The 144,179-nt window shown below is 34.3% G+C and overlaps 7 protein-coding genes, 2 long non-coding RNA genes and 1 other non-coding gene across 13 annotated transcripts; 6 read left to right on the forward strand and 4 right to left on the reverse strand.

Annotated features, from left to right (window-relative positions):
* Window positions 1-6,191: 6,191 nt before the first annotated feature.
* On the forward strand, window positions 6,192-12,413 carry LOC133033002 (CBL-interacting protein kinase 32-like). 2 transcript variants are annotated; one of them, XM_061107499.1, is made up of 14 exons: window positions 6,192-6,329; window positions 7,528-7,776; window positions 7,952-8,014; window positions 8,152-8,223; window positions 8,458-8,565; window positions 8,659-8,739; window positions 9,000-9,053; window positions 9,132-9,257; window positions 9,344-9,433; window positions 11,034-11,156; window positions 11,249-11,359; window positions 11,610-11,780; window positions 11,868-11,942; window positions 12,048-12,413. In XM_061107499.1, exons 2-14 carry the CDS (start codon window positions 7,603-7,605, stop codon window positions 12,120-12,122), a joined length of 1,323 nt encoding a protein of 440 aa, XP_060963482.1. In that variant the 5' UTR covers window positions 6,192-6,329; window positions 7,528-7,602; the 3' UTR covers window positions 12,123-12,413. The 2 variants fall into 2 exon arrangements, with proteins under 2 accessions (XP_060963482.1, XP_060963481.1); XM_061107498.1 differs by lacking the exon at window positions 6,192-6,329 and adding an exon at window positions 6,523-6,950.
* Window positions 12,414-14,720: 2,307 nt separating this feature from the next.
* Window positions 14,721-17,658, forward strand: LOC115718408 (DNA-directed RNA polymerases II, IV and V subunit 9A). 2 transcript variants are annotated; one of them, XM_030647182.2, is made up of 5 exons: window positions 14,721-15,103; window positions 15,297-15,432; window positions 15,528-15,603; window positions 16,724-16,882; window positions 17,361-17,658. In XM_030647182.2, the coding sequence occupies exons 2-5, from the start codon at window positions 15,404-15,406 to the stop codon at window positions 17,439-17,441; spliced, it is 345 nt and encodes a 114-aa protein (XP_030503042.1). In that variant the 5' UTR covers window positions 14,721-15,103; window positions 15,297-15,403; the 3' UTR covers window positions 17,442-17,658. The 2 variants fall into 2 exon arrangements, with proteins under 2 accessions (XP_030503042.1, XP_030503043.1); XM_030647183.2 differs by having other exon boundaries at window positions 14,929-15,103; window positions 15,291-15,432.
* A 1,677-nt stretch (window positions 17,659-19,335) lies between these two features.
* LOC133032998 (oligoribonuclease-like) lies at window positions 19,336-26,363 on the reverse strand. 2 transcript variants are annotated; one of them, XM_061107493.1, is made up of 8 exons: window positions 26,115-26,358; window positions 25,432-25,551; window positions 24,588-24,664; window positions 22,822-22,903; window positions 22,603-22,658; window positions 21,698-21,784; window positions 21,496-21,586; window positions 19,336-19,704 (listed from the first exon to the last, which is right to left on the reverse strand). In XM_061107493.1, the coding sequence occupies exons 1-8, from the start codon at window positions 26,245-26,247 to the stop codon at window positions 19,583-19,585; spliced, it is 768 nt and encodes a 255-aa protein (XP_060963476.1). In that variant the 5' UTR covers window positions 26,248-26,358; the 3' UTR covers window positions 19,336-19,582. The 2 variants fall into 2 exon arrangements, with proteins under 2 accessions (XP_060963476.1, XP_060963477.1); XM_061107494.1 differs by lacking the exons at window positions 21,496-21,586; window positions 21,698-21,784 and having other exon boundaries at window positions 26,115-26,363.
* LOC133032999 (uncharacterized) lies at window positions 20,402-21,577 on the forward strand. Its single transcript, XR_009685490.1, has 2 exons — window positions 20,402-20,556; window positions 20,962-21,577. It is a non-coding gene; the product is annotated as an uncharacterized LOC133032999 (long non-coding RNA).
* Window positions 26,364-45,336: 18,973 nt separating the features above from the next.
* LOC115721540 (small nucleolar RNA R71) lies at window positions 45,337-45,443 on the forward strand. The gene has a single exon (XR_004012555.2). It is a non-coding gene; the product is annotated as a small nucleolar RNA R71 (small nucleolar RNA).
* Window positions 45,444-87,721: 42,278 nt separating this feature from the next.
* LOC133032901 (serrate RNA effector molecule-like) lies at window positions 87,722-100,844 on the forward strand. Its single transcript, XM_061107365.1, has 12 exons — window positions 87,722-88,381; window positions 90,598-90,716; window positions 95,875-95,932; window positions 96,047-96,121; window positions 96,218-96,292; window positions 96,384-96,431; window positions 96,538-96,606; window positions 97,144-97,941; window positions 98,030-98,078; window positions 98,937-99,217; window positions 99,319-99,501; window positions 100,245-100,844. The coding sequence occupies exons 1-12, from the start codon at window positions 87,930-87,932 to the stop codon at window positions 100,303-100,305; spliced, it is 2,268 nt and encodes a 755-aa protein (XP_060963348.1). The 5' UTR covers window positions 87,722-87,929; the 3' UTR covers window positions 100,306-100,844.
* Window positions 100,845-117,478: 16,634 nt separating this feature from the next.
* LOC133032955 (uncharacterized) lies at window positions 117,479-118,322 on the forward strand. The gene is made up of 2 exons (XM_061107441.1): window positions 117,479-117,624; window positions 117,731-118,322. The coding sequence occupies exons 1-2, from the start codon at window positions 117,577-117,579 to the stop codon at window positions 118,178-118,180; spliced, it is 498 nt and encodes a 165-aa protein (XP_060963424.1). The 5' UTR covers window positions 117,479-117,576; the 3' UTR covers window positions 118,181-118,322.
* Window positions 118,323-121,292: 2,970 nt separating this feature from the next.
* LOC133032967 (uncharacterized) lies at window positions 121,293-122,995 on the reverse strand. Its single transcript, XM_061107457.1, has 2 exons — window positions 122,238-122,995; window positions 121,293-122,088 (listed from the first exon to the last, which is right to left on the reverse strand). The coding sequence occupies exons 1-2, from the start codon at window positions 122,993-122,995 to the stop codon at window positions 121,293-121,295; spliced, it is 1,554 nt and encodes a 517-aa protein (XP_060963440.1).
* A 4,195-nt stretch (window positions 122,996-127,190) lies between these two features.
* On the reverse strand, window positions 127,191-128,969 carry LOC133032959 (uncharacterized). Its single transcript, XR_009685485.1, has 3 exons — window positions 128,722-128,969; window positions 127,771-127,833; window positions 127,191-127,294 (listed from the first exon to the last, which is right to left on the reverse strand). It is a non-coding gene; the product is annotated as an uncharacterized LOC133032959 (long non-coding RNA).
* Window positions 128,970-137,985: 9,016 nt separating this feature from the next.
* On the reverse strand, window positions 137,986-144,103 carry LOC115719888 (factor of DNA methylation 4-like). Its single transcript, XM_061107458.1, has 5 exons — window positions 144,016-144,103; window positions 143,627-143,706; window positions 143,279-143,383; window positions 142,973-143,173; window positions 137,986-138,138 (listed from the first exon to the last, which is right to left on the reverse strand). The coding sequence occupies exons 1-5, from the start codon at window positions 144,101-144,103 to the stop codon at window positions 137,986-137,988; spliced, it is 627 nt and encodes a 208-aa protein (XP_060963441.1).
* Between the last annotated feature and the right edge of the window lie 76 nt (window positions 144,104-144,179).

A 144,179-nucleotide genomic window follows, 5' to 3' on the forward strand; every position in this document is an offset into this window, starting at 1 on the left:
TAAATTTGGCACGCACTTTACATCACTTTTGAAGTTAAATTTTAACAAAATGTTCAAAAAAAAATTATAATACGCTATACTTAGCTCTCTATTGAAAATGCTCTTAAAAATTATTTACAAGAGATTTTTCTTTTTTTTTAGAAAAATTATTTATAAGAAAATTAACAACTAAAGATATATTTCTTTTAAAATTATATTTTTTAAGCACTTCATTTTATGTTTTTTTTTTGGTGACAATAGCATTTAATACATAACAATATATATGGAACACTTCTTAATGAGTATTACTCATGAATGGTTACTAATCAAGTTTAACTATAAATATTAATTTTAAAAATATCAAACTATCGAATTTTGATCTAATAACGAATAATGAAATCACAAATTTGAATTTCTATGCTTAATTTAACTACTTAATTAAAAAAAATCAAAAAATATCTCTTTTTGTACTATATAAAAAATATGTTCGTACAAAAATATTCAACTCAAACTTAACCTTTTCTTTTTTTATTTTGTTTGCTAAAAAACATTTTTAAAATTTTTTTTTTTACCGAAGGAACAATCTCAGCCCATATGATATAAAAATGAGAGATTTTTTTAATTAGATAAAAAAATTAAGCATAAAAACTCAAAATTTTCTAATTTTACCCATTTATATCATATGGCTGAGATTGTTCCATCGCTAAAAAAAATTAAAAAAAAAATAACAAGAAAAATTTGAAAAGAAAAAGTTAAATTTGAGTTAAATATTTTTGTATGAACATATTTTTGATATAGTGTAAAAAGAAATATTTTTTGATATTTTTTTTAATTAAGTAGTTAAATTAAGCATAGAAATTCAAATTTGTGATTTCATTATTCGTTATTAGATCAAAATTTGATGGTTTGATATTTTTAAAATTATATTTATAGTTAAATTTGTTTAGTAACGATTGCCGTCATTTCTTCCCAAAATACGTGGACCTGGATAAGGCTGACACGTGGATCTGTGAGAATCAACACATGAAAAATCGACTAAGTCCTAGGCGAAAGGGAAGTATCTTAGGAAGGTGTCTCCCGGAAGAGAGCACAAGAAGTACTACTCTCTAGGAGGCCGGAGGTATGTTAAGACAACTCCGAGAGGTGTAGAGATCTCTTGAAGAGTCACCTTGCATTTAATACCGCATGGGGAAGATGTATTAAAATCTTCATAAATGACATGACAGATGGCGTAACCCCCATTTTTCAGCTATTACACTATAATCAATAAGGCTAGTGATGACTACTTTATGTGGAATCACATAAATCGAGAGGGGATAAAAGATTATATCCACCTAACTCTTAAGATACCTACGATATAGGTCATGTATTTCCTATTTTGTATTTGTTGGGCATATGTGCCCCTATGAAGCTAACACAGAAAGACAAGTGATTCATTCCTAGGGATCACCCCAGAAAAACACTATAAATACCCCACAAACAGATTGAGAAATGGTCGAACACTTTGGGTTTAAAATGAATAAAAGAGAGAAAATAGGAGAGAAATTCACCAAGAACATTTTCTGCAATAAATACTCTCTTTAATAATAAAGACTTGTGGACTAAGGCTCATTAATGCCCCAACCACGTAAAAATCCCATGCATTAAACTTCCTACGGCTCTTCTTATATATTATTTAACTGGTTGCTAAAAACCTCGGTCAACAGTAACCATTCATGGGTAATACCCATTAAAAATTGTTCTATATATATATATATTGGAGAGTCAATGCTCAACAATGAAAGAATAAGAACTTAAGCAACCAAATTTTTTAATTTTTTAATAAAAAATTCCTTAATTCTCTTTATTAGATGTTTGCCAATTCTAACTAAAATTGTGGTCATAAATATAAGGGATAGTTAATAAGACATCATTTTATGTAAAAAAAATTACATTTTTACGTTTAAATATATTTATATATATATATTTTTATATTTTTACAGTTTTTCATAGAAATAACATGAAAATATCAAGAAAACTACATAAAAGTAATATAAAAAGAACATCTAAATAACATAAAAACAACAACAGAAAATAATATACATATAGCAAAATATCAACAACAAATTAACATGAGTACAACATAAAAAGACCGTATTTTTTATAAATAAAATCAAAAAAATCGTAAAAAATATTTAAAATTTTGTAAAACTGTATTTTTGTTTTTTGTTGTTGTTGTTTTTGTGTATTTGTAATATATTCCCTAAATATAATCTAATAATTTCACATTTTTAAGAAGAGATTTCAAGTTTAAATCTCTCTCCCCAATGTAAAAAAAAAATATAATTCTAACTAAAATCAACAACTAATAAAGAATTATTTATCTCAAAAACAATAAATGGAAGACAAATACAAAATATTTTCTACCTCTTAAACCCAGTGGTTGAACTAGGCACAAATCTTAATCGGGGAAAAAAAATTATTATATAAAAAATGTAATCTTTATCAGATAAAAAAAATATGTATAAATTTTATAAGATTAAAAATAAAAGTGTGTGAGATAATAATGAAAAATATAAAATTTATAGGAACAATAATAAAAATGTAAAATTTTGGTCTTATGAATTGAAACAAGACACGAAGTGGTATTGGCGCAAGCTCTGTCATTTGAGACTTAAATTTTCAGAGGTCAATATTAATTCTGCAGTCTTTGCTAGTAAACTTAAAACAAGAAGACTTTATAACAGCTCTCTTCAACAACAGCAAGTGTACTACCATAGAGCTGTTTGGAACTCATTGATGTTGCCCAAGCATCAATTTGTTTTATGGCAAGCTGTGAATCATCAACTTTTAATAATAGTAAAATTGTTAAAATTTCAGGTTGCGATGGACACAGTTGATTGTCTAGTGTGTGTTGCTGAATAGAAACTCATGAACACCTATTTTTTGAGTGTTCTCTGTCTCGGTAGGTGGTCAGACTTGTCTTTGATTGGCTGGGCAAAAATGCTTGGCCTTTGGATTACTTGGGATGGTTCAATTGGTTGTCTCTGTCTTCTTTGAGTTTACTACATGCTATAGATATCTCTATATTTGCAGCTACTTGTTATAGCATTTGGGTCAACAGAAATAAATGTATTTTTGAGGGCTTTTCCAATACAGTGAGTTAAAGAGATTACAAGTTTAGTAACTTAAAAATTACAAATTGTTAAGCACATGAATGTATAGAGTGGAAAGATTATACTTGAACATAATTCATTTGTAATGGGGTGGTTGTTGAGCGTGGAGCCGTATTTTTTGTAGTGCTCCCATTGGTTGGTAGTTATTTGTCGCTTAATGAAAAATTTTCTTTCTTGATAAAAAAACTATAATAAAAGTATATAAGGATACAAATAATAAAATATTAAATATTGGAGAAAAAGATAAAATATTTAAAATTTTAATTTATAAAAAATTGATGGACTAAATTTAGAGCATGTTTAGTATTGTTTTCTGTTTTTTATTTTTAAAAAAATTATTTTTAGAAATGAGAACAAAAAGTAGTTTTTGAAGTTTTTAAAAAATAAGTCATGTTTGGTTAGTGTTTTTAAAAATAATATTGACCAATTAGTTTTTAAAACTGAAAACAATATTTTGTTGTTTTCAAAATTTTTGTTTTTTGTAACTTTTTTTTTTTAAAACTGTTTTCAAAAAACAATGTCAAACAAATCAATTGTTTTTAAAAAACAATTTTCTATTTTTAAAAACAAAAAACAGTTTTTTAGTTATGATGTCAAACATGCACTTTAGTGTTATGTTTTGTTGGGTTAGTTGTGGCGCTTACTTGTTTCCTATTACCCTTGTACATGGGGCTACTTGTACTAAATGCTTGCTTCACTGAAATGATTTTATTGTAAAATAATAGAAATGAAAAAAAAAAAGAAAATATCATGTTATTGTTAAAATAAAGGTTAAGCAAGTTAGCAACCATGCATATAATTTCATAAAAAAATACTTCCAAGGAAATCATTGATGGTTTAATAAATTTGGGATATTTTTATGAACAAATAATGTAATATAAAATTCTGTTATAAGAAATAATTAATTAAAATTAAGTGAGAAGAGAACAAAACAAATGACTGTAGAACCACCTATTTTAAATATCTGTTCCTTAATAATGCCCCAGAACCCACCTGACTCCATTGTTTAACATTTTAGTTTTATTTTCTTAATTCAGACTGAAAATGACCCAATAGTCTTTTATGTATATAATGGTCACTCAATTTTTTTTTTTTACAAAAATATTATTAAAAATTAAAAGTTACCTAAAACCATCATGATTCATGAGTCATAATGCAAAATTATTGACATTAATAATTGGTTGTTTTGTCAAGAGTAAACGTTGTTGAGAAGAAAAAAAAAAAAAGTGCACTTAATTTTTATTTTTTTTTTGAAAAGCTTAAAATATAAATTTAAATAACAATAAATGGTTGTTCAGTGTTACCATGTGATAATTAAGTGGTGACAATTATGTACTAATTTCCCATATTTCTTTATCTGTTTAATAAATGTTTAAGGACCACAAAAAATAATTCTTTTTACGAATCACACGTAGTACTACAAAGATTCCAGGGATCACGACAAACGTAGGTAAAATAAATAAATTATTATTATTTTTGTTTTTTTATATAAAAAAATTATTCATTTCAAACAATTACATAACAACATCTCTAAGGGTATTTTTTTTTATTATGTTTTTTAATTAGCTAAAAAAGTTATTATAATTTGTATTTAATTATTTTAGTAATATTTTATAATTTTCGTTTATCAAATAATTTTATAAAATAATAAAAAGATAATAATATTTTTAATTAAAATTTTAGCAACAAAATTAGGGAGTTCTTAATTAAAGAGTTTTTTATTTATTTTAATAAAGAGTTATTTTTTTATATGGTTAGAGTTTATTTTTTAAGTTCTACTCTCTATTTCATCAAACCGATAAACTTGAGAAACATAAAAAGTAAAACCGAATTCACATAGCACTAATTTTAGACAACAACTTCTCTCAAAATAAAATGAATAAAAATTGGAGAAACCAACTGATTATTATAATTTTTTTTTATATCTGTAATTATTATAATTTATTATCAAGACAACAACTAATTAAGGTTTTCATTAATTCATATATTATTATTGACAAACAATATCAATCACCTACCGACTTAGATTACAATTTACCGGTATATTATTATTGTTATTGTTATTTTGTTTTTTTTTTCTTTTTAAATTTGTCAAACTAACAATATAATTTTAAATTTACACTTTGCAAAGGTTAAAATGATCATAAATTATTTTTATAGTTATACAGCATAATTTTAGGTCACTTGTGTGACCAATCCTGATAAAAATTTTCATAAAACCTATTTTTACAAAAATATTTTTTTAGAAATAATTTTAAAAAATACAAAATCAAAAAAAAAAATTACAAAACCATAGTTTATACGAAATTTTTAATATTTTTACGGTTTTTTAAATTTTATTTACATAAAATATAGTTTCTTTTAGTATTTTTACGTTATATTTTTGTTATTTAATTGTTGATTTTTTTATTATTTGTACATTATTTTTTTTTATGATATTTTGATGTTATTTTGTTATTATTATTTTTTATTATATTTTGTGTTTTTATAAAAACTTTAAAGGTAAAAATATTAAATTTTTATAAAAACTAATATTTTATATAATTATTTTTTTTATTCTTTTTCTTTTCTTTAAAAGTGGAAAAGGATTAATTTTTATTTTTAAGCCCATTTCATCTTTTTTTTTTATTTATTTTTTTAAGCCCAAGCCCAAAAATCTCTACCAACACAATCAATCTTCTTTTATATTATCTTTTCTAGGTATTTTATCTATATTTTTCTTTTTTAAAAAATAAATAAAAAAATTATTAATATTCTCCCAAGATAGGTTTGTTAGAGAGATATGTGGCTAAGATGATTTTTTTAATTTAAAAAGAGATTATTAATATTTAAAAGATTGTTTATTTAAAAGATTGTTTAATTTTTTGGGTTTAATTATTGGGTTTATTTTTTAACGGGAGATCAAACTAATCGTTAAATTTAACAGAATATTCTTTTATTTTTAAGTATATTCTGTTAAACCAAGAATATTAAACCAAGAAATGCCGTTAGATAGACACTTTTAATATATAAAGATATATATGCACTTGTAAAATTTTTTAGAGGGAGGAAGATAGTAATAATAATAATAATAATTACAGGTTGTGAAATAATTGAACTTGAACTAGAATATTCGGTGGGATATGGAAATAAGCTGAGCTCGGTTCCACTTACAGTCAATCAAAATTTCTGAGAAGAAAAGGAAAGAAAAGAAAGGTATTATTAAAAAACAAAAAAACCATTAACATTTCTGTTCAATTCTGGCCTTTCAGCTACTTAAAAGGCCACTAGAATCTTCACCATACCTCAATCAATCAACCAAGTTTTCTAAGACACCAGTTGGCACCTTCTTCTTCTTCTTCTTCTTATCTGATTTTTCCTTTTAAGTATATCCTCTTTCATATTTTTCTTCTGTTCCCCACCATTTCCTTTTTTAAATTATATTATTATTTGTTGCTTTTTGCTTAATAGTTAGCCTCGTGTTTCTTAAATATTTGCTGTATCTATTCCCACAGATATATGTATATAATACATAATACATATAATATAATTATTTTTATTGTATGTATATAAATATGTGTGACGCTATTGTCGAATTCGTGTTTGACGACAGTTTGTACGATAATTATTGGGACTTCTCGAACTTTGGTTTTATTTTTGGTACTTGGGCGGTGTGTTCTTTCCCAGATTAAGAATTATCCAGATTCCACTTTTGGGTTGTTCAGTTTTGGCAAATTTTCATCTGGGTAATCTTTGGTTAGTCCGAAAGTTTGGTTTTTTGATCCCTGCATGTGCTGTTTCACGAGACGAGATTAGGAATTTTTTCATAAAAATTAGGTATATTTCAATTTCTCTTTCTTCACTTTGTTTTTCCTTTTTTTATTTTCAAACTAGTTAATTGCATCAAGCAAAGCATGTTTAACATTTGGGGTTGATTGAAGGTTTACATATTTTATTATGCTCTTGAATTTGGAAGTATTATATTGAATTTTCTTTCTGTTTTGTTTACTTATGTTTTGTGTTCATGGTACTAGTAATGTCTGACCGAGTCCATTGTACCTCTGATATGCATCACGTGGTGTTTGTATATTAGCATAACCCCTATAAACTAATGCAAGTAGGAGCCACTTGATCTGCCATTTTGATCACTTACTACGTAAGCCAAGTCTCAATGAGGAAAATTTCTTTATGCAAAAGCTTTAAATATTTCTATAATTGATTTAGCTCAATGAGCTACTGCTACTACTACCCACTTGCTTAGTTCAAACCAATAGCAAAATCCTACTTTCTTAAATTTCCTCAACTCAAAAAGTTGGTTCCTTTATTTTTTTGTCTTCTTTTCTTGATTTTCTTAGGTTGAAAATGTGGTTTTTCAACACTTATATGACTTGTTTATGTATTTTTTTTCCCTCAGGTTGTCTCTGAGAAACTCCACCAAAACTGCAAAAGTTATCAGAAGATTCAAATTTCAAGCAAAGGTCTTCCAAGAATGAATCAACACACAAAAGTTAAGCGTAAAGTGGGTAAATATGAATTGGGGAGAACAATTGGAGAGGGAACGTTTGCAAAAGTCAAGTTTGCAAGAAATTCTGAGACAGGAGAGCCTGTGGCTATTAAGATTATTGATAAGGAGAAAGTTCTCAAGCACAAAATGGCTGAACAGGTCTCTTCTTTTAGACCTCCCTTCATAACAATCCATTCTTGTCTTTTTCAACTGATTGCTTACAATTGTTATGGAATGCTCAAAGTGTTATTCTATTCACACTTTGTTTTTGTTTTAGATCTGTTATTACAATTGTGTCTTTTTTTCTTTTATCTAACATGTATAATGTTCTCAGATCAAACGAGAAGTGGCAACAATGAAGTTAGTAAAGCATCCAAACGTTGTTCGGTTATATGAGGTTTGTCTTTTCACTTCTTTACTGTATCTTTGTAACCTGCATTGGAGATACATAGGAAGGAAAATGGTATTGATGAAGCTTAGTATGAAATGCTGCCTGCTTATTTTGATGTGAGAGTTATCTTTTTTCTTTTTCAGGTGATGGGAAGCAAAACTAAGATATTTATTGTTTTGGAATTTGTTACTGGAGGAGAGCTTTTTGACAAAATTGTGAGTGGACTGACCTATATGCAATCCTATTATGAACAGTTGCTTCCTAGTAATTTTTAGTTGTTTAAGCTCTTTTTTTATTTTGTGGGGAACAATATATTTTTGGACTGGTCTTTACTTATAACCATTTAGCAATGCTTTGATTCACAATTATATTTGTACTTTGAATTAATTCATTTGGTAAGGTAAGGCTAGTGCTCATCTTCTCATGATAGTTATTTCTGATTTGTTAAGGTAAACCATGGGAGGATGAGAGAGGATGAAGCACGTAGATATTTCCAACAGCTAATCAATACAGTCGATTATTGTCATAGTCGGGGTGTTTATCATAGAGACTTGAAGGTACATAACCTGTTAGCACATGGTGATATTGGATACCAGCTCAAGAAGAAATTCGTGAATTACACATATATTTTTTTCAATGTTCATTTGCAGCCAGAAAATTTGTTGTTGGATGCGTATGGAAATCTTAAAGTTTCAGATTTTGGACTGAGTGCACTATCTCAACAAGTCAGGGTAAGGATGATAGCCTGATTCCTATTGTTCTTCATTCAATCTCGGTCCTCTGTTTGAGGCCATTGCTGCCACTGGTGGTTATGTTGAATTTTAGCTGTTATACAAGATCACGTATCAAATATTTTCCTTTTCTCAATCGTATATTTCTAACATTTTCAAATACTAGAAATAATTTTACATTTGGACACTGGCTGTCTCAATCTTGGACTTTTTTTTGGCTACATTTATTTAGTTATTATTAATTTTATTTTATTTGGCAGGATGATGGTCTTCTTCACACAACTTGTGGAACTCCAAATTATGTTGCTCCTGAGGTGTGGACAGTTCTTGATAGCCTTTTAATTTTTTAACACAACTAGCGATTTATGTGAATATTTTTATCATGTTTGTAGGTCCTTAACGATCAAGGCTATGACGGTGCAACGGCAGACTTGTGGTCTTGTGGAGTGATACTATTTGTATTACTTGCAGGTTACTTGCCTTTTGATGACTCTAATCTTATGATCCTGTATAAAAAAGTGAGCATTTTTATGATTTCTAGCATGCCGCCTCTATAGCTCTTCATCTTCAATTGTTACATTTTTTTTTCCTTCTTCATCTGCAGATCTCGTCTGCTGAATTTACTTGCCCACCTTGGCTATCTTTCAGTGCAATGAAATTGATAGCTCGAATCTTGGATCCCAATCCCATGACTGTAAGTAATTGAATAGGATAGTATCAGTGAAGTTAGCTTTTATGTGATTCACATGTCATTTGGTTATAGTCTCTACCTTTTTGTACTTCCACATGTACTTTTCTTGACCAAGAAAGGAATTATAAAAGTTCTGATTAGGAACAACAAATGGCCACATTTTTTTATTCCTTACAACAGTTAGACATTTGTCAGGGTTGATGATTGATACTCTTTTCTGCTATACTTTATTTTGATTTTTTTAATAATATTTCTCCAGCATGGGCACATGGGATGCTATTTCCTTTTTAAATGTTTGAATTTAGAATATTTGCTTGGGTTCTGATTGTTAATCATGCCTCTGCATGTGATTTCATACTTCCCATTCTTCATTCTTTTTGTTGAGTGTGTAAAGATCTATCATTATTCCAGGGCTTTTATGATTGTTCCATAAAAGTCTCCAGTATATGTATGTATTATATGATACTGTAAGGGTTCGTTTGGTACGCCGTATTACACTGTATTGTATTGTATAGTATTATATTGAATTGTATTTTATGCAATATTTTTATGTAAACTATATGTAGTATTAACTTTTATGGGCATCTAAATATATAATATTTTAGTATAAATTAAAGTTTAACATAGTATTATACAAAAATATGATATATAATCTAATTCAATATAATACAATAAAATACAATACGACCTAATACGATGTTCCAAACGAGCCCTAAATGCATGTAGTTTTGATTTTCACATTGTTATCAAATGCTTGATGTGAGGAGAACTGCTAAGGAGTTACTGTCGAACATCTCGGAATACCTTACAAAGAAAAAAAAGTGAGCATCGTAGGATTTACTGCTGGTAATGCTAGATTGAGACTGTTAAATGATGCAGACAATGTAGATTATGGACCCTATAGGATTGAACCTCCCAACTATCAACTGAAGAACAAATCTTTTGAGAAGCACATGGTTAAAAGATTCCTCTAATTTTACCTTACCAGCTATTTGTTTAGTGGAGAATAATCTATGCAATTTGGTTATATTGCATTATCATTTGGAGTTTACTATTGGGCCTTTGGCTTAACCGAAACCGCTATCATATTACAAATGCAGATTGGCATTGAGCATTGGAGTTTTTAGTTAATTGCTTAATTCTATGAGTAACAGAATTTTATCTTCTCTTTTTAGTGGCAACAGTTGGGGACACAAACTGAGAAATCTGCAAATTAAGAATTAAAATGTATTGTTCTATGTGCCCCATCTATTCTTTTTCTGAATTTTTTGATTCACTACAATACTATTGTGTAGGTGCTATTTTTCCAAGGCTCATAGATTAAGCTTTTCTGTTTAGATATTTAGGCATTGAGCCACAAAATGTTCCATCATAAGCACTAGTTTGATTTTGTTAAGTATAGTCAGTATGTTTAATTGTATCTCCATGCATATGTTGCTCATTTCCTGCATTTTAAAAGTTAAAGTGTCCTAGAATAGCTTTCAACTGCTCTAGAAGAATTTACTGGTATGGAAGGAGATTGATAGAATTTACTTTGTATGTTTACATTTAAGATTGTCAAAAGTGTGATATTCATATCTTAATACTTTACTCTCTATGGCAGCGGATTACTATACCGGAAATTTTGGAAGATGAATGGTTTAAGAAGGATTACAAGCCTCCTGTGTTTGATGAGAAAGAAGATACAAACTTAGATGACGTAGAAGCTGTGTTTAAGGATTCAGAAGTACGTTTCAAAGATGGTTGTTTATTTTATTTTATTTTTCTAGAAAAAAAAAACAAATTTCTAGTGATATAACATGGCTGATCATATAACAGGAGCACCATGTGATGGAAAAGAGGGAAGAACAACCAGCAGCTATGAACGCGTTTGATCTAATTTCAATGTCTAAGGGACTAAATCTTGGCAACTTGTTTGATGTTGAACAGGTTTGGACATTAGACACTTTTCTATATGGCTATGGTTTGGTCAGTTTGAGACCCTTTTTTTCTTGTGCACCAAGTCTTAGATTAGATAAACCTTGTGAAGTAACATCCTTGATAGGTATTCTGCTTTGAATTTAGATTTTACTTCTTCTTTTAAGGAATTTAGCACTTGGTAAAAAGAGAGGTTTCAATTTTGGTCATATTTTCTCACTATTATCAACTATTCTTACGTTGAGTTTTCCTATTCTTGCAGGGCTTTAAGAAAGAGACAAGATTCACATCCCGATGCCCTGCCAATGAAATCATTCATAAAATTGAAGAAGCCGCAAAGCCTCTTGGGTTCGATGTACACAAGAAAAACTATAAGTTGAGACTCGAAAATATGACAGCCGGAAGAAAGGGAAATCTTAATGTTGCCACAGAGGTAAAACCATTGTGTTTTATCATTCCATGATAGATAGAATCAACTTCTGGTTATACATTTTTGACATTTTTGTATACTCATCATCAGATATTCCAAGTTGCGCCGTCACTTCACATGGTCCAAGTTCGAAAAGCGAAAGGAGACACCTTGGAATTTCATAAGGTACCCTGTTCCTCGCCGGTGTTGGTTTCTGTTGTGATTGTGAAAGTAATAACATATATAATCTAACCAATTAATTCCAAATCATATTTGTGGTATATTATGCAGTTCTATAAAAACCTCTCTACTTGCTTGGAGGATATTGTTTGGAAAACTGAGGAAGACATGCAATCAACCAAGTAGCAAATTGTGTCCATCCAGAAGAGTGATGACCAATAGTTTTTTCTTTTTTTTTTGGTGTATTTGGAATCAAGCTACATGAACAGCTGTTTCTCTTCTCCCATTGTTCTATATGTTCATTCTTTCCTTATCTTTTTTTCTGTTTTTTTTTCCTCTTATCTTTTTCTCTTTCTTGTCATATTGATGGACAGACAGAGATGGCTTTCATCAAATGTTTTCCCATGTTATTATAGTTGGAAAACATGGATATCATTCATACCCCATACCAAGTGGAATTGTTTGTGTTCATCTTCATTCATCCTTAAATTTATTAGTCATGTTCTAGTAAAAAAAAACACACTTAATAGTCACGACGTGAGAGATTTACAATTCTATATTCTTCCCTCTATATCAATTTCTAAAATTCCTTTTAATGATATGCCTACTCAAATTATATACTAAAATAGTACATATAGTGATGTGTGTGAAAAACTGATTTACAGAAGAACTATAAACAAGTGAATAATGTATTGAGTCTCAGTTGGAAGTTTGGAGCTCTTGGTGACTTTGTGCTGGTAATTGGGTGGTTTGGTCTCGAGTTCTCGTTTGAATCCTCTTATCTAGTCGAGTTTTAAAATAGGTAATCTAAGGGATTCTGATGACCTTACTTGGTTTGGAGTGGAGGTAAGGGGATGTTTTGTGTCTAGAGCAGATCGTATCATCCAAAGTTTTGTGGGAACTTTCCCTAAGGACATGCTAGTTTGGAAGGCTTTGCATGATAGCATGCTTTCTTTGCCATCGCATCATTAAGAGTTTTGTGCGAACTTTCCCTAAGGACTTGCTAGTTTGGAAGGCTTTGAATGATAGCTTGTTTTCTTCTCTTAATCAGGATAGGTTTGAGGCTTCTAACCCATTCTTTAAGAATCTTTGGAAAACTCATCTCCATGAGAGGCTTACATTGTTTGTTTGGAAGCTTTATAACGATGTTCTCATAATGGGTTTCCACTTGCAAACCACTTTTGGAAGTTTCCCGAGCCATTGTGTCATTTGTAATGAAGGGGGTGGTGACACCATTGTGCATATGTTCAGTCGATGTGTTGTTGTTAGACAATTGTGGTTTGCGAGCTAATGGTAAATCAGGCTAGAAGAGTTTGGTTTTAATTGGGGTGCTAACATTGCTAAGTAGTTGCTTGATCCTCATTTCTTCAGCATGTTTTGGACCTTTAACTTAGGAAGGAGTTTATTATTTATGGGTTGTTCTGGTTCACAAGGTGTAGGGTTTTCATAACGAGTGCTACCATAATGAGATTAGACTCCCATTTAGGGTTATGAAAAGAAAGTTGAGGTTGTCTTTTTTGAACATTGGGAGCTGGTTATGTCGGAGCCTCAATTCAGGGTGTTTAAAGATTCTTCGCCTCCTTCAGTGGAGCATTCTGTCCTTGAAGGAAGGCCTTGGGTGTATGTGGATGCTGCATTTAAAGTTTGGAATGGTCTCTGTTGGTGTGGTTGTTAAATCTGAGGGGAGTGATGTTCAAGCCTTATTTGTAGAGAGATTGACGACTAAGGATGCCTTAGAGGGGAGAAATTTTGCTATAGTTAGTTACTGGAGCTAAGGTGATTCATGAGTTGAATTTGTTTAATGTTATTTTAATTTCGAATTTTCTTACTCTGGTGTGGGCATGTTGCAACAGGAAATTGTTTTAGTTGTAAGGTTATTTGGTTTACTATAGAGATAAATATAGTTGCTCATACTTTGGTTAAGTACCAGGCAATCTCTAACTTTATTTTTTTAAGTTTCCATGAGATGATTAATGTGATCACCGCTGGTTATTCAACGAAAAAAAACAAATGAAATAAAATAATATTTCAATTTAAGTCATAATGAGATATTTTTTCAAGAAAACCTTAAATTTAGACCATGCAAATAGTGTAAATTTGTACTAAATTTAACTTAACAAATATTAATGTTATATTTGTCCAAATTTATTATTGAGCTCCCATAAATTATGTATTAGACTAAAAAATCAGTAAAAGTTTTAAATTTGCATTGAAAGTATATAAATTTTTTATCAAATATATAAATAAAATGTTAAGAGTTATCAATTACATTATATATTATGGTGTAAATTTGGCTTATGTTATGTTTTGTGTCAAATTTTACTTACATTTTACATTACTATTGAATTTATAAAAGGCTAATTAAAATTTTTGCTCCCTAAACTTTAACATGTACTAAATCATGTCTCTTGAATTTTTTTTGACCGTTAAAAATTCTCCTTAAACTATTGACATTGTTAGATTTAAAGATTTTTGTCTAATTTTAATCAATTTTATTATATTAGTGATTATTTATGTACTAAAACATGCTCCCTAGACTTTGATATCTACCAAATCATGTCCCTCGAACTTTTATATGTATTAAATTTTGCATCTTGAACTTTCATTCATGTTAGATTTTTTTTTACGAAAATTAAACAAAAGTCTTTAAATCCAACAATCTCAATAGTTCAGGAACATTTTAAACGACTTTAAAAGTTCAGAGAACATGATTTGATACATGTCAAAGTTCGGGGAGTAAAATTTCTGATTAGCCTTTATAAAATAAGCTAAAAAATATAAATATTACTATTATACACTAATTGTAACGCTTTGTAAATAATTAGTAATATTTTATAATAATCTTGTACTTAATTCTACTGATAATAATATAATAAATTTAGTGTGCCTTTTAGCATTTCTAAAACAAAAATGCACATTGCATAGATGCACCGCCAAAAAAAACAAAGATTTTAGTAATTTATAAGAAAAAACTCAATTTAGGGCATAAGTTTGAGCGTTTTCAGTTTTTTAAAATCCAACTCTACAATTCAAAATCTCTCTCTCTCTCTCTCTCTCTCTCTCTCTCTCTCTCTCTCTCTCCATTTTCCTCTTTCCTCTTCAGTATCGGTCTACCACTTCCAATTCACCATTGCAGTCCACACCTCCATAGTCCCTCAGCTATCTCGGTGAATATCTTCTCTCTCTCGCTCTCCTTTTTGGGGCTAAATTCCATTTCATTTTATAGCTGTATTTTGATATTGTGTGATAGTGTTATAGTTGATGTGTTTAGTGTTCGATAAAATGACTGTGTGAAGAATTTGTTATATTAAGGGCAACTAACGAAGCAAATTTTTTCTCAACTTTTTGTGCAAGTTATAGCTCTGAATTTTGAAACGACAAACACCATTGAAGAAGAAGGGCACAGAGCGATATAGAGAGCCCAAGCAAAAACCCTCTGTTTGAACTCCAAACCTACCTCTCTCAAAATGAGTACCATGAAGTTTTGCCGTGAATGGTCAGTCGACTACTTCTTCTCCTTCTTCTTTACCTGTCACTATATACATAAATATTGGATTTTGTTTTTGCTAATTGAAGGTTGTAATTTCGCAGTAACAACATCCTATACCCAAAGGAAGACAGGGATGAGAAGATCCTCCTCTATGCATGCCGCAACTGTGATCACCAGGTCTTCCTCTCTCTCTCTCTCTGCACAGGACCATTCTGTGGTTTGGTTTTATCTGCAAGACATTCTTAAACTTAAACCTATTATCAAATTTTTGTTTCATTATTCTTTTGAAATTGGTGGGGTTTTTACTGGGTTTTTATTTGATCTGTCAGAATTTTTATTTTCTTGACTTATTACTACATATTCCTCAAATTATTTTGTAAACCCAAAATGGTGGAAAATAAGCCTTAGGCTTTAACCGAGCGACTAGTTCGTTTTGGAAAATGGAGGTGAACCATCCTGAAAGCCTCTAGAGATTGAAAAGTAGCTTTCTTGCTACACATGAGTATGAACTCTTTGTTCAGTTTTTTATTTCTTTTTAAAGTTTATATTGGTAAATTTTAATTTGCTGTTAAATGAGAGAATCTTATATATAGAGATGAAAATATGAACAAAGTCAGCTTCTTCCTTTTTTGTTTGAAAGCATGAACAAAGTAAGGTTTAGTTCTGTTATGTTATGGTAATATTTCTGAACATAGGTGGTGTTTGATTTGGTGTAATGGAATGGTAATAGTAATGACATTGGTAATGTAATGGAATAAGAATGGTAATAGGAATTGTGGAATGAACATTGTAATCAGAATTATTGTGTTTGGATTGGTATGAGAATGTAATGGAATAAAATGTGTATGGACCAAAATAACCGTATTGTTTTCATTTTATTATTATAAAATATTCAAAAGAAAAGGTAATATAGAACATTGACTTTTTTTACTATATTTTTATTAAAATCTTATTTTACTTTTGTAATGGAGTGTAATTGTAATGAAGATTACATTGGTTTTGGCATGTAATCATCGTTACAATACTCAATGAAACCCATTACATTGTAATGGATTACAAAAGTTAAAATTGAAAAACAAACGATGTAATGGACCTATTCATTACCATTACAATTATTATTACAGTGAACCAAACATCACAAACTGGCAAGCCTTTGAAGGTGATATTGGTTGTACTCAAATGTATTTTTTTTCTCTTTCCATTTTGGTGATCTTTTTACTGATTCAAATGGTGTCTTCTTCTATACTCTTTACCCCCTCTGTTTTCAGTTAGTTATTAGTCTCTTATTGAACTTCAGGAAGTTGCTGATAACAACTGTGTCTATAGAAATGAGATACATCACTCTGTTGGAGAACGCACTCAGGTATTGCAAGATGTGGCTGCAGATCCCACTCTTCCTCGGACAAAAGCTGTTCGTTGTGCTCAATGCAACCATGGAGAAGCTGTCTTTTTCCAGGTCAAATTCCTAGCCTTTCATTTATCATCAACTTATTTTATAGTTGCTCTTTATAATTGTGAGTTTCTGTTAAGGGAAAAGAGTAAGTCAGCTCAGAACTAAGATATCCTGACAAAGAATTATAAATCTTTACTCTTGATGTGGGTAACATTAAATTAGTCAGAAAAACACAATCCATTTCGTGTTGATGTCTTGTTGATAGTTTTATTCTGTTGAACTGCCCTAACAAAAGCAACAAATGTATTTTTTCAATTGAAAATCATTGGTATAAGCATTTTACCTTTAGCTTTAACTGGAAATCAAGAGATGATAGATTCTGCATTGTCTACCTTGTGCTATCATGCTCAGGCAATCACAAGACCAGTACTGAAAGTTTACTAACATTTCCCCTCTAAGTGGATAGGGTGAATGATATACTTATATTAGTGTTTCTAGGCTGTCTAATGTTGTGGGGTGTTTTTGCTATTTATGTTTGCAGGCTACTGCTAGAGGTGAGGAAGGAATGACTTTGTTCTTTGTTTGCTGCAACCCCAACTGTGGTCATAGGTGGAGGGATTGATTTTCATATGCAAAATGGCAAAACGGATTTTATGTTGTCTTGATATAGTTAAAATATGCTTCTTCTTTCTTTTTCCTCACAAACTGAGGATGTGGTCTGTTGAGGAATTTGTTAGTGCCTTTGTCAAACACAGAATCCTTAACATTCAACTGATGGTTTCTAACTGAACGGAACTTTGAATTTGACGTGATAATGGAGCAAATTTCAGGCCTTAAAATCAGAGTACTGCTTATTTGCTAAGGGCCAACACACGAGTATTATTGATGCAATTTAACATCAAATCTTTTATGTCTTAATTTAATAATTAATATTGAAAACCACTTAACACTTTTAAGGTGCATATCATGTGGTGTTGAGAAGATGCCAAAGAACAACTTATCTGTCCTGGGTACACTACTTGGAATGGAAAGTGAAGACTTGTTGTTTAATTTGTTTGTAGTGTTGTATATCAATCAATATATAAAATTATAGATATGGCTGAAAAACAAGGTTGACTATTTATTGTGATGCAATTGCAAATACTGTATAATGTTTTTTTTTTTTGTCTAAGCAAATATTTTTTTTTTTTTGAGGAAAAGCGTTTATATTATAAAACCGAATTCAGTTAGACCTCGCGGTCATTACAAAATAGAGTTTCCGGTATAGTAGAGACCGGTAGGGGACCAAACATCTGATGGGAAAAGGCCCATCTAGCCACATTATGAGCGGCAAAATTACATGTTCTACTGACATAAGAGAAATTACAACTATTAAATAAAGGAGAAGACTTAGTACAAAATGAGATATAGTTCTCTAAAGCCCAACGAGATCCCTTCCCATTGATGGCGTCGATAACCACTCTCGAATCATTCTCCACAATAACAAACTTGTAGCCGGAATCCAAAGCAATTGACACAGCCAAGCAGCAAGTCGCGGTTTCACCACAAAGAGCATCTGAGAACTCCTCCCGAGCTGTATGAACTCTAATCACTCTACCAAGATGATCTCTAGCAACAACAGCAATACACATACTCTCCAAACCAACTTTCACATCACAATTGAGCTTAACCCAGTCCAGAGGAGGAGGGGACCAGGCATTCGGTAAAACAGGAGTCGGACTGGAAAGCAAGGTATCATACATATCATACATGTCAAGCAAATATAATGTATAGTGTTTGGCACACTTTGCAAATGTGTACTACATTTTAGTAATTGAATCACCATAATATTTAGCTATAACATCATTATACCTTTTATAGTAATTGTAATTTTATATTTTCAAAATATTAAAAGGGTATTAATTAAATATTAAATTTTACAATTGTGCATTAAAAATGCTAAAAATAAAAACAAATTTTTGGGAGATGGTCTTACTAACACATTAAAGGCTTGTTTGGTACATTGTATTAGGTAGAGGCAAAGGGAAGGGGGAAGGGGGGACATGTGGGGTCATTTGCTCCCCCTCAGTTTTTTATTTATATAAATTTTGTATATAATTTTTTAGGTATTTTATATTTTGATCCCATAAAAATATTTTTTTTTATTTTTAACCATACATATTTTTATATTTATCCCCATAAAATTTATATTTTTCACTTTTATTCTCCCATATATTTATTTTTATTCTCATAGAATTTACATTTTCTTTAATAAAAATTATATTTTTTATTAATGTTTCAAAAAAAAAAATTTGCCCCCACTAAAACGTTGGGCTGGTTCCGCCACTGGTATTAGGTCGATGTAACAGCTGAAAAATAGAATATGAATAACAATAGCAAAATGGTCCTTAAAAAAAGTTCTCTTCCCTTAAAAGGAAAATGAGAAGACAGTAAAGAAAAAAGTATAAGGAAACAGTTCCTTGGAGAAAGAGTAGGCAAGCAACAGTGCAACACCACTGAAAAATACAGCATAAGAATAGGAGAAAAAATGGTCTAAGATGAGATAAATTCCAGGAGAAATAAGTTTGTACGTTTGTGATGGTACATTTACACTAGGTTGGGGTTTTCCCCAAATAAACCAAAATCGCTGCACTATGCAGGATTGTTTGAACAAAATGTTTATACCAAATTTCACAAATTAGAAAAGAGACCTAGGTGGAAGTACCATGGAAAATTAGACCCCCACACTGAAAATTCACACTTAAACCCACATCCATCTCCCCATCACCTTTTTGACTTTGAAGCTTTAAATATATTCTCTTTGAAGTATTTGAGTTCCATGATGCTTTCCCTGATATCATCCATTGCTCTGTGTTTACTTTCTTTAATTGGGGCTTTCCTTTGATCTGCATAACCAAAATAAATCGATCCGATGATTAACTCATAAGTTACCTAATCATAAAGAATTAGATTACTTTGAAAGAACTAGGGGAAAGCCTTTGGTACGATTTATAACATGTATGTAAGGAAATATAGTTGTTGCAAATACTGGGGTATCACATAACCAGAACTTCCACACACTATCAATTAAATTATAAATATGTTTTAGATCTCAAAAATAATCAAATGAAATAATTTAAAACAATTTGTCAAAAAAAATTATTCAAAAAATACTTCCCCAAACTTAGTGGAAACTGGAAAGGTACAATTTTGAATCACGTTACCATATATAAGTAATCAAAATTCAAAATGGTCTTTAATTGAATACTAAAGTATTAACTTGGTCCCAAGACAAACAACAAAGTACAAAACTGATACAATTGAATAGAGAATATAGGATTATCACTAAAAAAAATAATATTAAGCAACTACAGTACTAGTATGTTTTTTAGATTCCTAGGATTTATTATTTGTTTAACAGATTTATAAATAATATTAGTGGTGTTCGTTATTTTTCAGATCGGAATAAAATTATACGTGTTTAGATTTCCTTTCTTTAAAACTGTTGCTTTCTCTTTTAAAATCATCTTTTATATCCATTGTTCCACTTCACTCTAAATTTCTCGTTCTATCAATTCTTTATATTTTTCCCTAATTTCTACATCAGTTTATGACACTACATATATATTATATATGTTATTGCTTCATGATCAACAAAATCTTAGTGCAGTTATCCAAGAAAAGATTGCATTTAGCTACATGAACATGCAACTTCATAAGCAAAACCAGGTCAATCCTAGGTAAAGTTTTCACTTAGGGTGCGTTTGGAAAGCCACAATGTAATTGGATTTGTGTGTAATTGGAGGTAATTACACAATTTGACATGTTTGTCTGACCATGTAATTGCACTATAACTGTGTAATTGGAAGTAATTGAGGGGTTCCAATTACACTCTCCGATTCTCATGGCCCCCATGAAAATTGGATGTAATTACACTGTGTAATTACTAAAAACTTTCCATATTAAACATTAGCTACTATTATTTTCACATGTAATTACTAACTATTTTGCCAAACAAGATATTAGGAATTCATATGTAATTACCACCTCATATCCAAACACACCTTGCATTTTAAAATATACAATTACTAAACTGTGTAATTACCACCCTAGTAATTACCTTACCTAGTAATTATACAGTTACTTCCAAACACACCCTTAAGTAGACTAAAACCAATAAAGTTCTCCAGTAACTTTCTGGGGATCCCGGTTTGGAAACAAAATCAATGGAGTGAATTAAAGTGAAAACAATTTCTAAACATTTAGCTAATGCGTTTGGAAAGCCACAATGTAATTGAATTTGTGTGTAATTGGAGGTAATTACACAATTTGACATGTTTGTCCGACTATGTAATTACACTGTAACTGTGTAATTGGAAGTAATTGAGGGGTTCCAATTACACTCTTCAATTCTCATGGCCCCCCATGAGAATTGAATGTAATTACACTGTGTAATTACTAAAAACTTTCCATATTAAACATTAGCTATTAAAAAATTTTATTTTCTCATGTAATTACTAACTATTTTGCCAAACAAGATATTAGGAATTCATATGTAATTACCACCTCATATCCAAACACACCTTGTATTTTAAAATATAGTGTAATTACTAAACTGTGTAATTACTACCCCAGTAATTACCCTACCTAGGAATTATACAGTTACTTCCAAACACACCCTTAATATTTTTAAGTACCTCTGGGATACCAACGAATGCAGAGAGCTCTCACACTGCTGACATCAACTACAACATGGGAGAAAAGGCTAGCTAATTCTGGCATGTATTTCTGAAAGAAAACAAAAACTATGCTAGTAAATGAACAAAGAAAGAAAGAGGTAAGGGGTTAGAAAATACACTAAATCTCCCCTTAATAGTAACTATTACAAAAACATTTTACCTTTATGAATATGAAATCCATATAGACTGTATTTCCTGCTAAAAGAGGTGTATATGTGCCAATATTTTTCTTAACAAATTCAATAACCTGCAGAACCAAAAGAAAAAATGACAACCTAATTTTTGAAAGTATAAAAAGGATAGCAGTAAAATAACTATTCAAGGTTGGATTATTAGAGTAATTATTGCTAGGCAGTAGTGTTAAAATACAGACCTGCATTCTAGACAAAAGTCGCTATCTATGGAATCAGAAAAATGAATATTCATCTGGCCCAAAATATTGAGCATTCACAAGTCATACAAATACTATTTTTTCTGATTAAATAACTTAATTAGCTGCTGACCACAGCTAGGTCCAAAGCATATTTGTCTTCTCGTTATTATTTTTCATTTGTTCTATTAAGGCTCCTAAAAAAAATCCTAAAACTACCTATTTCTGCAACAAGATCCAAAATTGTAATCACAATAAATTAAATTAATTGTTTTAGCGATTAGTTCAATGTTCAAGAGAATTTTAATTACATCTTCCTTCTAAGATTATAAGATTATAAAAGACCTAAGTTATACAGTTAGCTTAATGTTAATTGATGAGTTTGAAATAATATGGATTTGGAATTTTATCGTTTCATTAAAACTCATCCAGGAAAAATATTTTGTTTAGCAAACAAATATCAGGTTGGGATCATCAGAAAAAATATTTTCACAGGATCAATCTGAGATTGTAGGGATCATATATTTCAGAGTAACTCTGATGTAAGCAAATAGAATTTTAGAGGTTATCAACACCATTGATAGGAACATTACAGAGAATAGAAAGGAAGCAAAGTTGAAAATTGAATGTCGCTGCATACTATAAAGAAAACTACATAAAGAGAAACTCCTACCAAAAGTAAAGTTCTTGCATACCTGATTTTCTGCTTCTCTTTCACTAATGGTACTGTGGATCACCTTTTTGGTCAACCCTATATTTGTTAAAATTGGTTAAAGATGATACCAAACATAATATCGAGAAATCTTGCCAAAATTAGAGCATAATATCTTACAATACAAAATAGATAAAAGCATGCCTCAGGAATGCTACAAAAAGTGTGGAACAACAGATGTCGGCATATATTAGCTGCTTACCACTAGCTGCGTGATGACTCTGACACCATTCCCCCATTCTGTCTAAACATTCTTTAGTTTGGTGGATAACCAAATCAGGACCCTAAAAGAGAAAATTATCCTGAATCACAAAAACAAAAAGAACTATATGTATGTATCTATACACTCATAGCAAAAGAGAAATTTTCTTCAATCATAACGAAGAGAAAATATACATTTATAGAACAAGCACGCTGCATGTGAATCATCGACTCAATCATGCAGTGTTAGCAATTATATGGGCAATCTGAACAAGAAAAAAGAGAATAATTTGCCATAATGTGGTAGAAGACGAATTCAATTTGGGAAAGAGTAAAATATAGGTTTCTGTATGAATTTCTTCATATATATTGAACTTAGAAAGTACCTTTTGATAAGTTTCTTTTAGGCTGTGAAGGTTGATGGATATATTTATCTTTCTTCCCGTTTTAGCTTTGTGAAGATTTCTAATTTGATTTGATTTTTTCCCTGTGTTTATGGTTTAGATGAAATTGATCCCTTTTTACATTTTTTTTTTAATTTCTGAATATTTCATTGTCTTTTTCTTCTAATATCTCTTAATCTAACAAAACCTTTTTTTTCATTCGAAAACAAATACTCATCAGTACTCAGGAGGTAAAAATGGTTTCTCTATAAAAGTAAATGCTAGATACTTAGTAATGCAAAGAGACTCACGAGTACTTATTTCAAAAGAAACTCACGAGTACTTATTTCAACCGTACATTCACATGTTTCACACTCTTTCCTTTCTAAGCGGAAAACAAGAATTTGTCAGAAACAAGCCAAGAAACTATAAAGGAATTAACAGACAAGCAAACCTCTAACAAAGGACTTAATGTGAAACAGTAGTTCTACTATCACTAGCCCTCACACAAATATTGTTGCAATTGACTTTGCGTAAGAGCTTGGTGAGCAATTGTGCAGCACACTAAAGAGTGTTGTAATTAATATTGAGTGTAATTCGGAATAATAATTACTAAATTTGATGTATTTGTTTAACCAAATAATTACACAATAACAATACAATTGGCGGTAATTGAAGAAGTCTCAATTATACTCTTCAATTCTTTTAGCAGCTAGGAGAATTGGCTGAGTAATTACAAAATGTTATTATTTTTAAATAAATATTTATTACACAAATATTACTTTTATGTGTACTTACTAACTCATTTGATAAACGAAATAAGAATTCTTCAAGTAATTACTACTTGACATCCATATAATTATTGTGTTGTGTAATAACCCTCATGTTAATGGGTTTCTCTAAATGTACATTTATTTATCACTGCTCGAAATGTGCGGCCAAGACTATAAAGTTGCAATGTACATCATCAACTAACTGCGTACTTGGTGTTCACTAGTACATTTATAAGAATATCCTACTAGTGCATTTATAAGAATTATAAGTTTTGCTTGTTACAATTTTTTTTTTAACAAAGTTTTGCTTGTTACACACATCTACACTCTTTTGTAAATAATGAAGTTTAAAGCTCTTAGAACAATTACAATATTTTAACCAATCTCGGTATGCCTTACCAAGAAGTGAGCATAGATAATTGCTTGCAATCGTACCACATTAAGATTACATTCAGTGGTAAGTATAATTAAAAGAATAAACATAAACAAGGAGAACACACAAAATGGATAACAACTAACATATAAAAGAGGTGCCAAATAAAAAACAAGAAAACACAACCAAAAAAGAAATGCTAGAAGGTTCATAATACAATACCAAAATGGAAAAGTACCTCCACTTGTTTGTTCAAATTGCCATCGGTAATTATACAAGCAATCTCCAGTATCCGATCAACTTCGACATTCAAACCTACACATACACATAAATGAACCAATAAACATATATATGATAAATAAGTGACCAGGAAAACTATACATATATTTATATAGTGACTTGCCCTGAGTTTCACTTCCATGCAAAGAGAATCAACTTACTAATAGCAGAAAGTAAGTTCACAACATAGCCAACGGGCTGATGAGAAATTTAATATTCTTACATCACACATAAGTAGGTGATACAGATAAAAAATATTAAATACCCATCTTAATCATCATTATATAAAAAAAACATAATAAAAAAATACCCATCTTAAGTATATCCGCAAGAAAAAGGAATAAAAGTTGAAATATGAACATAAATTTTATAAAATTATAATATTACTGCCAGGGATAGTTTTTGTTTTATAGATGTTGGGGCTTTTGCTAAACATAATGTCACCATTTAATAGGCATCTGAAGCATTGTTTTAAATAAGGTTTGAAATTCCACTTCATTTTATGAATTTGGAAAGTATTGAACTCCTTAGAAATTCATTTTCTCTTTTTCGAAAGAACATTTTCTCTTTCTATTCCTTAGGTATTTATCATTTATTCTTCTCCATCTAAAAATAAACTGTCAAGCAAGACATAAATAAATTTGAATGACAAAAGTTCAGAGAATAGATATACACTATAGTACATATATGAATCATAAACATATTTAGGCAGATCTCCTAAAAGACCTTGCAGAAAACAAGCATGCACTAACTAAGCACTCTTTCATAGTGATCAAACAACAGACTGAGTACTTAGTACTTACCAGTCATTTCTAAGTCGATCCAAACAAGAGGCATCTTATACTCTGTTGAAGGGATATTATGTTTGCTTTTTTCCTCCTTTGCCTCGCTGTCATGGTTGCTTGCTTTGTCATCTTTCATGCCTGCACCAAGAAATCTGCAATAATTAGTAAGAACAATTTGGCCAAACCCAGCAAATTCTCGAAAACACAATCCCAACAATACAAGTTTTCATGATTGACACTATTTATATTCATACACTTCACCAGATGGGTACAGTTAAAAACTAAGGTAAACAGCATAGCAAGCATGACTTGTACCAAAACTAGCTTGTAAAATGTCAACTACACAGTCCATAGCTAAACCTATTAATAGCTTTTCAATAAAAAATTCATTCAACACAGCCTTCTTGTAATTTTACAAATAATGAGCATGTAATATTCAAGTACATTCTCAGGATTCATACGCTCTAAAGCAACCAAAAACAAAAATAAGATGATAAATAAGTGAAAACTTGGAAAACTCCAATTTAGTTTCAAGATGATAATACAAGAAGATATATTACTGATTATCCCTATTGAAAACAAAACATAGAAATTTCAAGGCAAAACACAAACCAATTAAAAGAAAAACCGCATACAAATATACACAAACTAAACAAGTAAAGAGCCCTAAAATACGAAAGATATAAGAATAAACTGAGTACCAGAACTGGACGCTCCGTGTTTGGGTTCAGAAGCGTTGGAGGCCTCCGCCGCTGCTGCCGCCGCCTCTCGGGCTTGATCATCGTCTTCAGCATCAAGGTCAAGGACAGAGAAAGCATTGGCGAGGGGCTCCATAGCGTTTGCTTCAAGGAGTGTTGGGGTTCACTCCGTTTGGAGCCAATATAATGGGGAAAAGTAGTGTAGGAGGGAAGTGCAATGGACTTCAGTCTTACTTTTTTTTATTCAAGTTAACTGCACCTATTTCTATTTTCTAGTTGAGGGGGAAAATAATAAAGTAATTTTGTTTAGGAGTTTTTTTATTTTTGCACTTAAAAATAATTTTTTTTTTTTTTTTGTATTTTAACGGAATTCTATATAGAAACTCTTATTGCAACTAGCGCTGCAACCTAAATCGCAACAAAAAATCGTATAGCAATCTACATAGAAACCACCGGTGAAACCACTTTAGAAACTCAAACCGTAAATTTAAAAAAAAAAAAAAAATATATAGAGTAATTTCCCTTTTTTTATTATTATTTTCTAGTTGTAGGGAAAATAATAAGGTAATGTTTTAAATTAGTACAAAATAATACTATCAACTCGATTATTTTTATTACTTGTTAATAAAAACAATCTGAATAACATGAATAGATCAAAAATATATATATATATATAGAGACAGTTTGTTCATTACACTTAGGGGTGGGCATCATCCAATCTAATCCAATTGAATCGAATCGATCCAATTCAATCCAATTACAAAAAGTTGGATATCCAATTACAATTGGATTGGATTGGATGCTAAAAGTTGGATTCTAATTGGATTGGATCGGTTATTGGATGTCAATCTCAAAATCCAATTAAAAACCGATCCAATCCAATTATATTTATATAATAAAAAAAATTGAAAAATATATTTATTATATTTTTATTAGATTTTTTTTATATGTTGAATTTGTAATACTTAATTGTTTAGTGTATTTATTTTCATGATATTTTGTTCTATTTTATTACTTAGAAATGTTGTTGTTTTAATTATTTAAAACTTTTAGCTACAATACACTTGTAAGAATAGTATATTTATGAAGTATTAAACTTAAATAAAAAGTGATACTTAGTTTTTTTACTTATTTTTCTTTATATTTTTAAGCTAACATTGAAATTTAGGTGTGTAATTGGATATCCAATTAAAAAATCGATCCAATCCAATTAGTAATTGGATTGAATTGGATTGGATTTTGAGGTCTAATTGGATTGGATCGGATGATGATTTTCCAAATCCAATTACTAATTGGATTGGATCGGATGATGATTTTCCAAATCCAATTACTAATTGGATTGGATCGGATGAGGAAAAAAAGGTTGGATTGGATCGGATGCCCACCCTATTTGCACCGTTAGATTAAGTTATTATTAAGTTTTAATTTGACAAAAATTGAGCTCAAGTACTATTTTATACCATTTTAAATAATATAGAGTCTATATTATTATTTTACAAAATAGAGTCCAAAAAAATATTTACCTTATATTTATATAGTTGTAGCAAAACTCCCTGATAGGAGTTTGATTCTCCAAAAGTGATAGGCTCATATTCGTAGCACTAAGACTTTGGAGGATATTCTGCTACCTCTAAGACTTCAGCTCTTGGTTCATGTCGAAGTGATCTTGCATACCTTTCTAAGGCCTTCATTGAATTTCCAGCTATGTGAGGGCCTCCAACGATCTCTAGCCTACTTGACACTGGTGTAGGCTGAAGAGGTGCATTGCCCCAAGCTGAAGCTTTAGGTCGTACATACCGCTGAAGAGTAGCATGTTTGCGTCTTATAAGAAAATCTATCTCATCCCGTAACTAATTACACTTATTAGTGTTATGACCGTAATTGTTGTGGTAGCGACAGAATTTGTTCATGTCCCTCTTCCCCGACTCCTTGAAGGGAAAAGGTTTGTAATACGACATTGTTGACTGTGTGGTCGTATAGATCTCCTCTCTTGGATCCAAGAGAATGGAGTAGGTGGTGAATCAAGGCTCATACTCTCGTAAGGGCTTGCCCCCAATCTTAGGTTTCTTTCCACCTGTGGAGTTGCCTGGCTTACCACCGTTGTTGGCTCTCTTTCCTCCGTTCGAACCTCCCTTCTTCCCATTGCCTTGCGCCTTAGCAACAGGGGCTTCAGAATCTGGTGACTTCTTCTTGCCACCTTTTGAGCCCTTGGCTCAAGTGACGGCTTCTTCAAGTTTTATAAAGCCATTTGCTCTATCTAAGAAGTCATTCATGGTGTCCACTGCCTTGAGAGAAAGGTCATAGCACAAAGGACTCACCCCCTTGAGTCCAGCTACGAGTGTCATTACCCTTGTGTCCTCATGATAACTCTAAGATTTAGAGTTATTTTCATATCTTTAAGCTTGAATTTAATGTGAATTGTGGAGCAATTAATGTTTATATTGTGTAATTGTGTCTAGTTTGTTGTGTCTTTGTAATAAATGGAAGTGTGTGTGTTAGTAAGTGTTAAATAGACTTATGTTATTGTTTTTATGTGTTTTAAGCAGAAAAAATACAAGAATAGTTATTTGAAAATGTTTGGGACAAGGAGAAAAAAGGAGCAGGAAAATGATTATTGCTGACTGGCATTGCTGTAGCACTCATCGCGTAGCAATTTGTCAGCCCAGTAAGTTTATTTTGGCAGATAGTCCAGCTGGCTTTAATGAAAAGAAAAACGAGCTGAGGTGGCGGAATTTGGCTATTGACTCAACAAACATGTGGAAAATGAAGGACAAGTGGGTGATGATTGGGATTTCCAATTAGGGTAAACTTTGGTACCCTAATTGGGGGGCAAAAGGAGAAAAAAGAAGAAATTAGAAAAGAGGTGGCTGCACTTTGAAAAGAGTACGAAAAATACAGCAGTAAGGGTTTCTAAGTACAAAGAAAGAAGAGAGTACAAAGAAGAAGAAGATTGAGAAGAAGGAGAAGAAGGCAACAACCAAGGGAAGGATTTGAGCTCATCACTCATTTCCCTTGCTCTCTACTTCGTTTGTATCATTTCCTTCTTTTCAAGTTCTCTTTAACTCCATGAACAATATATTTTCTAGTTTTGAGTTTTTAATTTCAGCTATGAACTAAACTTTTTGAGATTTGGGTGGTTATGAACCCTTGTATGGACTAGTGTTTTGATTTTGCAATGATGAAGTAATCTTGACTTAGTTCAATTAGTTGTGATGAAATGTTGAATGAATGTTAATTTTTGGCCATTTTTAACATTTAGCAAGCTAGATCCTACTTGGAAAAGTAAGACCTAGTTGAACCCTTCTAATTGATGCATGATTTTTACCTTTTCTTTTAGGTATTAATTAGTAGTGAAATAGGAATATTTTGCTACCATGTATAACTAAGGATTTGATGCTCTATTGGGCTATTTGTGATCTAACCTGATGTAGGAATGCATTGTGAGATTGTGAATGGTTTATTGCAAGTTTTGGAAAAAGCTTGCTGGTTTTTTTGAAATCTGTTAACTTTCCCAGGATTGCTGAGTCATTGCTGTGTCATTGCTGTATCAACTGGGACATACAAGTGGAAATTAATCACCCAAGTCTATTTTCTAAATCTGAAATTACCACCATTTTAATCACTTCTAGTTTCTTATTTTTTAGTTTATTTAGTTTAAAAAATTAGGTCTCAAGTTTAGATTCAAAGCTATCAAATTTTCTTGTGAATTAATGTGTGACTTTATTTTATTTTTATTTGAAATTCTTGGAATTACTTTTAGTTGATTTAACATTATTTAGTAAAAAGTCCCTGTGGAGACGAACTTTGATTACTTATCATTGTATTACTTGTTTGTGATTGTGTACACTTGCGCAATTATAAAGCAATATAATTTTCACAACAAGTTTTTGGCGCCGTTGCCGGGGATTGATTTAGTGAAATTTTGTTTGTGGAACTTAATTACTATCAATTTGGTTTTTTTTAGTTTTTCATTTGTTTTATTTTATTTTCATTGTTCTATTTTACGCTTTGTTTGTTTGTCTTGGTTCCTTTTTCAAGGTACTTGGGATGTCTCATCGACAAGTCCTTATGAATTTTGTTCAACATGACTTGGAGTCCTTGTATGAACTATGGTGGAGATACAAGGCACTCCTAATGAGGTTTCCATATCATGGGTTGTCCAAAGAGTGTCAATTAGAAAGCTTCCTAAATGGGTTGAATCCAAGCACACGAAAATGGGTAGAAAGAGGAAATGGTACCACCAATTTCTACCAATTATCAATCGATGAAGCCTATTGGATGTTGGAAGACATGGCGGAGTACAATGAGTGGTGTTGTAATTGTCCAAACAATAATCATGTTTGGGAGGACAACTACAACAATTTGGAGCCAAATTTTGACACTTACACTCAAGTACCAAATGATGAGAAATTGAAGGATTTTCAAGAGTTCAACATAAAAGAAGAGCCTCATCAAATGGTTCAACCAAGCTCACTTGAGGCATTGATTATGGAGTTCATGGCAAAAAATGATGCCTTAATTCAAAGCCAAGCTTCATCCTTGAAGAAATTGGAGAACCAATTTGAGCTTTTGGTGAATGAGTTGCATGATAAATCCCATGAAACTTTGGGTATTGATATGGAAAATTCAAGGGAGAAAGAAGAAAGTGAAAATGTCATTTTGAGGAATGGTAATGAGTTGGAGATACTTGGGGAAAATTTTGAGCAATTACAAGAGCTCACTTCAATCCGAAGTAGTGAAAAAAAAGATAAGGAAGCAAGCATTCCAAGTTGGTCAACATTTATTGCTGCTCATAATGCTGTAGCATTATCACAAAGAAATCGCCCTGCTTTTGAAAAAATTCAGCAAGAGCATTTTTGCATTCCTCAAGTCAAAGAGCTCGTGGTAATGGAATATCATGTTTATGAAGATCCTTTTTGGCCACCACCTCCTCCTCCACCATTGGCATGGTACCTTGGCATCCATCTTGTGCATTCATCGAATTCAAGTCAAGTTGAGCATTGTGCCTATTCAATTCCATATCTCGCCAAGCTTGAGGGCGTCCACAACAAAGACCCATTCGTGAGGGCATATGCTACTCTCTATGGGCGGAAGCCGCTCTTTGATGAGTGCTTCTCAAAAAGTCAAGCCGACGACTTTAAATCAAGCGCTTCTTGGGAGGCAACCCAAGCTTTCTAAACTTTGTCTTTATTTTGTTTCAAATTCAATAAACATGCAATGTTAAATGGCTTTGACAGTTGCATTGTAGTTTTTTCTCTCTTTCTTTTCTTTTTCTCTCTTGTAGGTGCAAGCATAAAGTCAAATAGAATTGGACTCACTTATGGAGGTTGACACAAGCAAGTTTGCACATCATTGCCTAGGGAAGTTCTTCTTTAACTCTTCTTTATTTATTTTTAAACTTGCTCACACATATTTGAGAATTTTGTGCTTAACATGTTTTGGGAAACTAAATATTATTTTTTTCTTTTCTTTTCTTTTATTTTGCTTGTTTGAATTTTATTTTTTTAGGCATATGTGCTTTGGTTTGGTGATTTTCCACATTCTAATACATGATTGATAGTGTGCATAGCTTGTTGAAAAATGTAAATATTGTTTGAGCTTGTGACTAATTCTTGTGCTAGTTTCATTTTGATTGAGATATGTCTAATTTTGAGCACGAATGCCTTGATCATTTTATTGTGTGTGATTTGGTGAAAGTTTGTGTAAATATATGATTTTGTGATCTCACAAGTCTTAGAATTTTGTTTGATTCTCTCTTGAGGCGAAATCCTAGACAATGCTTAACCAAAGACATGATTTAGGCCATTTTTGGACCGTTTGAGCCTTTTGAGCCAACCATGATATTATTTTATCCCTAGTCACCCTCTTTGAGCATAATTGAATCCCTTTAATTTTTTTTTTACCACATGTAAGCCTAACTAAATACAAATCTTCTCACCATATACCCTTTGAGCACCTTATCATCATAAGATAATTGTTTGTTGTGTCATGAAGGGGGTGGGAGGAGGGTAATTTTGGTTGAGTGGTAATTGGGTGAGTGTTTTCATTGTGTAATTTTATTATTTTCACCATTGGGGATAATGTTGAATATTAAGTTGGGGGAGAGTTACCATATTTTTTTTTTTGAAAGATACCATATTTTTTGTACATTGCCATTATTATATTTGTATTGTTAGTTATTCAAAAAAAAAAAAAAGAGAAAAAAAAAAGAGTGTTTAAAATTAAGTTTGGGGTGTGCCACCCCTTGAAAAAAAATGTGTTTAAAATTAAGTTTGGGGTGTGCCACCCTTGCAAAAAAAAAAAAAACAAAAAAAAAAAAGAAGAGCAGGATTTTTTTTAGAAGCTTGAAGTCCCAGGTGTTATAGCATTGCTTCAGCATTCTGGAGCAGAGACACAAAAAAAAAATGCTATGCTAAGGCATTGCTATAACTCCTGGGAGCACATTATTTTGGAAAATTTTGGGGCAATAAATAATGGCAATATTAATACTCAAATTTTTTGTGGGATATTCTTTGAGGAAGTAAGTGTGAGGTCTCATTTTGGTCTTAGAAAAATTAAGGTGTTTTTAGGTGATTTGAGCCAAAAATGACTTCTCTTAACCACCTTCACCTAAGCCTTATATTACAAGCTTGAAAAAGTCCTTTTGATCTTTGGTTTGTGTTTGTCTACATTAGTGGAGAGAGAGATGAAAAACAAACCTATGAGACTTTGTCACTTTAGAGATTTTGTGCTTAATTCATATTTACATAAATTGATCTAAATTGCAAGTAATATTTTGATAAAAGGCATTTCACACACACACTTGGAGTAATCAAAATTGGAATGAAACTTGTGTTTGAATTTTTCACAATCATTGGACAATCTTTTTATTTTTCTCTAAGCTATGTTCATTAATCAACTTTTAAGGGAATGTGGAGATCACCAATTTTAGTGTCATATTGCCTCTTGTTTTATTTTCTTTATTTTTCTTTTTGCTTGAGGACAAGCAAAGTTTTAAGTTTGGGGTGTGATAACTCTATGAAAATAGAGTTATTTATATTTTTTCGGGCATTAAATTAGCTTTGTTCTCAAGTATTTTTAATTTATTTTAGTGACTTTTATTTGGTTTTATTTAGTTTGCATAAATATTCATTTTAGTATTTTGAAATTAGTTTTAATTAATTTTCTTAATTTTTATTTGTTTATTTAGTCTCCCAATTAATTAAATACAATTGTTTGTGGTGTATTAAAATTTTAAATGCAAACTTTGCATTTAGTATTATGGGCCCATCTATTTAAAAAGAGAAAACAAAGCAAGAAGGAAAGAAAGAAATATATAAAAAAAAAACAAAAACAAAAAAAAAAATTATATCTATATCTATTATAATTAGCTATAAATAATTGTCATGGTGAAATTGAAATTTTTTTTTTCTTTTGTGCAGAGAATCAAGTGAAAAAGGCTATGGAATGAAGAAATTTTGAATTGGGCAAAAACATTAAGTTTGGGGTGGCAGGTTGCTGTTCAGTTGCTATAGCAACAGCTTAGCAAGAAGTGTTTTGGGTTTTAGGCAGATCAAACGAACTGGGGTTTGCAAAAATAAAGTGAATGGTCTGTCAGAAAAAAAACATGGGATTGTCCTGTTGTTCATGATTCAATCATTGGATAGGTCTATTATTGTTCAGACCAATTATTTGAAATTGTACTTTAGTGTTGAATTGAGTGAGCCCAAGTCATTTTTGGAGATACAAAGACCCCACTTCACATTATTTAACTCAGTTTGGGCCAAATTCTTTGGTCAACTGGGCCCCAGCTAGTTTGACCAGCCCAATACTTTGACCCGCCCACTTAGCATCAACCCTACCAACATCACCTTCATCCTTTTCACACACTCAGCCGTCTACCAGTTTCAAAGCCACAGAAATCGTACCAGCAACCACCATTCACCAGCCCGAGCCATCTCCTTCAAACCTCATTCAAAGCACCCAATCCAATTTCCATTTTTCCCTGTACCACCCGAAGCCACCACAACAACCCAGCCGTTCCCTTCATCTATTCAACCGTGAACCCAACCTTCGAACCACCCCAACGCCTAGCTCCAAGCCTTTCGAACCACACCATCACACTGCCCACACCTAGTTCCAGTCGCACCTTCCACCCAAATCTCGCACCAGTTCGACTTCAAGCTCGAACCTTCGAACTACACCACGGCCTCACCAGCAACACAGCAACCGAACCACCACTATCACCTCTTCGACCCTAACATCCTCCTTCGCTTGGTCGACTTCAACACAGTCACACCTGCACGAATCACTGCCCAGCAACCGAGAGTCCTCTGTCAAGCCGAGCTTCTCCGCCAATCTAAGCTAAGTTCTGATTTGGTGATTTCATTTGAAAATTATTTTGGATTACAGTGCTTAATTGGTGGCTATCGTGGAACTGCTAGTGTTATATTAAATGGTGCTTGAGATTGTCATTGTGATTTAAATGTGGTAGCAGTAGTGTGATAATTTTGAGTTGGATGGCTTGAATGAACAGTTGGTGGAATTGTTGAACAATATTTGGCTGAGGAAAATTTGTGAATTTGAGACAAACTGTGATTGTGAATAGATTGATGCATAGAAGAGGGTATTTGGTATAAAGGAGTTTAGTTGGATACATTGATAGTTTTCAATTGGGGTTGTAATTTGAAATTTTTGGTGTGGTTTTGAATGCCTAACTGTCTATGCCGTGGGTTCATGATGGTGATAATTAGTGAGATGGTGGTGAATTGGAGTTTGTTGTAGTGTTGGACAGATTGGTGGGTGCCATAAACTTGAATATTGATTTGGTGATTTAATTTGCAAATTATTTTGGGTTGAATTGCATAATTGGTGGCTGTCATGGACTGTTAATATTCTGCTAAAGGGTGCTAAGGATTGTCATTGTGATTTAAGTGTGGTAGCAGTGTGACACTTTTGACTTGGACTTTGTGGTAGTGGTGGAAATATTGCAAGTTTGAACAGAGTAGTGGTGTTGGATAAAAAAGGGCAGCAGTGAGTAAGACAGCAGAAAAAAAAAAAAAAAAAAAAAAAAATTCATTGTGTTGGGGTCGTGTGCAAGTGAAAAGAAAAGAAAATGCCCAAAGTCAAGAAGACCGCCAACAAGAATAAAAAGAAGTCACTGCATGAAATTCCTAAGTTTCATTGCCCGGCAGCTGAGACAAAGTATCATGAGAAGGTGGACAATCGGGAATTTTATATGGAGCGTGGATTAGTAGCCGATATTGAGGATATTGATGAGTTGCCCGAATGGGTCAGTGCCGCGATTCATAAGCGAGATTGGGGACTTTTTGTCCAACAAAGAGAGCAGGCGGTCATGGAAGTTGTCAAGGAATTTTACGCCAACTTCCTATCCCAAGAATGGCCCACTGTAGTGGTGGTGCGTGAAGTCCCAGTCTCATTTTCAGCTGCAGCAATCAACGACCTGTTTGGGTTAAGCTCTGTCGAGTGCCAATACTCCGCGCAAAAAGGGCAGGTGAGCGACGAGACTGTGGGTGACATGATGCCGATGCTCGCTAAGCCAGGATCTGAATGGAGTTTTGATAATTATGGCAATCTTCGATTTCGGCGCACTGATTTGGAGCACGAGCTGAAATGTTGGTATACATTCGTGCAAACTGCCCTCTGCCCCACTTCACATGATTCGACCGTCAGCAGAGACCGTGCCTGGATGCTCTATTGCATTAGAATGGGCTGGGATGTTGATGTCGGGGCTGTCCTTGCCCAAGAGATTGCTGATTGTGCACACAGGGGGAAGGGGAAGTTATTCCTCCCTGCTACCATTACTGCTCTTTGCCGCAAGGCAGGTGTACCCATATGGAAGGAAGAAGGCGCCCTGAATCCTCGGGTGCCTATAAATTTTGGTCCACCTCGAGCCCCGAAAACAACACCTACCCCAGCGACGTCCTCAGCCACGGAGCCTCCCGTAGATCGCTTTGCTCGCTTTGAGCAAGTGCAACAACAAATGTGTGGTCGATTGCACGCGATGTGGGATTATGAGCAGAAGCGTGACGTCGTCATGGAACGTGCATTCAAGAGGACTACGCCCCGTTTTGATCCCAAGTTCCCGGACTTCCCTCAGCATGTTCTAGACCCGTGGGGAGGCCCATCAGCTTCGAACACAGAGGAGCCCCACGAGGACTCCGAGTAGAGGGAGTTTTTCTCATACCTAAGCTATTTTATATCTTTCTGTTTTGTGTTGTTTGTTTTTAGATTGTATTGTGCTCGTTGTATGTTGTCTTTTGTGCTTGGAACTTTTATTCTATGTTGTTTATGTGTTTGTTAGTTTGGCATTGAGAGTTTTGTTTTTAAGTTTTTCGGTGGCCTAGTGTTCTGCTCGATGATGATACTTTCCGCCCATTCCATTATTGTTGCTGCCTAATTTTACTTGTTGCCTTATCATGCTGCATTGTTGGATATTATGGATGTTTCCCTTAGTCTCTCCTCACTAGTTTATACTTGTATTTTTCCACCATGCTTTGCATTTCTCATACGATTATTTCACATGTAAATTTTAGCATCTAGAATTGGTTAGTGCATCTCCTTGAAGCGAAATCCTAGTTCGACTTGTCCCTTAGAAATGATTTAGGCCATCCTTGGACGTTTGAGCTTTTCTAACCTTCCCTATAAAATGAATTTTTCCCTAGTCACCCAAGTTTGAGCCGTTAACCTCGTTTTATTGTGCAACCCGATCACACATATCACATCCATCCTAAATTGCATTTCCACATATGTCCTAACTTAATCGCTCACTTGTCAAGAGCCAATTTTCACATTAAGTTTGGGGTGAGTGCGGTGAGTGTAATTTGTGGCGAGCTAACCAATTACACTCACCGCACTCACCCCAAACTTAATGTGAAAATTGGCTCTTGACAAGTGAGCGATTAAGTTAGGACATATGTGGAAATGCAATTTAGGATGGATGTGATATGTGTGATCGGGTTGCACAATAAAACGAGGTTAACGGCTCAAACTTGGGTGACTAGGGAAAAATTCATTTTATAGGGAAGGTTAGAAAAGCTCAAACGTCCAAGGATGGCCTAAATCATTTCTAAGGGACAAGTCGAACTAGGATTTCGCTTCAAGGAGATGCACTAACCAATTCTAGATGCTAAAATTTACATGTGAAATAATCGTATGAGAAATGCAAAGCATGGTGGAAAAATACAAGTATAAACTAGTGAGGAGAGACTAAGGGAAACATCCATAATATCCAACAATGCAGCATGATAAGGCAACAAGTAAAATTAGGCAGCAACAATAATGGAATGGGCGGAAAGTATCATCATCGAGCAGAACACTAGGCCACCGAAAAACTTAAAAACAAAACTCTCAATGCCAAACTAACAAACACATAAACAACATAGAATAAAAGTTCCAAGCACAAAAGACAACATACAACGAGCACAATACAATCTAAAAACAAACAACACAAAACAGAAAAATATAAAATAGCTTAGGTATGAGAAAAACTCCCTCTACTCGGAGTCCTCGTGGGGCTCCTCTGTGTTCGAAGCTGATGGGCCTCCCCACGGGTCTAGAACATGCTGAGGGAAGTCCGGAACTCGGGATCAAAACGAGGCGTAGTCCTCTTGAATGCACGTTCCATGACGACGTCACGCTTCTGCTCATAATCCCACATCGCGTGCAATCGACCACACATTTGTTGTTGCACTTGCTCAAAGCGAGCAAAGCGATCTACGGGAGGCTCCGTGGCTGAGGACGTCGCTGGGGTAGGTGTTGTTTTTGGGGCTCGAGGTGGACCAAAATTTATAGGCACCCGAGGATTCAGGGCGCCTTCTTCCTTCCATATGGGTACACCTGCCTTGCGGCAAAGAGCAGTAATGGTAGCAGGGAGGAATAACTTCCCCTTCCCCCTGTGTGCACAATCAGCAATCTCTTGGGCAAGGACAGCCCCGACGTCAACATCCCAGCCCATTCTAATGCAATAGAGCATCCAGGCGCGGTCTCTGCTGACGGTCGAATCATGTGAAGTGGGGCAGAGGGCAGTTTGCACGAATGTATACCAACATTTCAGCTCGTGCTCCAAATCAGTGCGCCGAAATCGAAGATTGCCATAATTATCAAAACTCCATTCGTATCCCGGCTTAGCGAGCATCGGCATCATGTCACCCACAGTCTCGTCGCTCACCTGCCCTTTTTGCGCGGAGTATTGGCACTCGACAGAGCTTAACCCAAACAGGTCGTTGATTGCTGCAGCTGAAAATGAGACTGGGACTTCACGCACCACCACTACAGTGGGCCATTCTTGGGATAGGAAGTTGGCGTAAAATTCCTTGACAACTTCCATGACCGCCTGCTCTCTTTGTTGGACAAAAAGTCCCCAATCTCGCTTATGAATCGCGGCACTGACCCATTCTAGCAACTCATCAATATCCTCAATATCGCTACTAATCCACGCTCCATATAAAATTCCCGATTGTCCACCTTCTCATGATACTTTTGTCTCAAATGGCAATGAAACTTAGGAATTTCATGCAGTGACTTCTTTTTATTCTTGTTGGCGGTCTTCTTAACTTTGGGCATTTTCTTTTCTTTTCACTTGCACACGACCCCAACACAATGAATTTTTTTTTTTTTTTTTTTTTTTTTTGCCGTCTTACTCACTCGCCGCCCTTTTTTATCCAACACCACTACTCTGTTCAAACTTGCAATATTTCCACCACTACCACAAAGTCCAAGTCAAAAGTGTCACACTGCTACCACACTTAAATCACAATAACAATCCTTAGCACCCTTTAGCGAATATTAATAGTCCATGATGTACTCACTCAATTATGCAATTCAACCCAAAATAATTTGCAAATTAAATCACCAAATCAATATTCAAGTTTATGGCACCCACCAATCTGTCCAACACTACAACAAACTCCAATTCACCACCATCTCACTAATTATCACCATCATGAACCCACGGCATAGACAGTTAGGCATTCAAAACCACACCAAAAATTTCAAATTACAACCCCAATTGAAAACTATCAATGTATCCAACTAAACTCCTTTATACCAAATACCCTCTTCTATGCATCAATCTATTCACAATCACAGTTTGTCTCAAATTCACAAATTTTCCTCAGCCAAATATTGTTCAACAATTCCACCAACTGTTCATTCAAGCCATCCAACTCAAAATTATCACACTACTGCTACCACATTTAAATCACAATGACAATCTCAAGCACCATTTAATATAACACTAGCAGTTCCACGATAGCCACCAATTAAGCACTGTAATCCAAAATAATTTTCAAATGAAATCACCAAATCAGAACTTAGCTTAGATTGGCGGAGAAGCTCGGCTTGACAGAGGACTCTCGGTTGCTGGGCAGTGATTCGTGCAGGTGTGACTGTGTTGAAGTCGACCAAGCGAAGGAGGATGTTAGGGTCGAAGAGGTGATAGTGGTGGTTCGGTTGCTGTGTTGCTGGTGAGGCCGTGGTGTAGTTCGAAGGTTCGAGCTTGAAGTCGAACTGGTGCGAGATTTGGGTGGAAGGTGCGACTGGAACTAGGTGCGGGCAGTGTGATGGTGTGGTTCGAAGGTTGGGTTCACGGTTGAATAGATGAAGGGAACGGCTGGGTTGTTGTGGTGGCTTCGGGTGGTACAGGGAAAAATGGAAATTGGATTGGGTGCTTTGAATGAGGTTTGAAGGAGATGGCTCGGGCTGGTGAATGGTGGTTGCTGGTACGATTTCTGTGGCTTTGAAACTGGTAGACGGCTGAGTGTGTGAAAAGGATGAAGGTGATGTTGGTAGGGTTGATGCTAAGTGGGCGGGTCAAAGTATTGGGCTGGTCAAACTAGCTGGGGCCCAGTTGACCAAAGAATTTGGCCCAAACTGAGTTAAATAATGTGAAGTGGGGTCTTTGTATCTCCAAAAATGACTTGGGCTCACTCAATTCAACACTAAAGTACAATTTCAAATAATTGGTCTGAACAATAATAGACCTATCCAATGATTGAATCATGAACAACAGGACAATCCCATGTTTTTTCTGACAGACCATTCACTTTATTTTTGCAAACCCCAGTTCGTTTGATCTGCCTAAAACCCAAAACACTTCTTGCTAAGCTGTTGCTATAGCAACTGAACAGCAACCTGCCACCCCAAACTTAATGTTTTTGCCCAATTCAAAATTTCTTCATTCCATAGCCTTTTTCACTTGATTCTCTGCACAAAGGAAAAAAAAAAAAAATTCAATTTCACCATGACAATTATTTATAGCTAATTATAATAGATATAGATATAATTTTTTTTTTTTGTTTTTGTTTTTTTTTTATATATTTTTTTTTTCCTTTTGCTTTTCTTTTTTTTTTTTTTTTCAAGGGGTGCCTTTCACTGAATTTTATTTTTTTATTTTTTTATTTTTTATTTTTTTTTAACACCCCAAATTACAATGATCAAGCATCTTTCAAAGAAATCGAGGTCTTCTCTCGGTTGACCTCGCCTCTCCAATAGTGCTTCAACCGCTGCCCGTTCACTTTAAATTCCCTCCCGGATTGTTGATCTTTCACTGTAATCGCACCAAAAGGAGTCACTTCTTGCACAGTAAACGGGCCAGACCAACGGGACTTTAATTTTCCAGGAAAGAGTTTGAGCCTTGAATGAAAGAGTAGCACTTCTTGTCCTTTTGCAAAAACTCTTTCCTTGATTCTATCATCATGCCATCTCTTTGTCTTCTCCTTATACAATTTAGCATTCTCATAGGAAAACAAACGCAATTCATCCAACTCGTTCAGCTGTAACTTTCTTGCTTCTCCAATTTGAAATATCCATATTGAGATGTTTTAGTGCCCAAAACGCCTTGTGTTTTAACTCCACGGGAAGATGGCATGCTTTCCCATAAACTAGGCGATATGGAGACATGCCTAGAGGAGTTTTATATGCTGTCCTATACGCCCAAAGTGCATCATCGAGGCGTTGGGACCAATCTTTTCTGTTGGGATTTACAACCTTCTCCAATATGCCTTTAATTTCCCGATTAGATATTTCAGCTTGCCCGTTAGTCTGTGGGTGATAGGCAGTAGCAATTTTGTGTTTTACACTATATTTTGCCAAGAGGGCAGCCAACACTTTGTTCACAAAGTGTGTTCCCTCATCACTTATCAAAGCTCTAGGAGTCCCAAACCTTGTAAAAACATGTTTATGAAGGAACTTCATAACCACTCGAGCATCATTCTTGGGACTAGCAATTGCCTCCACCCACTTTGACACATAATCCACCGCCACTAGAATGTAGAGATTCCCAAAGGATTGTGGGAAAGGTCCCATAAAGTCGATACCCCACACGTCAAACAACTCCACCTCCAAGATACAATTAAGAGGCATTTCATTCCTGGCGGAGATATTTCCAACTCGCTGGCAGCGATCACATTGTTGAACAAAAGCATGAGCATCTTTAAAAATAGAAGGCCAATAATACCCGGATTGAAAAACCTTGGCCGCCGTGCGTTGTCCACCAAAATGGCCACCATAAGGAGCTGAATGACAATGCTCCAAGATGCTTCTAACTTCACCCATTGGCACACATCTCCGCATAATACGATCGGGGCACTGCTTGTACAAGTATGGCTCATCCCAAAAATAAAACTTGCTATCATGAAGGAACTTTTTGAGCTGCTGCTTGGTAAAATCAGGTGGATGGGCACCTCCAACTAAGTAATTGACAATGTCTGCATACCATGGTACCCGTGTTTGCTCTACCAATAGCAGTTGCTCATCTGGGAATGAGTCTTGAATTTGTAATTCTCCCTTTAAGTGGCTGCTGTGATTGTTAGTTTCCAACCTAGAGAGATGATCCGCCACTTTGTTTTCTGTCCCTTTTCTGTCTCGAATTTCCAAGTCAAACTCTTGTAGCAACAAAACCCAACGAATAAGCCTCGGTTTAGAATCTTTCTTGGTTATCAAATACTTGATTGCCGAGTGGTCAGTATACACAACCACCTTGGTTCCCACAAGATACGATCTGAATTTCTCAAAGGCAAAAACCACCGCTAGCAACTCTTTCTCAGTAGTGGTGTAGTTAATTTGGGCATCAACAAGAGTTTTGCTTGCATAATAAATGGAATGAAAGATCTTATTCTTCCGCTGCCCAAGAACAGCCCCAACGGCAAAATCACTTGCATCACACATGAGTTCAAAGGGCAATGACCAATCGGGTGCTACAATCACGGGGGCCGTAACAAGAGCTGTCTTCAACTTCAAAAATGCTTCATTACATTCAGCGGTAAACTCAAATGGTCTATTTTGTTCTAGCAAGTTACACAAGGGTTTGGACACCTTAGAAAAGTCTTTAATGAAGCGCCTATAGAAACCCGCGTGTCCAAGGAAGCTTCTTATGCCTTTCACCGTGGTAGGGGCTGGTAGCTTCTCAATCACTTCTAGCTTTGCCTTATCAACTTCTATCCCCTTGCTAGACACTTTGTGACCCAACACAATACCCTCTTGAACCATGAAGTGGCATTTCTCCCAATTAAGCACCAAGTTGGTTTCTTCACATCTTGCTAACACTCTTTCCAAATTCTCCAAACAAACCCCAAATGAATCCCCGTAGATAGAGAAGTCATCCATGAATATCTATAAAATACTCTCAGCCATATCCGAGAAAATAGCCATCATACACCTTTGGAAAGTCGCGGGAGCATTGCACAATCCAAATGGCATCCTCCTAAAGGCAAAGGTACCATATGGACAAGTGAAGGTGGTTTTCTCTTGATCTTCCGGTGCTATAGAAATCTGATTGTAACCCGAATATCCGTCAAGAAAGCAATAAAACTCTTTTCCCGCCAAACGATCCAACATTTGGTCAATAAATGGCAGCGGGAAATGATCCTTCCGAGTAGCATTGTTTAGCTTCCGGTAATCCATACACACCCTCCAACCGGTCACGGTTCGAGTAGGAATCAACTCATTGTTTGCATTAGCCACCACCGTGACTCCTCCTTTCTTGGGCACACATTGAACAGGACTAACCCATGAGCTATCCGAAATTGGGTACACAATACCATAATCTAGCCACTTGATCACTTCTTTTCGCACCACTTCTTTCATGACGGGATTCAATCTTCGCTGATGCTCAACAGAATTGCTACAACCAGCTTCTAAAAGTATCTTGTGTGTGCAAATCGTTGGACTAATACCCCTTATCTCCGCCATAGTCCACCCGATTGCTTTCTTATGCTTTTTCAACACCTCTAGCAAAGCACCTTCATTTTCAACTACCAAGTTTGATGCTATAATAACTGGCAGTGTGTCATTCTCCCCCAAATAGGCATACTTCAGATGGTTTGGCAAGGGTTTCAACTCCAACTTCGGTGGTTCTTGGATGGATGGTTTTGGAGGCTTAAAATTACTTTCCTTCAACTCCAAAGATTCAAAGGGCTTCTTGAAGTTAGGAATAGGTTGCAATGGCTCCACCCAAGCAACTTGGTTGTCTTCATCTTCACTCAAGTCTTCAAGCTCATCAAAAGAACTTATAAATTTCTCATCCCTCCAAGCTTCCTTGTGAAATTTTTCAGCCACTATCGAGTCAATTACACTTATGCGGGAACACTCTTCTATCTCATCCGGAAATCTCATAGCATTGAACACATTAAAGGTGACTTTTTGATCATTCACCCTCATTGTGAGCTCCCCATTTTGCACATCAATCAGAGTTCTCCCGGTAGCAAGGAATGGTCGACCCAAGATAATAGGCACATCTCTATCAGCTTCATAGTCTAGGATGATGAAATCAGCTGGAAAAATGAACTTGTCAACCTGTACTAGAACATCTTCTATTTTTCCTTCTGGATGAGCCATGGACCTGTCAGCAAGTTGCAATGTAACAGTTGTAGGACGTGCTTCACCAATACCCAACTTTTTAAAGATCGACATAGGCATGAGGTTGATGCTTGCACCCAAATCACATAGAGCTCTTCCAACATCCCTCCCCCCAATAGAACAAGGGATTGTAAAACTACCCGGATCCTTCAACTTCGGTGGAATCTTACTTTTCAACATGGCGCTGCATCCTTCGGTAAGAGCTACAGTTTCAAACTCCCCCAACCTCCTTTTCTTTGTCAAAATATCTTTTAAGAACTTGACATAGTTCGGCATTTGCTCCAATGCTTCCACCAAGGGAATATTGATGTGGAGCTGCTTCAACACATCTAAAAACTTCTTGAATTGCCCATCTTGCTGCTGTTTCCGAAATCTTTGAAGAAATGGAAGGGGTGGTTTAGTACATACTGGTGCGGTTTGCTGACTGTCAGATTGCTGACCCGATGCTGTATCAACTGGTCTGGTATCAGCAATTTTCTGGGCAGTTTTTTTACTCAATTTTTCGTCGTTTTGGATTGAAGTGGGCTCCCCACTACCCTTTATTTCCTCCTCGAAATTTTTCAGTTGCTTGCCACTCCTCAAGTGAATGGATTTGCATTGCTCCTTCCCATCCCTCCTTGGATTCTCCGTGTCACTAGGCAAAGACCCTTGCGGCCTAGCTTTCAATTCATTGGCCAAATGTCCAAGTTGCAACTCTAAGTTTCGAAGAGAGGCAGCTTGACTTTGTATCACCGCATCATTTTTGGCCATATAATCCCGCATTAGACTTTCCAAAGAACTTGGTTGGGCATTTTGAGCATGTTGTGAATGTCGGGGTTGTTGTGAAAAACCCGGTGGATATGCTTGTCTTCCTTGGGCTGGTGCGGTACTTGAGCTTGCTCCTTGACCTCCCCATGACAAATTAGGATGATTCTTCCAAGATTGATTGTAAGAGTTTGAGAATGCCCCGTTGTTTCTGTTAAAATTCTGATTTCCCATGTAACAAACGGACTCCGGATTAGATGGACACTTCTCAAACGCATGCCCTTCTCCACAAAACACACATGAGACATCATCACTTTGAATGGCAGCAGCTGGTTGAATATTTTTAGCGTTCCCAATACTCAAATTCTTCAAAACGTTCGTCATGGAAGCCATTTGAGCTGTCAAAGCTGTTATTGCATCTACCTCAAGAACCCCCGCCACTTTTCTACTTGTTGGAGCTCTAGTGTTGGACCATTGGTAGTTGTTACTTGCAATGGTCTCCAAAATCTCAAATGCTTCATTGTAAGACTTCGACAAAATAGCACCATTGGCCGATGCATCTAACACCATTCGAGAAGCTGCATTCAAGCCATTATAAAAAGTCTCCATCTGAATACAATGTGGAATGCCATGATGTGGACACTTTCGCAAAAGTTCCTTAAACCTCTCCCACGCATCACTTGTGGACTCATCTTCAAGTTGCTGAAAAGACATGATCTCACTTCTGAATTTTGCATTTCTAGTAGGAGGAAAGTATTTCCTCAGAAACTTCTCAGCAAGGTCATTCCAATTGGTCACAGAATCAGGCGGCAAAGTGTTGAGCCATGATCTAGCTCGGTCTCGAAGTGAGAATGGGAATAGCTTCAACCTTAACACTTCTTCACTCACTCCTTGGATCTTGAAAGAATCACTCACCTCCAAAAATGAACGGAGATGGAGGTGAGGATCTTCAGTTGGCATCCCGCTGAATTGCCCCACGGTTTGGAGCATTTGAAACATCACTGGCTTGAGCTCAAACTGCGGTGCTTGTATTTCAGGCCTCACAATGCCTGGATTGAGCTCATTAAACATGGGGGCTGCATACTCCCTTATAGCCCTTGCTCGATCATCTGCCAATATGATGGGATTAACAACTTGTTGAGCAACCCCATCATCATCAAAATTCTCAGCCATGATGTCTCGGCCCTTAGCCTTTTGAACCCTTCTTCTTCTTCGGAATGTGCGTTCAATCTCGGGATCAATAGGAGCAAGTTCAAAGTCCTCTTGTTGGTTCATACACTATAGATACCTGAGATTTCAAAGACAAACCAGCAAGATTAAAAGCACAAAAATTCTTAGAATGTCAATTAGTTGATAAAACAAAATTTAGAACTTAAAGTCCCCGGCAACGGCGCCAACAACTTGTTGTGAAAAATTATATACGCAAGTATACGCAATCGTAACAAGTAATAAAGTGATAAATCGAGTATCGTCTCCACAGGGATTGAAAATTGGAAATTGATTTATAAAACTAATTACTCACAAATTGGTTTCAACAATAATAAAATAAAGTGATGAGAATATGTAAAAAATTAACAAACACAAACTACGAGGAAAGCAAGCTAGAATTATTAAATTGGTCTAAAAATGCAAAGTTGATATAATGGTGCTAAGGAGTATTGTTGTAAATTGATAATGTCAACTAGGAATTTAAAATGTCATAATCCTTTTTCCAAAGGGTTTATGGTTTAATTCTCTAATTAATTAACATATTCATATGCCCAATTAATTTTAAGAATACCAATTTAAGCACAATTCCTTCAAGCCATACATGGTAAATAACATATTCCTATGCCATTTACAAACTACATTTTTCTAAAGTGATATTCATGCATCATTCAAGCAATTCCACTAACCCTATTTTTTCCAAAATCAAGATTAGCTACTACTTACTAATGGTGATCAAGCAAAAGTAAGCAATTGCACAATAAACACACTTGAATGAACAAAACCAATTTACTAAACATAGCAACAAAATACCAAATTACAATTTAAGTCAACAAAATAATTCTAGCAAAATAAAAATTAACTCATAAAGAATTGTGCAAAAATTACAAAGTTTAAAAGAAAAGAGATATAGAAATAAAAACCCATTTGGAGCTTGTCACAATACTCCAAGTTCCTCTTCCAAATTTCTCTTCTTCTTCCTCTTAATTTTTGCCAATCTCTAAATAAAAATGCTAAATTAAAACCCTAAATAAAACTCTCTCTCTCTTTTTCTTTTTCTTCTTTCTCTTCTTTTTCTTCATTTTCTTCGGCGTCAGGAGCAGGCAGCCCAGCCGCCCCTTTTCTTCAATCTTGTATCACACCTCCTGCCTTCAATCATCTGCCTAGCATATATATCCAATGCATATATACCTAAGCCTTTAAAAGTAACGTCAGGCCCAATTTCTTTCTTTCCTTCTTGCTTTGTTTTCTCTTTTTAAATAGATGGGCCCATAATACTAAATGCAAAGTTTGCATTTAAAATTTTAATACACCACAAACAATTGTATTTAATTAATTGGGAGACTAAATAAACAAATAAAAATTAAGAAAATTAATTAAAACTAATTTCAAAATACTAAAATGAATATTTATGCAAACTAAATAAAACCAAATAAAAGTCACTAAAATAAATTAAAAATACTTGAGAACAAAGCTAATTTAATGCCCGAAAAAATATAAATAACTCTATTTTCATAGAGTTATCACCTCACTAAGACTTTTGGTCTTAGCAGCTGCCTCTAAGAACCGTTGAATGTAGTCATTAAGGATCTCGTCTTCCTATTGCTTAACATCCACCAAACAATTGGGCTCGATCTAGCATGGTCGAGAAAGAGTGAACTAGTTGCCAAAAACATCCACTAGATCTTTCCATGATTCGATTGACCCATGAAAGAGCTTAAGGTACCACCGTTGAGCTAGGCCTGTTAGTGTGGCAGGGAACATTATGCACCTGATGTTGTCTCTCATACCTTGCAGATCGGTTTGTACTTTGAAGAAGTGGATGTGAGATAGTGGATCTTCCAGCCCAATGTATTGATTCCATGAAGGGTTCTTGAACGTCGAAGGAATGGGAAGATCTTTGATCGTTCACTAATGCTGCCAACATGTCAAATTCTATCTGGTTGACCCCATGGGTGGTGGTCTGCATCCTAGTCGGAGCTTCTATAACCCAAGTAAGGTCTTCTCTAAAAGTTCATGCTTCCACCATTATCTTCTTGGTTAAGAGGTCACGCACGTCTCTTGGTCTTCCAGGTCGATTTTGTACTTCGGTCGACCTAGGTCTTATCTTTGTCTCCTAACTGCAGGGTCATGAAGGCAGCTCTAATGAGGCCTCTGAAATGAACTCTGGATCGTCTCGGGATGACCTGTTGTGAGAGTGTTCATTCAGAGCATTATAGTGGCTACTTCCCTCAATATAGTCCCTAGTGGGATCATAAGTGCAAAGAGAACTCGTTGCTCAGGTTTAATTCCTCTCCATGTACTCGAGAGAAGTATTCGTATTGTTGGCCATCCAGGCCACGAGCAAAGTAACAACACAATTCACCACTTTCATCTCAGAAGAACTTCTGAGTATGAAGTGGTTCATTGGTCCTTACTCGTTGGATCTCGTAGCCTTTAGTTTCGAAGTAGTGTCTCCTACTACTTCCTTCAGTTTAGGGTCTCGAGGCCTAATTTCATGAGAACAATGAGAAGGACTTAGTGGAAGAGTCATGTTGGTTCTCTCATTATAGCGAGGTCATTCAACATCCGGTGGAGGGCCCATTGGTTGGCGCCCACGAGCTTGAACCCTCTCGGGCTCTTGTTCAAAGGCACTTTCCCTCTTAGAGGTCTCCACACCTGGTGTTTGCTTAGTACTTGCTCGGTTACCAAGTGTAATAGTGGTGTTCCAAGTGTCAAGGGTTTCACCTTGAGCACTAGTTCCCACATGACCAATTGGTCGACGGGGAGTCTTTATCACCAACTCAAAAAAACCCATGCAAGAGGTAGTTCCACGATTAGAGCGATAAGCTTCTCTAATCTGTTGAGACCGGTTAGCTCTCCATTGTTCCTGATCAACGTGTTGGCTTTCAATTTTCCTCTAGTTTTTCATGAACCAGTGTTGAAACTGTTCATGTTGCTTATCGAGAGAGTCTTGCAGCTAGTGGTGGCAAAACGTGTCATCGTGTCGTGTTTGTGTCATATTTTATGTGACCCGCTTTATATTTCGTGTCAAGCGTATCGACCCGTTTTTTGACTCGTGTCTAATTATCTCAACCCTAACCCGACCCATAAAAAATCGTGTCGTGTTCGTGTCGACCCACTATGACCCGTTTTGCTATTATTAAAGCTAAAATTGTAGAGAAAATTAATAAATTTAAGCTCCATTAAAAAACTTATATACATTTATGTATATATAGTTTGTTCTATGTATAATAAAAATTAAAAAAATTAAAATATTTTTAATTTCATGTTAAAGAAAATTAAATTAAATTTTTTTTAACTTAACATTTAATCACTAAATATATATTTTTATATAATTATATTATTATTATTATTAATTTTTTATTTTATTATATATAAAAAAATCGTGTCAAACGTGTCACATTCGTGTTAAGCGGGTTGTGTCGTGTTTGACCCGTTTTTATTTCGTGTCAAGTCGTGTCGACCCGTTTTCGACCCGCATCTAATTTTCCCGACCCTAACCCGTAAAATTCGTGTCGTGTTCGTGTTCGTGTATCGTGCCGAAACCCGTTTTGCCATCCCTACTTGCAGCTGTTGTTGCAAGTCAACCACAGTTTTGTTGGAACCATTTTACCAGGATCTTAGATCTACTCCTAAGTATGTTGAATTAACAACCTAAATATGAACTTATAAAACGATGGAAAATTAAACACATAAAAGTAAGAGAAATCTTACATTGGGTGCAGCGGAATATATGTCTCCTCCCACTCAGATCTCTACCCCTTGATTCCTTTCTGTCGCAGAGTATAATCAAGATCTGAGCCCGATAGTCCTTCTTTGTTGTCTCTGAATTCTACACAGCCTTCCACACTATGATTGAGGTATTACTTGATGTGTGTGGGTACTACTCTATCACTCATAGATTTCGAAACAGAGAAGGTAGAGAGAGAGAGAGAGGGTGGCGGCTTAGAGAGAGTTTTGTGTGAGAAAATTCTGTCAGAATCTTGTGTGTGCAAAAACTGAAGCCTTTACCTTTTATTTATAGAAGACCACCTAGGGTTATGGTTGAATTAATTGACATTTAAAAATTGAAAAATCAATGGGAAAAGGGAAGCAAAGTGGCCAGCCTACGCATTGTGGAAACAAGGCTTGCCACTTTTCCAACTTTCCTTTTCCTACATTGCTAGTTTCCTATTTTGTCAAAAACTGCCAATTCCTTTGTTCAACCACGTAAATGTCAAATCTAATTATTTAATAATTAAAATTAATTATCAAATAATATATTGTCATTTATTTATTAATAATAAAACTAATTAAAGTTTCCCAATTAATAAATATACCCTTCAAATTCTCTATTTACTGTTTTGCCCTTAATAAGTGATAAATTCTCAAATAGACATAGTCATAACTTGAGAATTATAATTGATTAATTAAAATCAATTAAATGAGTCTTACAAGTAATATTGTCTCAACTAGTGGGGGGACCATGGGTCTATATATCCGAGCTTGCAATAAGCAAATCAAGAATTTACTAATTAAATTCACTGACTTATTAATTCTTCGTTGAATCAACGCATAGAACTTAGAATTGCACTCTCAGTATATAGAATGCTCTATATGTTCCACCATATAGACACTGTTAGGTTTTATGCCCTAAATAAAACTCTTTACAATCTGATTAGTTATCAATATAAGAAATATGAAGTGATTGATGTTTGCATGAATTTTACATGCTAATGGTTTAATATGTTTAATATGTTTATTACATTCATACACACAAAATTAGTTAAATCCAGATCATATGTTTATTCACAATTACAGTATCGTCAACACAGTGGAATGTGATTGTGATCATATGAATCAAAAGTTTTGGTCCCTGTTTCATCAGTGTTATTGGATTTACACTAATGTGATAATCAGCGATGATGTGTACTTACACTTGGAGTAAGTGTTATGTTCTTTCCAGGACATTAGTAAAGTATACTAGTTTTGAATGTATGGAGTATACATTGGACTGGACCGATATTGCAACTAAGTTAAGATATTACAAACTTACCGTTATACATATCTTTCCAAGTCAATATCAGTAGTTGATCTTAAGATTGAAAAGAATCTAAATCCTGATATGCTTGGGCTCAACTCAGGAGTGCTATTCATGTTCTTTTATTTATTAGTTAAGCCTACTTTTGGGTCAGGGTGATACGTATATTTTGGGAACATGATAGTATGATTGAGTGGGAGTGCTGAACATAAATATGGAATCTATAGCTTCTACTGGTGTATAGAAGTTAAGTGATGATTCCCTTTGAGCTTAGCAAATAGAAGTAAATGGATGAGCTCTTGTTTAACTGACTAATTATTAGATCACTAAACACCATTTACAGGTAGCTAAGTGTTTTAAGGGGCAAAATACATTGAGGGGTGAGAACGGTAAAGAAATCCCATCTCGATGTAAATCATCTATATAGAGGATCTTTAAATCACAATAAGATTATAACAATGGTTAAATGAGATAGTATATTGGTATCGTGAAACATACAATATGCTCTATATAAGTCTGAGAGTGCAATTCTAAGTTCTAAGAGTGGATTCAACGAAGAATTAATAAGTAGGAATTTACTTGGTAAATTTGGTTCACTTATTGGAAGCTCAGCATATAGATCCATGGTCCCCATTCTAGTTGAGAACATTCTGCTTGTAAGACTCATTAATTGATTCGTGATTGATCAATTATAATTCTAAAGTTAGACTATGTCTGATTTTATGAATTTTCAAAGCAGGTGAAATTGTAAGGAAAAGAGTTTTCTAGGTTTATTTATTTATTAATAGACTTTATATGTCTAATTAATAATTAAATTAAATGACAATATTATTTAATAATGTATTTTAATTATTAAATAATTAGTTTTGGCATTTAAAAGGTTAGAATTGGAAAATTGGCATTTTTGAGAAAATAGAGATAAAATTTGATAAAATTACAAAATTAAGTGGGGCCCATTACAACACCTATGGCCGGCCACTTATAAGGCTTTTTCAAATTATTATTTTCATTATTTTAATGCCAAATAATTCTAAACTTAAACCTAGTAAGTTGCCTATAAATAGAAAGTGATGGCTCAGTCAAAATACAAGTTTTCAATAAGCCTTTCTGACAGAAATTTCTCTCTTCAGAAAACTGAGCCTTCCTCACTCTCTACCTTGGCCGAAACCTATCTCCCTCTTTTCCTTCATCTTTTTCGTGACCCTAGTGAAAGAGTAAGTGCCCACACACAGCAAGCAGTAACTCAATCATAGATTGGAAGACTGTGAAGGATCAAAGCTTGAAGAAGAAGGAGATTCGGGCTCAGATCTTGATTATACTCTGCTACAGAAAGGAATCAAGCGTTAGAGATCTGAGTGGAAGGAGACATTTATTCCGCTGCATCAATGTAAGGTTTTCTTAACTTTATATGTGTTTATTTTATCGTTTTAGAAAGTTCATATTTAGGATGTTAATAAACATACTTGTGAGTAGATCTAAGATCCTGGTAAAATAATTCCCAACAGACACATCATTAGTTATCCATTGTTATAATCCTAATGTGATCAATGATCCTCTATATGGATGATTTACATTGTAAAGGGACTTAATTACCGTAACACCCTACAATGTATTTTATCCTTAAAACACTTAACCCTGTATAAATGATATTTCAGCTAAGTGAAATGAGTACTCCATCATTTATCTCGTTTGGTTAAGCTCGAAGGAAATCATCTTTTGCTTACTATTCGCCAGATAGAAGCTATAGATTCCATATTTATGTTAGCGCTCCCACTCAATTGCACTACCGTGTTCCCAAAATGTACGTATCACCCTGACCCAAAAGTAGGCTTAACTAACAAATCAAAGAACACGAGTAACACTCTTGAGATTGAGCCTAACCATATCAGGATTTCGATCATGTGATCTAGGATCAACTTAGTGATATTGAATTGAATAGATATTACGGTAAGTTTTATAAATCTATTTCAAAGTTCAATATCGGTCCATTCCAATGCATACTCCATGCATCCAACCTGAGCTTTACTTTAACCAATGTTCTGGAAAGAACATAGCATTTCTCCAAATGCAAGTAAACTCTGCTATAGATTGTCATATCAGTAAAACCCAGTGTTCTGATAAATCTAGGAATCCTTTATTCACATAGTCATGTTTATTTTCCACTGTGTTGACAACACAATAAACATGATCAAGTATGTGAAAGGTTTGGATGAATTTATAAATCAAATAGACAAACAATTGATTAAGTGAACCAAAACATACACAAATGAATGAAAAATACTTCAGTTACTTTATTGATATTGAATAATCTGGATTACATTGAAATAGAATTTTATTTAGGGCATAAAACCCAACAAACTCCCACTTGCACTAATATAATACTAATCAGTACATTTCAATTAACCCTAAATTCTGACGGTGCTTTTCGAATGCAGTCACTGCCAAGACTTTGGTGAATGGATCAGCTAAGTTGTCCTGCGTGTCCACTTTCTCCACCAGTACATCCCCTCTTGCGACATGTTCTCTGATAATATGATATTTTCTTTTTATATGCTTACTTCTCTTGTGGCTCTGAGGTTCCTTACTGTTGGCTATAGCTCCATTGTTATCACAAAGCAGGACCGGAGGCTTTTCCATTCCAGGAACTACACCAAGACTGGTGAAGAACTTTCTAAGCCAGACAACCTCTTTAGCTGCTTCAGCCGCAGCTATGTATTCTGCCTCCATGGTAGAATCCAAAATCGCAGTTTGTTTAGCACTTCTCCAAACCACTGTTCACCCCCAAGAGTAAACACCATCCCAGATGTAGATTTCCTGTCTTCAAGACATGCCTGGAAATCTGAGTCTGTATAGCCTATGGGATTCAGAGCACCACCCTTGTAGACTAATACATAATCTCTTGTACTCTTTAAGTATTTCAAAATATACTTAACAGCATTCCAATGTTCCTGTCCTGGATTTGACTGATACCTGCTCACGATTCCAACTGCATAGCAGATGTCAGGTCTAGTGCATAGCATAGCATACATTAGACTTCCAACTGCAGAAGCATAAGGAACTTTTTCCATGTCTTCTATCTCTTGAGGATCAGTAGGACGCTGTTCCTTAGATAGAAGGATACCATATCTAGAAGGCATATTTGTCCCATTGGTATTAGTCATGGAGAATCTCTCTAGAACTTTGTCAATGTAAGTTGTTTGAGAGAGAGCAAGGGATCTGTTCTTCCGGTTTCTGATAATCTGAATACCGAGAACATAGGCTGCCTCACCCAAGTCTTTCATGTCAAATTGAGTGTCAAGCCATTCCTTGATGTGAGTCATTTTCTTGACATTGTTGCCAATGATCAAAATGTCATCAACATAAAGGACCAGGAATACTACTACTTGATCTTCCTTGAGTTGGTAAACACAAGGTTCATCTTCATTCTCATGAAAGCCGTAGGTTTTAATGATCTCATCAAACCTTTTATTCCATGAGCGAGAAGCTTGCTTAAGTACATAAATGGACCTATTTAATTTGCAAACTTTATTTTCCTGCCCAGGAAGAACATAACCTTCTGGTTGCTCCATATAGATGGTTTCTTCAAGAAGCCCATTAAGAAAGGTTGTCTTGACATCCATTTGCCAAATTTCATAATCGAAAGTTGCAGCAATGGAGAGAAGAATTCAGATGGATTTGAGCATGGCAACCGGACTAAAAGTTTCCTCATAGTCCACACCTTCTCTTTGGGTATAACCCTTGGCGACCAGTCTAGCTTTGAAAGTTTCGACTTCGCCTCCAGCGCCTCTTTTCTTCTTGTAGACCCATTTGCATCCAATTGGACGATAATCATCAGGTGGATCTACATATTCCCAGACTTTGTTCTTTTTCATGGAATCCATTTCTGAATCCATGCCGGCTGACCATCGCTTCCGTTGCGGACTTTGTTGAATTATTTTTACCAGGATCTATTTACTATCATGTATGTTGGATTAACAACCTAATATGAATTCTAAAACAATGAAAATAAACACATATAAAGTTTAGAAAACCTTACAGTGGGTGCAGCGGAATAATATGACTCCTTCCGTTCAGATCTCTAGCCCTTGATTCCTTTCTGTAGCAGAGCATCACCAAGATCTGAACCTGGATCTTCTTTTCTCCTTCTTTGATGCAGAATTTCCATAGTCTTACATACTATGATTGAGGTACCACTTGATGTGTGTGGGCACTACTCATCTCACAAGGATTTTGAAATTTTCTCTCTTTTTCTCTCTTAATTTCGTGGTCTTAAGCTTACAAGAGAAGAGAACAAGGGTTGCTTTATATAGGGAAAAGGGAGAGCACAACTTTCCAAATAAAAGTTTCCTCTTTTACTGTGTAATTGATTAACTGCCTTATTTAGTGTGATCCACCACTTTCCTATTATTGCTAGGCTTTGATTCGCAATTACATGGCAATTAAAATTGAAAATAATAATTGGGAAACACACAAAGAGGTGGTCGGCCATAGGGTGAAATGGACCTCACTTGGATTTTGCAGTTTCCTCAATTTTATTTTTATTTCTCCAAAAATGCCATTTTTCCAATTCTAATCATTTAAATGCCAAAACTAATTATTTAATAACTAAAATAGATTATTAAATAATATTGTCATTTAAAATAATTATTAACTAGACATACAAAGTCTCTTAATTAATAATTAAACCTAGAAACCCTTTTATTTACACTTTCATCCTTAAACTGTGAGAATTCACAAATTAGACATAGTCTAACTTTTAGAATTACAATTGATTAATTAAAACCAATTAACTGAGTCTTACAAGCAGTATGGTCTCAACTAGTATGGGGACCATGGGTCTATATAACCGAGCTTCCAATAAGTTGAACCGAATCTACCAAGTAAATTCCCTAACTTATTAATTCCTCATTGAATCCACACTTAGAACTTGGAATTGCACTCTCAGTCATATAGAACGCTCTATATGTTCCACGATATAGACACGTGATTAGTTATCCATTGTTATAACCCTAATGTGATCAATGATCCTCTATATAGATGATTTACACTGAAAAGGCCCTACTGTTACCGCTACACCTTCAATGTATTTTATCCTTAAAACACTTAACCCTGTATAAATGATATTTCAGCTAAGTGAAATGAGATCTCCACCATTTATCTTCGTTTGGTTAAGCTCGAAGGAAATCATCCTTTACTTCTATTTGCCAGATAGAAGCTATAGATTCCATATTTATGTTAGCGCACCCACTCAATTACACTACCGTGTTCCCAAAATGTATGTATCACCCTGACCTAAAAGTAGGCTTAACTAACAAATCAAAGAACACGGATAACACTCTTGAGATTGAACCTAACCATATCAGGATTAAGATCATTTGATCTAGGATCAACATGTGATATTGAATTGAATAGATTTTACGATAAATTTTAATATATCTAATCAAAGTTCAATATCTCCCTTCCGATGTATACTCCATACATCCGATACTGGTAAACTTTGCCAATGTCCTGGAAAGGACATAACACTTTTCCAAGGTGTAAGAATACCTATCGCTGATTATACCATGTCAATCTAAATCCAGTGTTCTGACAAATCAGGGAATAAACTTTTGAACATATAATAAAGATTATATTCCACTGTGCTGACAACACTATAATCTTTAACAAACTCATATGTTCTGGACTTAAAAAGAATTCATACATTATATACATATAATTATGAAATAAATCATGTGAACCATGCAACATAAAATGTTATTTCTGATCTTTATTAATAAGTAAATCTGATTATATGAAATGAGTTTTATTTAGGGCATAAAACCCAACAGACTTGCCATTGCCTGTTTATAGGTTAATGGGTCGTCATCAATACCGTCACCAACGACCATATTGATTTCACCATCCAAGCCATAACGAGAAGGTTTTGTAGAAACCCTCCCACTACGATGAGGAGCGGTGACCTTCTGAACAGGAGCTTTGGTAGTAGTTTTCTCAGTTGCTACAACTGAGGGAGTGGATGGTCCTCTTCTTGAGTAGAAGAGGATGGAACATTTGAAGGAACTGTATCTGTAAGCATTTCCTCTAATACAATTTCACTTTTCGGTTTGTTGTCTTTCATATAGTTATCTTCAAGGAAAGTAGCATTTGTAGAAACAAATACTTTGTTATCCTTGTGACTATGAAATAGTCCACCCCTAGTCTCTTTAGAATTTCCGACAAACATGCAAACTTCAGTTCGCGATTCCAGTTTGCCTTCTTTCTTTCTCAAGACGTGAGCAGGGCACCCCCAAATCCTATAATGGAGTAAACTAGGTGTACGACCATTCCATAGTTCGACGGGTGTCTTAGGGACTGCTTTAGATGGTACAACATTTAAAATGTCGTTTGCCATTTGAATAGCATATCCCCAGAAGGACGTAGACAGAGTTGAATAACTCAGTATAGACCTAACCATTTCCAAGAGAGTGCGATTTCTTCTTTCTGCAACTCCATTTTGCTGTGGAATGCTTGGGGCAGTATATTGGGATTCAATTCCAAGTTCAGTTAAATGATCTTTGAACTGTATATCCATATATTCTCCACCCCTATCAGTTCGCAAGATCTTTAATGTTTTACCTAATTGGTTTTGAGCCAAAGCATGAAATTCCTGAAACTTTTCAAACGTTTCAGATTTCTTTTGCATTAGGTAAAGAAAACTGTATCTAGAGAAGTCGTCAATGAAATACTCATAACCACCTCGGGCTTTTACATTCAGAGGTCCGCAAACATCTGAATGCACTAACCCTAGGGGTTGTTTGGCACGCTCTCCCTTGGCAGAGAAAGAACGTTTGGTCATTTTTCCTTCTAGGCAAGACTCGCATACTGGCAGTTCTCCTAAGACGACATTTTTCAATGGATCGTCTTTGATTAGCCTATTGAGTCTATCAAAGCCTATATGACCTAAACGTAAATGCCATAGATAAGTTTGATCATCATTATCAATCTCTTTTCTCTTAAGGCTTCTAGGTTTAGCTACATTGAAAAGTTCATTATTTAGTGAGATTTGAGTATCAGGTCTTAAAACATAAAGCCCTTGTTCCATGTTAGCAACACATATATGAAATCCATTACGAGAAATTGAACAATTTGAACTCGAAAAATTCAATATATAAAATTGTGTTTGTGAACATGAAACACTAATCAAGTTTCTACTAAAGGTTGGAAAATATAAAACATTCTCTAAAAGTAAAAAACTTCTTTGTATGAAACTTGATTCGGGCTGTTCCTCTAGCTTTAACTAATACCAACTCGCCATTTCCAACTTTAAGCTTTAACTCATCTGGGTGAAGATTCTCCCAAGTTTCAAGCAGCTGCAATGAAGAACATACATGGTTAGTAGATCCAGAATCAACAATCCAGGTGGATTTGTCATTCTCTAAAACACATGATTCAAAGACAAAAGCATCACCTTCGTTTGAATTGTCTAGAAGCCTGGGCCATTGTTCTTCTTTATGTCCCTTTCTATTACAATTCGCACATAGAACATGATGTCTGATAATTGTACTTGAAGAAGCAGCTTTGTTAGAGCCCTCATGCTTAATCTTCTTCCTCTGATTAAAGTTTGCAATACCAGGAGGTCCCGTTGCAATCAGATTCGGCTCATGGGCCCTCAACTCATTCTCGAGTTTGTCCATGTCAGAGGAGTGAGGATTGTTCAACAAGTAATACAGAACAAAACTATCATAATCCTGAGGAAGACTATTAAGGATGAGTCGTACCCATTGTTCCTTTGATAAATCAATTCCTAGTAGATTTGCCTTTTGGAATTTCAGATTCATCAACAATAGGTGCGAGTTAATGCAACTACCAGGATGCATTTTCACACTATTGAGTTCTTTTACAAAGATACTAACTAGGAGTGGATCGAGGTGAGGGTTATTCATATTGGCACTACAACATATCAATAAACAGAAGTAAGGTTTTGGTTCTATAAATTCATACACAAGTTCAGAAAATAACAAATAATCACATATGTTATAAAAATACTAAATCTAACATAGTTTATTTTCCAAGGTTTCCAACGAACTGATACAGTGTCCCGTTTAGGCGAGAGTCAAAGCATCATCCATTGAATAGAGTTGTCAATTCATCTAAAATGTCAAACATTCTAGCAACCTTTTATTCGATCAAGATTGGAATTCAGCGTTGTCCCGTTTAGGCGAGAGTCAAGGCAATTCTATCTCATGAGCTTCTACCATTGTTTCATACTCTTGTAAGTCTTATACAGTCGCCACTATTAGGGTGGTCATAAACTATATAAAAAACTTATAAGAATACTTATCTTTCGAGATTAAACGGTGCTAACTTGCTAATGAACGTTCCTCCATTAGGGAGAATTACTCACTAAAACAATAGCTATGTAAAACAAACAATGGAGATCGAATTTCTCTTGATTAAAGCTCGTTATTTAAAATATGTATTCTGTTTAATCATTTATATTCCATATCTCGATAATGAAACATTACAAATTAAAGTGAAACTTTAATTAAATTTCAAAAAATGGAATAAATTTAAAAAATATCTTATTTAAGTTGTTTAGAAAAATCTAAATATCCAACTTAAATATTCTTCAATCAATGACTTAATTAAATATTAACAATTAAGTAGTAACTACTTAATTTAGAAGATATTCCATTTTAAGTTCCCATATTTATAAAATATCAACTTAAAAAAATATCCAAAGAATCTTAATAACCAATTCCTAAAATTTCTCAACTTAATTTATAATAGGAAATTCAAAAGATATTCAATTCTAAGTTGATTTGTTAGATTTAACTAAATCTCAACTTAAATAGGAATATTTAATGAAATTATAAAATTAAGACTCAGAAAGAATTTACATGATTATAATTCTATATTTAATTAAACACAAGAAAAATACATATAGTTTTCTAGAATAAAATTCATCAAACTATGCTTTTTCTTAAATTAATTTCAAGGAAGAATGAAATTAATTATGTTACTAATCAATTTTATTAGGTCAAACTAGTATAATTAACCTAGCACAGTTATCCAAATCAGGCAAATGGGCCTTCACAATTGGGGTTGTTCATGTGAGGGGGGGCTGAGTTCAGTATGTCGTACCCACTTCTATGGCTCCCAACTCTCACACAAGGCCCAAAAGAGAGGAATTTAACCTTAAAATGAACAACTGTTATTAATTGAATAGGCTCACTACTAAATGAGCCTAAATAAAATCTATCAAGTTATGACATTTTATTTAGCAACAACAACCTATATGTATCTATAGCAGAAATTAAACATATAGGCTCACAGAAGCACACAAATTTGGATGGATCCTATCATGTTACTAGGTCATACACAGATGAAAGAAGAATGTAAAAATTACCTGTTACAAATTATTTACTTGACCTATTGACAATTGAACCATGGGTTAAAATCAGATCATTGGATCTGTCAACAAGTTAACCATGGCAATTTAGATCAAGCAATAATAGGTTTTAAAAAAATTACAAACAATCTAAAACACATACTCCTGCAACAAGTTAGATTTGGATAGTTGGATGTAGGATTTATTTAATTTTTAAATATATATTTCGAAAATAAAAAATTTCGGTTTTAAAAAATATTTAAAAAATTAAACCTACAATTTTGAAAAATTAGGTTTTAAGTAACCTAAATATCATTTCAAAAAAATTGCTAACAATCCTTTTAAATTTCATGTTATTTAATAAATTAAATAATAAATTAGAAAATGGTAAATACATACCTTTTTTCTTATTTTACAATTTAATTTAAGTAAGAATAACAAAATTTAAAAGTTAACAAAAATATCTTATTTCCTCTTTTAAAATATCATGATTATTTTGACTCTTATTCTAATTAAGGTCAAGTTACCAAAAAAAATTAATATCTCACCTTAAAAAAAAATAAAATAATTAAACTTTAAAGGAAATAAGAAAACAGGTAAGTAAAACTTGATTTTTTCCTATTTTCAAAATCAAATTACACTAATATCTAAAATTAATTTTGAAAAATCAAATTAATTTATTTCTGATAATTAGATTTTAAATTTGAAAAACAAAAATCAATATACAAAACTACACAAAAAATCGGAAGTTAATTCCATGAAATAGCATGAAAAATAGAAAAAAAAAATGAAAAAATTGATGAACAGTACGGATGGTATGCCAGGCATACCCATCCGCGCGCGTTTTAGGGGTGTTGGCCGAGCTCACACGGCGTAGGGAGGTTGCATGCAGCCATTCCGCGCGCGTGTGAAGGTGTTCATCATCCCGATTTTTCCAATTTTCAAAAATTCATAACTAATTCAAATTAAATCGAAATCGAGTTCTGTAAAAAAGCAAATTGCTTAGAATTTTCCAAACTATCCAACAAAAATAATTACAGAGACAGAAAAGTAACTATTTTTCCCAGAATTCACAAACAACAATCAAACATCAATATGACACACAAAGCAACATGATACCATCCAAAACACAAACAAATCGTTTTAAGTCCAAATTTCTTGCAAGCAAATCAATTACCATGGCTCTGGTGCCAGTTGTTGGAATTATTTTACCAGGATCTTAGATCTACTCACAAGTATGTTGAATTAACAATCTAAATATGAACTTCTAAAACGATGGAAAATTAAACACATAAAAGTAAGAGAAATCTTACATTGGGTGCAGCGGAATATATGTCTCCTCCCACTCAGATCTCTAACCCTTGATTCCTTTCTGTCGCAGAGTATAATCAAGATCTGAGCCCGATAGTCCTTCTTTGTTGTCTCTGAATTCTACACAGCCTTCCACACTATGATTGAGGTATTACTTGATGTGTGTGGGCACTACTCTATCACTCATAGATTTCGAAACAGAGAAGGTAGAGAGAGAGAGGGTGGCGGCTTAGAGAGAGTTTTTGTGTGAGAAAATTTTGTCAGAATCTTGTGTGTGCAAAAACTGAAGCCTTTACCTTCTATTTATAGAATACCACCTAGGGTTATGGTTGAATTAATTGACATTTAAAAATTGAAAAATCAATGGGAAAAGGGAAGCAAAGTGGCCCGCCTAGGCATTGTGGAAACAAGGCTTGCCACTTTTCCAACTTTCCTTTTCCTACATTGCTAGTTTCCTATTTTGTCAAAAATTGTCAATTCCTTTGTTCAACCACATAAATGTCAAATCTAATTATTTAATAATTAAAATTAATTATCAAATAATATATTGTCATTTATTTATTAATAATAAAACTAATTAAAGTTTCCCAATTAATAAATATACCCTTCAAATTCTCTATTTACTGTTTTGCCCTTAATAAGTGATAAATTCTCAAATAGACATAGTCATAACTTGAGAATCATAATTGATTAATTAAAATCAATTAAATGAATCTTACAAGTAATATTGTCTCAACTAGTGGGGGGACCATGGGTCTATATATCTGAGCTTCCAATAAGCAGATCAAGAATTTACTAATTAAATTCACTGACTTATTAATTCTTCGTTGAATCCACGCATAGAACTTAGAATTGCACTCTCAGTTATATAGAATGCTCTATATGTTCCACCATATAGACACATCATTAGTTATCCATTGTTATAATCCTAATGCGATCAATGATCCTCTATATGAATGATCTACACTGTAAAGGGATTAGATTACCGTTACACCCTACAATGTATTTTATCCTTAAAACACTTGACCCCGTATAAATGATATTTCAGCTTATGTGAAATGAGTTCTCCACCATTTATGTTCGTTTGGTCAAGCTCGAAGGAGATCATCCTTTGCTTACTATTCGCCAGATAGAAGCTATAGATTCCATGTTTATGATAGCGCTCCCACTCAATTGCACTACCGTGTTCCCAAAATGTACGTATCACCCTGACCCAAAAGTAGGCTTAATTAACAAATCAAAGAACACGAGTAACACTCTTGAGATTGAGCCTAACCATATCAGGATTTCGATCATGTGATCTAGGATCAACTTAGTGATATTGAATTGAATAGATATTACGGTAAGTTTTATAAATCTATTTCAAAGTTCAATATCGGTCCATTCCAATGCATACTCCATGCATCCAACCTGAGCTTTACTTTAACCAATATTCTGGAAAGAACATAGCATTTCTCCAAATGCAAGTAAACTCTGTTGTAGATTGTCATATCAGTAAAACCCAGTGTTCTGATAAATCTAGGAATCCTTTATTCACATAGTCATGTTTATTTTCCACTGTGTTGACAACACAATAAACATGATCAAGTATGTTGTAACGCCCCGATATTTTGCCTTATTTTACAAAAATACTATTTTCATGCATAATTTGAAAAGATAAAAAAAAATAATTTAAATACAACAGTGGATTTTAAAAAAATCAAAATGCAACAGAGAAGGATCCTTCATTTGTAAAACAAGATACAGTAAGTAAATAATTTTAAATAATGCATTTCCACTGTGTTAGATTTATCAACTGCTTAAAATAAAACTAAGGCACCACCGGCGTTCTAGATCGTTTGTCCGCCCGTAGCCGCTCACAGTATACGTACTTAACCGACCACTGCTCACTATACATACTTCCCTGTCTAATACCTGTAGGGGGAAAGTAAGGGGGTGAGCTAAAAGCTCAGTAAGGAAATGCTTATCAAACAATACCATATAATATCACACATACCATTAATGTATTTATTAAGTTTTAGCAATATCATACATGCTCTTTTATAACTATAACCAAATAACTGTACATATGAAAACCTTCATCATATAGGTCTATACTATTTGTTCACACCGTACACATATACAGAGATCATAACTCCGGTATCATACTCATAACGTAATCATATCAATACTATAAATAATAATGTCCTTATCATAACATTGGCATATCATAGCCATTACTTACATAACCCGAGCCTAGCCTGGCCCTACAATATCCTAGGCATAATCTGCCCATATAATAACCTGGGCCTATGCAGCCCTACCATTGTTATAGGTTAGGGTATCTCTATATTCAACAGTAATATCACTGTATCATACTCACCATAACAATCTCATACACGACTCAGTAAAATGTAGGGTAGGGTATATCTACATTCAACGACCTTATCCCGTATCATACCCCACCATGGTCCCTCACTTTACCTGAGACGTTAGCATACAACATATAACATACAACAATACACCATACACCATACAACATACAATACACAACATACAATATACACACATACAAGTCATAACAACCATAATTTATATATCAATTTACGTGTCCATACCACACATTCTCAGTACCATATACAGACTTATAATAACAAATCATAACTCATATTTCAGTACACAAAGAATCCAAATTTATGCAGATAAACACATATAACACTATCTAATTTCCTTACCTCAAATCCCGCAGCTTAAGAGTTGTTATCTCGTCACTACTACCTATAATAAGACATGGGTCAAGGCCCTAATATTAAAATTCGTACTCTTACAGTACAGCAGAAAGATTACTATTTTTGACCAACAACTACACTAATTCAGTAAAATTTGTCTTCATAAAAATTATAGAAAATTCCATTATCTTTCCAATGATATAAAAATCATTAAAAATTGATTAAAACTGAGAGAGTTATGATTGTTTTACTGAAACTATTTCTGAGAAGGAATATAGAGTAACGAATTATACAACTTAGCAAAAATACAAACTTTTTGCATTGAAAGGTTCAGAACTAGAAGATAACATCTTCATGAAAGTTTTAGGTTATTAAATTCCCTTTCCAATGATATCAAAATCTCTGAAATTGGAATTATATTCAAAGAGATATTACAATTTTACCAAAACAGTTTTGGAAGAACAAGATTCAAGAAACGAATTACATGATACAGAAGGAAACTAACTTTTCGACATAGTATAACTCCGAATTCACGAAATGTTTCTTGATGAAACTTATGGAAAATTGAATAAGCTTTGAAACCATATATAGATCATTAAAAATGGACAAGAATTGAGAGAGTTATGGTATTTTAAGTGAAAATACTTTTTCTGAGAATATGAAAAAAACGATTTACAACAATATCAGAAAGATGATAATTTTCGACATAGAATATCACCGAAATGGTGAATAGTTTCTTCATAAAAATTTTAGATCATCGAATAAGCTTTCTAACAATACAAAAATCGCTGGAAACGGATCAATATTGAGAGAGATATGACTATTTTACTAAGACAATAATTTTCAGAAAAAAAAATAAAAAAAACGAGATTTCATAGTTTAACCTAAAAGTTCACAACAATAAGTGGAAGAACTCTCTTACCTCTTGATGACTCTTCTTAATCAGTGCTAGATCTTGAAATCTCAAATTATTAGAATGGTGATGATGATCTCAATGTTATGTTGATGAAAATCATGAGTGTTGTTTGGCGAAGAGAATGAAACAAGAAGGAAAATTATAAATCTTTGATAGATAGCGAGATGGATAACTTGTAGGGTATAGGATTTTATGAGTGTCTTCTCTAAGAATTGTATTCAGGCTGAAAGAAAGAGATTGAGATTGAGTTTTATTTTTCTCAGGGTTAGAGGCTCTGCATATTACGTATCAAGAATGTGATAGATTTAGGTTTTATAATCTAATTAAACCCATAAAAGAAAATAATAAAATAACCCCTGTAATTTGATACTAATTTAACTCTAAATAGAATAATTAAATAAAAATCTTATTTGTTAGATATAAGTTTTAAATTTGAATTTTAAAACTTAGGGTATCTATACTAAACTTAACAGGTCGTCACTTTGTATCTTAATTTTGACCCCAATAAAGTTAAAATTACGATAAATCTATTTCTACATAATTGATATATCTTTGAATTATCTTTCCAACGCCACTGAAATCACCTCAATCCGAGTTCTAGAACTCCAGATATGATCGTTTTAGTAAAACAGTTTTTAATCTTGCGAATTTATCCAAACCTACGAATTTTTAACATTAATTCTATAATAATGTTATGTAATATCACTTATACCATTAATTAAAATCCACTAAATAATTTATAAAACCCTAATAAACTTTCATATTGGGCTTTAATTAAATGATTACCTACCTTGTAAAAATACCATAATATTTTACTTTCGTAGTTAATATAACTTTAACTCTCTCTAGAAAATTGGTACAATAATCTAAGCAACAATCTCAACTCACTAACAACACAAATATATAAGATAATTATCCTCACACAATTAATATCCCAAGGAGAGAAAAAAAAAATTAAATACTATTTTAATCTGGATATTACATATGTGAAAGGGGTTTGGATGAATTTATAAATAAAATAGACAAACAATTGATTAAGTGAACCAAAACATACACAAATGAATGAAAAATACTTATGTTACTTTATTGATATTGAATAATCTGGATTACATTGAAATAGAGTTTTATTTAGGGCATAAAACCCAACAAGTTTGACTGAGTTGGGTGACCCGAGGATTAGCCTCCTTAGGGTCATCAATATCCACATGAGACTCCCCAGGTGGGATCTAGTCGTTGGTGCTAGTCTTGAGAGGTTTTGTGGCTTTGGAGGATAAGTTGTTGAGTTGGCTCTGAAGCTTGCTTCTAGCTAGGTTTTATGCCCTAAATAAAACTCCATTTCAATGTAATCTATTTTATTCAACATCAATAAAGAAACAGAAGTATTTTTCATTCATTTGTGTATGTTTTGGTTCACTTTATCAACTGCTTGTCTATTTGATTTATAAATTCATCTTAAACCCTTTTCACATACTTGATCATGTTTATTGTGTCGTCATCACATTGGAAAGTAAACATGACTATGTGAATAAAGTTTCCTAGATTTATCAGACACAGGGTTTTACTGATATGATAATCTACAACAAGAGTTTACTTGTATTTGGAGAAATACTATGTTCTTTCCAGAACATTAGTTAAAGTAAAGCTCAGGTTGGATGCATGGAGTATGCATCGGAAGGGACCGATATTGAACTTTGACTTAGATTTAATTAAACTTACCGTAGAATCTATTCAAGTCAATATCGCCAAGTTGATCCTAGATCAAATGATCTTAATCCTGTTATGATTAGGCTCAATCTTGAAAGGCTATTCGTGTTCTTTGATTTGTTAGTTAAGCCTACTTTTAGGTCAGGGTGATACGTACATTTTGGGAACACGGTAGTGCAATTGAGTGGGAGCGCTAGCATAAACATGGAATCTATAGCTTCTATCTGGCGAGTAGTAAGCAAAGGATGATCTCCTTCGAGCTTGACCAAACGAAAATAAATGGTGGAGATCTCATTTCACATAAGCTGAAATATCATTTATACGGGGTCAAGTGTTTTAAGGATAAAATACATTGTAGGGTGTTACGGTAATCTAATCCTTTTACTGTGTAGATCATTCATATAGAGGATCATTGATCAAATTAGGATTATAACAATGGATAACTAATGATGTGTCTATATGGTGGAACATATAGAGCATTCTATATACTGAGAGTGCAATTCTAAGTTCTATGCGTGGATTCAACGAAGAATTAATAAGTTAGTGAATTTTAGTGCTAAATTCTTGATCTACTTATTGGAAGCTCGGTTATATAGACCCATGGTCCCCCCACTAGTTGAGATAATATTGTTTGTAAGACTCGTGTAATTGGTTTTGATTAATCAATTATAATTCACAAATTAGACTATGTCTATTTGTGGAATTTTCACTAAGTAAGGGCGAAATTGTAAAGAAAGAGTTAATAGGGGCATATTTGTTAATTATGATACTTTGTATGGTTCAATTAATAAATATGATAAATGACAATATTATTTAATAATTATTTATAATTATTAAATAGTTAGAATCAACATTTAAATGGTTGAATTAGGAAATTGGCATTTTTGAGAAAATCAGATACAAAAGGTGTTAAAATTACAAAATTGCAAAAAGCAAGGCCAATCCACTAAGCCATGGCCGGCCACCTTTGTAGGCTTTTTAAGTTGATATTTTCATTATTTTAATGCCAAATAATTCAAACCTAACCCTAGTGGAATGCTATAAATAGATAGTGAAGGCTTCAGGAAAATAACACTTCACACTTTACGAATCGAAAAACCTCGAGCCTCCTCTCTCTCTCTAGCCGCCACTATCTCTCTCTCTTCTTCCTTCATATTTCGAACCTACCTTAGTGATTAGAGTAGTGCCCACACACAGCAAGCAATACCTCAATCATAGTGAGGAAGATCGTGAAGAAAGATCGTCAGCAAAGGAGATTCAGCATCAAGGATTCAGAGAAAGAGATCCAGGTTCAGATCTTGATAATACTCTGCTACAGAAAGGATACAAGGGTTAGAGATCTGAACGGAAGGAGTCATTTAATTCTGCTGCACCCAATGTAAGGTTTCTTAAACTTTATATGTGTTTAATTTATCGTTTTAGAAAGTTCTTATTTAGGATGTTATTAAACATACTTGTGAGTAGATCTAAGATCCTGGTAAAATAATTCCAACAACTGGCCTCAGAGCCATGGTAATTGATTTACTTGCAAGAAATTTGGACTTTAAAACGATTGTTTGTTTGTTTTTGGATGGTATCATGTTGTATTGAGTGTTATTTGATGATTGATTGATGTTTGTGAATTTTCGTGAAAAATAATTGCGATTCTGTTTCTGGAATTATTTTTATTGGATAGTATGGAAAAAATTAAGCAAGTTACTTTTTTACAGAACTCAATTTCGATTTAATTTGAATTAGTTATGATTTTTTGAAGATTCGAACTCAATTTCATGCTTTTTCATGGAATTAACTTCCGATTTTTTGTGTAGTTCTATATTTATACTATTACTATTCCTAATTCGATTCTAATTATCATTTTGAATTAATTTAATATTTTTTAAATTTAATTCAAGATATTAGTGTAATTTGAATTTGAATATACTTAGTATCTATCTATTTGCTTAAAAAATCTATCTTATTTTAAAATTTGATTATATCTTATCTTATTTTAAATTTAAAATAAGATAACTATAATCATGTAATTTTTAAATGATATAAGATATTTTGCTAATTTTTTAAATTTTGATATTTTATTTATTTAAATTACATTTAAAATTTGAAAAAGATATTCATTTATCTTTTCTAATTTTTTATTTAATTTTTATTTATAAAATAACATTTAAAATTTAAAAGTAGTTAGCAAAATTTTTGAAATGATATTTAGGTTGGTTGAAACCTAATTTTTCAAAAATTGTAGGTTTAATTTTAAATTTAAATATTTAATTAAATTTCGAAATCTTTTTTAATTTTTCAAATTTTTTTTAATTTTCGAAAATTTATTTATTTTTAATTAATTATTTAATTTAAAATTAAATAAATCCTACATCCAACTATCCAACTAACCTTGTTGCAGGAATATGTGTTTTAGCTTATGTGTAAGTTTTTCAAAACCTATTATTACTTGATTGCAAATAGCCATGGTTACTTTTTGCCAGATCTAATGATCTGATGGCTCCCTTGGTCAAGATAATAATTTGTAACAGGTATATTTACAATCTTCTTTCATCTGTGTATGACCTAGCAACATGATAGGACCCATCCAAAGTGTGCCTGTGTGAGCCTATGTGTTTAATTTTATTATAGATGCATATAGGTTGTTGTTGCTAAAATAAATTATCATAGTTCTTGGTAGAATTTATTTAGGCCCATTTAGTTTTTGGGCCTATTCAATTAATAACAGTTTTTCTTATTAAGGTTAAATTCCTCTCTTTTGGGCCTTGTGTGAGAGTTGGGAGCCATAAAAGTGGGTACGACATACTGAACCCAGCACCCCCTCACATGAACCACCCCAATTGTGAAGGCCCATTTGCCTGATTTGAATGACTGTACTAGGTTAATTACACTAGTTTAACCTAATTAAAATTGATTAGCTACATAATTAATTTCATTTATTTTGAAATTAATTTAGAAAATCATAGTTTAAAGAATTTTATATTCTAAGCTAAACTATATGTATTTTCTTGTATTTAATTAAATATAGAATTATAACCATCTAGATTCTTTCTGAAGCTTAATTTAAATTTTTCATTAAATATTCCTATTTAAGTTGATACTTAGTTATTTACAACTAACCAACTTAAATCTGAATATCTTTTGGATTTAAAATTTCAAAATTAAGTTGAGGAATTTTAGGCATTGGTTATTAAGATTCTTTAGATATTTTTTAAGTTAATATCTTTTCGAATATTAACTTAAAATGGAATATTTTTAGATATTTTTTAGGTTAATATCTTTTCGAATATTAACTTAAAATGGAATATCTTCAAATTAAGTGGTTACAACTTAATTTTAATTTAATTAAATCTGATTTGGAAGATATTTAAGTTGATTTTTTAGATTCTTCTAAAACAACTGAAACAAGATATTTTCAAATTTGTTCCATTTAATATTCAAATTTATTTTTTGAATTTAATTAATAATTGAAAATTAATTAAAGTTGATTTTTTATTTAAATCAATTTTGATTTGTAATTTTTCATTATTATAATATGGAACTTGTTCGATATTTATTTGAATTTATTTTTCAAATTTAATAATAATTGAAAATTAATTAAAGATGATTTTTTTTAAACCAACTTTAGTTTGTAATTTTTCATTATTATAATATCGAATTGAAATGATTATACAAAATACATATAATATTTTAAATAATGAGCTTTTAATCAAGAGACATTCGATCTCCATTGTGGGTTTTACACCGCGTTTGTTTTAGTGAGTAATCCTCCTTAATGGAGGAACGTTCATTAACAATTTCGCACCGTTTAACCTCGCATGATAAGTAGTTTGTAAGTGTTTTGTATTGTAACGTCCCCGCTTCAAGCCTCCATTGGGTCCTTACACCCACAGAATAATGGCTCTTATACACGAGTACGTCACTTTGGCTGCTTCATAGACTGATGACTGACCCTACAGACCAACACGAGTGTTTCCAGCGTGCTTTGTCCTCACTCGCACGCTTCCTGGGAAAACTTCCCAGGAGGTCACTCATCCTAAAATTGCTCCAAGCCAAGCACGCTTAACTGTGGAGTTCTTTCGTGATGGGCTACCGAAAAACAAGATGCACCTTGTTGATATAGGTAGTACCAATCAATCCATTTAAGCTCTATTCAACTGTGTAGTCCTATACCTACACAGTCTTAGAATCATCCCACTTGACCTTCCCCAGGCGGTGTGAGATTGTACAGCTTACCCGGTATTTCCCCTTACGGATCACGGGACTACTGACTGTCACAATCACCCCCCCTTACGGGGTTCGACGTCCTCGTCGACCACACTTCCGGCTGGGTCAAGGCTCTGATACCATTTGTAACGTCCCCGCTTCAAGCCTCCATTGGGTCCTTACACCCACAGAATAATGGCTCTTATACACGAGTACGTCACTTTGGCTGCTTCATAGACTGATGACTGACCCTACAGACCAACACGAGTGTTTCCAGCGTGCTTTGTCCTCACTCGCACGCTTCCTGGGAAAACTTCCCAGGAGGTCACCCATCCTAAAATTGCTCCAAGCCAAGCACGCTTAACTGTGGAGTTCTTTCGTGATGGGCTACCGAAAAACAAGATGCACCTTGTTGATATAGGTAGTACCAATCAATCCATTTAAGCTTTATTCAACTGTATAGTCCTATACCTACACAGTCTTAGAATCATCCCACTTGACCTTCCCCAGGCGGTGTGAGATTGTACAGCTTACCCGGTATTTCCCCTTACGGATCACGGGACTACTGACTGTCACATGTATGGTATGGATCACCCTAATGGTGGCGACCATACTTGACTTGCAAGTTATGAAACAATGGTGGAAGCTCATAAGATAGAATTGCCTTGACTCTCGCCTAAACGGGACAACGCTGAATTCCAATCTTGATTGAATAAAAGGTTGCTAGAATGGTTATCATTTTAGATGAGCTGACAACTCTATTTAATGGATGATGCTTTGACTCTCGCCTAAACGAGACACTGTATCAGTTTGTTGAAATACCTTGGAAAATAAACTATGTTAGATTTAGTATTTCATTACTTGTTATTTTCTAAATTGTGTATGAATTTATGAGCCGAAACCTTACTTCTGTTTTATTGATGTGTTGTAGTGTCATTATGAATAACCCTCACCCCGATCCTCTCCTAGTTACTATCTTAGCAAAAGAACTCTATAGTGTGAAAATGCATCCTGGTAGTTGCATTAACTCGCACCTGTTGATGATGAATCTGAAGTTCCAAAAGGCAAATCTACTAGGAATTGATTTATCAAGAGAACAATGGGTCCAACTTATCCTTAATAGTCTTCCTCCGGAGTATAATGAATTTGTTATCTCTTACATGATCAACAATTCTAACTCTTCCGACATGGATAAGCTCGAAGCAGAATTACGAGCACATGAACGGAACTTGATTGCAATGGGTCCCCCTGGGTTTGCAATCAATAATCGAAGGAAAAGGACTAGGTATGAAGGATCTAGCAAAACTGCTTCTTCAAGTACAATTATCAGACATAATCTTCTATGTTCGAATTGTAATGAAAAGGAACATCATGAAGAACGATGTCTCAGGCTTCTAAACAATTCAAACGAAGGTAATGCTTTTGTCTTTGAATCATGTGTTTTAGAGAACGACAAATCCATCTGGATTGTTGATTCTGGGTCTACTAACCATGTATGTTCTTCACTGCAGTTGCTTGAAACTTGGGAAAATCTGCTTCCAGGAGAGTTAAAGCTTAAAGTTGGCAATGGCGAATTAGTATCGGTAAAAGCTAGAGGAAAAGCCTGCATCAAGTTTCAACAAAGATTTTTAATTTTAGAAAATGTTTTATTTATTCCAAACTTTCGTAGAAACTTGATTAGTGTCTCATGTTTGCATACACAATCTTATATATTGAATTTTTCGAGTACAAATTGTTCAATTTCTCGTAATGGATTTCAAATATGTGTTGCTATAATGGAACAAGGGCTTTATGTTTTAAGACCGAGTACTCAAATCTCACTAAATAGTGAACTTTTCAGTGTAGTTAGACCTAGAAACCTAAAAAGAAAAGAGATTGATAATGATGATCAAACTTATCTATGGCATTTACGTTTAGGTCATATAGGCTTTGATAGACTCAATAGGCTCACCAAAGACGGTCCATTGAAAAATGTCGCCTTAGGTGAACTGCCAGTATGCGAGTCCTGCCTAGAAGGAAAAATGACTAAACGTTCTTTCTCTGCAAAGGGAGAGCGTGCCAAAATCCCTCTAGGGTTAGTGCATTCCGATGTCTGCGGACCTTTGAATGTCAAAGCCCGAGGTGGTTATGAGTATTTTGTCACTTTCATTGACGATTTCTCTAGATATAGTTTTCTTTACCTAATGCAAAAGAAATCTGAAACGTTTGAAAAGTTTCAGGAGTTTCATGCTTTGGCCCAAAACCAATTAGGTAAATCATTAAAGATCTTGCGAACTGATAGGAGTGGAGAATATATGGATATGCAGTTCAAAGATCATTTAATTGAACTTGGAATTGAATCCCAATACACTGCCCCAGCCACTCCACAACAAAATGGAGTTGCAGAAAGAAGAAATCGCACTCTTTTGGAAATGGTTATGTCTATGCTGAGTTATTCAACTCTGTCTACGTCCTTCTGGGGATATGCTATACGGTATGGCAAACGACATTCTAAATGTTGTTCCATCTAAAGCAGTCCCTAAGACACCCGTCGAACTTTGGAATGGTCGAACACCTAGTTTACGCCATTACAGAATTTGGGGGTGCCCTGCTCATGTCTTAAGAAAGAAAGAAGGCAAACTTGAATCACGTACCGAAGTATGCATGTTTGCCGGAAATTCTAAAGAGACTAGGGGTGGACTATTTTATAGTCACAAGGATAACAAAGTGTTTGTTTCTACAAATGCTACTTTCCTGGAAGAGAACTATATTAAAGACTACAAACCGAAAAGTAAAGTTGTTCTAGAGGAATTGCTATCAGATATAAGTCCTTCCAATGTTACGTCTTCTTCCACTCGTGAAGAAGACAATCCCACTCCCTCAGTTGAACAAACTGAGAAATCTACTACTAAAGTTTCTGTTCAGAAGACAACCGTACCTCGTTGTAGTGGGAGGGTTTCAACAAAACCTGCTCGTTATGGCTTGGATGGTGAAATCAATATGGTCGTAGGTGACGGTATTGATGACGATCCATTAACCTATAATCAGGCAATGGCTAATGCGCAACGGAAACGATGGTCAGCCGGCATGGATTCAGAAATGGATTCCATGAAAAAGAACAAAGTCTGGGAATATGTAGACGCACCTGATGACTATCATCCGATAGGATGCAAGTGGGTTTACAAGAAGAAAAGAGGAGCTGGAGGCGAAGTCGAAACTTTTAAAGCTAGACTTGTAGCCAAGGGTTATACCCAAAGAGAAGGCGTGGACTATGAGGAAACTTTTAGTCCTGTTGCCATGCTCAAATCCATCCGAATTCTTCTCTCCATAGCTGCTGCTTTCGATTATGAAATCTGGCAAATGGATGTCAAGACTGCCTTCCTTAATGGGGTACTTGAAGAAACCATCTATATGGAGCAACCAGAAGGTTATGTTCTTCCTGGGCAGAAAAAGAAAGTTTGCAAGTTAAACAGGTCTATCTATGGACTTAAGCAAGCTTCTCGCTTATGGAACAAAAGGTTTGATGAAATCATCAAGACCTACGGCTTTCTTCAGAATGAAGATGAACCTTGTGTTTACCAACTCAAGGAAGACCAAATAGTAGTATTCATGGTCCTTTATGTTGATGACATTTTGATTATTGGAAACAATGTCAAGAAAATGACTCACATCAAGGAATGGCTCAACACTCAATTCGATATGAAAGATTTGGGTGAAGCAGCCTATGTTCTTGGTATTCAGATTATCAGAAACCGGAAGAACAGATCTCTTGCTCTCTCTCAAACAACCTACATAGACAAAGTCTTAGAGAGATTCTCCATGAACAACACCAATGGGGCAAACATGCCTTCTAGATATGGTATTCATCTATCTAAGGAACAGTCACCGACTGATCCTCAAGAGATAGAGGACATGGCGAAAATTCCTTATGCCTCTGCAGTTGGAAGTCTAATGTATGCAATGTTATGCACTAGACCTGACATTTGTTATGCTGTTGGAATCGTGAGCAGGTATCAGTCTAATCCAGGACAAGAACATTGGAATGCAGTTAAGTATATTCTGAAATACTTAAAGAGTACAAGGAATCTAGTGTTAGTCTACAAGGGTGGTGCTTTAAATCCCATAGGCTACACTGATTCAGATTTCCAGGCAAGTCTTGAAGACACGAAATCTACATCTGGGATGATGTTTACTCTTGGGGGTGGAGCAGTGGTTTGGAGAAGTGCTAAACAAACCGCGATATCGGACTCAACTATGGAAGCTGAATACATAGCAGCAACCGAAGCTGCTAAAGAACTTGTCTGGCTAAGAAAGTTCTTCACCAGCATAGGTGTTGTTCCTGGAATGGAAAAGCCTCTGGTATTACTCTGTGATAACAATGGAGCAATAGCAAACAGTAAAGAACCTCGAAGCCACAAGAGAAGCAAACACATTGAAAGGAAGTATCACATTATCAAAGAATACGTGGCAAGAGGGGATGTACTAGTTGAGAAAGTTGACACAGAGGACAACCTAGCTGATCCATTTACCAAAGTCCTGGCCGTGACAGCCTTTGAAAAGCACCGTCAGAATTTAGGATTAATTGATATGTACTAATTAGTTTTATATTAGTGCAAGTGGGAGTTTGTTAGGTTTTATGCCCTAAATAAAACTCCTTTTCAATGTAATCTATTTTATTCAACATCAATAAAGAAACAGAAGTATTTTTCATTCATTTGTGTATGTTTTGGTTCACTTTATCAATTTCTTGTCTATTTGATTTATAAATTCATCTTAAACCCTTTTCACATACTTGATCATGTTTATTGTGCCGTCATCACATTGGAAAGTAAACATGACTATGTGAATAAAGTTTCCTAGATTTATCAGACACAAGGTTTTACTGATATGATAATCTACTACAAGAGTTTACTTGTATTTGGAGAAATACTATGTTCTTTCCAGAACATTGGTTAAAGTAAAGCTCAGGTTGGATGCATGGAGTATGCATCGGAAGAGACCGATATTGAACTTTGACTTAGATTTAATTACACTTACTGTAGAATCTATTCAAGTCAATATCGCCAAGTTGATCCTAGATCAAATGATCTTAATCCTGTTATGATTAGGCTCAATCTTGAAAGGCTATTTGTGTTCTTTGATTTGTTAGTTAAGCCTACTTTTAGGTCAGGGTGATACGTACATTTTGGGAACACGGTAGTGCAATTGAGTGGGAGCGCTAGCATAAACATGGAATCTATAGCTTCTATCTGGCAAATAGTAAGCAAAGGATGATCTCCTTCGAGCTTGACCAAACGAAAATAAATGGTGGAGATCTCATTTCACATAAGCTGAAATATCATTTATACAGGGTCAAGTGTTTTAAGGATAAAATACATTGTAGGGTGTTACGGTAATCTAATCCCTTTACTGTGTGGATCATTCATATAGAGGATCATTGATCAAATTAGGATTATAACAATGGATAACTAATGATGTGTCTATATGGTGGAACATATAGAGCATTCTATATAACTGAGAGTGCAATTCTAAGTTCTATGCGTGGATTCAACGAAGAATTAATAAGTTAGTGAATTTTAGTGCTAAATTCTTGATCTACTTATTGGAAGCTCGGTTATATAGACCTATGGTCCCCCCACTAGTTCAGATAATATTGCTTGTAAGACTCGTGTAATTGGTTTTGATTAATCAATTATAATTCACAAATTAGACTATGTCTATTTGTGGAATTTTCACTAAGTAAGGGCGAAATTGTAAAGAAAGAGTTAATAGGGGCATATTTGTTAATTATGATACTTTGTATGGTTCAATTAATAAATATGATAAATGACAATATTATTTAATAATTATTTATAATTATTAAATAGTTAGAATTGGCATTTAAATGGTTGAATTAGGAAATTGACATTTTTGAGAAAATCAGATACAAAAGGTGTTAAAATTGCAAAATTACAAAAAGCAAGGCCCAATCCACTAAGCCATGGCCGGCCACCTTTGTAGGCTTTTTAAGTTAATATTTTCATTATTTTAATGCCAAATAATTCAAACCTAACCCTAGTGGAATGCTATAAATAGATAGTGAAGGCTTCAGGAAAATAACACTTCACACTTTCTGAATCAGAAAAACCTGAGCCTCCTCTCTCTCTCTCTCTCTAGCCGCCACTATCTCTCTCTCTTCTTCCTTCATATTTCGAACCTACCATAGTGATTAGAGTAGTGCCCACGCACAACAAGCAATACCTCAATCATAGTGAGGAAGATCGTGAAGAAAGATCGTCAGCAAAGGAGATTCAGCATCAAGGATTCAGAGAAAGAGATCCAGGTTCAGATCTTGATAATACTCTGCTACAGAAAGGATACAAGGGTTAGAGATCTGAACGGAAGGAGTCATTTAATTCCGCTGCACCCAATGTAAGGTTTCTTAAACTTTATATGTGTTTAATTTATCGTTTTAGAAAGTTCTTATTTATGATGTTAATAAACATACTTGTGAGTAGATCTAAGATCCTGGTAAAATAATTCCAACACCTGGGACACAAAAGTAGTCTCAGTTCTCATCTTAGCAACTGGTGTGCCCCCAGTTGCTTGGCCAGTTGTTAAAGTTTATCTATCAACACTTGTATAACATGTTGCAACCATCGTGTTATCAACTTTCTTGAGTTGTGGTTCTCAATGAAAGCACCAAGATATTGACTCAGAAATTTGGACTAGACTTCTAAGCTACACTCGCTCACTAGATTGCTGAGAATGAATAAGTAGTTAAGTAATTATAATGAAGACACAACAAATTTATAGTAATTCACTTCCTGTATCATGATAGTAATAGAGCTACGTCTACTTTGGGTTTTTATTTCTCACGAGGTGGTAATTACAGAAAAAGACTAAGTGTCAGAAGCTCTGACCTTGTGGGTAGTTTTTTGAATGTGAAAAATGAGCTTATGGAGCTTTCCTTTTATAGTTGAGAAGGCCCACAAAAATAGGGAGAAAATACAAATAAGATGTTTGTGACCGTTGATGATGATCTAACTGTGAAAATTAGCTCTTGGTGGTGATGGTCATTTTTTGGAGCCCGACGGGTCCCGCTACGGTAGCCCAAAACTTATTCTATAATTCCCTTGAGGTGAATTTTAACGATAATAGATTCAAAATTATGATTGGAGTGTGAGATATGGCTTCATAGATCACTGAATTAGCTTCAAAACGCAAGTTGAATCGCATCAATCGGATCAAAATTGAGTGAGTTGTGGTTGTTTTATTGAAAACAGTTCATGACCCAGCGCCCAGGTTAACATTCAGCGCCCAGGTTGACTTCCCAATGCCCATGTTGATATATGACGTCAACTTGGATGCTGGATAAGTAAAAAAAAAAACATCCAATGGATGTACTTTAAGATGCATAAGTGATATTTTGACATCACTTGGCCTGTTTCTGTGTTTTGGCAAAGCTGGTCACCAATTCTTAGAGATATTGCTATTTTGCGGAAATGAGAGACTCAAAACTCTTCATTTCCGAGTGAGTTGGAAATGAGAAATTCAAATTTGTGAATTTTACTTCTCTAACTTCATGGATCTTTGTTATTATAAAAAACTAGATGGACAGTCGAAAAGACATCAGAATCAGATAAGCAGAACCCAGCACACCAGGCCATTTGCAACTTGGGTGCTGCGTACTTACTCCCAAGCTCCCAGGATCTTGTTTTTAATACTTCCAAGGATTTTGAACTTGAGGATGAGGTCTCCTACCCTATTTTTGACCATTCTGGATTCAATGGTTGCATCAATTTTGGTATTTGAGCAATAGAAGGCAGCATCCTAAGTTGATTGTCAACCTAGGTGCTAAGCCCAACACCAAGTCAACCTGAGCACTGGGCCCCATTTCTAGGGGCTCGGGTTTGTAGTTTTCTCCCTAAGTTTTCTTGAATCTTCATTATTTCTGACGACGGGGAAAATTCCCATAACACTTTTTAATAAACTTGATCAAAAATAGCCCAGATTGACAATATGTCAACCTAGGCACTAAATCCTAGTTCTGGCCCTCTAGAAATTTTGTTTGGTCCCCAAAAATAGTTGAATCTCAATATTTTTTAAAAACAAAGAAGATGCTTGGAAGTATTCTTGAAAAACTCCATTGAAAATGGCCCAGGTTGACAAAATGTCAACTTGTGCGTAGGGTCAGTCCCAAGTGTCAACCTGGGCGTTGGGCCCTATTTTTTGCACCTATGAAGTGTTGTTTCTTCTTCAAAAGGAGTTACTTCCCCATTTTTTATGAAGATGAAGAAGATGCAAAGGTTGCATCTCTGATCTGATACTTGGAAGGCACCTAGATTGACAGATTGTCAACTTGGGTGTTGGGTGCTCGAAACCCCAGATGCTCATATATGAACTTGATCCAATTCTGATTCTGATGCCTCAAATATGTTTGTGGTATGTCTATTTGATGTACCAATGCAAGTTTTGACCCTTTTGCACTAAGACGGTCCTGGAAACTGAAACCCTAGTTGGGTATGTCAACTTGAGCGCCGGGTGAAACCCTAGGTGCCTAGGTTGGCTTCCGGGTCATAGATTCGTGTAATTTCAAATCTAAGGGCTTGTATTAGGTTGCTCCATGTCTTCATGGTACAGAATATTGAAATATATTGAATTTGATTCAAGTTATTAAAGTTTGAACTTTTATCCTAGAGATCCCGAAGTCATCTTGAGCGCAGGGCTAGGGTCCCCTCCCAAGTCGACTGCTATGACTCAAGTCTACTAAACTCCATGACATCATCCTTCATGCCACATATCAAATATTTATGTTCACATCACCAGGGAAAGTTTCTGGTTATCAGGGATTTTTTCTCTTCTCGCACTAGTGTTGCACTTATCGCATTCTTTAAGATTGATAAATACAGATATAAAACTTCACCAGTTATTGGTTTTGAGAGCACTGGTGGAGGGGAAAAATGTTCTTTTATCCCCCGGAATGCTTTCTCGCATTCTTTTGTCCATTTAAATCGTTCATTGCCTCATAATATATTGAAGAATGGCAAACCTTTATCTGCTGACTTCGAGATCAATCAATTCAATACTGCCATTTTCCTAGTTAAGGATTGAACTTCTTTTGGTTTCTTAGGGGAGGGCATATTAAGCAAAGTCTTTATTTTTTTGGATTGGCTTCGATTCCTCTCGCGTTTATATGAAACCAAGAAACTTTCTAAAAGAAATTCCAAAAGAGAATTTCTTTGGGTTTAACTTCATGTTGTACCTCCTTAAGATTGAGAAACATTTTGCGAGGTCAATCACATGATCACCGCTCTTAATTAAATTCATGAGCATATTGTCCATGTATACCTCTATGTTCCAACTTATTTGATTCTCAAACATGTCGTTTACGAGGCATTGATACGTGGCTCCTGCATTCTTTAAACCAAAGGGCATAACCTAATAACAATATAATCCCATGTTTGTAATGAAGCTTGTATGCTCCTGATCAGCGACATTCATCTTTATCTGGTTATATCCATAATAAGCATCCATAAAGGACATGAACTCATGCCTTGTAGTGGCATCAATGAGTTGATCAATTCTTGGTAATGGAAAGCAATCTTTTGGACATGCTTTGTTTAGGTCAAAGAAATCAATGCAAGTTCTCCAAGTCCCATTTGGCTTTGGCACTAACATTGGGTTTGAAACCCACTGTGGATAAAATGCTTCTTGTATGAAGTTAACGACTTGTCAACCTCTTCTTTCAATGCATTCTACCTGTTTGAATCGAGAAGCCATCTTTTCTGTTGCTTTAGAGGATGGTGAGGGTCAATATTAAGGTGATGGCTTATGACATTCGATTCAATCCCGACCATGTTTGAATGGCTCCAGGCCAATTAATCATGATTTTCCATTAGGAAGTGTATTAATTGCTACTTCAACTCTTCCCCTAAACCTTTATCATTTTTTACAATTTTGGTAGGGTCATTTAGGATCGAGTAATACTTCTTCCAACTCCTCTATCGACTCGAGCTAAGATTGCTCTTCACCCATTCTAGGGTATAGATCCTCCTATCCTTTCTCAATTTCTTCAGTTATGACAACCATCATTTGACGAGACTTGGCTCTATCCCTCAACTTAATGTTGTAGCACTCTCGTGCTAACAGCTTGTCGTCTTTACAATTCGTACCCAATTCTGAGTTGGGAATTTTCATGACAAACGTTTTATTGAACTAATTGCCCCCAATTCAGTCAATTTTAGGTGACCCATAATCAAGTTATTGTTGGGTTTTGTGCCCTAAATAAAACCCATTACAATCTGATTAGTTATCAATTTAAGAAATTTGAAGTGATTTATGTTTGCATGTACTTTTCATGCTTATGGTTTAATATATATATATATATTTAATATATGCACAAAATCAGTCAAGTCCAGAACATATATTTATTCACAATTACAGTATTGTCAACACAGTGGAATGTGATTGTGATTATATGATTCAAAAGACTAAGTCCATGTTTCATCAGTATTTTGGATTTACACTGATGTGATAATCAACGATGAAGTATACTTACACTTGGAGTAAGTGTTATGTTCTTTCCAGGACATTGGTAAAGTATACTAGTTTCGAATGTATGGAGTATACATTGGACTGGACCGATATTAAACTTAGTCAAGATATTATAAACTTACCGTTGTATCTTTCCAAGTCAATATCAATAGTTGATCTTAGATCAAAAGAATCTAAATCCTGATATGCTTAGGCTCAATCTCAAGAGTGTTATTCATGTTCTTTGATTTATTAGTTAAGCCTACTTTTCGGTCAGGGTGATACGTATATTTTGGGAACATGATAGTATGACTGAGCGGGAGCGCTGAACATAAATATGGAATCTATAGCTTCTACTGGTATATAGAAGTCAAGTGATGATTCCCTTCGAGCTTAGCTAAATAGAAGTAAATTGATGAGCTCTTGTTTCGGTGACTATATCTTAGTTCACTAAAACATCATTTACAGGTAGCTAAGTGTTTTAAGGGGCCAAATACATTGAGGGGTGAAACGGTAAAATTTATCCCTTCTCGATGTAAAACATCTATATAGAGGATCTTTGATCAAATTAAGATTATAACGATGGTTAAATGAGATACCGTATTTATATCGTGGAACATATAGAGCGCTCTATATTAGTCTGAGAGTGCAATTCCAAGTTCTAAGAGTGGATTCAACAAGGAATTAATAAGTTAGGGAATTTACTTGGTAAATTCGGTTCGACTTATTGGAAGCTCAGTAATATAGGTCCATGGTCCCCATTCTAGTTGAGACCATACTGCTTGTAAGACTCAATAATTGATTTATGATTAATCAATTATAATTCTAAAGTTAGACTATGTCTAATTTGTGAATTTTCACTAAGCAAGGGCGAAATTGTAAAGAAAAGAGATTCTAGGTTTGTTTATTAATTAATAGACTCTATATATCTAATTAATAATTATGTTAAATGACAATATTATTTAATAATCTATTTTAGTTATTAAATAATTAGTTTTGGCATTTAAATGGTTAGAATTGGAAAATTGGCGTTTTTGAGAAAATGGAAATGAAAATTGTGAAAACTGCAAAATTCCAAGTGGGGCCCATTAACACCATGGCCGGCCACTTGAATAAGCTTTTTCCAATTATTATTTTCATTATTTTAATGCCAAATAATTACTAACCTAAACCTAGTAGTTTTCTATAAATAGAAAGTGATGACTCTCACACTAAAATAAGAGTTATTCAGTAATTCAAGAGATTGCCTTTCAGAAAAACTGAGCCACTCACTTTCTCTCTATAGCTGACCCCCTCTCTCTCTCTCTCTCTTTTCCTCTTCACAATTTCGAAATACTCTAGTGATAGAGTAGTGCCCACACACAGCAAGTGGTACCTCAATCATAGTCTGGAAGATCGTGAAGAATCCAATTCAAAGAGAAGGACATTCGGACTCAGATCTTGATAATACTCTGCGACAGAAAGAATACAAGGGTTAGAGATCTGAGTGGAAGGAGACATATTATTCTGCTGCAACCAATGTAAGGTTTCCTTAACTTTATATGTTTTTATTATCATTTTAGAAAGTTCATATTTAGGATGTTAAACAACATACTTGTGAGTAGATCTAAGATCCTGGTAAAATAAATTTCAACAGTTATAGACTGAGGGAAGGTCAACCACTAAGAATTCTTGCATTAAAGTTACTAATAAATGTGAGTCTCCCTTTGTGAGGGGGAGCTCGACTGTACCCAAACTTGTGACGCTATCACCTGTGAACCCACATAGATTAACCATGCATGTTTTTAGAGTTATTCCATCTAACCCCATTTTCTTTAAGGTCTCTTTATACTAAAGTCCTATGTGTATTCTAATTATGTTATGCAAGACCGCTTAGCTACACCTAACTTGTAATCTCAACGACCCAATTGCAAGAGCAGAGCTCTACCAACTGAGCTATATCCCCCGAGTCAAGTGGATCATGCATGAAGGACTCACATGCTTCTTTTATTCTTTTCCTTGGCGCAACTGGCCCATCCTGGATCAGAGACCTCGCCCGCGAAGTAAATCATCGCACCTACGGTCCAACCAACTGGGAGAGAATCAATAGATTCCCTAGAGCTCTTTATAAGGCTTGTTGGAAAACCTATTGTTAACTTGGTTAATTGCTCTTTGTTGTTCAAAACGAATGATTTCATTTTTGTAATTTTTTAATTGTTCCAAAGTCTTAGAAGTTGAATTAATAAAATTCAATTTTTCTTGTTCTATCTCAGATTATCCATTCACTCGAAACAGATCTGCTTCCATCCTACATACTCAATTACACCCTATTTTTTGAAGATTGAGTGCAAATATATAGCCACATATTTAGTAATTCTGAAACTCTTTCTTCTGTATTGAGGATCATCAAAATAAGCAAGAATATTATTTTTCCAAAAACCACCATTTATCGGTATTTCAATTGAAATACTGGAACGAAGCATTAGTTTGTTCTCTCATCCAATGGTATTTAACATCCAGAAAACTGCCAAATAAAAAGCATCCCAAGCTGAAATATCACAAGTACAACCTCGTCTCGGGCCATCACAAGAAAAACTGTAACCAAAATCCTTTTTATTTGACATTAACTTGGAACCACGTGCATCTGTTAGATTATTTTTAGTATTAATTTTAGATTAATTTTAGTATATTTTTAATTGAGTTTTAATCGTGTTTGGAGCATTTTTACGCTTGTTATCTTTTATTTATGCAGATTTAAAATAGAAGAAGATTAGAAAAATATCAGAGAAAAAGATGGAAAAAAGATAAAAATATCTCACAAAAAGATGATATTTAAAATAGAGAAAACTGTGTAAGAAATAAAGCTGCAACTTCAAGCCTGAATTCGACTATCTTCTGATTAGATTTTAGAAAAAGTAAAAATATAAAAGTTCTAGATCTCTCTTTTATCTTTCCTGAACATCTTGAATCGTCCAATTCCAAGCAATATCGAGAGAGTTATGACCAAAGTACTATCAGTCAATGCAGTAGAAAAAATATCTCGTCTGAGGTTTCTCAAAAATTTAAATCCGAATGGGAATTTAAACATGTGCGTTTTTTTTTCCATCTTTTTAGGCCTTCAATGGGAACATCTGTTTTATTTGTGCTTAATTACTTTTAATTTCCTGATCACCAATTAACTGTCTATGATTTTGATGCGAGATCTGAGGAGTGTCAATTATGCTATAGTGAAATAGAACTGAATTTCGATATAGGACGAGAGTAACTATATGGTTTAGATAGCTTATAGGGTTTCTGTGTTTAATGCCTGTTGCATGTTAAATCTATCACGAGAGTAGAAAGTTTGCATGTAATTGAGATTTATATATCTGAGAAGACTATAAATTACCTTAGTAAACCTGCTATTGCATAGAAATTAATATTAGGAAAATAATCATATTATGCCATGATCAATAGAAACAATTGAAATCAAAGCTCTAGTTTTTATTAACTATCAATTTTCTTGAATAATTGCTTCTTATTAGTTTTCTTATTTTTAATTTTTTTCTTAATTTTTATTTAGCCAAATAGAATTAAAAGTTTAATTTTAACGTATTTAACTATACTCCCTGTGGGATCGACTGTACTCCTGGTGAGTTTACTACCTGAAACGATACGTACACTTGCGTGTGCAAAATATCGCAACAGCATCTAAAGCCCCTTTTACTAATATCAATGTAGTTGTATGTAAACCTAGAGCAAGATTGCAAAAGAGGGGAAATCGACCACATTAAAATTACCTTTTGGGGAGGTCCGTTTGATACCCAAAAACTGCTCAGCATCAGTTAGACAAGTGGGGAATGTTGGGGTGAACCAAAAGAATTGGGTAGAGCCAGATCGTTGAAACTTGCTTGAACATGAATAACTCCCTTTGGTATTCTACGCGTATTTTTACGTGAACCCGTATGTCTATTCTTACGTGAATCACTTCTTGGTATAACTTTTACCATAATTATATCATCTCATAAATCTAAGCTAAGTCAGAGATATAGAGATATATCCGTTTCATGTCAAACCAAAGCCTTTAATTTATTATTTATTTCTATTATTTGAACAATAAGGCCTTTTGATTTCTAGATTAAGTGCTAACACCCATCTCATAATTGAATTAACCGATCAACTTAACTTGCTTTGCTCTCGAACTTTTTTTTTTTATTTCAATTTCACAAAAAAATTTGACATATTTTTCTTTTTTATGAGAATAAATCCAACTACTTCTAGTCCTGGGGTTTCCGCGCTTAAAAATAAAAACCTGGGGCATAACTGGTACTGGATGTAGCTTTTCCACTGGGGAAAATACCTAATATTTACAATGCTCTGATAGTTAATGGTCGAGATACTGTTGATCAATAAATTAATGTGACTTGTGAAGTACAACAATTATTAGAAATAATCGAGTTAGAGCTGTAGCTATGCGTGCTACAAATGGTCTAATGAGAGGAATGGATGTGATTGACACAAGAACTCCTTTAAGTGTTCCAGTCGGCGGAGCGACACTAGGATGAATTTTCAACGTACTTGGGGAGCCCATTGATAATTTAGAACAAAATGTGATACGATGAGATAGAATACAATAGAAATAACGACACAAGGAACGAGTTACCTACTCTCTTAACGATCAAAGTTGGCCATAATTCATGAACCCGGTGACCATTAGGAATATATCGTGAATATATATGAATAATTTTCTATTTGCTTATTTCTCTTGTTTCATCCAAGTTGGGAATATAGGATATAATAATATTCGTTTACAGTGAAAGGGTTGAGAAGACATTGTTAATAATAGATTACCGAGAGAAATAGGTAAAAGAAATTTCCACCCAATATTAGTTGGTCCATTCTTAGCCTCGGTAAAGTCCATCTTGTTGTGATAGGAATGAACAAGAACAAATAAATTTTAGCTAATGTAATAAAGATACCTATTGTTGGTTCAAAAACACCATATGTTAGATATAAAGACAAATCTTGATAGATTTTTTTTTTATTTAACAATTCTTAGCTACTGTCTTCGAAATAAAATCTATATAGGGGCCTGGGTCGATATCGATACTCACCCCAAGAGTAATAAATATACTAAAACTTGGTCTAACAATTATCAACTAATTGAGAAAATCGACAAAAAAAAGTCTTGTTTATCCCACGCTTCATTAAAATCAAGAAATCAACCCAACATTAACAATTATTCCAAAAGTGTTGAAATTTTACAATCAAAACAAAAACCTCATCTTAAAATTCTAGAAATGCAAGGCTTCTTCAGATGCAAAAATTTGAAAAAAAAAACCAAGAATCAAGTGAATTATAATAAGCTCAAAGCTAACCTTAAACATGAAAGAGCATTCAAAGTTACTAAAGAAATTGTTGGGACACGCGAAGGCAGTGGGTGGTCGAGGATGAACGACGACCTTGAGTTCGTGTACTTGGGGCCAGGAGAGCGCCAAGGATTTGTCACTGTCATTCTCTCTCGAAACGAATTATAATTTTACAAAAACTGATTTAAATACAAAGCCAAATTTTCATGGTGTCTCTCTTCTCCCAACCCAAAGTTCAATTAAGAATCTGATTTTTCTATGCAATTGGGGATGAGGATGAATGAAGAAGAAGAAGTGTGACTAGTGTTGGTTGGTCGTGCGGCTAGTCTTTGCTAAGACAAATGAAGAAGAAGATGAAGCTGCTAGGGTTGAAATGGGGCGGGCTTTTCTTTTCTTATTAATTTGGGCCCAAGCTGCTAGGTAGTTGCTGAGGGAGAGGGAGAGTGCGGAAGAGAGTTTGGTCTCTATTGGACTAGTCGCCGTGGGGAAGGAAATGAGATTTGAGCTTCTCGGATCTGAGAAGGAAGAAGAAGACTCAAGGAGAGAGAGTGCGAAAGAGAGAGAAAGTTAGGAGAAAATAAAAAATTAAAGAGAAGAATTATTTATATATTTATTAATAATTTTATAAATTTAAATTATTCTTTTTAATTTTAAAATAAATTTAAACAAAATAATAGTTGGGAGGGTTTTTAAATTTTTTTTTTTTTTAAAGGAGTTGGTTTTGCTCACTTCATTAAAAAAACAAACCTAAAATAAAGTAGTGTGAAAGTTAGGTAGTACGATATAAAACATTGGAGTTGAGCTTTGCCCGAACTGATTTCTCTTTCACTCCTCTGAGTCAACAGCAATCGCGGCTTCATCACCAAGAAAAAGCGAGCCCCCGCTACATTCATATTCTCAGACTCCTCAAATTACTTCAACCCTGTCTAGGGTTTGGCCACAGGAGTTCCAAATCCCCAACCATGGCGGAGGTCATGAACATCCCGGTCGACTCGCTGGACCGCCGCCGTGAATCCAAGGAGAAATCCGTGGAAGCTCCTCCTGCTCATGCTCCTTCCACTACACATTCTTCATCTCCGCCTCCGCCTCCGCCTGCGGTGGTTCCGGGGCCCTCGAAAAGGCGTGAGAGAGACGAAAGAGATAGGGACGTCGACCGACCACCTGGTCGCCGTGGGGACTACTACGATCGGAATCGGTCTCCACCGCCTCCACCTCTCAGGGAGAGGGAAAGAGATAGGGACTACAAGCGTCGTGGAAGCGGCAGTCCCCTTCCGCCACCTTATCGCGATCGTAGGCATTCGCCTCCGCGACGCTCACCACCTCCGCCCTATAAGCGTTCCAGGAGAGAAGATAGAGGAGGCTACGATGGGAGGAGAGGAAGTCCTCGAGGAGGGTTTGGGCACGGTGATAGAAGGTGAGAGTTCATTCATTGCGCTTTACAATTACGTTGTTTGTTTTTGTTAGTATTTCTGATTTGAGTTGGACTTCAATTTCAAACTCCTTTTTGAGAAAAAAAAAAGTTAGAAATTGAACGGAGAAACTGAAGCAATTTGCATTTTCAAATTCTCATTGTTAGGAAGATTGTATGTAGTAATTGATAAAGAGAATGGTGCATGGAATGGGTTATAGATTTGAGTTTATAATTTATGGTAAGATTTAGGGTTACTTGTTTTTTTTTTTTTTTGAGGTAAGTGAAAGCCTTTTAAAAATATGTTCAGAATATGGAAGTATTAATCGTTACAAGTAAGATTATTTGTTTTCTTCGGAAATATTTCGTATTGTAGATAACAAACTTTGAATTTGGACTGGAAATTTGCAAATTTGGTTTGTGAGATTTGTAGGAGATATATTCATATACATACAAGAGAGAGAAAGAGAGAGTTAGAGAGTGAGAGAGATAGCTTATTGTCAAAACTCAAAAGTTATGGAGAGAGAGAGAGAGCTTATTGTCAAAAGCTGCTAGTGCAAACTCTACAAAAGTGAAAGAGAGAGACAGAGAAGACAGAGCTTATAGTCAAAAGCTGCAAACTTTACAATTCTGAGACATACCACTGTCAAGGCAGTTTTGTTTCAAAAAAAAGAAAAATTGTGAGACATACAGTGAAGATTGGTCTGTTGCGGAATTGTGGAGTTTACATCTTTTCCAATGCTACTTAAATTTGTAGAGATTGTGCCTTTGAAGAATTTTTCTCGAGGTCCATACGGGAAAAGTAAACAAAAGTTGAAAGAAGGATTTGATTAATCCATTGTCTGTTTACAGACATAAATGCATTTACACCTGCGGAATCCTAGAAATTGATATAATGATGGTTAGTATAAATATATGGTTGATGTATGTTTGGATTTTGTTGGTGATTTTATTTCTTATATTATCTCGTAAAGCCTATCATCTTCTTAGTTCTGATCCATGGTCTGTATGATACAATTAAAATGGTATCCTCCAAATATTTTATTGTATGTACATATTAATGAGAGTTTTTGTTTTAATCTATTCAAATGAATAAATGGTTTAGAAATCAAAATCTAGAGACTAGAAGATTACATATTTGACTCTTATACTTCATACGGTATACATACATATCCATACAATTTTACACTTTTATGAAGTTTCCAAAGTATTCACAGATTGCTATTCTTGTAGATGATCCAGAGTCTTTTCTTCTCTTGAAATGTGTACATAGTTAGTTTGCTTTTGTAGCACTAGTGATAGCTATTCTTTTTGGGGGGTAAATTAGATGCTGGCTAAGGAGTTCAGTCTGCCATTGCGTAGCGCTAGTGATAGCTATTCTTTTTTCGGGGTAAATTAGATGGTGGTTAAGGAGTTCAAGTCTGCCATTTTCTTTATTTTCAATTGTAAGTAGTATGTCTTTACATCTTGTTTCTTTGCATTTTGTTTTTGATCCTCTAAATCCTTGTATTTTCACTTGGAGTTTGATCCCAGCCCAGAAATATAGCCATCCTACACTAGAATGTTGTGAGACAGTTCCTTCCGTATCCTTTTTCCGTAGTTAAATTAATAAAATTTTGTTTCTGTTTTAAAACACAAAACTGTGATTGGGAGCATTAAGAATATACTTCATTTTGCTAAGTATCATTCATGTAAGAGATCCTATTTTTCTTTTTCATTTTTTTTAATAATTATTTTGTGGAAATCTAACATGGTGTTGATGATGTTTTGTAGCCTGAGCTACAGAGAATTGCATAATTAACCTAGATAAATAATCTTTTTGGTCAGATTATTTCACCTCATCCAGGGTTAAAATCTATAACTTGAGGTTTTATTTTGTCATTCCTCATGTTGAAACTTTGAACCAATTAGCTCAATGCAAGGTGTTGGTAGATACATTTTTCTTTTTGCTGTAAATTGCGTGAGTTAATAACTTATTATTATCATTATTATCCAGAGACAGAAGCTTATATATATGAAGTGTGTTTGTGACTTTGTTCTTATTGGTATTTTGTGCTTTGCACCCTCTTTTGTGAATTCTGCTTCTTTCTTATTTTATATTATCAAGTGTTGTGGATATAATATAATAAAAGTTAGTCCACAGGATGTGTACTTGGAAAAAAAAGTGTAGAATTGAATTGCAAAGTTTTCTTAACTAGTTTTGTGAATTTTTTATGGTATAGATTTGGATATGATTATGCTGGTGGATATGATCGTGAGATGGGTAACAGGCCTGGGTATGCTGATGAAAGGCCTCATGGTCGCTATGCTGGACGATCGTCTGGTGCCTATGGTCCTCCAGGTGAATGCAGTGTACTACTTATGTTGTCAAAATGCATGTGTTATTTGTCTTTATCACTTTCATTATATTTTTTTATTGGGCAGTTTGAGGGGGAAAAGTTGCATATTAATGCATTTTCAAAGCATTGTAATTAGATCAATGTAAATTACGTTGGTCTTAAAAAATAAAAATACTCTGTAGGATTACCAAGGGTCGTATGGTAAGAGGAGTTCAAACTTTTCTTATTTATAAAATAGTGTTTGGTAGCATATGGAGATGTCATAATTTTTCATTTTATGTTATGTGTGAGTCTCATAGTTTATAATGAAAGGGGATAAACTCACTTAAGTCATGTTTTGAGATTCTCATTTATGCTAAGATTACCTGATACTGAACGGCCCCTAAAGATTTAGAGCTTTACATATTAACTTAGTAAACGTATCATATTAATAAGGCTCTTTAAACCATTATGTCACTTACCTAGCAAATTAGAATCACAGACTTGAATTCAAATTGGATGCTTCTTAGAACAATGCTGATTCTTTTTTTTTTTTTTGAAAAAAGAGGAGAGATCAGAGTTAAAGACTGATCACCCTCTAACATAGATTAATGCCCTCACTTAAGGCGGAGGAAAGCCAAATAAACAAGGAACATAGAAAAAAGACAGAAAAAAAAAAAACAAAAACAAAGTCAAAACGAAATACAGAAGATACAAGAAATTGCAAAGCATTTCAAAGTTACAAAAAGACTCTCCAGTCTCTACTCAGGTCTAAAAAGGACAGGTCTTCGAAATGCTTTGCTCTAAAAACCCATGTTGCTGTCCAGAACTTAATTTTGTCCCACACTACTTCTGCTGAATTCTCTATATCTTCAAAAATTCTGGTGTTTCTTTCCAACCAGATAGCCCAGAGTATTGCTAGGACAGCCGTCTTCCAAAGGATATCCTTACGTTTGCTTCCTTGTAGTTTACTCCCTATCATTTGTGAAACATTTCTAGGTAAAACCCAGAACAGCCCGAACTCCTTCAGCAAGTTTGCCCATAAACTGGAAGAAAAATTACAATGTAGAAATAGGTGATCGACTTCTTCTCCACTACTCTTGCAGCATACACACCACCCCGGAGATATGAACATAAAAGGTCGCCTTCGTTGTAAAACGTCGTGCACGTTCACTTTCCCGAGCACAACTAGCCATGCAAAAATTTTGACCTTGGACGGAGCTGTGCTTTTCCATAAAGGTTTGGACCAAGAGGGCCTAGCTACACTTTGGTTGGAAGTAAACCAAACGAATGCCGATTTGCTTGAGAAGATTCCATTGGCATCAGGTTTCCAAATTCTGCTATCAACATTAACGTTCAGTAATTTAACCTGTTCCAATTGTTGTAACAATCCTATAAGGCTAGGCAGTTCCCTTTCCAATAAGTTCCTTCTGAACTTGAAATCCCAACTTCCCACACTTTCTCCCGCTGCACCTTCCACAACTACAAGATCTTTTATACTTACGTTTTTAGCTCTAGAGATCAGGGCTAAGTCCGGATAAGTGTGTAGTAACGGTGGACCGTTTAGCCACTCATCTTCCCAGAAACGAACTTTGTCTCCATTTCCAACCTTAAACTTTACTAGGCTTAAAAATTCATCATAAAGATCTGCTATGTCCTTCCATGGTCCCCTCGGGGACATTCGATCCCCCTTTTTTGAATCCCAGAAATTATTTGCCATCCCATAACGACTCAAGATCACCCTATGCCACAAAGATTCAGCTTCTAGAGGAAATCGCCATAGCCATTTCATCAACAGGCTTTTGTTTCTTAATGCCAATCTTCCAATGCCTAAGCCGCCCTCCAACCTTGGTGTACTAACCAAGTCCCAAGCAACCAAGTGATCGCCACCCGCTATGTCTCCTCCTTCCCAAAGGAAATCTCTCATCATTTTCTCCAAGGAATTGATTACTGAAGAGGGTGCCTTAAATAAAGACAAGAAGTAAATTGGGAGAGAAGATAGGACTGATTGAATAAGTGTATATCTACCTCCCCTAGATAAAAAAGCACATTTCCACCCATCTAGTCTTTTAGCACACTTTTCCAACACAGGATCCCAGAAAACTTTCTTCCTAGGTGACCCTGCCAATGGCATTCCTAGATACTTCATTGGCCAACATCCCACCTCACAACCAATTTGAGCGGCACATTGTGAGATCACTTGTTCGTCCGTACAAAGACCCAACAATTGGCTTTTGCTTAGATTAACTTTAAGTCCCGATATTGCACAGAAACCTTCGATAATCCTAACAAACTTCATAAGAGATTCTTTATCATTCGCGAAAAGTAAAGTATCATCAGCGAACTGCAGGTGGCTGACCTGAATTTTATCTTTCCCCACAATGAATCCTGATAAAGACCCGGAAGCAACTGCTTTATCCACCATTCTGCCTAGAATGTCAGCTACCAAAGTGAAAAGAAAAGGCGAAAGAGGATCTCCTTGTCTCAATCCTCGCGATCCTCTGAATTTCCCTCTTGGTCTGCCATTGACAAATATAGAGAATGAAGTGGTTGAAAGGCACCCTCTAATCCATTTCCTCCAAGTTTCTCCAAAACCCTTTCTGAGCATTACCAAATCCAGAAAATCCCATTCGACTCTATCATAAGCTTTTTCAAAGTCTATCTTGAACACTAATCCACTTTTACCCCTGCTTCTATAATCTTCGACTGTTTCATTAGCAATCAACACTGAGTCCAGTATTTGTCTCCCCTCCACAAAAGCAGATTGCGTGTCTGATATTGTGTCTCCCAAAATGTACTTTAGCCTTATAGCGAGTGCTTTAGCAATGATCTTATACACACTTGTTATAAGGCTAATTGGTCTAAAGTCTTTTACCTTGCAGCTGTTCAGTTTTTTGGGAATGAGGCAAATAAAAGTTTCATTCATGCTCCCTTGAATTCTGCCTTCCGTTTCAAAAGCCTTAAATATTTCTAAAAGGTCACCTTTGATTGTGTCCCAGTTCGACTGCAATACTGCCATACTAAAACCATCCGGCCCCGGGGCTTTGTTCCCATCACAACTAAAGAGAGCCCTCTTGATTTCATCTTCATCAAAGGGGATTTCAAGCTGCCGAGCTGAAAATTCTGAGATTTTTTGCCATTCGATTCCTTCTATATCTGCCCCTTGTTTTCTCTCAGATGTGTACAGCTTGGTGAAGAAGGAAAGTAGCTCGTTGGTTATGTCTTGCTCATGATAAGATTTACCAAGGTTGTAGTAGTAAGAGATTATAAGGTATCATCCAAATTACAATCTTGATAGCCATTAAAGGCAAAACAATCTGATACAAAACATAAGACTATCACATATTACAACCAAAACTGCCAACCATTTGGAAATTAGTATTGTGTGGACTTTGTCCACATATTGGAAGTGGGTTATCATTTAGAACCTGCAAAAACTGAAAAAGGTGGTTTTGCAAACAATAGTCTTGCTCATGTTGATAATATTTACCAAGGCTTTAGGAGTAAAGAGATGATAAGGCATCAGCCCAATTACAATCTACAAAGCCATTAATGGCAAAACAATCTGATACAAAACATAAGAGTATCACATATTACAACCAAAACTGCCAACCATCTGGAAAATAGTATTTTGTGGACTTTGTCCACATATTGGAGGTGGTTTATCAATTAGAACTTGCTGAATTAAGGCCTTACATATGTCCTGGTCTATGTTGCCAATTGTATCAAACATATATAATAGTAAAACAACATAATCTTGTTCTTGTATTTTTATTTAAAATTTGATGGACTTTTTTCCATTGAAAACTAGAAGTTGTAAGTTACACTATGAAACAAAAATACACCCAAAAACTGTAGAAAAGAACTAAACTAAAAGCCAAAATTTCTAACCAAATAAGTATTAAAAAAGGGAAAGTGAATATTTTCAAAGCACAATTCCTGTATGTATATTGTGAGGTGTGAACTTAATGTGGTTGGTATTTGTGTTTCTTAAACAAATGGAACTTTTATTCTATTAACAAAAATCTCAGCCAAAAACCTGCCGAAAATAACTTTTCTGAAAGCACACCAAATAAGTTAAAAGAAAGGGAAAGTGAAAAAGCAAAAATCCTGTATGTATTTTGTGAGGTGTGTTTTTTTTTTTTTCAAATAATGTGAGGTGTAAGGTGGCGTTTGGTTGGAGGTAATAAAGTAGAATGGATGGAAAGGAAACAATTTTTTATTCTATTCCTTTGTTTGGTTGCATTTAGAGTATTGGTGGCGTTTGGTTGGAGGTAATGAAATGGAATGGAAAGGAAACAATTTTTATTCCATTCTTTTGTTTGGTTGCATTTAGGTGGCGTTTGGTTGAAGGTAATGAAATGGAAAGGAAACAATGTTTATTCTACTCCTTTGTTTGGTTGCATTTTAAAGTATTGGAATGTCATTCCAATGGATTGACTTTTCTATCATTTTGGTGAAATGACTATTCCATTTTGAAATGTATGGAATGACCATTCCAATGCAAGATGAGAAAATTTTCAATAATATTTTTATCAATTTTTTTATGCATTTTAAGTTTGATTCCATTTCTATTCATATTCCCATTTCCATTACTTTACTATGCTTTCATTCCGTCCAACCAAACACCACCTTAGAGTGTTGGTATGCCATTCCTATTGTATTTTGAAATGGAAAGTAAGACTATTCCAATGCTAGATGAGAAAATTTAATAATTTTTTTATCAATTTTTTTATGCATTTTAAATTTAATTCCATTCCATTCCTATCGCTATTCCCATTCTCATTCTTATGTTTTCATTCCTTCCAACCAAACGCCACCTAAATTTGGTATGTATTTGTGTTTCTTAAACAAATGGAACTTTTATTCAATTTAAAGATGAAAGTTCGAATACTTGGGAACAAGATTTCCTCTCTAATTTGTTTGGTAGATTGAAGTATCAATTTTATTAGAATACTTAAGCACACCAATTATATTGAAGTATTAATTAGTATTAAAGGACCTTTCAAAAAAAAAAAAAATTAGTATTAAAGGAATTTAGTACACTAAGTCTTTGGTAGCAAGTTTCTGTTCATACTTCTGTATGCATTCAGATATTGTCACATCCATAATGTATTGGAATTGGAGTGAATATTCTGTTCTATTTGTTTATCTTTGAGTGGTTTTGTGTTCATCTTGCAGACTGGGATTCTGGCCGTGGTGCTTTTGGCGATGCTTCTGGTGTGGGCACTACCCAAAGGTTAGAGCATTATATGATTTTTTTATCCAGTTGTCTATTTACAAGGATGGCTATCATTAAACTTTTGGGATTATATAGGTTATGTGGTTATATGACAGTAGTAAATGATTCCAGGGAAGGTTTAATGTCATACAAACAGTTCATTCAGGAGCTAGAAGATGATGTTCTGCCAGCTGAAGCCGAGCGCAGGTACAAATAAGTCGTGAATTGTGTAAATAGCAAACATGAAAAAAATTGCTGTTTGTTCCTTAAGAATAAATGTACCTACTATGTTTTGTTATGCAGATATCAAGAATACAAGTCCGAGTATATTTCAACTCAAAAGCGAGCTTATTTTAATACACATAAAGATGAGGAATGGTAATTCTTTACTTTGGTTTAATTCCTTGTTTATTTCATTAGTTTTTTTCCTGCTCACTCGTGTTTCTTAACTGAACATTATGTGTTTTAGGTTGAAAGACAAATATCATCCAACGAGTTTACTAGCTGTTATAGATAGGTGTGTAAATAAAACAAATAAATTGAGTTCTAGTTGCTGATTGAAAGCTGAATAGAATAATTGTGTGCAGCCATTGGCATAAACTTTTGTGATAATTTATATGCAGGAAGAATGATCTTGCACGGAAGGTTGCTAAGGATTTCCTGCTTGATCTGCAAAGTGGAACACTGGACTTGTAAGAAAAAGTGCTCCGCAATTTTTCTTCTGCATATTACTCTTGTCTCGTCATCACTTTTACTAAATTTTACAGTTTACTCCAAAATAATTGTCTTTGAAATATTTCACCCAAATTTGGCAAATGTAGTTTTGATTTACTCTAATATTTAGCACTGTTGAAGAAATTTGGGCAAAATGAGGTTATATTTGCTAATTTGGTGCAGAATGTATTGGAGTATTTTGGAGTACAGTGGCAATATTAATTAAATGTTCTTAAGAAGAAAAAAGACCCTAATAGTGAAATTTTCTATACAGTTAACTGTATAAATTTGAATTGATGTACTTGGCCACAGCTATATGAATTAATATTTAGCACACACAAATTTAATTAAAAAAAAGCCTTTATTGTACTTTTGGTTATACATATAAGAATATGTACAAAAATAGGAGTGAGAAAAACGCATAGTACTTTACCCCAATTCAGTTGATTGTGAAAATTTCATACTTTTTTAAACTTTTGTTCTAGAATAAGCCATTACTATCACATTTTTGACAGGGGCCCAGGTTTTAGTGCTTCGTCTTCATTTAAATCAGGACAGACTAGCGAGCCAAACTCTGAAGATGAAGTTGATGCAGGGGGCAAAAGAAGAAGGGGTGGTCGGACATCAAGTAAAGAAGCTGATCTTTCTGCAGCTCCCAAGGCTCACCCTGTGAGTTCTGAACCCAGACGAATACAAGTTGACATTGAGCAAGCACAAGCTCTTGTCGTCAAACTGGACTCTGAGAAAGGAATCAAGGAGAACATTTTGTGTGGATTTGATAATGACAAGAGCAGGGATAAGGTGCATGCAGGCTCCAGTGGTCCAGTTATTATCATTCGTGGGTTAACCTCTGTTAAGGGTCTGGAGGGAGTTGAGTTATTAGACACACTTATAACATATCTTTGGCGTGTTCATGGCTTGGATTATTACGGAATGGTTGAAAAAATTGAACCAAAGGGCCTCCGGCATGTGAGGGGGGATGGAAAGAGTATTGACATGAATAGTAATGGGGCAGAGTGGGAAAAGAAACTTGACTCGCGTTGGCAAGAGAGGTTGCAGAGTCAAGATCCCTTAGAAATAATGACTGCAAAGGAGAAGATAGATACAGCTGCTGCTGAAGGTATGGATCCTTATGTTCGAAAAATCAGGGATGAAAAGTATGGGTGGAAGTATGGTTGCGGAGCCAAGGGTTGCACAAAGCTTTTCCATGCTGCCGAGTTTGTTCAAAAACATTTGAAACTAAAACATCCAGAAATTGCGATGGATCTGACTGTGAAAGTACGTGAAGAGCTATATTTCCAGAATTACATGAAGTAAGTTACAGTTTTTTAGTTCTTTTTCCTGTTTTCTCTTGTCTTTTCCTCATACAACAACTGACAAGTTATTGTATGTGCTTCACAGTGATCCAGATGCACCTGGTGGAACACCTATTATGCAGCAATCAGGACAGGTATGATTCATAAAATAACCAGTTACTGAGCTTTTGTATGTAAATCGGGTGCTCCCCTTGGTCTGTTCGATTCTGATGTATGTAGCTCTAATTGTTTAGCAAGATGTACAACTGGAAATTCATTCCAGATAGGTACGAACACTAGTTCTTTTAATTGGACATGGACCAGATGGTGAAGCAGGGTAATGAAGTACATTTTGGGAGACATTTTGGAATAATTTGAAATTGGGGTCTTTGTTGTTTATATTTTGGATTCTAAATGGGCCAAGTAAATTTTTTAAAGACTCATATGGTCTCTAATTATTGTAAAGAGGGATCCTGGATGATTTAGTTTTCTTTTGGGGATTTGAAATGGTGGCTCATAGAGAGGCAAGTTAGAAGTTCCGATGGTTTATGAAGTTCCAAGAAGTAGAGTTCTGGTTTGACTAGTCATTAGAGAAATTAAGAGTTCAGGATGAAATGTTTTAGCTCAGTATGTGTTGGGTTAAAATGCATCTGCAATTCCTTTGCTAGTGTTCAATTGCAACTCTCTGTTGGATTTAGAAATTATGAACATAAAAGAAGCTTGCTAGTTTTGTTAAAATCTTTTGGCGTTATGGCCAAGAACATGGGAGTGAACCCCAGCTTGGTTAAGGTTGGTGGGTAGACTACGTGTAGGAAGATGATTATCTCTTGTTGTGTATGAACTTGAAGTCAATGAGTGTTTGCGGAATGTAAAATTTATGATAATTTTGTTTAGCTTTTTATCTTTTTGATGGGTTCATGTTCTATCCTGGATTCAGTCTCCAATCTCTTCTTGACTATTACGTTCTTGAATCATTTTGATTAAATCTCATGGTTGTAATTTTTCCTTTGCAGAGGGACAGACTACAAAGACGTAGGTTTGGGCTAGATGCTAGATTGAAGGACGAACGCGGTAACCGCAGAGACCGGGACAATAAAGCTAATGGAGGGCAAAGATATGATAGGCTTGAAAACCTTCAGCAGAGTGAATTTCAGTCCAAGAATGATGGTCCTGATGGAGGAGATCATGATGAATCAATGCATGATAGCTTTGGGGGGCAAGGATTACATGGTGCTCCTCCCTTCCCCTCAGACATACCACCACCCCCGGTTTTAATGCCTGTTCCTGGTGCTGGGTATGTTAAGTGATTTTCTTTTGCTCTCCTCTCCTTACAGTAGTCTGTAGTTGAAATTGCTGTGTGTAATAAGGGCTTGCTCTATTCTGTTGTCAATGCAGTCCGCTGGGGCCTTTTGTTCCAGCTCCGCCTGAAGTTGCAATGAGAATGTTGCGTGAGCAAGGTGGTCCTTCCCCTTTTGAAGGTGGTGGAAGAAATGGGCGGCCCGGACCTCAGATGGGTGGGCCAGCGCCAATCCTTGCTTTATCTCCAGCATTACGACAGGATCCTAGGCGTATAAGAAGGTAAAATGTTATTATGAAACATATTTAGAAAAAGTTGGGTAAAATGTTATTATAAACATATTTAGAAAAAGTTGATGTGTTTCTCTCTTAATTATGCTTAATCTCTAAATTGGAAATTGCTTGGGAAGACTGAATTCGCAACTTACTCCACCAAAACCACCTCTTACCAACAAATGAGCAATAAAATTAGTTCTCTTTTCCTGGTTAGAAAATCAGTATCTAGAAATATTGGTTGTTCAACGTTAAGTCAATCTCTTGACAACCATGATCAATTCAAGTTTGGTACTGTGGTTTGTGTTGGACAAGGGATAACATTCGGTTAATAAGCTGAGAATGAACTTAGTGTTCTGGATGAAAATGAAATACCAATGACCAAAAAATTGAGCAATATATCACCAAAGTTCATTATCAATCTATTATCCTGCCGTCTATCATAGTAGAATTAATATAAAAAAGAAAATGGAGGACAAATAAAATAGGATCCCAACTGATGGTCCTTTATTTAAACTTGTAATAGTTCTGTGTTAAATTTGGATATAGCGTTGTGTGTTAGTATTCTCCCTTTTTGTGAAATCATTATCATCTCTCATTCCCACACTAAATTGTAACAAGTGACGATTAATTAGTTGAGATTGGAATCTGCCAAACTAGTTGAAGAGAACATGCTTTTTTTAGGTGTAGAATATCTCTCTGCATGTGGATAACTTGTATATAAAACACTTGACATTAATTTATTTATGCAGCTATCAAGACCTGGATGTACCAGATGATGAAGTGACTGTGATAGACTATAGGAGCTTGTAGATATTATTTAAGCTTAGCCGGATGCCTAAAGTGTCAAGACCATATTGAGGCGAGGGCACAAGAAAACTTCTGTTTGATCAAAGGTTGTGCTGGCTGGCTCTCAAATCATCACATCGGCATTGGCATACGCATCTATGCTGTAAAATTTGCGAAGATACTTTTGTGCTTGCGGTAGCCGCTTCTCAAAACTTCCAGTTGAGAAGTGGCCAGAAAAACTTGCCTTGGGTTGTAAGCACATTTTTGTTCAACCTGCTTCATGGAGTGGGAATGACAGGACAATCAACAATTATGTATTGCTGTAATAGAAGGGGACTTTTTAAAACTACATATCTGAGATAGAGGTTTCCATTGTTTTATGTCAGTCTTCATGAGTTAGTTCATTTATATTCGGATGGATTATTGACCATTACTGATCAATTGAGGATTTTATTTTATTATTAGGCGTCATCTACAAGAAAACTATAAACCTTAATGTACTCATGTTTTGCAGAGATCTTTGTTCAAAATTTCAATGACATGTTTAGTGAATTTTAACATAATTTTCTTTATTGTAATATGTACTATCTAGTTTGTGAAAATTATACTTCTTAACATTAATGCCTTTTTGTTTTGGCAATCTAGTTTTTGTGAGTGTTTTGTTTGCAATTAAGAGTAATTAGATAATACAAAAGAAACAAACATATAACACTTTGGTGTAAGAAAAGATCATGTCATGTGAAAGTTTGATGTCACCTAGATATTAGAGTAGTGTTTTGTTAATGAAGAAGAAAAGAAACAAACAGGGAGTCTAAGCACGCTGGTTTGAAGATTGTATGCCTGATGGTTTGAGGTAGAAAATTACACTAGTTTAGATGAAATTGGTAGCATGTGTATAAGAAGAGGAAAGAAATAATTTTGAAGATTGATGAGACTGCTTTGATGGGACTAGAAGCCCTTAATGTTCTTCCCTTCTCTTCTCTCTGTCTGTCTGCTTCAACTAGTAGCTTGAGTGAGTATTTACATAGAGGTAGCTTGTAGGGAAAGATCGTGCATTCTCCATGTAAAGCCTTATCTTTCCTAAATCAAGTGATAGTTGCATTTTTTTTTATGCATTCACACCTGCAGTGTATATTTAAGGATTTTCTGTAGTTATTATTTTATCCTATTATGCACATTTATTTACTCTTTTGTTTTGACTGCTATTATCCTATTTTATTACACAACTTTTTTACTCATCCACACAGATAAATTGAATCAATAGTTTATGAAGTACTGTTTTAGATTGGTGGTCATGGTAATATATACCAACATGATCACCTATTCTCAAAGGGTAGCTTCTACATTCTAAACCAATCCAAATTGAGTGAGTGGAGAAAATGCTTGCTAGAGTCTAAGAGCCTGTTTGGTTGTGTTTTCAGTTTTAGTTTTTAAAATTGTGTTATTAAAAGTGAGAATAGAAAATAATTTTTTGTCATTTTAAAAATTTAATGGTGTTTGGTATAAGTTTTTTTAAAACTATTTTTAAATCTTTTTTTTTTACTAAAAAAAATCAATATTTTAACACCATACCATGACATGATCAAACCCATCTGGATCGGGTTCGGGTTTGGTTCCGAGTCTAGGATCCGAGTATGTGAGCAAAAATATAAAATATAATATGTTAGACAAAAAAAAAAATATTTTTGAAAATTAAAATCAACAAATTGATGTTTTCTGTTTTCTAGTTTTTTAAAACTCAGTTTTTAAAAAATTATTTTTAAATTTTTTTGCCAAACGACTCCTATTAGTTTTTAAAAAGGACCAAGATGCAAAATGGCCCTAAATCTAACAATTAAGTTATTAAATGTCCCCTTTTAAAAAAAACTTAACACAATGTTCATTCTGTTAAAATTTTGATAATGAAATTACAATTATAACCTTGAATAATTAAGTGTTTGGTATAGTTATTTTGCATAATATTATATCGTTTTTATGTGCAATAATATATTTAAAAAAACTGAAAGGTAGTATATATATATATATATATTTTTTTTGAAATAACTGAAAGGTAGTATATTAGTTTAAGATTGTAATATATTATTTTAATGTGCTATGGTATATAATGAACGAAAGACGAAAATTAAAAAATGTGGAATATTAGTTTAAGTTTGAGGTATAGTTATATTTCACTAGGAAATATTGTCTTTATGTTCATTAGTATATCATGAAGGAAAGAAAAAGAAAAAAAAACATGTGGAATATTAAATTAAGTTTTTGGTATATATATATGTTTTTTTCCACTATACTGGTGGTATATTAATTTTTCACTATAATATTTATGCTTATGATTGCAAAATATAGTTTTTATATGCTATTGTATATCGTGAAAAAAAAATCATTTAATAGTATATTAGTTTAAGTTTATGGTATATTCATATTGGTCTAAGGTATATCGTTTGTATGTGATATGTATATCGTGAAGGATAGAAATGAAAAAAAAACTATTAAATAATAATTTAAGTATGAGGTATAGTTATATTTGACTAATGTATATTGATTTTATGTTCATTGGTATTTCATGAAGGAAAGAACAAGAAAAAAAACTTGTGGAATATTAAATTAAGTTTTTTGTATAATTTTTTTTTTACTATGCTGGTGGTATATTAATTTTTGACTATGATATATTTGCTTATGATTGTGGTATAAGTTTTTGTATGCTACTGTATATTGTGGAAAACAATTCATTTAATAGTATATTAGTTTAAGTTTGTGATATATGTATATTAGTTTAAGGTATATTGTTTGTATATCATACGATATATTAATAAAAAAAAACTAATTATATGCTTAAATAACATATTAGACAGCTACAACAACAACAAAATCTAAAAGAATAAAACATATAACACCTTTTATATAATGAAAAAATAGTTGACAAAAATTCAGTAGAGAGGTTTTGATCTATTGTTTTTCATAATTTCTATTAAAGGAATAAAACATATAATACCTTTTATATAATGAAGGGTATTTTAGGTATTAAAAAGTAAAATAGGACATTTGCTTTATTATTTTAAAAAAGGGACATTAACTATCTATAAATTAAAAATAGGGTCATTTACTTGCATTTCTCTTTTAAAAACTATTTTCTGTTTTTTATAACTAAAAACAGTTTTTAAGTTGTGAAGCCAAACAACCCCTAAGAATTTTTAGAGGTTTCTCTTCAACAAGAAAGAACTGTAGGGAATTATTTTACCAGGATCTTAGATCTACTCACAAGTATGTTTATTAACATCCTAAATATGAACTTTCTAAAACGATAAAATAAACACATATAAAGTTAAGAAAACCTTACATTGATGCAGCGGAATAAATGTCTCCTTCCACTCAGATCTCTAACCCTTGATTCCTTTCTGTAGCAGAGTATAATCAAGATCTGAGCCCGAATCTCCTTCTTCTTCAAGCTTTGATCCTTCACAGTCTTCCAATCTATGATTGAGTTACTGCTTACTGTGTGTGGGCACTTACTCTTTCACTAGGGTCACGAAAAAGATGAAGGAAAAGAGGGAGAGAGGTTTCGGCCAAGGTAGAGAGTGAGGGAAGGCTCAGTTTTTCTGAAGAGAGAAATTTCTGTCAGAAAGCTAATGAAAGCATGTGTTGTGAATGAGCCATCACTTTCTATTTATAGGCAACTTACTAGGTTTAGGTTTAGAATTATTTGGCATTAAAATAATGAAAATATTAATTTGAAAAAGCCTTATAAGTGGCCGGCCATAGGTGTTGTAATGGGCCCCACTTAATTTTGCAATTTTATCAAATTTTATCTCTATTTTCTCAAAAATGCCAATTTTCCAATTCTAACCTTTTAAATGCCAAAACTAATTATTTAATAATTAAAATACATTATTAAATAATATTGTCATTTAATTTAATTATTAATTAGACATATAAAGTCTATTAATAAATAAATAAACCTAGAAAACTCTTTTCCTTACAATTTCACCCCTGAATAGTGAAAATTCATAAAATCAGACATAGTCTAACTTTAGAATTATAATTGATCAATCACGAATCAATTAATGAGTCTTATAAGCAGAATGTTCTCAACTAGAATGGGGACCATGGATCTATATGCTGAGCTTCCAATAAGTGAACCAAATTTACCAAGTAAATTCCTACTTATTAATTCTTCGTTGAATCCACTCTTAGAACTTAGAATTGCACTCTCAGACTTATATAGAGCATATTGTATGTTTCACGATACCAATATACTATCTCATTTAACCATTGTTATAATCTTATTGTGATTTAAAGATCCTCTATATAGATGATTTACATCGAGATGGGATTTCTTTACCGTTCTCACCCCTCAATGTATTTTGCCCCTTAAAACACTTAGCTACCTGTAAATGGTGTTTAGTGATCTAATAATTAGTCAGTTAAACAAGAGCTCATCCATTTACTTCTATTTGCTAAGCTCGAAGGGAATCATCACTTAACTTCTATACACCAGTAGAAGCTATAGATTCCATATTTATGTTCAGCACTCCCACTCAATCATACTATCATGTTCCCAAAATATACGTATCACCCTGACCCAAAAGTAGGCTTAACTAATAAATCAAAGAACATGAATAGCACTCCTGAGTTGAGCCCAAGCATATCAGGATTTAGATCCTTTTTAATCTTAAGATCAACTACTGATATTGACTTGGAAAGATATGTATAACGGTAAGTTTGTAATATCTTAACTTAGTTGCAATATCGGTCCAGTCCAATGTATACTCCATACATTCGAAACTAGTATACTTTGCTAATGTCCTGGAAAGAACATAACACTTACTCCAAGTGTAAGTACACATCATCGCTGATTATCACATTAGTGTAAATCCAATAACACTGATGAAACAGGGACCAAAACTTTTGATTCATATGATCACAATCACATTCCACTGTGTTGACGATACTGTAATTGTGAATAAACATATGATCTGGATTTAACTGATTTTGTGTGTATGAATGTAATAAACATATTAAACATATTAAACCATTAGCATGTAAAATTCATGCAAACATCAATCACTTCAAATTTCTTATATTGATAACTAATCAGATTGTAAAGAGTTTTATTTAGGGCATAAAACCTAACAAACTCCCACTTGCACTAATATAAAACAAACTGTGCAAATAGGTCAATCTGATGTCTTGATCTTTAGATCAAGTGTAGTATATTTGAATCCACCCAAACTTCTGGAAACTAGTTCATAAATACTCTTATGAAACATCCTTTACTATATGCTTTACTCATCAAGGGATACTGAAATCTTTACTGTTTTAAAAGTACATCTGAATTAACAGAGGACATATCTCTCATATTTTAAAATATGTAATTGAGATAATACAGTGTAGACTTTTCTTCAGTGATATAACTTTCTGGTATTTTCGAATAGACCAAGTTATAGTTCTTCTCTGGTAGAGCTTGAATTATTATACAATAATTCCTCCACCCCCAAAGTAAGCACCATCTCATATAAATCGAAATTAGATGGTGAGATACAAGGACAACTGATACACAGTTCCTTAATATCTGACATATAGATCACTTTCATAAATCCTTCTTGAATATCTTCTAATGTTCCCTATTTGATTACATCTCAGATAGCTCCCACTCAATAACAGATGTCTGGTTAAATAATACTTTTAACCTCTGATTGTTTAGAGAGTTACCTAGTTGTGACTTTTGTATTAGTCTGAAACTTTAAGTCAAGACTAAGTCATCAACATAGCAGACTAGTATTTGAAGTGAAAAATACATGCCAGAGATTAAGTAATCAAAATTAAGATACCATCAAATTTTATGAGGATTAAGAATTCTATGTTCAAGTCATTTGAATGGACTGAACTAGAGTTCTTTATCTTATTCTCATAATTCTGATAAGCTATACCTATCCATGTGAATGGTTAGATTTGCTTTTCAGTAGTGTTCTTAAGTACCTATCACAATTATCAACCTAATGAAGATGGGTATAGAACTTTAAAATTCTCCCACTCAATTAAGGTAGTGTGAAACTTTAACAAAGAACTTTCAAAGGTATCAAACTCTTACTTACAACAGTAAAAACGAAATGGAACATACAATCAAGATCAAGAATTTATATTGACAATAGCTGACTCATTATATTACTTCTATGTTTAAACAAGATATGTGTTTCATAGGGAATTGTGGAATAGACTCCACCCCTAAGTATATAGAGATTATGATCCACCCCTAAAGGTTGTAAAGATCATGATTCTCTAAGTGTGATAGAGTTTATGTGGAGTTGAATACTATCCAGAGTTCATTAGATATAAAAGATCGTTGAACTGCATAGTTTTCTTAACTTTTCTCCACCCCTATCAGATCATAAGATCCTTTTATTAAACAAATTCTTAATAAACATAGAAATAATTTCTAGTGTTTATATAATATAACTCTATGAAGAGTTGTAAATATTATAGAATTTGTATCAATAATAAAAACACTTACACATACAAACATATAAATATAATGTGGTAATAATTGATGAAGATAGAATTAAATGAAGCTCAATCTCATAAATTGCAATAGGGAATTTCGAAAAAAAATAAACTTTATTAATAATAAAAAAAATATTGCAATAATATGAGAGAAACAGGGATAAATATCCCTAACTAAAATTTGAAATCCAAATTGTCTTTAAACTAAAACAATTAATTCAAAAAATAAATTGAAGAGCTTCATCTTCATCTGGACGATTTCACCCTTGGTCCAGCTTGCTGATCCAACTCAATTGAGTTCAAGTAGCTTGGCCTATAAGAAGAAGAAAACAAATAAACAAAGTTAGTCCAGAATTATAAATCCAATTGGATAATAATTCACTAAAACTCTTAAAGTTTATGAAAGGAAATACCTTGTTTCTTTGCAAGAAGTTTAGGACATTGGGGTTTCCAATGGCCTTTTTCATTGCAGTGGAAACACTTTCCTTTAAGTGTAGCATCACCAGAAGGAGCAGTCTTTTTCATGACTTTTGTTCGCTTCTTGGTGTTCTTCCACTTCTTCTTCGATTTGGGCTTTGAAGCAGAGGCGACATTTGCTTCAGGTTTCATCGTCCCATTACCATTACCAGGATGAGGTTTACTCCCTTTCTTCTTGGGTCCTCCAATCAAATTTTCATAAGTTTGAAGGTCATTGACTAATTCATGAAAGTCAATTTCCTTCTTATTCATGACATAATTTGATGTGTATGGTAGAAATGCTGGAGTCAGGCTGTTCAAGATAAGACTTACTTGAGTAGCACTGTCCATTTCAGCACCATGATCCTGGGCTTCTTGGAAATAACTGGACATGAGGAGAACATGATCACGCACGTTTTGATGAGGTTCCATCCGTGCGTTAATGTACTTCTTAGTCGCGTCAAAGCGTGACTGAAGTGATGCCTTACCGAATAGCTCATTTAACTTCGTCATAACTTCAGCAGCCTTCTCAGTTTTAGAAAACCGAGTTTTGAGGGTGTCAACCATGCTAGAAAGCATAAAGTATAGAGCTTTGTCATTTGCCTTCTGCCAACGCTCATACTTTTCTTTCACAGCTTTGGATGCATTATCCCCAGGCACTTCAGGTGACGGCTCAGTTAAAACAAACAAGGCACTTTCTCCTATGAGAGCAATATTAATGTTCTCATTCCATTTATTAAAGTTAGATCCATTCAGCTTATTTTCAGTTAACAGTGATAACATGGGATTCATTTTGACAAACAGGATACTACAAAATAATAGAAATCAACAAATAGAAATTAATAATGGTTTAACACACAAAATCAATTCAGAAATTATAAGCACATAGCAAGTAGGAATGATATGAGAAAATACTTAAAATTCAATCCTAAATAATTTCCAAGGTTTTCAACAGACTGATATCAGTGTCCCGTTTAGGCGAGAGTCAAAGCTACCATCCATTGAATAGAGTTGTCAGCTCATCTAAAATGTTAAACATTCTAGCAACCTTTTATTCGATCAAGATCAGAATCCAGCGTTGTCCCGTTTAGGCGAGAGTCAAGGCTATTCTATCTCATGAGCTTCTACCATTGTTTCGCAATTTGCAAGTCAAATATGGTCGCCACCATTAGGGTGATCTATACCATATAAAACACTTACAAACCACTTATCATGCGAGATTAAACGGTGCGAAATTGCTAATGAACGTTCCTCCATTAGGGAGGATTACTCACTAAAACAAACGCGGTGTAAAACCCACAATGGAGATCGAATATCTTAATAATAATAAAGCTCATTGTTTAAAATGTATTTTCTTATTATTCTAATAAATAAATCTCATTAAATTCTATTTAAGAATTAAAATTCAAAAATAAGAATTTAATATAATATTTATAAAATTATACTAGATGGTGATTGAAATAAAATTAATTATTTCCATCTTAGTAATAATCTTAAATATAAATATTAAGGAAATTAATTTAAGATGAATTAAATAAATAATTAACAACTTAAAAATTTCCTTTGAGAATATATTTATTGGGTTCGAAAATTAAGTATAAAAAAAAATTATACAATTTTCGAAAATAATAAAAAAAAAAAAAAGCAATACTTCAAGCAAAAATATCACCTATCTAGATATTCTTTTGACTAGTTAATTCAATTTCTAATATATATATTTTAAATTCACTTATTTTAAATTAATCTATTAAATGAAAAAATCATTGACTTGAGTTGGTCCAAGAATTAATTAAAATAAATAATTAATTTACAACTCAATCTATTTTTCAAAAAAAATTCGAAAATATTGCATAATTAAAATGCAATTTCGAAATTGATTAATAAAATAAAAAAAATATATATATTTTGAAAATTATTTAAATTTAAGTTGAAAAATTAAATTTCAACCTAAAAATAATTTTCGATTTAATTAAGTGTCATGAAAAATCAATAAATATTTAAGTATCATGATGAAAATCAACTTAGATATTTAGATTTTTCAAGTTAATTAAATATATTAAATTCAAGAAATAATAATTAAGTGTAGAGAAGCCTTAATTATTAATTTCTATTTAATACTAGGAAAAATATACTTAATAAAATTGTACCAAAATTAATTATTTAAATAATTAATTTCACAAAAGTATAATATTTTCCTATTTAAATATTAGAAATAATAAGTAGTCTAGAAATTACTATCTAGAAAATATCTTACTTGACTAAGTATCTTTTCAAAAATTTGAAAAATATCTAATTTAAGTTATATAGAAAAAATCTAAAACTTAAATAATTTCAAATCTAGATTTAATTAAATATCACAAATTAAGTTGTAACCACTTAATTTGAAGATATCTTTTGAAGTTAATATTTTAAAAAAATATCAACCAAAAAATATCTAAAATATTCCATTTTAAGTTAATATTTGAAAAGATATTAACTTAAAAAAAATATCTTAAGAATCTTTAATAACTAATGCCTAAGATTCCTCAACTTGATTTAAAATTTAAATCAAATATTCAAATTTAAGTTTGTTAAGAAAAATCAGTTGATACAACTAATTTATAACTTAAATAGGAATATTTAATTAAATAAGTTCCAGAAAGAATCTTAGTTAGTTAAAATTCTATATTTAATTAAATACAAGAAAAATACAAATAGTTTATCTAGAAATAATATCTAAACTAAAAGTGTTTTTCTTAAAATTAACTTTAAAATATTAAAATGAAAATAAATTTTCATATATTTTAAAAGTTAATTATGTTGCTAATTCAATTTTATTAGGTCAAACTATTATAATTAACCTAGTACAGTTATTCAAATCAGGCAAATGGGCCTTCACAATTGGGGTAGTTCATGTGAGGGGGTGCTGGGTTCAGTATGTCGTACCCACTTCTATGGCACCCAACTCTCACACAAGGCCCAAAAGAGAGGAATTTAACCTTAAAATGAATAACTGTTATTAATTGAATAGGTCCAATAACTAAATGGACCTAAATAAAATCTATCATGGTGTGACATTTTATTTAGCAACAACCTATATGCATCTATATAATAAAATAAACATATAGGCTCACACAGGCACACTTTGGATGGATCCTATCATGTTGCTAGGTCATACACAGATGAAAGAAGATTGTAAAATTTACCTGTTACAAATTATTTACTTGACCAAGGGAGCCATCAGATCATTAGATCTGGCAAAAAGTAACCATGGCTATTTGCAATCAAGTAATAATAGGTTTTTAAAACTTACATACAAGCTAAAAACACATACACCTGCAACAAGGTTAGCTGGATAGTTGGAAGTAGGATTTATTTAATTTTAAATAAATAATTTCGAAAAAATAAATAATTAAATAAAATATTTTAATTAATTTCGAAAAAAAAATTAATTAATTTCGAAAAAAAAAATAAAATAAAATAAAAGAAATATTTAAAATTTCGAAATTATTTTAAAAAAAATTTAAAATTAAACCTACTATTTGAAAAATTAGGTTTCAACCAACCTAAATATCATTTCAAAATTTGCTAACTACTTTTTAAAAATTAAATGTTATTTTAAAAATAAAAATTAAATAAAAATTAGAAAAGATAAATAAAATATCTTTTCAGATTTTTAAATTTAATTTAAATAAATAAAATAACAAAATTTAAAAGTTAGCAAAATATCTTATATCTATTTAAAATTACATGATTATAAATATCTTATTTTAAATTTAAATAAGGTCAAAATATCTAAAAAGATTTAAAAAATCTTAATAGATAAGATATTTTTAAAATATCTTAAAAGATAAGATATTTTTAAATATCTTAAAAGATATTATAAATATCTTTAAAAGATATTATAAATATCTTAAAAGATAAGATATTTTTAAATATCTTAAAAGATATTATAAATATCTTAAAAGATATTTTAAATATCAAAAAAAAATATCTGACCTTAAATTTAAAAAAAATATAATCAAATTTAAAAATAAGATAGATTTTTAAGCAAAAAGATAAATACTAGTTCTATTCAAATTCAAATTACACTAATATCTTGAATTAAATAAAAAAAAATTAAATTAATTCAAAATGATAATTAGAATTGAATTAGGAATAGAAATAGTATATATATAAAACCATACAAAAATTTGGAAGTTAATTCCATGAAAAGGTATGAAAAATTGAAGAAAATTGAAAAAAATCGAAACTGTACGGACAGCTCTGCGATCGTGCGAAACTATCAAGAAATTTCCGATTTTGTCAAATCTTCAAAAAATCATAACTAATTCAAATAAAATCCAAATTGAGTTCTGTAAAAGGCTAACTTGCTTAATTTTTTCCATACTATCCAATAAAAATAATTCCAGAACCGAAATAACAATTATTTTTCACGAAAATTTCATAATCATCAATCAATCATCAAATAACACTCAATACAACATAATACCATCCAAAGAACATACAAACAATCGTTTTAAAGTCCAAATTACATGTAAGTAAATCAATTACCATGGCTCTGAGGCCAGTTGTAGGGAATTATTTTACCAGGATCTTAGATCTACTCACAAGTATGTTTATTAACATCCTAAATATGAACTTTCTAAAACGATAAAATAAACACATATAAAGTTAAGAAAACCTTACATTGATGCAGCGGAATAAATGTCTCCTTCCACTCGGATCTCTAACCCTTGATTCCTTTCGTAGCGGAGTATAATCAAGATCTGAGCCCGAATCTCCTTCTTCTTCAAGCTTTGATCCTTCACAGTCTTCCAATCTATGATTGAGTTACTGCTTACTGTGTGTGGGCACTTACTCTTTCACTAGGGTCACGAAAAAGATGAAGGAAAAGAGGGAGAGAGGTTTCGGCCAAGGTAGAGAGTGAGGGAAGGCTCAGTTTTTCTGAAGAGAGAAATTTCTGTCAGAAAGCTAATGAAAGCATGTGTTGTGAATGAGCCATCACTTTCTATTTATAGGCAACTTACTAGGTTTAGGTTTAGAATTATTTGGCATTAAAATAATGAAAATATTAATTTGAAAAAGCCTTATAAGTGGCCGGCCATAGGTGTTGTAATGGGCCCCACTTAATTTTGCAATTTTATCAAATTTTATCTCTATTTTCTCAAAAATGCCAATTTTCCAATTCTAACCTTTTAAATGCCAAAACTAATTATTTAATAATTAAAATACATTATTAAATAATATTGTCATTTAATTTAATTATTAATTAGACATATAAAGTCTATTAATAAATAAATAAACCTAGAAAACTCTTTTCCTTACAATTTCACCCCTGAATAGTGAAAATTCATAAAATCAGACATAGTCTAACTTTAGAATTATAATTGATCAATCACGAATCAATTAATGAGTCTTATAAGCAGAATGTTCTCAACTAGAATGGGGACCATGGATCTATATGCTGAGCTTCCAATAAGTGAACCAAATTTACCAAGTAAATTCCTACTTATTAATTCTTCGTTGAATCCACTCTTAGAACTTAGAATTGCACTCTCAGACTTATATAGAGCATATTGTATGTTTCACGATACCAATATACTATCTCATTTAACCATTGTTATAATCTTATTGTGATTTAAAGATCCTCTATATAGATGATTTACATCGAGATGGGATTTCTTTACCGTTCTCACCCCTCAATGTATTTTGCCCCTTAAAACACTTAGCTACCTGTAAATGGTGTTTAGTGATCTAATAATTAGTCAGTTAAACAAGAGCTCATCCATTTACTTCTATTTGCTAAGCTCGAAGGGAATCATCACTTAACTTCTATACACCAGTAGAAGCTATAGATTCCATATTTATGTTCAGCACTCCCACTCAATCATACTATCATGTTCCCAAAATATACGTATCACCCTGACCCAAAAGTAGGCTTAACTAATAAATCAAAGAACATGAATAGCACTCCTGAGTTGAGCCCAAGCATATCAGGATTTAGATCCTTTTTAATCTTAAGATCAACTACTGATATTGACTTGGAAAGATATGTATAACGGTAAGTTTGTAATATCTTAACTTAGTTGCAATATCGGTCCAGTCCAATGTATACTCCATACATTCGAAACTAGTATACTTTGCTAATGTCCTGGAAAGAACATAACACTTACTCCAAGTGTAAGTACACATCATCGCTGATTATCACATTAGTGTAAATCCAATAACACTGATGAAACAGGGACCAAAACTTTTGATTCATATGATCACAATCACATTCCACTGTGTTGACGATACTGTAATTGTGAATAAACATATGATCTGGATTTAACTGATTTTGTGTGTATGAATGTAATAAACATATTAAACATATTAAACCGTTAGCATGTAAAATTCATGCAAACATCAATCACTTCAAATTTCTTATATTGATAACTAATCAGATTGTAAAGAGTTTTATTTAGGGCATAAAACCTAACAAGAACATTGTTCATCCTTATTAGAGTTTTGATAATTAAATAAATATTAGCATTATTTCTTAGTATTTTAGTGAAGAAAAGTTAGTTATAAGTTGGTTAGAAAGATTCTTATATCCAGTTGTAACCATAAACCAACTCACCCTTTTTTTTTTGTTAGATCAAAGATTCTATGTATATATACCCTATTTTCAAGATAACACAATTTAGTCTTTTGATCACTAATATGGTATCAAAGTCTAAAACCTTTCTCCTCTCTTCTGCCTTCTCGAAAAGTTTTCTGCCATTAATTCACCATGGTAAGAACACGAGCTACTAGATCTAGGAACTTTGACCAAACTCTCCTGCCAAACACTTCCTCATCAATTCCAAATGCTCCTTCGTCAGACCCTCTTATCATTCCTCCAACTTCTAATGTTACTAGAGAACATTCACACCATAATCTCCTTCCTCCTCCTTGTCCAGCTCATGAAGATAGTTCTAGTCCGTACTTCCTCAACTCCGGTGATCATCCTGGATTGATCTTGGTTACTCCACCTTTTTCTGATCACAACTTCCAACCATGGCATCATGATTTTGAACTGTCTGTTGGTGCCAGAAACAAGACGGTCTTCCTTAAAGGCACTCTCCCTCCACCTCCAGTGTTTGATCCACTTCACAACCATTGGCTTTGATGCAACCAAATGGTTATGTCGTGGATTCTTCATTCTGTTACACTCGAGATCAAGAGTAGCATTATGTTTCTTGTTAGGGCTACTGGACTGAGGTTAACTCTTGTTTTGATCAAGGTAATGGACCTCAAATCTTTGAGCTTCGAGAAACTCTTATCACCTTGCGCCAAGGAGAAGATTCTGTAAGTGCATACTTTACCAAACTCAAGTGTAAGTGGGATGAGATTCAAGAACTTAGACATAGAATTCAATGTACATGTGTTGCTTCCGCTGACAACTTGGCTTTTCTAAATCAAGAACAAGTCTTACAATTTCTCACTAGTTTAAATGAATTTTTCTTTCATGTGTGTGCTCAAATTATACTAACCTTTTCCTTCTTTGTCCAAAGTTTTCTCCATGATAGTCCATGAAGAAAGATAGAAAAAACTCAAGAATCTTCAAATTCCTCTTATTGCTTTTGTCCAAGATCTTCAAAACAATTCACAATCTTCTGCTACTCTTGCTCAAACTCCCTGATTAGTGTGTAAAATTGTACATTTATTGTGTAAAAATGTTAAAATATATTGAGTCATAATTAGTATTTTCATTATTTTAATTGGATATATTTATGAGATTGAAAATATTTAATTGTAACTTGATTTATTTTATTGTGTAGATAAATGTGACAAAAATTTAAAATCAATTGAAGGAAGCTTAATTTAAAGGAGACTGGAAGCCCAAGCTCATTTGACAAAGCATCCGTACCAAGCATAGTCTCTCAATGCTGAATATAATACAATACAAAGGTTTCAATATTTGGGCCATGTCAATTGATTAGGGAAATTTACACCCACTACTGATTTTTCCCATTTTATTACATTTATACTGTGCCACGCTGGAAACAACATTTGTACTGTTTTTTTTTTTTTTGGCAGTTTACTGCCTTGAAACTTTAGCCGTGTAAGGGGCTGGTCATTGCCACTTGTCACGATAGGGTTTTGCCACGTTTATTTTTTTTTTAAAAAAATATTTTTAATTGTTTGATTTGACGGTTATGTGTTCTGATCAAAAAGTATTGTATTTATGTATTTTTCTTTTATTTTTTTTTATTATTTTCGAATCTAAATTTTGTAATTGGTAATCTCTCTCATCTCAACTGTTCATCTTCTTCCCCATTTTCAGTTTTGTTATACGGTTGTAGTAGTGGGTGGTTTTTTCATTTTAAAAAATTTCAAATCCCATACCACTATCTTAAACTTCCCTCTCATTTTCCCTCCCATTTTTATTATTTTTGTCTATAAATACCTTCATAGTTCTTGATAATGGCCGTTACTCGTTCATCACCATCTCCGGCCAAAGTTACAAAACCCACAAAACAATCGCAGAAAACCAGACCCAAATCAAAAATGGGTAAAAAAAATCTGAAAGAGAACCCTCCTAGCCCCACTTCCCCTTCTGTTAAAAGAAAAACCATTGCTGGATCTTCGAAGAACACTCGAGGAAAAAGACCTCGAACTGTTGTTGAAAATTCAGACTCAGATTTTGAGTTGGATTCTGAATTTCTTAAGTCGCCTGTTTCTGTTAAGGTATTTTACTATTTATCTGTTGTTGTTTTTGAGGTTTTTTGTTTTTTTTGTTAAATTCGATTTTTGAAGTTCATATATCTGGGTATTTGTTTGTTTTTGTCTCTGTATTTGTAATGGTTTTATATATTTTGTTTGATTTATTTATGTGTTTTTGTTAATTTTTTATTTGTTGTTTTGTTGGTGTTGTTTTGTTTAATTTTAGGGCAAGGGTAAATCCCCTGTAAAGGTGTTGCCATCATCAGGTGTGACTGAGGAAATTCCTGTTAATAGGATTGTTGAGGTTTGTCATGTTATGCATTCTGTTCCATGTTTTTTTTATTGTTTTTTTGTTGTTGTTATTTTCGTAGTGTTTTATGGTGTTTTATCAGTGTTTTTATTGTTCTGTTTTTTAGGATTGGGAATGCAAGTACACCCGATCTCAATTCTATCATTCTAGAGTAGTAACATCTGGGTATTACTCTGTACTTGGTGACATTAAGAGAATTTTAACTGAAAGCCAATTGGAAATTTTTTCAAAATCTGTGTTTGGTTATTTTCTTCGGATTCCAGAGTACATAATTCATTACCAATTGCTTCATTGTTTGCTGTTGAGGGAGGTTCAGCAGCCTAATGGGTTGGAGTTTTGGGTTTGTGTCCAAGGGAAATACCTTAGGTTTAGTATCGAAGAGTTTGCGTTGGTCACGGGGTTAGATTGTCATGTTGATTCTGATTTTTATCAGCTTAAGCAAGATGATAATGAATTGATCAAACATTGTTTTAAGGGGTACAAAAAAATTACCAAGGGTGCTATTCAGACTGCTTTTATTGCTGACAATCTTAAGGATAACGACGATCTTGCAGTCAAGTTGGCTGTATTGTATTTTGTGCAGTGTTATTTGTTAGGTGGTCCCCCGGGTAAAGTTGTTTCGTCTGAGGAAATAGATGTTGTCGATAGTGGTCGATATAATGAATTTGGGTGGGGCAAGCATTGTTTTGATATCACTATGCATTCTTTGAAGGGTAAGATAGATTCTGGTTATAAGAGGGTAGTTCGTAGTGACGAGGATGGTGGGTATTACAGGTTATTGGGTTTTCCTTTGGCTATTCAATTCTGGTTTTTCGAGTGTTGCCCGTATGTTATTGGGAAACTGTCCTTGTACTCAAATGCTGACATTCCAAGGATTTTGAATTGGCCTAAATTACCCAAGGACAAGGAGGGTATGGTGAAAATGGATGTAATGAACACCCTCATTTTCGATCGGTCTTTGAAAGAGGTAATCCTGTTGTTTTTTATTATCTTTCCACTGTTGTTTTAATGTTGTTTTTGTATACATTATTTATACTTTATGTTTTTATTGTTGTTGTTATTTTATAATATCAGTTTCATGTGCATATTGTTTTTTTTTTTAGTTTTTGTTGTTTCAGTTAAAATTAAGAAACATCACTCCAACTTCCGTTGAGAGATTGAGTTTGAGCCTCACTGATTTTTTCTCTGGTAAGACTACTCCCGAGGCTGTAAAATTCAAAATTAAAGGTGGTTCCAAGCCCTCGCTCGGTCAACCTGGCTTGATGGGTTCTTCTTCATCATCTGCTCATGAGAATGTCTCCTGAGTTGAGTTTGAGGAATTTAAAAAGTGTTTATCTGTTGTTGTCAGCCAGCAAGGGATTCTTATGAAATCTGTTGCTGAGATGAACAAGAAGCTGGACATTCTTATTGAGGTGTTTTTTTTTAATTGTCATTACTTTTTCTGTTATTTTTTTAGTAGTGTTTTTATGTTGTTTTATACAGTTAATTAATTTTTTAATTTTTAATTTTTGTTCTCAGTCATCCCAAGGTGGTCTTACTCACAATGGATCTCAGTCTGAAGATGCTCTTCGTACTTCAGAAAATGAGGATGATGAAGATTCCACTTCGGAGGAAGACGAGGATGATAAATTCGACGATGATAAAGGAGATGATCATCATGACGATGAAACTGATGATGATGATGATGATGATCTGGGTGGAGATGGTGTTGGTGCTGGTCAGGATGAGGCTCACACGGGCGATGTTCGTAACGATAAGGGTGTTGTTGTCCCCGAGGTTGTTTCGAGGGATGATGATACCGGCAAGATGGATGATGCCAAGAATTCTGACCCTGTGGAACCTATTGCAGAGATCAAACATGTGTATTTATTGTTTGGACATCATTTTTTTTGTGCTTTTTTGTGTGGATTTCTGTGTTTTGTGTTTGTTTTAATAGTTTTTTACTGTTTTTTTTTGTTATCAGCCTGAACAGTCTCAAGGTGGGGAGGACAACATTGATGTTGATGCAACAATTGCATCTGCTGTTAAAGCTGTGGAGAATTTGGTTTGTGTTTCTGTTTTTTTTTTTTTGTAATTTGTATTTATATGGTATTCTATTGTTGTTTTTATGGTGTTTTTATTGTACTGTTTGAAACTTAAAAAAATCTTTTTTTTTTTATCCTTTCTCTTTTTTAGATTGGTTCCTCAACTAATGCCCCGCTCCCGTTTTCGAGACTTATGAGAAGACTGATCTTGAAATGGTTGTTTTTCAAGAGACTCCTATTTTACGTCCTCAAAAGAGGGATCAGAAGAAAGGAGCTGTTTTGAAATCCCCATTCATTGAGCTTGCTTCTGGTGCATCTAAATCAGGTTCATCCTCAGTTTCTCCTGATGATTCTGTGTATAAGGTCGTTAAATATGTGCGTGGTTTGTGCCCGTTGGACAACAAGATTGGTGAACCTGTCGATCCGCAATTGGAAGCTGAGTTTGTCAAGTGGGTTGATACAGGTCTTAGAAAGCATAAATCTAAGTAAGTATTTTTGTAGGTGTTTTCAGTTATATATCTGTTATCGTTTTCCATTTATTTTTTATTTTTTCATTTGTGTTTTGTTATTTTTTTATTTGTTTTTTTTAGCACAACAACTAATGTGTATTGTAAGGGTAAGGACACAATATTTCCGCCATTTCGTTTTGGTGTTGAGGACATCGGCAACAAGATGTGGTTTCATAACCTTGCCTACCCTAATTGTTTCCTTACCAATTCTGTAAGTTTTTATTTTATTATTATTATTATTTTACATATTGTTTTTTTATTTATTTTCTTTTTGATGTTTTTAAGTGTTGTTCTGTTAGTTTTTTATACGTTTGAATGTTTTTTTACTAACTTTTTTTTCTTTTGTTCAAAACATATCGACATCATTTTCTATTATCTTCGTAAGAAAATAATGTACTCAGCCGAGCCGAAAATCAAAGTCACCACAACTGATTGCCTGTTTTGTTCTAGCATAACAACTTTGTATGAGAAGTTTGTTGAGAAAAACAACGATATATCGGTGTTGTCTCTTTCTCACAATGTGGCCCAGTACATTCAAGGTGGTAAGATATTATGTGCCACTCCTTGGCATTTGGTTGATCATGTTGTTATGACTATCAATGTAAAATTACAGGATCATTGGATTTGTGGTCGTCTTAACATAGTTGACAGGCGCATATATCTGTACAATTCATTGCGTTCTGGGAGGTATATGACAGCTGCCAAAGAGGCTTGCAAGCCTTTCTCTGTTATTTTACCATATTACTTCTCTATGTTAGACTTCAAAGGCCTTCGCAACGAAGCTAAGTTTAGCACTATGGAACCTTTCCCTATTGTTGCTGTTGATGGTTTACCCGATCAGGTCACAGCGTAAGTTTTATGTTTAGTGTTCAATGTTTTTCACTAGTTGTTTGTATTTTTATTTTTATGTTATGTGACTTTGTTTTTTATCAGTGTTCTCATAGTGTCTTTTTTTGTGTTTCCTTGTTGTTTTTTTTCCAGTGATTGTGGTGTTTTTGTTGCATCATTTGCTGAGTATTTCATTGATGGCAAACCCATCCCATCCTCTGATTTTGATGTGGAAATTCACCGCGATCGTTGGCTGTGTTATTTTATCAATATGGGATGAAGAAGCAAACTGAGAACATTGAAAGTGAATCCGAGGCCCCTCCCAGCCTTCCGAAGAAGTGATTTATTTTTTCAATCAGACTGTCATTGTTCTTATAGTTTTTTAATGTTGTTTTAATGTTTTTTATGTTGTTTTTCTTAAACAAACATTGGTGTTATGTTGTGTTTCCTTACGTTTTGTGTGGACCACATGTAATCTTTTTATTTTTGTATGTTTTTTCTTATTATTTTTATGTAAAAACAAGTTGGTATGTTAAAGTTGTTTGTTTTTTCATTTCACATCCCTTCTTTTTTTGTTTTTTTTTTCTTATAGTTTCTCTGTTTTTTTGAATACAAATATTAATTTCAGTATTAAAAACACAAACTGTTTCAATAACAAACTTCATATATATATTCAATTTAGTATCCAACATCTTTTAATATCCAATCTAAAGTATCAACAATTCCCAATGTAATCAATGTTTTTCAAATAAAAAATGTATTCCCTTTGTATTTCAGAAATTTAAATTCCTCAATATCTCATTCTCAAAACTTATGTGTAGTTTTCTTTTGTTTTTCCACTGTTGTTCTGTTGTTGTTTTTATTCCCTTCTACGTCTTTCTCGCTCCATGTTCTTTTGTTATGCCTCAGTTCACCACATTTGCTGCACTTGTTGTGTTGATCCTTTTCCCATCCAGCCTTCCTTCTCAATGTTTTTGGTCTTCCTGATTTTACTCTTTCATGTGGAGGCAAGACTATAATATTCTTCACTTCTTCCGGTACCTCCCATTCACTTTGGTGTCCTATTGGGTAAACTGTCCCTGAATAAGTTGCCAGCCAATTTTTTTTCGTGTAGTAATTTAAACAGTAGGTGTACGGGTCCATGTTCATCTCCCTCATCACGGCCACTGCGTGCCCGCATGGCATTTCATCTATTTGGAACCTGTTGCACGTGCATGTTCTTTTTTCTAGGTCTACTTCCCACGATTCTTTCATTCTTGTTACCTCAAACAAGTAATCTGTTGTTGCTTTAACCTGTTTTAAATTTGATTGAAAAAAAAAATCAAACATAGCTGTAATTCCAACAACAACAATACAAAACTATTAAAACAACACTACAACAACAACTTTTACTTACTGTTTTTTTTTTCCAAAAAAAAAAGAAGCATAATTAATATTTTACCTCCAGATTCAATGAGTATGTGTAATTTTTCAACAGTATGTCTTCTCCAGTTGGTGATAGCTTAGTGAAGGTATTGTGTGCTTTTGTCCTATTAGTATGCGTCCATTGTTGCACCAATGTTCTCAAGCATTCTAGCAGCGTTGTAATTAGTAGCTCCCTTGCTGCCAAATTTGCAGCGTTCAGTAATTCTGATATGTTTGAGGTCATTGTGGAATACCTCTTGTTTTGGCTATGAATTCTTGACCACTTTTCATACCCGATTTTTTTTAGGTAAGGTCTTATGCGTTTGTCCAATCCATCCAATTCAGCCATGTGGAACTCGAATTGCTTTTCGTGTAGGCTTTGGATCGCTCCAAAGAATGGCAGATTGTATTTGGCGCATGTTGTTTGAAGCTTGTTTTAAGGTTGCTCAAAATGTGGTAACCGCAGTAACTGTGTGCAATTTCTGGATAGATTTCTCTTGCTGCTTTGATGAGGCTTTCATTCCTGTCTGAAATTAGGCATTGGTGTTCCCGTACCCCATACGCTTCTTTAAATTTTTTGAAGAACCATTTCCAAGATTGGTCATTCTCAGAATCTGCAACACAAAACGCTAGTGGAAAAATATGACCTGCTGCATCTTGTGTGCATGCGCACAACAAAGTTCCCCCACAAGCTGCTTTGAGGAACATTCCGTCCACAACAATTATCGGTCTGCATGCTCCCCACCCTTTTATGGATGCATCCAACGCCATGAAAACAAAGAGCAAGCTGTTGTCTTCTGCCGTTTTCAGATCGACAAATGATCCAGGGTTTGTTTTTTCCACCATGTGTAAGAAACTCGGTATTAGGCTGTACGAGTCACTAGCATTACCTCTCAAGTCGTTTACTGCATGTTCCTTACTTCTCCAAGCTTTCATATAGTTCATTTTGATGCCAAATCTGTATTTCAACTCCCCTTTTATGTCCATCGCTGTTGCCTTGGTCTTTATGTTCAAGAACTTCGGTTTTATGCATTCCCCTATCAGTTTCGATGTTGCTTGCCTTTGGTCTTCATGCCTAATATTTATGGGGCATGTGTGCATATTTGAGAACCTATTGAAACAAAAAAACAACATTAAAAAACTATTAAAACAAACCTGTTGCAGATACCAAACAGGTGTATTTCAGTACAAATTGTGGAAACAGGGCATTTGTTAAGGCTGACAACAAAAACAACATTAAAAAACTATTAAAAAACCAACCTCCTGATTATGAATGTGTTTGTTGGGCCATTTCTCGATGCTCTTAGTGACCAATTGCAGCTTTCGTAAACACATTTCAGACTGTACTCTTGAGAGCAGGACTTCCACACTTTGTACTGAAAGTTGTTTTTGATTGCGTAGTAGCTGAGGACATTTTTTAAAGTTTCTTTGTCTTTGTATCCCTGTCCTTTTTCCACTTCGAGGTGTTGCTTGTCTGTTATTAACTTTGCATTGTTGATGTCGATTTCTGGATCCAGTTTTTTACTGGTGTTTTCAAGTTGTTCTACCATTTCTTCAGCAACCAAATTTGCATAGTCAATTATGTCGAATTTGTCCTCCTCATCTTCTATTGTTTCTGACTTTTCCCCTTCTTCTGTTTGCTGTCCCGTTGTGTATGATTCTGTTGTTGTTATGTTGTTTTCAAGCGTTGTTGTGTTGTTTTCGATCATTGCCACATTATATTCATTCGGTGTTGTTGTGGATATCGAATTTGGTGTTGCAGAAGTGTTGTGTTGTTGTTTCTGCCGGTTGACACATAAAGTGGATATGTCGTGAAATCTGTTTCCTTCATTTTCAATTCCAAGTAAAAGTAGAGGCTTCGATCGTTGCATATTTTGATCTAAGTGGTATTCCTTCTTTAGCTTGGTACTGTATTTGTAGTGTTGTGCTGGTGTTTTCGCAACCCAATGAAGTAAGCAGTATTTGTAGTAGCTGTTCGTACTTGCATTTTGTTGGTATGAATTCTCCACTAGCCACATAGTTCACATAATTGTGATCTTCATTCCATTGTCCATTGCTCTTGATGAGTACTGGTAGACGTTCCATTACCTGTCATTCCAGGGTCTTATTTAATGTTAAAACAATAGTACAACAACAATAAAACAATAGCAAAACAACAAAAAAAAATTAACAAAAAAAAAAAAAACAACAACGATAAAACAACACAAAAACAACCAAACAGAAATACCCATTATATTTTTTGTTAGTTTTTATTATTATATTTGTCTGATACATTTATGTATGAATGTTTTTGTATTACTAACCGCAAAACAACATTAGAACAACCCTAATGTTGTGTTTGAATAATTGTACTATTTTATCAATTTTTTTTTTCGAAATCATTTTGTGTTACAAACGTCAAATTAACAATAGAACAACCCTCATTTATGTTTTTGCATCATAAATTAAAGAATATCACATTTGTGTTTTCGTTTTTTTTTTAAAAAACTTCAGATCTAAATCTTGGTTTTTTTTTTTTTTTTGGTTTCTTAAGAATTAAATTATTTTTTGGGTTTTGTTGTGTTTACCTCTGTTATTTTGGGGGGACGGTTTTCTGTATGTCTTGTTCTTCAATTCTGATTCCTTTTCAAAAAATTCTTCGCCAGATTTAATGGTTTTTTCTTGGTGATTTCCGTCTTCGGCGTCTCCCCACACACGAAGAAGGTTGTTTCCCGTGTGTTTTACTGTTCACAGTATAAATGAAATGATGTTGGGCTTGGGCAGTACAAAAGTAATGAAATTGGGCTGGGGCAGTAAAAATGTTGTTTTTGCCGTGTCCCAGTATAATTGTAAAGTTTTGGTCCAAAAGCAGTATTTTTGTAAAATTCCCATTGATTACAACATTAAAGCCCATTTCCAATTACATGTATGCATGCATATCATAGGACAACACCACGTTCAATACAAGTTTTCAAGCAGTCAACACTCAGCACACTTGGAGCTATCTTATTATCCGACGCACATACAAGGAAGTGACAAGTGTCAATGTGTCTCTCATTCACTCCACACTCGGTTACCGGCCCACTCGAAAAAGCTACAAAAGCGCATCACTTATCCCATTTTCCCAATTCATCAGCCATTTACTCCACTCTTTTCAGTTTTTAGAGTCATTTTCTTCCACTAGAGAAATGCTAAAGGGCACCAATAGTGTCTAGCACCTTCTTATGTGTTAATATCGCTATTAGTACAATTAAGTATGTGGTCTCATATAATTTAATATAATAGCTTTTATGGAGTATCGCTAGCAAATCACAACGCGACATGTCGAGAAGGTGCTAGGCACCACTGGTGCCTAATAGCAATGCTCATGCACGTAAATGAATAAATGTTCACTATAAATAAGACCATTTAGGAGAGCAAAAATCAGATTTTACCTACAGTTATTATACCAAAATTTTGTCTTTTTCTTTCCTTCTTTATTTTACTTTATTAATTTTGGTGTAAAGACAATGCCTTTTTTAGGCTAATTTCTTTAGTAAGACTCAAGTGTAAGTTCATGCAATTTCTATTTTTCTAATGTATTGATTCTCTTTGTTCTTTATTTTCATATTTGTTATATTAAATTTCTCTTCTTCTAAATTGCATTTTAAATTTAATAGTACCTTTTATATAAGTTTAGTCATGCTTTTCTTATGTAAATTAGGCTATTAATTATTAGGGTGTTTATTATATTATATGATTTTTACTGCATTCTACCGGTAGTATTTTGTCGATTTAAATTATATAATATGATAGTATTTTTAGAAGTAGTATTAATTTAATTAGAGAACATATTTTTCTAGTGAGCTTAATTATACACACTTTCCAACTATAATTAATGGTGTAGAATTATAATTGAGTTTAAAGAATCAATTTTATTAGAGAAATATAATTGCATGTACGAAGCTTGTGTCTTCCATAATCATTTTATGATCACTTCCCATTTTAATTACTTTTTTAATTTTTAAAAATTATTTTCTCAATATTCTCATCACATTCAAGGTTCTTGTTTTGTTCTCGTAAAATTACTAACTGTCTTTTTGAGCGTATTTTTCCTCCTTGTGGATACGACATATATCATGTTTACTATCGCGACCGCAGTGTAACTAATTGGGCGACATCACTCCCTCAACATCAACATCTACCAACAACCAAGGACACAATGAGAAAATGATGCCTTATTGTTCAAATTTCAATAAACCTAGTCACTTGAAAGATAAGTGTTTCTTCTTGATTGGTTTTCCCCAAGCTATGGAGAAACGAAAAATTAAAAATCAACCTTCTGCTCATCATGCTTCTGCCTCAGTTGATCAACTTTTGGCAAATCTAACTAAACATGAGGACATTAAAACTCTCATCTCATTTCTCAATCAAAAATGTCAACACACACCATCTACTTCGACTACATCTCAACCATTTGCTTTCAATATTTCTGGTAAATTTTAATTCTCCTCCAACTGTTTATGGATTGTTAATAGTGGTGCTACTCACCACATATGTTGTGATACTTTTTTTTTTTTCTCATTTACATAATATTACAATTGCTAAGAATGTGTCTCTCCCCAATGGTACCAAAATCAAGGACCAAAAGTTAGGTGATATCAAACCTTCACATGATCTTTTCTTACACAATGTGTTATATGTTCCCAACTTTCACCTTAACCTATTCAGTGTTCCCAGTTTTCTTAATATACACTCTAACAAACAACATTTTCTTTACTCAAAATTGCTGCATTTTTTAGGGTTCACAAAACAAGAAGATTGGAATAGCTAAGAGGGTTGGTCATCTCTATTTCTTGCTGCCTGCAACCAATTCTTTTAGTTTTTATGATACCAATTTGAATTGTAATAAAACATGTAATAGTGTCCATTCTTTGCAATCAAGACTTGGACATCCTTCTCTGTCCACAATAAAATTCATCAATAAACAATTACATTCCAATGCTCCTACTAATGACTCTCCTTGAACTATATGTCATTTGGCTAAACAAAAAAGATTACCCTTTAATTCTCAACATAACATTGTTGCATCTTATTTTGATTTAATTCATCTTGACATATGGAGACCCTTTCACATTAGTGGCATTGAAGGATTTAAATATTTTCTTACCATTGTTGATGATCACAGTAAGTTTACTTGGGTTTACATGTTAAAATCTAAATCTAATGTGCAACACCTCATTCCACAATTTTATAGCCTTGTGCATACTCAATTTTCTGTAAATATAAAGACAATTAGGTGTGACAATACAAATGAACTTAACATAGCTTCCTTTTATGCTCAAAACAGTATCCAAATATGCAATTCATGTGTTGAAAGATCTCAACAAAACTCAGTAGTTGAGAGTTATTTTCTGATGAGGTACTTTCTTTTGAAACTCTTGCCAGACCCTTTTCTCCTCTTAAGCGTCAGTCCATGAACTAAAGGATTTCGTGCTTACATCAACATATTTTGAACGTGGCTCGAGCCTTGGTTTTTCAATCTTCTCTAGCCGTGGTATACTGGCCTTATTTAATCAACACTGCATTATACTTGATAAATAGAACCCCCACATCCTTGTTGCAACACAAAACTCTTTTTGAACTGTTGAACAACAAACCCTCTGCATATGACCATTTAAGGAACTTTAGTTGTCTTGTTTATGCATCTTCTTTAGTAAGAAAAAGACACAAATTTTCACCTAAGAGTCCATGCTTGCATTTTCATTGGCTATGCCAATGGCATAAAAGCATATACTCTTCTAGATATTGCTAGCAACACTATACTTCACTCTAGGGATATCATATTTTACGAAAATATTTTTCCTTTCAAATATTCTTTACAAACAGAGCAGCTGGATAACTTTTTTTCCCTGTTCCATCATCTGTTTCCTCAGAAAAACATTGTAGATGAGACTGTTTGCAGGATTTGAGAACAAGTTCTCCTCCAACAACTGACTCTAATAAAATGGATTTAACATGTAACGCCCTAAATAATTAGGCACGCTACTCAAAATACTTATGAAGCCCTAATCCCCTAACCGGGATTACTAATTAAAATAGCACAGAATTTAAACTTTTAAATTAAACAGACTGAAAATAAACTTGTAATATATTTAAACTTTTCAAAATAGTTGGGATCCCAAAAATATTTACAAACTTATTACAAGTTCTTTCTTACTAGCCGACCTAAGCGCAAAACAATACAAAAGTCAACACTGTTAGACCCATAACCCGCTTGGTCTGAAGTGGCATGAACATGTACATTCTTCGCCCTGCTCCTGAAACTCATGGCTGATCAGCTAATGCCTTACCCTTTCCTGCACAGTAGAGCACCCGTGAGCCAAGCCCAGCAAGACAGTATAAATCATAACAAATATATTATGCTCATTCACATATGTCTGTATAGCACAGACCTGATCATTATTTCATCATGCCCATTTATGTCTACGTGGCGTAGACCTATGTGTTGCGCTCACACATCTAATTAAATCTACGTGACGTAGACCCACGTGTTACTCTCACACGTCTAAATACATTAAGGCCTTAGAAGCGGTTCATCTCGGTTATGAGTACCGAGTCCAACCTGATTATGCCTTGAGCACATAATCCTTAAATCACATTTCAATTAACATGGCATGGCATTTATACACATATATCACTAGGGTAATAACCCTAGGCTATTAAACCGTTCATATTAGGGTAATAACCCTAATCCCGGTTACTTAACATTCATGCATATCATTCTCAACATAAGCGCCACTGCGCATACTCTACGTGCTAATCACTGTCTTACCTGTTGTCCCGCAATAGTAGAGATTCCAAATCCCCGGGTGCTCCTGACCAGGTGCCGGTAATCCTAGTCACACACAATCCGGGATTTTCACAAATAGGGTTAACCCCTGATTTCACATTCATAAAATAAATTCATGGCATTTCAAATACAGATAATCACATAGAGCTCGAAAAAGAGCTTTCCAACGGTATAAAGAACGTCCCAAACGGAGTCCCGAGTCAAAAGTTATGGCCAAAACAAATTTCAGCATTTCCCGATGAACTCCAACCGGAATTCCGGATGAACCAACCGGAATTCCGGATGAACCAACCGGAATTCCGGTTGTCTGGGCAGAGAACACGAAATTTCTCAATCTTTAAACCCCCAAAACTCACTCAAATCATCCCTAAACATTCCCAAACTTTCCAGAGCATCAATATATGTCATAATAAACATATTCCACAACTTAAACCCAACAATTGCACTAAAAATTAAAAAGTGCCATTAAAGCACCAAGCTTGAGTTCCATGAACTCAAGCTTGCTTTTCACAACCAAAATCACAATTAATCCACTTAGAGCAGCTAGGAAATATTATAGGGTCTAAAACACATATTTATGCATCAAAATCCAACAATAAACCCCATAATTTCAGATTGTAAAAATCAACTTAAAATTATGTTCAAACTCCAAAACTTCAAGCTCTAAACTTGAGCTTCAACTCAACCAACTCAATCAATTTTCCAGCTGCAAACACTTTCAAAAATCTGAATTCAAGACATGAAAATAACCCTAAAATTTATCTAGAGCTCAATCAAACACCCAAGCAAGGATTCAAGCATCACATACTCAAATTCAACAAAACTAACTTCAATTCCTTTACACATGCAATCTCAAGAACATTAGCACAAACTTATGCTTTTACAACACTCAAATTCGAAGTAAAAATCAAGATTAAAGTCATAGGAAACTACCTCAAACTCAAACCAAGAGTAAGCTCAAAGTTCTACAATTATCAAGCTCCAAAACCACCAAACATCAAGCACTTTTCTTCAATCCTTAAAATTGAAAATCAAGAGAGCAAGAGAGGGAGAGAGGGTCGGGTAAGAGAGAGGAATAACACCAGAAATTAATCCATTTTTTTTTTAAAGAAATTCATCTTTATCCATCATAGAAAATAAAGGTCAAATGACCAAAGTGCCCTTAAGGCCAAAACACACAAGATCACCCTCACAAGGGTAAAATAGTCATTCAATACTCAATTAATTTCAAATAAATTTCAGATTATCATTCATCAAATAAAATGCCAAATAATCAATCCAATTTACATTTCGGGCCCGAACCCGGTTCGGCCCGAAATTCCCGGTTGTGACTATACCGCGCTAACCTGTCAGAACACACCTGAAAAGACAACACAGGCATACTATATAATAATATAGTTATATTAAGCACGTAATTAAATTAATTTCATCATTTTACCCTTCTCGGGTCATAATTACCAAAATGCCCCTGGCTCACCAACGGGGTCTTTAATATATTAAAATTCATATAAATCACATATATTGAATTATATAATAATATAATTCCTCCATTATACATAATTATCTAGTTAGGGTTTTGCTAATCCATTTCTTAATTCCGGGTATTACAATTACCCTCCTTATAGAAATTTCGTCCCGAAATTTACTCGAACAACTCCGGATATTTCGCCGCATATCCGTCTCGAGTTCCCGTGTTGCCTCTTCTACTTTACCGTTCATCCACAAGCATTTTCACCAAGGCTGCCACCGTCTTGCTTCTCAAGACTTTTTCTCTTCTATCAAGTATCTGCACTGGTTGTTCCTCGTATGACAAGTCCGCCGAAGTTCCAATGCTTCATAACTCGTAACATGGGACGAATCCGAGACATATTTCCGAAGCATTGAAACATGAAACACATTATGTACGGTTGCCAGTAATGTGGGGGCATAGCCAACTCGTACGCTTACTTGCCCTATCCTCTCAAGGATTTCAAAAGGTCCAATGAACCTCGGCTAAGCTTTCCTTTCTTCCCAAAGCGTTTTATGCCTTTCATCGGAGATATTCGGAGAAATACCATGTCCCCGACTTGAAAATCAATATCTCGACGCTTTGGATCGGCATAACTCTTTTGCCTACTCTGAGCCGCGAGCATTCGCGCTCTAATCTTATCAACTGCCTCACTTGTTTTCTCGAACATGCCTTCGGACCCAAGAACTTTCTTTCACCCACTTCATCCCGTGAATGGGCGATCTACATTTTCTTCCATATAAAAGTTCATAGGGAGCCATCCCGATTGTTGCCTCGATAGCCGTTATTATAAGAAAACTCGATCGTGGAAGGTACTTTACCCATGATCCCTCAAAGTCAAGCACACATGCCCGTAGCATGTCCTCTAAAATCTGAATGGTCCTCTCGGATTGCCCATCCGTCTGAGGATGAACAGCTGTGCTGAACTTTAACTGAGTTCCCATAGCTCGATGCGTACTCTCCTGCATCTCGATGTAAACTTCGGATCTCTATCCGACACAATGGACTTTGGGACACCGTGCAGACGAACAATTTCTCTAACATATAATTCAAGATACCGATCAATGGAGAAATTCGTCCGAACAGTAAAAAGTGAGCAGACTTTGTAAACTCCGTCCACTATGACCCACACAGAGTCAAATTGTCCCGTGGTTCTAGGCATACCTACCACGAAGTCCATAGCTATATCTTCCCATTTCCATTCCGGTATTTTCATGGTTGCAAAGAACCCCGCAGTCGCCGGTGTTCAGCTTTCACTTGCCGACATGTAAGGCACTTTGCAACATACTCGCCGATGTCATTCTTCATGCCCGGCCACCAAAACATGGCTTTCGTGTCTTGGTACATCTTTGTCGACCCTGGATGAACTGAATAAGGAGTCGTGTGAGACTCATCCATGATCTCTTTCTTGATGTTTTCATTCATAGGCACACAAACACGACTTCCAAATTTCAACATTCCCGTTTCATCTACTGAGAAATCACTAGCCTTCCCAGCCAAAACCCTAGCTCGGGTTTTTATCAACTCTGAATCTTGCTTTTGTGCTTCTTTAATTCTCTCTAAAAGAGTGGATTGTAGGGTAATATTACCCAATTGCCCCACAACCAACTCAATCTGAGCTCGAGTCATTTCATTTGCTAACTGTCGGGAGATTTGCTTCATAGTACTCAACTGACTCTGACCTTTTCTACTCAAAGCGTCAAGAACCACATTGGCTTTACCAGGATGATAAAGGATCTCACAATCATAATCCTTCACCAATTCTAGCCAACGTCTTTGTCTCATATTCAAGTCCTTCTGGGTGAAGAAGTATTTTAGACTTTTATGATCAGTGTATATCTCACATTTCTCGCCATAAAGGTAATGCCGCCAAATCTTTAGCGCAAATACCACTGCTGCGAGTTCTAAATCGTGAGTAGGGTACCTCTGCTCGTACTCCTTTAACTGCCGAGAAGCATAAGCTATTACCCTCCCACTCGCATAAGCACACAGCCGAGACCCTGTCTCGAGGCATCACAATAAACCACAAATTTTTCCTTATCTGAAGGAAGAGTTAGTACATGAGCGGTAATCAAGCGCTGCTTTAACTCCAGAAAATTTTTCTCACACCGATCAGTCCAAACAAACTTCAGGTTCTTTCGAGTCAGCTCCGTTAAGGGTACATCAATCTTTGACAAACCCTCAACGAACCGACGCTAATAACCACCAAACCCGTAAAAACTTCTTCGACCTCCGTAGCCGACTTCGCATCGGCCAATCCCGTACAACCTTCAATTTTAGCCGGATCCACCATGATCCCATCTTTATCCACTATGTGCCCCAAAAATGAGACACGAGATAACCAGAATTCACACTTTTTGAACTTAGCATAAAGCTTGTGATCCCGTAATCTTTGCAAAACCACTCTGAGATGCAACTCATGCTCTTCTTCTGTCTCAGAGTACACCAAAATGTCATCGATAAACACAATCACAAACCTATCCAGGTAATCCTTAAACACGCGATTCATCAAATCCATGAATGCCGTCGGGCATTAGTGAGTCCAAAAGACATCACAAGAAATTCATAGTGTCCATACCGAGTACGAAACGCAAGTTTTCGGGATATCTTCCTCTCGAATTCTCACCGATGATAGCCCGAGCGAAGATCAATCTTGGAAAAGACCGTCTTCCCCTTCGCCTGATCAAACAAATCATCAATTCGAGGTAAAGGATACTTGTTCTTAATGGTAAGCTTGTTCAACTCCCGTAGTCAATACACAATCGAAGTGGTTCCGTCTTTCTTCTTCACAAACAAAACCGAGCACCCCAAGGTGAGTAGCTCCTGGCTCGATGAATCCCGCATTCGTAACTCTTGCAATTGTATCTTCAATTCCTTCAACTCACTCCGGAGCCATTCGGTACGGTGCCTTGACACCTTTGGATCCACTCCCGGAGCCAATTCAATAACAAATTCGATTTCCCGAACAGTGGCAATCCCGCAAATCTTCCGGAAAGACATCAAGGAACTCACATACCAATCTCGTATTCTCGTGCCCCGATGTCACAAAGTTGGCTAGTGTCCACCGTAGTAACTATGAACCCTAGACAACCTCTACCCATCAGTCTTTAGCTTTCAACGTTGATATTCTCGTATGCGTGCCCCTTGAACTTTACCCACGAACACCGCGGGTTAGCACCGTCGGCTCAAACACCACCATCTTCCGTTTGCGTCAATCATCGCTCCATATTTAGACGTAAAATCCATTCCCGTGATTATGTCAAAATCGTATAATTGTACCAATTAGATTGGCGGTCAACTCACAACCGTCAATCCAAAAAGACAAGGACCGAATCCACCTTGTGGATATTATCGTGTCTCCCGAGGGTAACAGTGGTTCCAAACCCCGAAACATAAATATCACATGGCTTATGTAAACTTTCTATCACTCTACTCGATACATATGAATGAGTAGCTCCCGAATCAAATAACACAAGATAAGCACAACCATTAATAGATAACCGACCCGTCACAACCGACGGACTAGCATCGCATCCGCCCGAGTTATAGTGAAAAGTCGCCCGGCTCCGAGCAACATTCTTCTTAGGCTCTTCTCTCTTGGCTTGGGGACAGCTCTCTCGATAAAGTGGCCCACCATGCCACACCGGAAACATGCCTTGGCTCGGCACTCACCAGATGATGCTTCTTGCATTTAGAACATTCCGGATATGATCGGAATGAGGACCCGCGACCCCGATCCGGCCACCTCTCGTTTCCCCGAAACTTTCTATTTCCCCTCGAAGCTCCGAAGCCTCAGCCTTCCGTTTGTGCTCAGGGTTGCCACTGTCGGTCCCCTTACTGACATTACCACCAGCAGAGGGTTTGATGCCATGGCGCATCCTTTGCAGCCTCGCTCCTTCATTACTTGCCGCTCGGCCTCCTCGCAATTAAGGCTAAGTCTACCACTCTCTTATACAGAGTGTCATGTGATGTGGTAATCTTCAAGTCCCGACTAATTGTAGCATTTAGTCCTCAAACATATTTCGCTTCGGTAAAATCAGTAGGCACTCCGCATCACCGGCAAATTTAGATAACCGATCGAATTCCGTAGTATATTCAGCCACGTACATTTTCCCCCGAGTCAACTTCACAAAATCTTCTTGGTGTGAAGTCCTCACCGCAACGTTATAAAACTTTTCTTCAAAAAGTTTCGAACTCTTCCCATGTCATGACACTGACATCTCGAGTCTGATTCACTATATCCCACCATACGCGGGCATGAACTTGAAACATAAAGGCCGCACAATTCACCCTCTCAGTTCCCGTCACCCCCATATTATCGAGGATACGGGTAACAGGTGCTCATCCATTGATCGGCCTTAATAATATCAATGCCTCCCGTAAAAGCCGGAGGTTGCGGCTTCACAAACCGCTCGAACACAGCAGTCCCGTGCCGCATAATATACCCTTGGTTACCCACCACCGGCACAGAGCCGGTGGTAACCCTTGATTCATCGGGGCGCTTGTTGCCTTAAACGTCGCAACTCTTCCTCTTCGACGAAGTATGACACTTCGCATTTCATGAAACATCCGTCGCCGGTCGGCGAGGATTAGCATTAACGGCCCCCGCATTATCCCCCGGATTTTGCGGAGGTGGAGGCAAGGTCTTGTGGATCGGTTTGGGTAACCCCGGCTCTACTTGCTCGCCCCGTGGTCTAGATGATTGCGAGGGTCCATTACTAGTACCCCCGTAATCAACAACCCCGGTGAGTTAAGCACCAATACCACACTTACGCACTTATCGCCTTAAACCCTAACTCATCTATTTACCTCATACATATTTACATAAACAAATAAAGCATTTATAGCATGGCATCACATAACACATACATACTCTGTATGCTTGCATACCGCCTAAAATGGAAAGCAAGAAACAGATGATCACACATACAAATAAGTATTTACTCTCAATACTTACCGCACCATGAGTCGAGCCTATCTCTCCGACGACGAATGTACATGTTCCTACGGCCTACGGGAAGTTTAAAAACCTTGGCGCTCTGATACCAAATTGTAACGCCCTAAATAATTAGGCACGCTACTCAAAATACTTATGAAGCCCTAATCCCCTAACCGGGATTACTAATTAAAATAGCAATTTAATTTAAACTTTTAAATTAAACGTATCGAAAATAAACTTGTAATATATTTAAACTTTTCAAAATAGTTGGGATCCCAAAAATATTTACAAACTTATTACAAGTTCTTTCTTACTAGCCGACCTAAGCGCAAAACGAATACAAAAGTCAACACCGTTAGACCCATAACCCGCTTGGTCCGAAGTGGCATGAACATGTACATTCTTCGCCCCGCTCCCGAAACTCATGGCCGATCGCCCAATGCCTTACCCTTTCCCGCACAAGAGAGCACCCGTGAGCCAAGCCCAAGAAGACAAGATAAATCATAACAAATATATTATGCTCATTCACATATGTCTGTATAGCACAGACCTGATCATTATTTCATCATGCCCATTTGTGTCTACGTGGCGTAGAACTATGTGTCGCTCTCACACATCTAATTAAATCTACATGACGTAGACCCACGTGTTACTCTCACACGTCTAAATACATTAAGGCCTTAGAAGTGGTTCATCTCGGTTATGAGTACCGAGTCCAACCTGATTATGCCTTGAGCACATAATCCTTAAATCACATTTCAATTAACATGGCATGGCATTTATACACATATATCACTAGGGTAATAACCCTAGGCTATTAAACCGTTCATATTAGGGTAATAACCCTAATCCCGGTTACTTAACATTCATGCATATCATTCTCAACATAAGCGCCACTGCGCATACTCTACGTGCTAATCACTGTCTTACCTGTTGTCCCGCAATAGTAGAGATTCCAAATCCCCGGTGCTCCCGACTGTGTGCCGTAATCCTAGTCACACACAATCCGGATTTTCACAAATAGGGTTAACCCCTGATTTCACATTCATAAAATAAATTCATGGCATTTCAAATACAGATAATCACATAGAGCTCGAAAAGAGCTTTCCAACGGTATAAAGAACGTCCCAAACGGAGTCCCGAGTCAAAAGTTATGGCCAAAACAAATTTCAGCATTTCCCGATGAACTCCAACCGGAATTCCGAATGAACTCCAACCGGAATTCCGGATGAACCAACCGGAATTCCGGTTGTCTGGGCAGAGAACACGAAATTTCTCAATCTTTAAACCCCCAAAACTCACTCAAATCATCCCTAAACATTCCCAAACTTTCCAGAGCATCAATATATGTCATAATAAACATATTCCACAACTTAAACCCAACAATTGCACTAAAAATTAAAAAGTGCCATTAAAGCACCAAGCTTGAGTTCCATGAACTCAAGCTTGCTTTTCACAACCAAAATCACAATTAATCCACTTAGAGCAGCTAGGAAATATTATAGGGTCTAAAACACATATTTATGCATCAAAATCCAACAATAAACCCCATAATTTCAGATTGTAAAAATCAACTTAAAATTATGTTCAAACTCCAAAACTTCAAGCTCTAAACTTGAGCTTCAACTCAACCAACTCAATCAATTTTCCAGCTGCAAACACTTTCAAAAATCTGAATTCAAGACATGAAAATAACCCTAAAATTTATGTAGAGCTCAATCAAACACCCAAGCAAGGATTCAAGCATCACATACTCAAATTCAACAAAACTAACTTCAATTCCTTTACACATGCAATCTCAAGAACATTAGCACAAACTTATGCTTTTACAACACTCAAATTCAGAAGTAAAAATCAAGATTAAAGTCATAGGAAACTACCTCAAACTCAAACCAAGAGTAAGCTCAAAGTTCTACAATTATCAAGCTCCAAAACCACCAAACATCAAGCACTTTTCTTCAATCCTTAAAATTGAAAATCAAGAGAGCAAGAGAGGGAGAGAGGGTCGGGTAAGAGAGAGGAATAACACCAGAAATTAATCCATTTTTTTTAAAGAAATTCATCTTTATCGATCATAGAAAATAAAGGTCAAATGACCAAAGTGCCCTTAAGGCCAAAACACACAAGATCACCCTCACAAGGGTAAAATAGTCATTCAATACTCAATTAATTTCAAATAAATTTCAGATTATCATTCATCAAATAAAATGCCAAATAATCAATCCAATTTACATTTCGGGCCCGAACCCGGTTCGGCCCGAAATTCCCGGTTGTGACTATACCGCGCTAACCTGTCAGAACACACCTGAAAAGACAACACAGGCATACTATATAATAATATAGTTATATTAAGCACGTAATTAAATTAATTTCATCATTTTACCCTTCTCGGGTCATAATTACCAAAATGCCCCTGGCTCACCAACGGGGTCTTTAATATATTAAAATTCATATAAATCACATATATTGAATTATATAATAATATAATTCCTCCATTATACATAATTATCTAGTTAGGGTTTTGCTAATCCATTTCTTAATTCCGGGTATTACATAACACCTGCTACAACATCACCAATAGTTCCTCCTCTAACAACTAAAGCAGGTAGACAAATTGCCAAACTTACTCACTTGAAAGACTATGTTTGTCACACTTCTACTGCTCATCCTCTTACACAATATCTAAGTTATGCCAGGTTTAATACATCTTTTTGAAATTCTATTCTCAATGCATATACTGAACTTGAGCCTACCTCTTTTGAACAAGCTTCTAAATTTACTCAATAGCTGAATGCCATGAATAATGAGTTCTTTGCTCTTAAAAAGAACAAAACTTAGACTGTTGTGTCCTTACAACTTGGTTTCCATCCGATTGGCAACAAAATGGGTGTATAAAATAACATACAATTCCAAAGGAGAAGTTGACAGATATAAGACACACTTAGTAGCTAAATGGTACACATAACAACATGGTATTGACTATGTTGAGACTTTTGTACCTGTTGCAAAATTTAATATCCTAAAACTATTCCTAGCTCTAGCTGCTATTAACAATTGGCCACTTCATCAAATGAACATTGATAATACCTTCTTGCACGATGAACTTGATGAACACATTTACATTTTTTTTTCCAAAAGGGTATATACATGAAGGGGAGCTTCCTCCTAATCCTGTTTGCAAACTACACAAAAATCTCTATGGCCTAAAACAGGTATCTTGAAAATGGTTTGCAAAATTGAGCAACACCTTACTAGAGCGTGACTTTTTCCAATCTTCTTGTGATCACTCTTTATTCATAAGATCATCTCCTAGTAGTTTCCTTGTACTTTTGGTCTATGTCGATGACATAATCATTGCAAGCACAAATGACTTTGATCTTGCTGCTTTTAAAACCTTTCTCAATTCAAAATTTCAACTAAAGGACCTTGGTCCTCTACAACTTTTTCTTGGATTAAAGATTAGTCGATCTAAGGCAGGTATATTAGTCTCTCAACGACCATTCACTATACAAGTGCTCACTGAAACTTGCCTTATTGGCTCTAAGGTTGTTTACACACCAATGGAAGCAAATTTATCCCTCAGTAAAGATGTTGAACCACCTTTTTCAGATCCAACTTCCTACATAAGATTATTGGCAAGCTTCTTTTTTTGACCATCACTCTTGACATCTCTTATGTAGTCAATTGACTTAGCCAACACCTTAGTGACCCTCAACTCTACTTAGCATCCCGCAGATCACATCTTCCATCTTCAAGCTTTTTGTGATGTAGATTGAGGCACTTGTCCAGACATAAGAAGATCGATTACTAATTTTTGCATATTCATTGGCAAATCCCTCATATTATGGAAATCAAAGAAACAAACAACTGTCTCAAAGTTCTTTGCTGAAGCTGAGTACCAATCCTTAACAAATACCACTTGTGAAATCCTTTAGTTACTCAACATCCTTTCTGAATTTGGCGTTAAACACCCCTAATCCGCTAGACTTTACTCACTACAAAAAATTAATAGCCGCAAAAGTATTAGCGGCGGGCAAAATCCCATGCTTATAAGGGGGTATTAGCGGAGAAAAACATAATTTTGCCTATAATGTGAAAGAAAGATTGATATGTATGAATAATACCATTGAAAAAGAAGATTCTAATTTTGATAAATTTGAAATCTGTGAGGAGTCTCTGGGTGAGTCTTACAAGGTTGTGTATGAAAAGTGGATACAACTTACTTTTGAAAATAGATCATTGTCAAAAATAAAGAAACAATTGTCTCATCAAACTGAATCTCTTGAATTGAAAATTAAAGAATATGTGACTGATTTTTGTTTAAAAGATGAAGAAATGATTCTATTAAAGAAGGAAATTAAAACTTCAAGAAAAATGTTCAAATACTTAACCCTGAATCTTTTATTTTTGAGGAAGTTAAGAATGCAGGTCAAAGTGGCTTTGATGATCTTGGATCAAATGGTATTGAAAGTTTTAAAAAAACAAAATTTATAAAATATAGTGTTCTGGCAAATTTACCTGCTGCTGCAGATTCAAGATTTGCTGCTGCAAAAATGTAAGATCTCACGTAGAGACTCACGTAGAGACTCAAGCAAAGTCTCCAATAAGTTCAAAAAGGGTAAGATCTCACGTAGAAAGTTTGTTCCAATCTGTCATTTTTGTGGTATAAAGGGGCATATCAAGCCTATATATTTCACCATGCAAAATATGTACAAAAAATTTTTTTTGGTAATTTGAAATTTTTTCAAAAGAAATATAGTGCTTTAAAATAAAAATGGATTGATAAAGAAAAATGTCTAGCTGTTTTTTCTAATAAAAGTGATGCTTCTGAAATGTGATATTTTGACAGTAGTTTTTTTAGACATATGATAGATAACAAGGATTTTTTTGGTAAATATCAGACCAATGCTATGTGGTGAGGCGACATTTGGTAGTGGTTTAACAGGAAATATCATTGGTATGAGAACTCTAAATTTTGAAGGGTTACCAAGGTTAAACATGTGATGCTTTTTGAGGGACTAAGGGCTAATTTACTTAATATTAGTCAAATTTTTGATCAAGGGTATACTGTCAATTTTGACAATGATCATTGTTTTGTTCTTAACACTGATAAACAATGCATTTCACAAGGTTTTAAATCTGTTGATAATTGTTATACTCTTACTTCTATTCGTACTTGTCATTCTGCATGTGATAATACCAGTGCTATAAATATTTCCAAAAATCTTATTCAACATTCTCATACAAAATACATTGATATGAGGCATCATTTTATTAGGAAACTTGTTGACAACCGAACATTGCAGTTTGAATATGTTAATACTGAAAAGCGATTGGCTGATATTTTCACTAAGGCCCTAAACTCAAGTCGGTTTGACTCCCACGGAAAATCTTTGGGGGTTTACATTGTCTAATTCTTTTCATTATGTTCTCTATTTTGTACAAAAAATTTTGAGTAGTTCTTATCTTGCTTTTATTTTTCTTTCATCATTGGTAGACAAAATATGCTTATACTTTTGGATAATAATTAGATTAGTGTCTTGTTCTCTTCATACTTTTGAGATTGGGTTAAAAGATTCAAGTTACTTGCATATATGTGATCATGATAAATTAAAGTATTAATGTACAGAGTTGAGTAGTTTTTGTTTCAGTTTCTTGTCAGGCCCCTTGCTGGAATAGAGCTAACCATACTGAGGAAGTCATCTTTTGAGTAAGCTGGAACTTTGTTTATCTTGGAGAAGGAAAATATGATATTGATCATTTTGTGGATTCTGTCACTTTTAGTGAAGCACTTAATAGTCCACAATCTTCAAAATGGTTAGCAGCTACGGATGATGAGATCGACTCCATGAAGAAAAATGGTGTATGGGAGCTAGTTTTATTACCTGATGGTTTTAAACCAATAGGTTGTAAGTGGATTTTAAAGGCTAAAAGGGATAAAAAGGGACAGATTGAAAGGTTTAAAGCGCGTTTAGTGGCTAAAGGCTTTACTCAAAGAGAAGGTATTGATTACACTGAAACTTTCTCACCTGTTTCCACTAAAGATTCATTCAGAATTATTATGGCCTTAGTTGCGCATTTTGATTTAGAGTTGCATCAAATGGATGTTAAAACTGCTTTTCTGAATGGAGAATTGAATGAGGAAGTCTATATGTCTCAACCTGAAGGCTACAAGGAGAAAGGAAAAGAACACTTGGTTTGCAAGTTGAAACGATCCATTTATGGTCTCAAACAGGCATCTCGCCAGTGGTACTTGAAGTTTGACAAGGTTGTGACATCGTTTGGTTTTGTAGAGAACAAGTTTGATCAGTGTATTTATATGAAGATCAGTGGGAGTCGTTATATTTTTCTTGTTCTTTATGTAGATGACATTTTACTTGCCAGCAGTGATTTGTCACTACTAAATGAGACCAAAAATTTTGTGTCTTCCAATTTTGATATGAAAGATCTTGGAGAGGCATCCTATGTTTTGGGGATTGAGATCCATCGTGACAGGAATCGAAAAGTTCTTGACTTATCTCAAGAAGCTTACATTAATCGTGTGCTCAAAAGGTTCAACATAGATTTATGTAAAGCCGGTTCTGTTCCTATTCTGAAAGGGGACAAGTTCACTAAGCAGCAATGTCCTAAGAACGACTTGGAAAGAGGAGCAATGAAGAACATCCCTTATGCAAGTGTAGTAGGGAGTTTGATGTATGCTCAGGTTTGCAATCGACCTGACATAGCTTTCGTAGTCAATGTTCTTGGGAGATATTTATCTGATCCTGGCCATGATCATTGGATTGCAGCCAAGAAAGTTTTGAGATATTTGCAAAGAACGAAGAGTTTTATGCTTGTGTATAAGCATGTTGACAATCTTCGAGTTGTTGGTTATTCGCATTCGCATTTTGGTGGTTGTGTAGATGATTTAAAGTCAACTTCTGGCTATATTTTCACCTTGGCAGGTGCTGCTATTTCTTGGAAGAGTGTCAAACAGACTTTGATCACATCATCTACTATGTATGCTGAGTTTGTTGCATGTTATGGGGCATCTTTGCCAGCTTTGTGGCTGAAGAATTTTATTTCGGAGATACGAGTGGTTGATTCTATTTCCACACCTATGCTAATCTATTGTGATAATAATGCTGCTATTATTAAAAATTAGTAGTGCTTCTAAAAATATGGAAATAAAGTATCTCACTATTAGAGACTTGGTCAAGAAAGGAGACATTGTTATTGAAAATTGCAAGACCGAGTCGATGTTAGCAGATCCTCTGACCAAAGGGTTAAGTGCCGTGTTGTTTAATAAACATGTTATTAATATAGGCATTTTAGAATCTTTTGATCTTTTGGGTTAGTGGGAGTTTTGTTTTCTATTTGTTTTTAGAAATTATTATTTATAATTTTCTGAATAAAGTTATGAACTACATTTTATGTTTCAATATTTTTTATTATTGAATGGATATGTTTTCAATTATGTTTTGTTATATTCTCGAGAATGATTGAATTGAAAGCATGTGGTTCATATTGTTGTGATCATTGTCTTTTAAATTTATTTGCTTATTGACAATGATATGTTGTTGGCTTAATTCTTTAAGCATATTTAGTGACACTTACTTATTTATTAAGTAGTGTATGTTTAATTTCACTGGCTTATTTATTAAGCATCACGGTATTAGTGAAATTGAGGACTGATAAGGATATTATGTTATTTTAAATTGATCACATTTTGAACATAATTCCTTACCACACTACTAGACTTATTGACCATGTCGATTTAATACTTTGGTATTTGTGATTATGAATGTCTTTTGTTGAGTTAAAAACAATATGATTGTCATAGTTCATTATCAAAGGTTAAATTGGACCGGTATGTTGAGATGCTATCAGAGAACTATCATTTTTTAAAGTGGCCACAAATGTTTTCTTGTTGTTCAACCCATGAGTCGTTTTCAAACAAAATTATTTTGATATATAATATATATGTATTAAAATCAATGTAGCCCAAGTGGGAGAATGTTATACTTTTATTTGGGCTTACATTAAATTTTATTGGTTTTATTAAAACTTGGGTTGATTGGATAGTTCTTTGCTGTGTTAGCCCATGTTGTTGGTGATCAATTGTTAATGGGCTTAGCATCTGTGTGTAAAGTCTAGGTGAAGCAGAAGTGTGGGCTTTTCTAGTTGACTGAAGCCTTTGATGAGCAGGCCGAGCCCAACTAGGGTTTTGTAGCTAAGTCCCCTCCCTAACTCTATAAATACATATTGTCTCATCACAATTGTATACCTTTTGATAATCAGATAAAATAAACTGCTTCTGATTTAGAGATCTAGGGAGGAAGACTTAGTTGATAGTATTGCACTATCAAATTTGAGTAACTGCTGTGGATCAAACAGAGATAATTGCTATGGATCAATCAGGTACACATACCTAATTATTATATCTTATTATTGTGTTCTATGTTATATACAAATAGATCTTGGGTATATTATTAATTTATCTAACATTCCAACCAAGTGTAAAACAAACTTAACTAATTTTATTTCAAATTTTTAGTAAAAAAAACAAATCAGCCAATAATATATAGTACTATTTATATGAAAACCATATTAGAATTTGAGAATAAGATGAATGAGGTTCTATCTCAAAACCAATTAGCTATATATGGGAGGAGTACCTCATTCCTTTTATATATTCTATTATCTTTCCACACATTAAGGATGTATCTAACAAACCATGCCTAGATATATATACATACCGTAAGCACCCCATAGATGTTGATAAGTTTGAAAGGATGCCAGTGTGGATCTCTTATATGGTCGTTCCAATATGAGCATTTCTGCATACCAACATATATATTGTCCTTCCATGATTTTGTTGCATCAATGAATGTTTGAGGTTCCAGTTCGCCCATTTTCTTAACACCAAAAGATCTAGGAGTTGTTGCTTTTTCCAAATGCTACAAATTAATAACAATTAATAGTTTACTACTAAATGCTTAATGCTTTCTTTGGTAGTGTAATAATTAAATCTATAAAAAATAAAAATAAATAAGTAGTCTTACATTTATTAAAAGCTTACGAAGTTCCATCAGCTCATTATTGCTCTTTCGCTCATTAGCAATAAGAGCTCCCATAATGTTTGCATCAGCTTCAGGATTTTCTTCTTCCTATGTGTCACTCATTAATTCAATATCTGTCTTCTTCTTTTTCTGTTCATTAATTACCAGTAATACAAATAATTAATATAAATGAACAATTAATAATTTTATCTAAAATCTGAACAATTTTTTTTTATGAAGGATGATATCTGAACAGTTAATTGGCACAATTCATTAATGATATTAGGTATATATATATATATATTTATGAGAATGATGCATGAGAGAGCTTGTTCATTACTCTAAGCTCACCTTATGTTCATTTTCGAAATCATCAAGACGTTGTTTCAACTTTGCATTTTCTTTCGCAATTTCTTGTCCCTTCTTTCTTTCTGATTAATTATTAAAACACAATGTATATAAGTCAAACGCAAACACAAGAATATTGTCTCCAATAATGTAGTAGTACAATAGCTATACATATATAGTACATCCAAACAAAATAATATATTGAATATAAACACATTATATGTATACAATGTATGTTGGGTGTGCAACCAAACAGCACATAGATTGTGAACAATAAAGTGGTGTCCAACAATCCAACATTTAATGTATATTTAGATAGACAAATTAATTATAATTTCAAACAAATTATAAATTATTTAATAAAAAATGATAAGAAAAAACTAATTACTAACCTTCATAATATGATTCATAAAGACGGGACATTTCTTTGGAAAGATGGCATCCTCTTCGAAGCTCATCTAGATTGTCATCGTTCGCCATAAATTAATAGTGACCTTAAGCATCAAAATATATTTTATATTTTACAGCATAGGCATATGATTTTATTTATTATGAG

Source organism: Cannabis sativa, unplaced genomic scaffold (assembly GCF_029168945.1).
Source record: "Cannabis sativa cultivar Pink pepper isolate KNU-18-1 unplaced genomic scaffold, ASM2916894v1 Contig1, whole genome shotgun sequence".
NCBI lineage: Eukaryota > Viridiplantae > Streptophyta > Magnoliopsida > Rosales > Cannabaceae > Cannabis > Cannabis sativa.

Coding starts and splice junctions, on each gene's coding strand:
- LOC133033002 (XM_061107499.1), top strand. CDS start 7,603: ATGAATCAACACACAAAAGTTAAGCGTAAAGTGGGTAAATATGAATTG. Junction 8,566..8,658: donor TTTATCATAGAGACTTGAAG/GTACATAACCTG, acceptor GTTCATTTGCAG/CCAGAAAATTTGTTGTTGGA. Junction 11,781..11,867: donor ATCTTAATGTTGCCACAGAG/GTAAAACCATTG, acceptor ACTCATCATCAG/ATATTCCAAGTTGCGCCGTC.
- LOC115718408 (XM_030647182.2), top strand. CDS start 15,404: ATGAGTACCATGAAGTTTTGCCGTGAATG. Junction 15,433..15,527: donor ATGAAGTTTTGCCGTGAATG/GTCAGTCGACTA, acceptor GTAATTTCGCAG/TAACAACATCCTATACCCAA. Junction 16,883..17,360: donor GAGAAGCTGTCTTTTTCCAG/GTCAAATTCCTA, acceptor TTATGTTTGCAG/GCTACTGCTAGAGGTGAGGA.
- LOC133032998 (XM_061107493.1), bottom strand. CDS start 26,247: ATGGAGCCCCTCGCCAATGCTTTCTCTGTCCTTGACCTTGATGCTGAA. Junction 22,659..22,821: donor GAGTCATCACGCAGCTAGTG/GTAAGCAGCTAA, acceptor TAACAAATATAG/GGTTGACCAAAAAGGTGATC. Junction 19,705..21,495: donor CATTCGTTGGTATCCCAGAG/GTACTTAAAAAT, acceptor TTGGTTATGCAG/ATCAAAGGAAAGCCCCAATT.
- LOC133032901 (XM_061107365.1), top strand. CDS start 87,930: ATGGCGGAGGTCATGAACATCCCGGTCGACTCGCTGGACCGCCGCCGT. Junction 95,933..96,046: donor GGTGTGGGCACTACCCAAAG/GTTAGAGCATTA, acceptor AAATGATTCCAG/GGAAGGTTTAATGTCATACA. Junction 96,607..97,143: donor CAAAGTGGAACACTGGACTT/GTAAGAAAAAGT, acceptor CATTTTTGACAG/GGGCCCAGGTTTTAGTGCTT.
- LOC133032955 (XM_061107441.1), top strand. CDS start 117,577: ATGAAATCTGTTGCTGAGATGAACAAGAAGCTGGACATTCTTATTGAG. Junction 117,625..117,730: donor AGCTGGACATTCTTATTGAG/GTGTTTTTTTTT, acceptor TTTTGTTCTCAG/TCATCCCAAGGTGGTCTTAC.
- LOC133032967 (XM_061107457.1), bottom strand. CDS start 122,995: ATGTGGCTAGTGGAGAATTCATACCAACAAAATGCAAGTACGAACAGC. Junction 122,089..122,237: donor AACACATTCATAATCAGGAG/GTTGGTTTTTTA, acceptor TTGTTTCAATAG/GTTCTCAAATATGCACACAT.
- LOC115719888 (XM_061107458.1), bottom strand. CDS start 144,103: ATGGCGAACGATGACAATCTAGATGAGCTTCGAAGAGGATGCCATCTT. Junction 143,707..144,015: donor TTATGAATCATATTATGAAG/GTTAGTAATTAG, acceptor ATAATTAATCAG/AAAGAAAGAAGGGACAAGAA. Junction 138,139..142,972: donor ACATCTATGGGGTGCTTACG/GTATGTATATAT, acceptor GTATTTGTTAAG/GATTGGTACTCAGCTTCAGC.